The sequence below is a fragment of the Ornithorhynchus anatinus genome, chromosome 21, assembly GCF_004115215.2.
Source record: "Ornithorhynchus anatinus isolate Pmale09 chromosome 21, mOrnAna1.pri.v4, whole genome shotgun sequence".
NCBI classification, from domain to species: Eukaryota; Metazoa; Chordata; class Mammalia; order Monotremata; family Ornithorhynchidae; genus Ornithorhynchus; species Ornithorhynchus anatinus.
This window is the reverse complement of record NC_041748.1, coordinates 17,790,761-17,932,265: the sequence shown is the minus strand read 5'-3', so window position 1 is coordinate 17,932,265 and position 141,505 is coordinate 17,790,761. Positions and strand designations below refer to the sequence as shown.

The following is a 141,505-nucleotide window of genomic DNA, read 5'->3' as shown; positions in this document are numbered from 1 at the left end:
AACACCTGCGGATACAGTGAGGGTTCTTCTGCAGCAACAAATACCCATCAATCAATCAATGGTATTTACTGAACACTAAACTACACGCAGAGCACTGTACTATGTGCTTGGGAGAATACAATGCAGTAGAACCAGAGACGTGTCCTGCCCATAATGAGCTTACGGTCTACAGAGCACACACATTATTATTATCATTCCAAAGCCTGCCTCAAATTGGAAGGTGATAAAAACAGATTTGTCTAAAGTAGTGAAGTGAGGGATTAAAAATGAATGACTTGAAATGAACCCACAGTTCCCAACCCAAGCTCTTAATTAATGAGAGAAAAATGGTATGATTCCTTTCCTTTTTCCAAGTCGGGTCACAATGGAGAGGCCAGGTGGTTGCCTTTTTTCTTTTCCCCTTTTTGCCAAACTCACATCACATACTGGGTGAAATTTCAGAAGAAATCTCTCACCTTTTCTGCGCTTCTTCCTCTCAGTGATGGGACCCCAGAGGACATATATGCCTGCCACGAGAGCAGCAGCAATTCCACCAAGAACGCCCCAGTTCTTCATCACTTTATACCTAAGGAAAGGACCGAAATTTAGAGAAAGGGGGGAGAATAAAGTGGGTGGGGGAAAGGGCGGTGATTACATGGGACCCAAAGGGTGAGGAAGAGGAAATCAATCAGTGGTATTTAGGGAGCACTTATTGTGCACAAAGCACTGTACTAAGAGCTTGAGAGAGTCCGATTGAGAGAGTCCGATATAACAGAGTAGGTAGGTGCGTTCCCTGTCCACAGTGAGTGTACAGTTTAGGGGACCAGAAATACAGGATAAAACACAGGGCGGGGGACATCATCCCAAGAAAACGGGAATGGGGATCCTGGAGGAGAATATGTGGGTGGGAGTCAAGGAAGGAGTGGCATAGTGGATAAAGCCTGGGCTGGGAGTTGGAAGGTCAAGGGTTCTAATCCAGGGCTCCACCATGTGACTGCTGTGTGTCCTTGGGTAAATCACTTCACTTCTCTGGGCCTCAATGACCTCAGCTATAAAATGGGGAATTGAGACTGTGAGGCCCACCTGGCACAGGGACTGTGTCTGACCAGATTTGCTTGTACCCACCTCAGCGCTTAGTCCAGTGCCTGGCACATAGCAAGTGCTTAACAAATACCTCAATTAAGTGGGTGGAGAAAAAGATGAGAGACTGTGAGGGATGGTGGAAAGAGTGGCTATGAGACTGGGAGTTGGTGAGAGAGTAGGGAGAAAAATGTAACGGCAGTGCGATCTAGTGGAAAGAGCCTGGACGTCAAAGGACCTGCTTCTAATCCCAGCTCTGCCTCCTGTGCTGGATGACCTCGGGCAAGTCACTTCACTTCTCTGGGCCTCAGCTACCTCATCTGCGAAATGGGATTAAGACTGTGAGCCCCGTTTGGGACAAGGACTGTGTCCAATCTGATTATCTTGTATCCTCCCCAGGGCTTAGTACAGTGCCTGGCAGACAGTAAGCGCTTAACAAATACTATAATTATTATTATTTTTATTATTTGGTGATCTTTTAACTTTCCCAGCGCTCAGTACAGTGCCTGACACATCATAAGCGTTTAACAAATGCCATAAATAAAAAAACAATGGGGAAGAACACGGGCGGTCACTCCTTTCCTTCCCACCTCAACCAGAGCTGACTGACTGTGCGGCCTCCTTTCATTCTGTGTGACCTTGGGGAAGTCACTACACTTCTCTGTGCCTCAGTTACCTCATCTGTAAAATGGGGATTGAGACTAGGAGCCCCACTTGGGCCAGAGACTGCGTCCAACCCGATTTGCTTGTAACCACCCCAGTGCTTCATGAAGTTCCTGGCATATAGTAAGCACTTAACAAATATCACAATTATTATTATTATTACTCATTCATTTATTCCATCGTATTTACTGAGCGCTTACTGTGTGCTGAGCACTGTGGGTTCTAATCCCAACTCCGCCACTTGTCAGCTGTGTGACTTCGGAAAAGTCACTTCAGTTCTCTGTGACTCAGTTACCTCATCTGTAAAATGGGGATTAACACTGTGAGCCCCACGTGGGATGATCTGATTACCTTATATCTTCTCCAGCGCTTACAACAGTGCTGGGCACATAGTAAGGGCTTAACAAATACCATGATTATAATTATTACTACTAAGCGCTTGGAAAGTACAATTCACCAATATAGAGAGAGAATCCCTGCCCACACCAGGCTTACAGTCTAGGTGGGGGGGGGGAGACAGACACCAAAACAAGTAAACAGGCAACAATATAAATAAAAAGAATGATAGATAGCTACACATCAAGAGGCCTCAATATAAATAAATAGAATTGTAGATATCTACACATCAAAATAAGTAAGCAGACAACAATATAAATAAATAGAATTATAGCTATCTACACACCAAGACAAGTAAACGGGCCTCAATATAAATAAAAAGAATGACAGCAATCTACACATCAAGACAAGCAAATGGGCATCAATATAAACAAAAAAATGATAGATATCTACACAGCAAAACAAGCAAACAGGCATCAATATAAATTTTTAAAAAAGATTTCTACATATCAAAACAAACCAACAGGTATCAATATAAACAGAATTGTTTACATCTACACATCAAAACAACTAAAGAGGCAACACTATAAATAGAATAATAATTAGGTACACATCAAGACAAATAAAGAGGCAACAATATAAATAAATAGAATGACAACTAGCTACACATCAAGACAGGTAAAGAGGTCTCAATATAAATAAGTAGAATTGTAGATAGCTACACATCAAGAGGGGTAGAGAGGCGTCAATATAAGTAAAAAGAATGATAGATAGCTACACATCAAGACAGGTAAAGAGGCAACAATATAAATAAGTAGAATGATAGTGCACATTAAGACAAGTAAAGAGGCCTCAATGTAAATAAATAGAATGACAATTAGCTATACATCAAGACAAGTAAAGAGGCCTCCATATAAAGAAATAGAATTGTAGATAGCTACACATCAAGACAGGTAAAGAGGCCTCAATATAAATCAGTAGAGTGACAGACATCTCTAGATCAAAACAAGTAAAGAAGCAACAATATAAATAATTAGAATGATAGATACCTATACATCAAGAGAAGTAAAGAGGCCTCCGTATAAAGAAATAGAATTGTAGACAGCTACACATCAAGACAAGCAAAGCGGCCTCAATATAAATAAATAGAATGGTAGATAGCTATACATCAAGACAAGTAAAGAGGCCTCCATATAAATAAGGAGAATTGTAGATGGCTACACATCAAGACAAGTAAGGAGGCAACAATATAAATGGAATGATAGGTAGGTACACATCAAGACAAGTAAAGAGGCAACAATATAAATAAATAGAATGATAGGTACACATCAAGACAAGTAAAGAGGCCTCAATGAAAATAAGTAGAATGACAATTAGCTACACATCAAGACAGGTAAAGAGGCAACAATATAAGTAAAAAGAATGATAGATAGCTATACATCAAGACAAGTAAAGAGGCCTCAATATCAATCAGTAGAATGACAGACATCTCTAAATCAAAACCGGTAAAGAGGCAACAATATAAATAATGAATAAATAATGTTGGTATTTGTTAAATGCTTACTATGTGCCGAGCACTGTTCTAAGCACTGGGGTAGATACAGGGTAATCAGGTTGCCCCCCGTGAGGCTCACAGTTAATCCCCATTTTACAGATGAGGGAACTGAGGCCCAGAGAAGTGAAGTGACTTGCCCCCAGTTACACAGCTGACAAGTGGCAGAGTGGGATTCGAACTCATGACATCTGACTCCCAAGCCCAGGCTCTTTCCAATCAGCTACACATCAAGACAAGAGGCAACAATATAAATAAATAGAATGACAGTCAGCTACACATCAAGACAGATAAAGAGGCCTCCATCTAAAGAAATAGAATGGTAGATCGCTACACAGCAAGACAGGTAAAGAGGCAACAATATAAATAAAAAGAATAACAATTAGCTACACATCAAGACAAAGAGGCCTCCATCTAAAGAAACAGAATGGTAGATCGCTACACAGCAAGACAGGTAAAGAGGCAACAATATAAATAAAAAGAATAACAATTAGCTACACATCAAGACAGATAAAGAGGTCTCCATCTAAAGAAATAGAATGGTAGATCGCTACACAGCAAGACAGGTAAAGAGGCAACAATATAAATAAACAGAATGACAATTAGCTACACATCAAGACAGATAAAGAGGTCTCCATCTAAAGAAATAGAATGGTAGATCGCTACACAGCAAGACAGGTAAAAAGGCAACAATATAAATAAACAGAATGACAATTAGCTACACATCAAGACAGATAAAGAGGCCTCCATCTAAAGAAATAGAATGGTAGATCGCTACACAGCAAGACAGGTAAAGAGGCAACAATATAAATAAATAGAATGACAATTAGCTACACATCAAGACAGATAAAGAGGTCTCCATCTAAAGAAATAGAATGGTAGATCGCTACACAGCAAGACAGGTAAAAAGGCAACAATATAAATAAACAGAATGACAGTTAGCTACACATCAAGACAGATAAAGAGGCCTCCATCTAAAGAAATAGAATGGTAGATCGCTACACAGCAAGACAAGTAAAGAGGCAACAATATAAATAAATAGAATGACAATTAGCTACACATCAAGACAGATAAAGAGGTCTCCATCTAAAGAAATAGAATGGTAGATCGCTACACAGCAAGACAGGTAAAAAGGCAACAATATAAATAAATAGAATGACAATTAGCTACACATCAAGACAGATAAAGAGGCCTCCATCTAAAGAAATAGAATGGTAGATCGCTACACAGCAAGACAGGTAAAAAGGCAACAATATAAATAAAAAGAATAACAATTAGCTACACATCAAGATAAAGAGGTCTCCATCTAAAGAAATAGAATGGTAGATCGCTACACAGCAAGACAGGTAAAAAGGCAACAATATAAATAAACAGAATGACAGTTAGCTACACATCAAGACAGATAAAGAGGCCTCCATCTAAAGAAATAGAATGGTAGATCGCTACACAGCAAGACAGGTAAAAAGGCAACAATATAAATAAACAGAATGACAATTAGCTACACATCAAGACAGATAAAGAGGTCTCCATCTAAAGAAATAGAATGGTAGATCGCTACACAGCAAGACAGGCAAAGAGGCCTCAACAGAAATAAACAGACCGAGAACTATACATCAAGCGCAATCAGTATCAATCAATATCGATCAGCAGAAGGCCAGACATCTCTAGATCCAAACCGATAAAGAGGGAACACTATCAATAAATCGATTGCCATCGTTCTTGTCTGTGCGTCTCCCCGGATTAGACCGTCAGCCCGTCAAACGGCCAGGGACCGTCTCTCTCTGTCGCCCACTTGTTCATTCCAAGCGCTTAGTCCAGTGCTCTGCACATAGGAAGCGCTCACTAAATACTACTGAATGAATGAATTGAAAAGACCTGAGGAGGGGGGAAAGAGGCAGCCGTGGGGGGAGAGAGGGAAGGACAGGCGGCTGCAGAGGAAGGGAAGGGAAGGGGCGTCAATGTAAAGGACTAGGATGAAAGAGGGGGACCTAGAGGTCTACCCTGTGTGTGTGTGTGTGTGTGTGTGTGCCCGTCCCGGCCCTCCGCTAAGCGCTGTGGTGAGGGGGCGGGGGGGGGAGAGGCCTGAAGCAAAGCGGGTTTTTTCCCCTGACGGCGGGTCGCCCCCGTCGGGGCTCCGCCTGGGGATGAGGAGGGCGGTGAGCCGTGGTCTGTGAGTCGGGAGGGCTCCGGCCGACTGACCTGACGGCGGCTCCGGTCCTCAGCAGCCTCCGGAGGCCCCGAGGGCTCAGCATGGCCGCCGGCCTCGCCCGCCTCAGGCCCGCGGCGCCTTCGGACGGCCGGAACCCCGCGTCTCCGGAAGCGGCCGCCGGGGGGGCCGAGAGGAAGCGCCGGACCGGAAGCGGGGAGGGGGGTCACCCGGAGCACATTCCGCGCGGGCTCCCTAGCAACGGCCCCGCGTTGCCGGGATACGCCCCCTGGCGCCTGCTCCCCCTCGGGATACGCCCCCTGCCGGCAGGCCACGCCCCCCGCCGGAGGTCTCGCTGTGGCGGGAAAGAGAAGCCTCGAGGCCCCGCTGGCAACAGCACCGGCCTAATAATAATAATAATAATGTTGGTATTTGTTAAGCGCTTACTATGTGCCGAGCACTGTTCTAAGCGCTGGGGTAGACATAGGGGAATCAGGTTGTCCCACGTGGGGCTCACAGTCTTAATCCCCATTTTACAGATGAGGGAACTGAGGCACAGAGAAGTTAAGTGACTTGCCCCCAGTCACACAGCTGACAAGTGGCAGAGCTGGGATTCGAACTCATGAGCCCTGACTCCAAAGCCCATGCTCTTTCCACTGAGCCACGCTGGCCTGGGATAACAATAACAACAATAACAACAACAATAGTAATAATGATAATAATAATAATGGTGGCATTTGTTAAGCGCTCACTATGTGGCAAGCACTGTTCTGAGCGCTCGGAAAGACACAAGGCAATCAGGTGGTCCCACGTGGGGCCCACAGTCTCCATCCCCATTTTACACATGAGGTCACTGAAGCCTAGAGAAGTCAAGGAATAATAATAATAATAACAATTGTCTATTTGTTAAAGCCTTACTATGTGGCAAGCACTGTTCTAAGCACTCGGAAAGATACAAGGCAATCAGATGGTCCCACGTGGGCCCCACAGTCTCCATCCCCATTTTACACATGAGGTCACTGAAGCCTAGAGAAGTCAAGTAGTAATAATAATAATAATAATTGTCTATTTGTTAAAGACTTACTATGTGCCAAGCACTGTTCTAAGTGCTCGGAAAGATACAAGGCAATCAGGTGGTGCCATGTGGGGCCCACAGTCTCCATCCCCATTTTATAGATGAGGTCACTGAAGCCTAGAGAAGTCCAGTAATAATAATAATAATAATTGTATATTTGTAAAAGCCTTACTAGGTGGCAAGCACTGTTCTAAGCACCGGGGTAGATGCAAAGTAATCCGGTTGTCCCACGTGGGGCTCACAGCCTCAATTCCCATTTTACAGATGAGGTCACTGAAGCCTAGAGAAGTCAATAATAATAATTTTGGTATTTGTTAAGCATTTACTACCTGCCAAGCACTGTTCTAAATGCTGGGTAGATACAAGAGAATCAGGTTGTCCCACACGGGGTTCACAGTCTTAATCCCCATTTTCCAGATGAGGTACCTGAGGCACAGAGAAGTCAAGTGACTTGCCCAAAGTCACACAGCTGATAAGTGGCAGAGTTTGGATTAGAACCCAGGCGCTCTGACTCTCAAGCCCGAGCTCTTTCCACTAAGCCATGCTGCTTCTCTAATTATAGTATTTGTTAAGTTCTTACTATGCACCAAGCACTGTTCTAAGCACTGGGGTAGAGACAAGGTAATCAGGTTGTCCTACATGGGGCTCATAGTCTTCATCCCCATTTTACAGATGAGGTAACTGAGGCCCAGAGAAATGAAGTGGCTTTCCCAAGGTCTCACAGCAGTCAAGTGGAGGAGTTATTAGAACCCACAACCTCTGACTCCCAAGCCTGTGCTCTTTCCACTAAACCAGGCTAATTCTCAATTCATTCATTCATTCACTCATTCATTCAGTTGTATTTATTGAGCCCTTACTGTGTGCAAAGCACTGTTCTAAGCATTTGGACTCACAGGACTTGGGGTCTAATCCCACCTCTCGCACTTGTTTGCTATGTAACCTTGGGGGAGTTTCACTTCTCTGGGCCTCAGTTACCTCATCTGCAAAATTCATTCATTCTTTCATTCACTCAGTAGTATTTATTGAGCACTTACTGTGTGCAGAGCACTGTACTAAGCGCTTAGAATGTACAATTCAGCAACAGATAGAGACAATCCCTGCCCAGTAACGGCTCACAGTCTAAACAGCGGAGACAGACAGCAAAGCAAAACAGAACAAAGCAACACCATTAAGCTAAATAGAATCATAGACATCTACGCCTCATAAACAAAATAAATAGGGTAATAAATAATATATACAAATGAGCACAGTGCTGAGGGGAGGGGAAGGGGGAAAAGGAGGAGGGGAGGGAGGGGGAGCAGAGGGAAAGGGGGGGCTCAGTCTGGGAAGGCCTCTTGGAAGAGGTGAGCTCTCAGTAGGGCTTTGAAGAGGGGAAGAGAATTAGTTTGGCAGAGGTGAGGAGGGAGGGCATTCCGGGACAGCAGGAGGACGTGGCCCAGGGGTTGTCGGGGGGATAGGTAAGAACGGGGGAGGGTGAAGAAGTGAATGGCGGCAGAGGAGCGGAGCGTGCGGGGTGGGCGGTAGAAAGAGAGAAGGGAGGAGAGGTAGGAGGGGGAAAAGTTGTTGCAGAGCCTTGAAGCCTAGAGTGAGAAGTTTTTGTTTCGTGCAGAGGTTGATAGGCAACCACTGGAGGCTTTTAAGGAGGGTAGTGACATGCCCAGAACGTTTCTGTGGGAAGATGATCTGGGCAGGGGAATGAAGAATAAACTGGAGTGGGGAGAGAAGCGAGGAGAGGTAGGAAGGAGCAAAGTGATGGAGAGCTTTAAAGCCAATGTTGAGGAGCTTTTGTTTGATATAAAGATAGATGGGCAACCAGTGGAGGCTTTTGAGGCAGGTTGAGGGGTTTTTCTTGTAGAAAGATGATCCAGGCAGCAGAGTGAAGTATGGACTGGATTGGACAGGGTAGAGACAGGAGGCTGGGAGGTCAGCAAGGAGGCTGATGCGGTCATCCAAAGCGGGATAGGATGAGGGATTGTGTTAACGTGGTGAACACCATCTTGGAAACAAAATGATCGAAAAACACTTAGGAGGCTCTCACTTTTGTTAATTTTGTTAATTCATCATTAACCTATGAATTAATCAAATTAATATTACATGATCATAAATGGGCAGCTTGTTAAGAGAACCATACGTGATGTTACATTCTGTTAGCTGGTCTCACTGCAACACAGGTACACCACAGCCACCAAGCATTATCATAAAGAAATAAAACTGAACAGCACTTCATAAAAAAAAGTCCATCTTGTGATGCAAGCCTCTCTTCCCCCAACATCCCACTGCCGTATTATATAAATATTTTAAATGCCAAATAACTTCACTCTATTACACTGAATTACATTTCTTCAAATGATCGACTTTATTTATCGAAGTCCATTAGAAGTCATCCGTCGAGTCAATAGTGAGAAACCACCCTACACATAAAATGACAAATTACTCCTGCTTGCTCCGGGTTCTCCGTCCGCGCTTGCAGGCTAGTTAGTTTCCTTATTGGTTTTGCCATCCAGACGAGACTGCGCGCTAACCAGTGAGGATGCAGCTGTTGAATAATAGATGGAGTCGCAGAAATAGAGCTGTTATTAATTTATGAGCATAATGGTCCAGTGAGTAACCATTACTAAGCTCCTCCAACATGTCTCGGGCAGAATGAACTGTTTTTTTTTTACCAGGGGATGAGACTCACGGCGTCTCATACTTGAAGGGTCTTGGGGGACCTTTCCTGACATGATAACGTTACGACCAAGGAGGGAGGTAACATAGCTACAGGTAATAGGTATGATGTGTCTGTGAAGAGAAAATGTAAGCGGGAGCATTGTAAGTGTTTTTTCATCATCTGGTTTCCAGGACGGCGTTCACTGGGCTCCAACTAGAGCTGAAACCTGAAAAATGAGGATCATTTCTTGTCCTATATTATACGTTTCTGACCCGTAGCTACACCACGGACACTTCTCTCCCAGAACGGCCCGCTATCCACCTGCAATCGTTCCGGCAGCGGATCCGTAGAGTTTTCTTGGTCAAAAACTGGAAGCGGTTTACCGTTGCCGCCTTCCGCTCAGGAAACTTGAGTCTCCGCCCTCGACTCTCTCCCGTGCCACTGCTGCTCAGCATGGGTGAGATTTGACTTGTAGCAGATGGCCTGCCACTCGCTAGCCACTGCCCAAGCTAGAAGTGGAATGGACAGGCCTCTGCTTGACTCTCCCTCCCGTAGCCAAGACTGATAGAGGACTGGAAACTCTCCAAGTGTGACCCTGAGTGGGGAGAGGATCATCTGCTACAATAAAAATGTAATACAGCCTTGCAGTTGAGCTCAGAAATATTCAGGCCATCATTATTTTCACATATCGGGAGTCTATGTGATTAATTATTCATTCATTCAATAGTATTTATTGAGCGCTTACTATGTGCAGAGCACTGTACTAAGTGCTTGGAATGGACAATTTGGCAACCGACAGAGACAATCCCTGCCCAATGATGGGTAATTATCTGGTCACCATTACCTTTCCCAGCAATTTAGTCCTCTTTGCTTGGTCCCAAACTTCTATTTTGCTTCATTTTTATGGGCAGGGCTTGTGACTACCAACTCCACTGTATTTAACTCTCCCGAGCGCTTAAAACAGTACTCCGCATGTAATATGTACCAAATCCATACCGGTCACACTTTTTTTGTTAGCCTTACCATACCCTTGGCCCTTTTACCCGTCTTTCCTCATAACTGCCTTTGTCTCTCCTCTTTCCCCCTGGAGGTCACCCTGTTCCCTGTATCGGATTTTGTTTCGATTTAATCAATCCTCTGAGCACTTACAGTGAGGAGAGAGATCGATCGGATCAATCGGTGATCTTCAGTGAGTGCTTACTATGTGCAGGGCACTGAACTAAACCCTTAGGAGAGTACAGTGCAACAGAGTTAGCGGACACCTTCCCTGCCCACAATGAGCTAACAGTCTAGAGGGGGAGACGGGCATTAATATAAGTACCTATATAAGTACATATATCCCTATTTACATTTCCTCATAAATAAAGTTTTCACATATCCCTATACATGAAAACTTTATTTTTGAGGATGACACTGCTGGTGGAGGTGTTCTATCTATGCTTGATCAATATGCAGTCATCAATCGGTGGTATTTTTTGAGGGCTTACTGGGTACTAAGCGCTTGGGAGAATACAATATAACAGAGTCGGTAGACTCCCAGTGCCCTCCCACAGTCTGGGGGGAAATAAACATTAATAGGAATAAATTAAATTATGACTATGGATATAAGTGCTGTGGGGTTGAGGGAGGGGTGAATGAAGGGTGCAAATCCAAGTTCAAGAGTGATGCAGGAGGGAGAGGGAGAAGAGGAAATGAGGGCTTAGTTGGGGAAGGCCTCTTGGAGGAGATGCGCTTTTAAATAAGACTTTGAAGGCGGGGAAGCAAGTGAGGACGAACCCTCGTTATGTGATGGGCTTGGCCCAAGTTAGGCCCATCTGCTTTGAACTCTGCCTCCTTGTCCAGCTGGCATCCTAACCTTTCAGGTAACCTTTGTTCTAGGGGATCAAGCCCTCTTCCGATGTCCGCCCTCCAGGCTGCCCTGCCTGCTGCCAATTTGCTCTCCCCCCAACCCTTTGCGGTGACAGGGCACCGTTTGAGTCATTTTGCCAGGTCTGTACATCGTTTTCTCTGCCCTCTGGGTTTGCGTGAGGCCCTTTCCATTTCCCATTTGGCAGGCAGCGATACCCGATTGTCATCCAATCTCCTCCCAAGTCCCCCTCAGCGGATGAGTGTTGCCATGAGAACTGCTTCGTTGCTGGAGCACCGATGGGGTCCAGGAGCTCGCTTGTGGTAATTCAGTCCTATTTGATGTCATATTTTTTTTAAAAAAATGACATTTGTTAAGCGCTTACTATGTACCAGGCACTGTACTAAGTGTTGGGGTAGATACAAGCAAATCCGGTTGGACACAGTCCCTGTCCTCCATGGGGCTCACAGTCTTCATTCCCATTTTCCAGATGAGGTAACTGGGGCCCAGAGAAGTGAAGTGACTTGCTCGAGGTCACACAGCAGACAAGGGGCGGAGGCAGGATTAGAACCCAGGTCCTTCTGACTCCCAGGTATCGTGCTCCCTGCACTAAGCCACGCTGCTTCTCATCTCTATATGTTTTGTAGATAAGGGGGATGAAATCGTCCCGGGAGCCGGATCATTTTTCTTCTTGGAGCAGGTACAGTTCTTTGCAGCCATTTTTGAAGATTGGACACTATGTCAGCCTCATAGATTTCCAACCTGGTACGGCGCTCGATACCCCACTGATCATAAGCTTGGTATTTGTTAAGAGCCGACTAGGTGCCAAGCACTGTACTAACCTACACCACTTCTTTGAAGTTGGGGAGAGTAATTGTCTGTTGGATGAGCCCTTACAATGTGCAGAGCACTCTACTAAGCACTTGGGAGGGTACAATACAACAGAAATAGCAGACACAATCTTAAAATAAAAAGAAAATCGTTAGGATGTGGTGGCTAGAGAAGGAGAGAGCTACAGATGCCTTGGTCAAGCGGAAATCGTAGAGGTGTTTGTGACATGCCCTGAGTCTCAGCCCATCTTTTCACCCCATTTGTGGAAGGGCAGGGCAGAGAGTCCGAGAGACACTGGGAGAGACTGGAGAGGCAGCATGGACCTGGGGGAAAGAGCCCAGGCCTGGGAGTCGGAGGACCTGGGTTCTCATTCTGGCTCCACCACAAGTCTCCCATGTGACCTTGGACAAGTCATTTCGGCTGAGTGGAAAGAACCCGGGCTTGGGAGTCAGAATACACGAGTTCTAATCCTGGCTCCGCCATCTTCTGTTGTGTGACCTCAGGCAACCCACTTCTCTGTGCTTCAATTACCTCAACTGTAAAATGGGGATTAAGACTGTGAGCCCCACATTGGACAACCTGACGACCTTGTACCTACCCCAGCATTTAGAACAGGGCTTGGCATATAGTAGGTGCTTAACAAATACCATTATTATCATAATTATGACTGTGCCACAGCTTCCTCATCTGTAAAATGGTGATTAAATCCTACTCCCTTTCTCCTCCCCATGCAGGATAGGGACCCTAATAACTGTGCATCTACCCCAGAGCTTAGAACAGTGCTCGGCACACAGTAAGTGCTTAACAAACACCATAAAAAAGGAACCGATTTGGGAGACTGGGATATTTGAGTGCGACTGCTTTGAAGATGAAGCTTTTAACTTTGATTTTTAGGGCCAAAAATGGCCTCAAAGTGGTCTAGGTTTGGATACAACCTGCTATTTCCCCTCTCTGAGTATGTTGACCTCTTTATCTATCCCTAACGTGGACCCTCTTGATGAGGAGAAGCAGCATGGCCTAGTGGATAGAGCAGTGGCCTGGGCCTCAGAAGGTCATGGGTTCTAATCCTAGCTCTGCACCTTGTCTGCTTTGTGGTCTTGGGCACTTCACTTCTCTGTCCCTCAGTTGCCTCATCTGTAAAATGGGGATTAAGACTGTGAGCCCTATTCAAGACAAGGACTGTGACCAACCCGGTTTGCTTGTATCCACCCCAGCGCTTAGTACAGGGCCTGGCACATAGTAAGTGCTTAATACCATATTAATTAATTCCAATTCCCAATCCTCTGGTTTTAGTATAAGGCAGTCTGTCAGTCCGTCAATCTTTTTTATTGAGCACTTACTGTATGCAGAGCACTGTACTAAGGGCTTGGGAGACTACTCTGTAATAATAAACAGATACATTTCCTGCCCGGGGACTTTCTCCTTCAGCTATTCTCCATACCCTGAGCCCAGGACACTCTGGATGCTTAATCCAGAGCAAGACAATAATGCGATGGGAAATGATTTATTCCAGAAACCACAACTGTAATTGCTGTTAAATAATTTCATTGCTAGTAGGGCTGGGAGGTTCTAGTTCTACGCATTTCTCCCTCTCCATTCCAGCTTTTCACACGTGGTGGAAGAAAAATAAGAAAAAAGCACAGCCAAGCTTTCATCCTCCGGAGAGGGCTCGTGTAGAATGCGGCAACGGGAAACACGGTCTTTGGAAGACTAGCCAGGCTAGAGCAAATGGGGGAAGATTTTAAGTTTCTCTAAGCACAAGAACCTTCTCCTCCTCCTTTTCCTGGACCAGTCCTCCTCCTCCTACTCGTCATCTCTCTCTTTCTCCTCTTCCTCCTACTCCTCTTGGCCCTCCTCCTCCTCCTGATCCTTCTCCTGGCCCTCCTCCACCTCCTCGTCATCCTCCTCCTCCTCCTCCTCCTCCTCCCCATCCTCCTCCCCCTTCTCCTCCTCCTTCTCTTTCCCCTGCTGCTTCGTCTCCATGGTTGCTGCTGCTTCTGTGCCTCCTGCCGCTGTCACTACGACAGTAGAGGTGGAAGCTGCTGGGCTTCCTCGGCTCTTGAAATCCCAATAAATTCCCCCTTCCCCACAATGTAAGGGCAATGACAGCAGCTCTACCCAACGAAGCCTTGCAATGGAGGATGATTTATTCCAGCTAAGACAGCTGCCGTAAGTAGCACAGGCGAGACCCCCATACGCCTGGGATTTTTCTTGTTTTTTGGAGCCGCAACTGGGGGAGGGGGTTCGGGGGAAGAGGAGGGCCTCCTGCGTTGTTTGGTATATTTCACAGAAACTCCTCTGGGGATTTGGAGTAGGCCCCAGGGAAGCAGGGCCTTTTCTTACCCTCGCAGTCCAGGGCTTGCGATTCAGACCTGGGCAATTCCTAGCTCTGTCCGGATCTGATGCGGAGAGCTCCCAGTAATGATCTTTCCCCGACCGCGCTTAATCCGAGTGGGGTTACCAGGTGCCCATAGCCACGGAGGTTCTCTTTTAAGGAAGCGTTAGTCCGGCATCAAAAATGTGGGCTCCCCTCTAGGAGCCTTCATCTTAGCAACGAGATCCTCCTTGGCCTCAAAAGTTCAGGGCTGGGAATTTTACTAAGGTGGGCAAAGAGTGTATTTTTTCCAAAAGGGAGGGGGCGAAAAAAAGGCTTGTGAAAGCCATCCTTGTTTATGGATGGTAGGACCTCTGTACAGAGAGCAGATTGGGACTATTCTGTCAGCTCATTATGGGCAGGGAACGTGCCTGCTAATTCTGTTGGACTGGACTCTCCCAAGCGCTTAATACAGTGCTCTGCACGTAGTAAACCCTCATGAAATATCATCGATCGATTGATTGATTGACTGGAGAGACCAGTCTTTCTTGTGAATGAAAACTGCTTCCAAGAGAAATAGCTAAAGCCTATCGCATGGGAGAGGGAGCGTCATTCAGGTTTGTTCTGAGAGCCTTAACAGCTATAACCCTTTGGAGGTTTCTTCTGTAAACTCGTTGTGGGCAGGGAATGGGTCTGTTTATGGTTGTATTGTACTCGCCCAAGCGAATAGTACAGAGCTCTGCGCACAGTAAGCGCTCGATACATACGACTGAATGAATAAATACGATAGAATGAAATCAAATGTCTCCTTAGAAAACAGGATCCAAGAGGGTTGGAATGCAACTCCTAGGGGCATTAAGGAAGGGAAAACGTTTTTAGCAGTGTTTATAGGATTTTTTTAGGACCAGAATTGTTCCCTGGGGTGTGCAGAAATACCTTACGGTTAGGTTTGATGAAAATGGTTGATTTCTCTGCCTTCTTCTGAAAGGAATTGGCAGTCTGTTGTTTTTTTTTTCCAGCCCAGCAGCCTTTTCTAAAATTGTTTTTGGAGGCACTAACAAATTCTCCAACGTGATTTCTGATGTAGGTGTGACTGGCTCCCAGGCATATCTTGCATACAAAACCAGCTCCTCAAGGCTGAGCATTGGAGAATCTGTGGAACAATTCCATGGGGGCACCGTTGTCATTTTTATTTCTTTCCTAGGTTATTTAGTTCCTTTGCCTAGGGAAGGCAATAGTGATTTTTTTTCTTTTGAAGACAATGTGTTATTAATATAGAAGGATGAACGTATTTTGCCTGGAAGCCCAGAATTACTTTATAAACAAGTCACATCGCACGTTTCGCAAAGCCCAGCACTTGAGATCTTTAAAGGTTATTTGGATAATTGAAAAGCTGACTCTCATTGTGGCCAAGAGGGTTCCCTGACTTCATGAAGAGAGAAACAGGAGAGAGAACAGGGCACCCAGTTAGGGATTTATTCAGATTGAAAATAAAAGCAGCGTGGCCTCGTGGATAGTGTCTGGGCCTGGGAGTCAGGAGACCCTGGGTTCTAATCCCGCCTCCCCCACTTGTCTGTTTTAGGACCTTGGACAATTCACTTCACTTCTCTGGGCCTCGATTCCCCCATCTGTAATAATAATAATAATAATAATAATAATAATAATAATATTGGCATTTGTTAAGCACTTACTCTGTGTCAAACACTGCTCTAAGCGCTAGGGTAGATAGAAGCTAATCAGGTTGGATACAGTCCCCGTCCCGCATGGGGCTCACAGTCTTAATCCCCATTTTACAGATGAGGTAACTGAAGTACAGAGAAATTAATGGGAATTAAGACTGTGAGCCCCATGTGGAATGGGGGCTGCGTCCAACTTGATTAACGTTTAGTACAGTGGCTGGCATGCAATAAGCACTTAACAAATACCATAAATAAAAGAAAACACCTGAGAGCAAACCAAGAGAGGTTTGCATGGGCCAGCCCAAGATAGCTGCATCCTTCCCATGTCCCTCTGGGAGACTGGATCTCTCCAGATAAAGGGATAATGTTGCCATTTGGGTCCCATTCCCCTCAGTGGGATTTTTCCCTACCAAATTAGGGATCTGGATTCTTTTGGGAAAGTCCTTTCATCGCAAAGCCAAAAGGCATCAGAAAGCACCCAAGCCAGCTCATCAACCCTCATTTTAATCACACTTCGGAAACCAACTCAAATCATACTTTGGAATTTAAAATGCTGAAGGGATTCATACTTTTGAATTCAAAATATGAAACACAGTGTGGCCCAGTGGATAGAGAGCAGGCCTAGTAGTCAGAAGGACCTGGGTTCTAATCCCAGCTTCGCCATTTATCTGCCCGGAGACCTTGGGCTAGTCACTTCATGTCTCTCTGCCTCAGTTCCCTCATCTATAAAATGGGGATTAAGACTGTGTGCGCCATGTGGGGCATAGACTGTGTCCAACCTGATTATCTTGTATCTACCCCAGTGCTTCAAGCAGTGTTTGACACATAGTAAGCGCTAACCAAACACTATACAAACAAATAAAAACATTAATTACCCAGCATAGCCTAGTGTAAAGAGCACAAGCCTGGGAGTCATAAGGAGCTGGGTTCTAATCCTGGCTCCGCCACTTGTCCGCTGGGAGATCTTAGGCCTTATCCCAGCTCTGCCACTTGTCAACTGTGTGACTGTGGGCAAGTCACTTAACTTCTCTGTGCCTCAGTTACCTCATCTGTAAAATGGGGATGAAGACTGTGAGCCTCACGTGGGACAACCTGATGACCCTGTATGTACCCCAGTGCTTAGAACAGTGCTCTGCACATAGTAAGCACTTAACAAATACCAACATTATTAGGCAAGTCAGTTCACTTCTCTGTGCCTCACTTACCTCATCTGTAAAAGTGGGATTAAGACTGAGCCCTATGTGGGATATGGATGGTGTCCTTCCTGATTAGCTTGCATCTATTCCAGCGCTTACTACAGTGCCTGGCACTTAGTAACTGCTTAACAAATACCATTAAAAAACAAACAAAAATGAACAAACAGTATATGCTATCTCATATCCTCAAGCCAACCTACTCACTATGTGTCATTCCAAGCGCGTAGTACAGTGCTCTGCCCATAGTAAGCGCTCAATAAATACTATTGAATGAATGAACGAATTCTCACCATCCTCACTGTCAACAGTCCTCTAGACTGTAAGCTCCTTGTGGGCAGGGAACGTTTCTCTCAACACGGTTATACTGTACTCTCCCAAGGGTTTTGCACAGTGCTCTGCGCACAGTAAGTGCTCATTAAATACGAGTAATTGGTTCTTGCTCACACACTCGCTCTTGACTTTATCTCCCTTCCATTAACATTCAGCAGATCACTGCTCTCTCAAATCTCTTCTGAAATCGGATCTTCTCCCGGGGGCCTTTCCCGTCCAATCTTTCATCTCCCTATCATATTATCCCCGCTACTGCCACCTCGGCCCTTCAGCACGGAGTCAGAAGGACCTGGGTTCTAATCCCAACTCCAATACTTGTCTGCTGCATGACCCTGGGAAAGTCACTTCACTTCTCCGGGACCTCAGTTTCCTCATCTGTAAAATGAGGAATAAGATGGTGAGCCCTGTGCGAGATAGGGAATGGGTGCACCCTGATTAGCTTGGATCTACCCCAATGCTTAGAACAGTGCCTGGCACATAGTGAGTACCTAACAAGTACCATAAAAAAGCATCACTTTTCGTCCCAACGTAGCAGTTAGGTATATATCCTTGCACTTTGTTGCTTCCCCTTCAACCTGTAGTTAATTTAATGTCAATTTCCCACTCTAGATTATAGATATCTTGAGGGTAGGGCACGTGTTCATTACTTCTATTTTACTTTCTCACTCTGTGCAGAGTAAGTAACCGATAAATGCTTTTGATTACTTGATTGATTGATAGAACACAGTCAATTGATCGAGGGGTCCTCGATGGCAGGAAATTTGACAGGACTTCTGGACAAGTCACCAGCCTTTCTGTCTCAAAGAGCAGAGTTGAACAATAACCAATCCCCCAGGGACTTTAGGAGAGGATTAAGTAGATTTAAATTGTGATGAAGTCCCCGGAGAGGGAGATCCAGGGCACTTGCCTGTCTAACACGTAATAATAACTATCTTTTCCCAAATATTTCCACATTAGATTTTTGGAATGAATTATTCCTTCTTCAGTTTATTGATCTTTTAAATTTAATTAATGAAGAACCTGGAAGGAGTGAAGGAGTCCAGAGCAGAGAAGTTCACAAACGGGCTGTAAGGAAATAGTCTTCTCTGGGGGTCTTCAGGTGGTTTATTTTTCTTGGGGGTGTCTGGGGATAGTGCTAGCCTTCAGCTAAAAGGTTTTGTATAGTCCTAAGTCTCTTTTGGAAACAATCATCAAAGTGTGCAAAGTGGCTTCACAGTCTAATCAATCAATCAGTCATATCTATTGAGCACTTACTGCGTGCAGAGCACCGTACTAAGCATTTGAGAGAGTACAAAATAACAGAGTCGGTAGACCCGTTCCCTTCCCACAACGAGCTTACAGTCTATAGGAGGAGACAGACATGACTATAAATAAATTACAGACATGGACATATTTTCCTTGCGACTTGTCTTATGTCATTGAGTCGTCTCTGACCCATAGAGACCCTCTCTCTCTGGGGAGAGATATTTTCACATCTCTCCCAGAACGCCTCACCTCCATCTGCAGTCGTTCTGGTAGTGGATCCAGGGAGTTTTCTTGGGAAAAATCCGGAAGTGGTTGACCATCGTCTCCTTCCTCTCAGTAAACTCGAGTTCCCACCCTCAACTCTCTCCTGTGTGGCTGCTGCCCAGCACAGGGGATTTGTAGCAGATTGCCTTCCATTCGCTGACCACGGCCCAAGCTAGGATTGGAATGGATAGGCTGCTGCTTGACTCTCCGTCTCATAGTCGAGACTGGTAGAAGACCGGGAACTCTCCAGGCACGACCCTGAGAGGGGCTTTGTGGCTTAGGGAGGGGTGAATGAAGGGAGCAAATCAGGATGATGCAGAAGGGAGTGAGCAAAGAGGAAATGAGGTCTTAGTCAGGTCTCTTGGGGGAGACGTGCCTTCGAAAAAGGTTCTGAAGGTGGGGAGAGTAATCAGGTATGGAGAGGGAGGGCATTCCAGGCCAGAGGAAGGATGTGGGCGAGAGGTCGGCGGTGAGATAGACAAGATGGAGGTACAGTTGGCATCAGAGGAGTGAAGTGTCTAAGGGGCAGAGAGACTGGGTACCTCATCCCCACCTTACAGATGAGGAAATCGAGGCCCAGAGAGGTTAAATGACTTGCCCGAGGTCACAACAGCTGGCAAGTGGTGGAGTCAAGTCTAGCACCCAGTGCCAGGTTCTTCTCACTAGGCCAACCTGCTTCCCTGTTGGACTAAGTGTTTCAGGCAAAGGAAGGAAGAAGGTTAAATGTCCATGCCTCTCTTGGCTTTGGCTTCAGGTCAGCGATGCTCTCCCCAGCTGCCATTGTCAGGGGTTTGTACCATATCGTGGCTTCACATGTGACCAGATAAAGGATAAGCGCGTAGTACAGTGCTCTGCACACAGTAAGCACTTACTGTGACTGAGTAAAGGAGCTGCTTCCCCTCTCAGGGTCGCACCTGGAGAGTTTCTAGTACTCTTCCGGTCCCGACTACGGGAGGGAGAGTCAAGCAGAGGCCTGTCCATTCCATTCCTGGCTTACCATTGGCTGGCAAGTGGCAGGCCATCTGCTACAAGTCAAAACTCACCTGGGCTGGGCAGCAGCGGTCTGCGAGGGAGTCAAGGGCGGACACTCAAGTTTAGTGCACGAAAGGAGGCGACGGTAAACCACTTCCGGATTTTGACCAAGTAAAACTCTCTGGATCCACTACCAGAACGACTGCAGATGGAGGTGGGGCATTCTGGGAGAGCTGTGTCCATGACGTCGCTATGGGTCTATGACTCGACAGCATAAGAAAATCACAACAAAGGAGCTGCTTGGCCATATAAAGGGGTTAAGTCACTGTCAATCCATGGTCTTTATCCAGACTTACTGTGTGCAGAGACATCTCTACATGGATGTCCTCCCGTCCCCTCAAACTTAACATATCTAAAGCAGAACTCCTTATCTTCCCACCCAAACCTTCCCCTTGACTTTCCCGTCACCATAGACAGCGCCACCATCTTCCTTTCTCACAAGCCCGAAACATTGGCTTTATATTCGACTCCTCTCTCATTTGACCCCCATATTCATTCCATCACTGAATTCTGTGGTTCGACCTTCACAACGTCACTAAAATCCACCCTTTCCTCTCCATCCAAACTGCTATCACGTTAATCCAAGCACTTATCCTATCCTACCTTGATTCTTACATCAGCCTCCTCCTTGCCCTCCCTGCCTCCTGCCTCTCTCCATTTCAGTCCATACTTCACTCTGCTGACAACCCACAGCACTTAAGTACATATCTGTAATTTCATTTATCTATATTAATGTCAGTCTCCCTGTCTAGACTGTAAGCTGCTTATGGACAGGGAGCCTGTCTGCCAACTTTGTTGTACAGAACTCTCCCAAACACTAAATACAGTGCTCCTCACATAGTAAGTTAAGCAGAGAAAAAACATGGCCTAGTGGATAGAGCAGGGGGCTGGGAGTCGGAAAGTCATGGGTTCTAATCCCAGCTCCGCCACTTGTCTGCCATGTGACCTCGGACAAGTCACTTCACTTCTCTGGGCCTCAGTTACCTCGCCTGGTAAAATGGGGATTGAGACTGCGAGCCCCAGATGGGACAAGGACTGGGTCCAACCCGATTAGCTTGTATCCTCCCCAGTGCTTAATAGAGTGCCTGGCACATTGAAAATGCTTAAAAATACCACAATTATTATTATTAATAAAATAAAAAAGGAGGTGCCTACCTGAGGTGAATGTCACCGATGTGTTTCACAGAGTAGTCAAGTTCTGCCGTACAGGAGAGAGCTCCAGGTCTGAGGATGACACCCTCTCGGGAGAGCACGAGATCCAGATTGAAGGGGTTCGCCCAGCCCTAGAAGCGGTGGAACTGGAGGATGGGACAGCAGTGCCGAAGGACTTCGCCAAACCCACCGATGGTGAGTAAAGAGACAACCGGAAGCTAATAATAATGATGACGACGGTACCAGATAAGTGCTTACCTTGTGCCGAGGACTGTTCTAAGCGCTGGGGTAGGCACAAATTAATCAGGTTGGAATAGAAGCTGTGGGATGCTATTAAACCAGGCTCCTTCCGGGGGCCGTTTAGAGCTGTTAGTTGTCCTCTACCATCTGAGCGCTGTGGGAGAATGATGGAGTCTCCTGTCGGGAACCAGGGATGAGTTGAGGGGGGATCCTTGTATTTTTTTTCATGGTATTTACTAAGCGCTTACTATGTGCCTGGCACTCTACTAAGCACTTGGGGAGATATAAGCTAATCAGTTTGGACAAGGCCCACATAATAATAATAATGGTATTTGTTAAGCACTCACTATGTGCCAGTCACTGTTCTAAGCACTGGAGTAGATACAAGGGAATCAGGTTGTCCCACATGGGGCTCACAGTCTTAATCCCCATTTTAGAGATGAGGTAACTGAGGTGCAGGGAAGTGAAGTGACTTGCCCAAAGTCACCCAGCTGACAAGTGGCGGAGCCTGGTTTAGAACCCATGACCTCTGACACCCAAGCCCGGGGTCTTTCCACTAATGTACGCTGCTTCCCACGTGGGGCTCCCAGTGTTAATTTCCATTTTAGAGATGAGGGAACTGAGGCCCAGAGAAATAAAGTGACTTGCCACTTGTCAGCTGTGTGACTGTGGGCAAGTCACTTAATTTCTCTGTGCCTCAATTACCTCATCTGTAAAATGGGGATTAACTGTGAGCCTCACGTGGGACAACCGGATTACCCTGTATCTACCCCAGTGCTTAGAACAGTGCTCTGCACATAGTAAGCGCTTAACAAATACCAACTTTTTTTTTTTTAAATACAGCAGGCAAGAGGCGGAGGTGGGATTAAACGTCAGGTCCTTTTGGCTCCCAGACCCGGCCTCTATCCACCAGGTCACATTGCTTCCCAGCTGGTTAGTTGTTCTGTACCATCTGAGCACTGAGGAAGGGTGATGGAGTCTCCTGTCAGGAACCACTGCTGAGCTACAGGGGTCCATACAGGGACCTCCATGAAGACAGTAAAGATTTGTGTCTTTCTTGGGTTGGGAATGGTCTCCGGCGACCGAGGAGTTCGTCGCTATCTCTGCCGGTTGTTTGGCACAGAACTGGACCCGACTATTGGCACGGAAAAGCAGTGTGGCCTAGTGGACAGAGCATGGGCCTGGGAGTCAGAGGACCTGGGTTCTAATCCCGGCTCCGCGACCTGTCTGCCGTGTGGCTTCTGGCAAGTCACTTCACTTCTCTGAGTCTCAGATCCCTCATCTGTAAAATGGAGATTTAGACTGTGAACCCTGTGTGGGACAGGGACTTTGTCCAACCTAATTACCTTCTATCTACCCCAGCACTTAGTACAGTGTCTGGCACATAATAAGCAACAAATACTTGTTGTGTGACCTTGGGCAAGTCACTTCATTTCTCCAGGCCTGAGTTTCCTCACCTTTAAAACAGAGATAAAACATATGTTCTCCCTCCCCCTTACACTGTGAGCCCCTTGGGGAACAGGGACCGCATCCGAGCTGATTTTAACTATTTCAGCGCTTAGCAGATAGTAACCACTCGATGAAGTGCACCATTTTTTATCATTATTGTGCCACCCGATCCAGTTTTCTTCTACTGCTGCTGGACAAAACCAGTCCAAGCATTAGCACAGCCTGGAACCCAGGGATAATAAGCAGCGTGGCTCGGTGGAAAGAGTACGGGCTTGAGAGCCAGAGGTCATAGGTTCGAATCCCCGCTCTGCCACCTGTCAGCTGTGTGACTGTGGGCAAGTCACTTCACTTCTCTGTGCCGCAGCTACCTCATCTGTAAAATGGGGATTAACTGTGAGCCTCATGTGGGACAAGCTGATTATCCTGTATCTACCCCAGTGCTTAGAACAGTGCTCTGCATATAGTCAGCGCTTAACAAATACCAACATTATTATTATTATAAGCCCTCTTTCAACACAAATAGATAAGAGAGAGAGGGAGAAGACCTGTTGATTAGGGAACATGGCAGGATGGGAAATCATGAGATCAGAGGTGTCAGTCATAGTTTGACAATTAAGCAGGGTAGCCTAATAGAAAGAGCACCAGCCCAGGATGCGTAAGGACCTCGGTTCTAATACCAGCTAATACTTGTCTGCTGTGGGACTTTGAGCAAGTCACCTCACTTCTCTCTGCCCCAGCTGTGTCATCTGCAAGTGGGGATTAAGATTGTGAGTCCCACATGGGGAAGAGACTCTGTCCAACCTGAGAAACCTGGCCAGTACTTAGTGCAGTAACTGGCTCGTAGTAAGCGCTTAACAAATACCATTATAAAAAAAAAATCATGAAGACTATCGATTCCAACCAAGAAAGGAGAATGCAAAAGGCCCACCTGGGCCAGGGGGCCTTCTGTCCTTTCCTGAACCCTTCAGTCCAAGGTGGGGGGGGCTCTTCTTTTCACTGACTTCCCCACAGTCTCACAAAGCTTACACACTAGACGAAATCACCAACTCCTTTCTCTCATTTCCAGATACTTTCATGGTGGAAGATGCGGTGGAAGCTATTGGATTTGGAAAGTTTCAGTGGAAGCTCTCCATCCTCACTGGATTAGCCTGGGCAAGTATTTGTTCATTCAATCGCACTTATTGAGCGCTTACTGTATGAAGAGCACTGTACTAAGAGCTTGAGAGAGTACAATACAACAACAGAGACACATTCCCTCCACATACAGTCCATCTATCAATTTAGATGTGTATCTATCTATCTAGATGTCTAGATGTGTATCTAGATGTGAGAAGCAGCATGGCTCATTGGAAAGATCCCGGGCTTGGGAATCAGAGGTCATGGATTAGAATCCTGGTTCCGTCATTTGACAGCTGTGTGACTTTGGGCAAGTCACTTAACTTCTCTGGGCCTCGGTTACCTCATCTGGAAAATGGATATTAAGACTGTGAGCCCTACGTGGGACAACTTGATCACCTTGTATCCCCCCAGCACTTAGAACAGTGCTTTGCACAGAGTAAATGCTTAACCAATGCCACCATTATTATTATTATTCCGAGAGAGCTGCATCTATGTAGTAGCTTTTCGTGTTAGAAAATCCACCACTGATGGTGAAATTCACCCGTGTGTGTACGTGTGACTGAGAAGGCCAGAATCCTGGTCACATCAGGCACACAAAATGGCTGACCCTTGTCATGTTGTTATGGTTATTCTTTGAAGTGCCTGGCTCTGCTTTAGCTTTTCCCTCCTTGTCTCTCATTCTTTCCCAAGTTTTTGCTTGAAAAGCGATAGCAGTGAGCCACTCTAGACAACTGACTCCCAGTTTTCAGCAAGGAAGCAACACTGCCTAGGCTTTGTTTTACTATGTCCTTAAAACAATTTCTCTGCCATCCTGGCTTTTGATTTCCCAATTTCAGCTCTCCAATCTGCAGATGTTAGAGTATCCTGTTGCCGCTCATTCTTTCTATTTGTTCCCACCCAGGGTAGCGATGTTGAGGGGAGCCTAGCTTAGAAACCATGTGATTTTGTATCTTTTGTGTTGCTCAGAAGGAATCCTGTACCGTTCCAAGGTACCTCCATGTTCTAGGGAGGAGGAAGCAGCGAGGCCCAATAGAACATAGACCTGGGAGTCAGAGGGCCTGGATTCTAATCCCGACTCTGCCACTTGCTTGCTTTGTGACCTTGGGCAAGCCAGTAAACTTCTCTGCACTTCAGTTTCTTCAGCTGAAAAGTGGGGATTCAATCCCTGTTCTCCCTCCTGCTTTAGACTGTGAGCCTCTTGTGGGACGGAGACTGAGTCTGACTTGATTAACTTTATCAATCAATCAATCATTGGTATTTATTGGGCACTTACTAAAAAACCATTTAAAAAATAAGGAAATGTCTCCCTCGTACGATGAGCAGTGTCTAAGCTTTGCCTCTCGTTACCTTAGTGGCTTCACCTAAGATACTAGCAGATCAGGGTCCGGTTTTTTAAGGATATTTGTTAAGTGCTTATTCTGTGCGGGGCACTGTACTAAACACTGGGGTAGATACAAGGTAATACAAGGTTGGACATAGTCTGTTTCCCACATAGGGCTCACAGTCTTAATCTCCATTTTACAGATAAGGTAACTGAGGCAAAGAGAAGTGAAGTGACTTGCCCAGGGTCACACAGCAGACAAGTGGCAGACCAGGATTAGATCCCAGATCTCCTGACTTCCAGGCCCGTGATTTATCCACTAGACCACAATGCTTCTACCTCGGGGGGGGGGGTCCTTTCGGACAGGGAACCGGTCTACCAAATCTGTTATATTGTACCCTCCCTAGCGCTCTGGTCACAGCAAGCACTCAATCAATACCATTGATTTATTGATTAGGGGGACCAGAGATGAGTGTATCTGGTCACATCAGGAGAAGGTGTGGAAGCTTTTCCTTTAATGGCAGGTAATGGACATGACGTTTCATCCATCCTTCTCTCAGCGGGAGGACTTAATCTTGAACCTATTTCTCTCACCTGTCTCTGCCACAGTGCTGAGAGGTAGAGGGGGAATTTTGAAGCAGCTGAGGGTAAAGCAGTGTCAGGCGGCTTGGTGGTTTGTTAACCACCCTCTGATTTTCTGTTTTTCTCCCTTGCAGATGGCGGATGCGATGGAAATGATGATTCTAAGTATCCTAGCCCCTCAGCTCCACTGTGAGTGGAGACTCCCCAGCTGGCAGGTCGCCTTGCTCACCTCGGTAGGAAGCTTTGCTCCATCTCACCTACCTCACCATTGACCGCTCGCCCACGTCCTCCCTCCGGCCTGGAACTCCCTCCCCCTCCAAATACAGCAGAACGCCACTCTCCCCACTTTCTAAACAGCAGGGCTTAGTGGATGGAACCCTGGCCTGGGAGTCAGAAGGACCGGGTTCTAATCCTGGCTCCGCCACTTGTCTGCTAAGTGACCTTGGGCAAGTCACTCCATTTCTCTGGGCCTCAGTTACCTCATCTGTCAAATGGGGACTAAAGCTGTAAGCTTTAGTAAGCTATGAGACATGGACTGTGTCCAACCTGATTACCTTGTATCTACTCCAGGGTATAGTAGTGAGTAGCGCCTGCCACATAGTAAGCGCTTAACAAATTCCGTAATAAAAAGTAAAGATAAAGTCTATTAGATTGTCCTCCTGTCTCAGTCTTCCTAGGGATAAATGGTCGCTAATCCCATTGTCTCTGGGTCCCTGGGATACCGACGATTAACCTAGAAGAATCATCAGCATCCAAGAGAAATTCAGCCAGAGGACTCGGCTCTTACTGACGGGATACAAATCTGTGTCTTTGTGTCTTTCTCAGTGGGAATAAAAAGCTGAATGTAAGGGTGCGGGTGAGACTTTCTGCCTTGCCAAACTTCAGAATGGAAACTCTCTATGATATAGGAGGGGCCTCTTATATGGTACTCTCCCAGGAGCTTTAGTACAGTGCTATGTATGTAGTAAGCACTCAGTAAATACAATCGAATGAATGAATTCATGTTTTACCACTGGCCCTATCTGCAGACATGGTAATCCCTGAAAGGCTTCCATTCCCCAAACATCTTTGTTTCGCTCCTCTTTCGGGTCATCTCCTTGTTCTACAAGAATGAAAACGCACTTTGAAGCTCATTCGGGGGAAAGATATCCATAGAGACACTGGACTTTCAAACTTCTGAGACACAGACGAGAAAACTTCAGTCAGGGGCAAGGAACCCATCTACCATCTCTGTTAAATTGTAGTCTCCCAAGTGCTTAGTACAGTGCTCTGCACACAGTACACACTCACTAAATACCATGGATTGATTCAGTGTTTCATTGCGGAGGTTAACGTGTTTCAGTGAAAAATCATACCGAAAATTGTCCTACTCTATCCTCGTCTCACTGTCATTATTGTTCTGCGTGTTTGTCGAGGCCCACGGTCAGATACTGTCCATAATGCAAACCTGAAACATTTTTCCTCTGACAGAAAATACGTACTTATCAATAACAAGAGGTAACACGTTCCCCTAATCTCTCATCAACATCTCAAAGATCCAGACAATTTCATATTCTGGGAAAGAAATAAACATCTCTGCAAAATTTTCAAAAGTTCCACTCTCTACTATGCAGCATTTAAAGCTTCTAGAGACTTAAGAAGAGGGGCCTGAACATTTCGAGTTCCTGAGCTCCCTTCTTTCTTTATCTCTTTCAGGGAAATGCTGTTTTCTCTTCTTTCTTACAGATCTTCTCCTCTGTCCCCTCTGTCTTTCAGGTGGTGTTTGTGGGAATGATGTCAAGTTCGACTCTTTGGGGAAACATTTCTGACCAGTATGGGAGAAAAACAGTAAGGCGGCCCTCATTTCCTCCTCTCCCACTCTCTTCTATGTCACTCTGACATTTGAATTTGCTCCTTTTATTCACCCCCCTGGCCCCTAGGCCCCACAGCACTTATGTCCATCTCTGTAATTTAGTTATTTCTATTAATGTCTTTTATCCCCTCTGGACTGTAAGCTCATGGTGGGCAGGGAACGTGTCTGTTTTTTGTTGTATTGTACTCTACCAAGGACTTAGTACACAGTAAATGCCCAATAAATATGATTTGACTGCCTGACTGACATTAACTAAGTCTATAGATTCAGTACCGTGTGCTCTCCTGGCTCTAATTCATACCTGTGTGCTCTCTCCCAGTGCTAGTCTATCAGTGATATTTACTGAGCATTTACTGTATGCAGAGCACAGTGCTCTGCACATAGTAAGCACTTGATAAATGCTATTACTGCTACTCTCCTCTATGATGATGATAATGATGATGTGGATGGTAAGTGCTTACCATGTAGCCAAGCTCTTGGGTAGAATCAAGATCATCAGATTGGACACAGTTCCCATCCCACATGGGACTCACAGTCAAAAAGGAAGAATGGATAGCTTATCCCCATTTCACAGATGAGGACAAAGCCACAGATAGGTTAACTGACTTGCTCAAAGTCTCACAACAACGGAAAGAACCCGGGCCTAGGAGTCAGAGGACCTGGGTTCTAATCCCAGCTGTGCCAGTTATCTGCTCTGTGATTTTTTGCAAGTCACTTCACTTCTCTGTGCCTCAGTTTCCTCATCTGTAAAATGGGGATTAGATGCTACTCCCACCTACTTAGGCCATGAACCCCCATGTGGGATGGGGACTGTGTCCAACCTGATTATCTCATACCTACTCCAGTGCTTAGTAGTGTCTGGTACATAGTAAGGGCTTAACAAATACCTCATTTCTAATTTATATCTCTGGGCTGTGATAAAAGGAAGAGATGACAATTTCTAGCAACAGTTTCAGTGATATCGGTTACCTTTTTTTAAGGGTATCTGTTAAGATGCCGCATGGCCTAGTGGATAGAGCATAAGCCTGAGAGTCAGAAGGATTTGGGTTCTAATCTGCCTCTGCCAATTCTCAAGTGTGTGACCTTGGGCAAGTCATTTCGCTTCTGGGCCTCAGTTCCCTCATCTGTAAAATGGGGATGAAGACTGTGAGCCCTATGCAGGACAGGGACTGTGTCCAACCTGATTAGGCTGCATTCACCTCAGCACTTATTGAAGAGCCTGACACACAGTAAGTGCTTAATAAATACCATTAGGAAGCACAGTTTCGCCTGGCATAATAGTCTGTTCTGTCTTCTTGTTCTGTTCTTGACACTACAGGGGTTAAAAATCAGCGTGTTCTGGACTCTGTACTATGGGATTCTCAGCGCCTTCGCCCCGGTATATAGCTGGATCCTGGTGCTCAGAGGCCTGGTGGGATTTGGGATAGGAGGAGTCCCTCAGTCGTAAGTAAATAATCCCATTAAAAATTCTCCTTTGTGGGTGAAGGATGTGGTAATGGGGTCATTGGCTCTGGCCCAGTCTTTGTTTCCCCGAAGAAGCTGGGCAGAATGATTTGAGAGCCGGAAAAGATTTCTGAAGAGAGAGCTGAAAACTGGGCGTCAGTGGCAGGGGACACACCAGCATGGCGCACTGACGTCAGGAAGGGAGCCGCTCCCTTTGACCAAAACCTTCAGAAGGACTTGAGTTCTAATTCTGCCTCGGCCACTTGTCTGCTGTGTGACCTTGGGCGAGTCACTTAACTTCTCTGGGCCTCAGGTACCTCTTCTGTAAAAATGGGGATTGAGACCATGAGCCCCATGTGGGACACGGACCGTGCCCAAACCCGATTAGCTTGTACCTACCCCGGTGCTTAGTAAGATGCCTGGCACATAGAAAGCACTAAAATGGAAGGAGAGAAAAGAAGGCAAGAGAGAAAACAATGCCAGGTGCCACAAATATTAAATACTGGAAGTCGACAAGGGCAAACTTTTTGTGTGTCCACTGTGGCCGAGACTGTGGCTCGCCTATCGGCCTTTTCAGTCACACCCACCCTGATAGGCAAAATTCACCATCAGTGGTTTCTTCCAATGGACTAGAGAAGTGGCATGGTGCAGAGGATAGAGCACCGGCCTGGGAGCCAGAAGGTCATGGCTTCTAATCTTGGCTCGGCCACTTGCTTGCTGTGGGACCTAGGGCAAGTCACTGCACTTCCCTGGGTCTCAGTTATCTCCTCTGTAAAATGGGGATTGAGACTGTGAGCCTCATGTGGAAAAGGGACTGTGACCAACCTCATTTGCTTGTATCCACCCCACTGCTTGTACAGTGCCTGGCACAAAGTAAGCGCTTAAAAAATACCACAGTTATTATTATCATTATTATTATTAATACATAGAGTGGAAAGAGTTCAGAAATGGGGGTCAGGAAACCCAGCTTCCACTTCTCCCCACTTTCAAAGGCTTGTTATTATCTCATCCTCAAGAACCTCCAGTGTGTTGACCTATCCTCCTCCACATCAAACAGAGTTTCCTTCCCAATGCCTTTAAGGCCCTCTGTCAACTCTCCCCACCCTACTCTACCTCACTGATTTTCTAATAATAATTGTGGTACTTGTTAAGCGCTTATTATGGACCAGTAGAGTACAAAGTACAGGGGTAGATACAGATAATGGGGTTGGACACAGTACCTGTCCCACATAGGGCTAACGGTCTTAATTCCCATGAGGAAACAGAGGCCCAGAAAAGTGAAGTGACTTGCCCAGGGTTGCAGAGCAAGCAAGTGGCAGAGCTGGGATTCGAACCAGGTCCTCCGACTCGAAGGCCCGGGCTCTATCCACTACGCTATGGTGCTTCTCAGTTTTCTGTTCTACGTTTCCGTTCTGGCAAAGCAGTGATGAGGTCACGTGTCCTCTTCTGGAAGCACCTAGCACGCTGGCAGGAAATCAAATCTTTGAGAGCGGATCATTGCAATATGACTGTTAAACAAATTTATGTGCAGATTAAGCCTGCCAAATGTTTACTGGGGCTTCACGTTTCATTGCTCATTCCTGTGGCTCTTAATCTGATTATAATAATCATGGCATTTGGTACCAGATTCCTGCTAGTTGAGCTCCTGGCTTCTTTCCTCTTCTCTCTCTTCTCTCCACCCTCTCTCTTTGCTCTCTCTCTCTCTCTCTCTTCTCTCTCTCCCACTCTCTCTCTGTCTCTCTCCTGAAAACAATCACATTTTCCCCAGGGATGTTTGGTTCAAGACACTCCCCCTCCCGGAAGGTGACCCTGGTTCTCATTTGGCCAGTCCATCAAATTTAAACATCCGAAACCCTCTACTTAGCCCCTACTTTACCTATCTGTTCTAAATGCAGTGTCGCCTAGTGAGAAGTAACCTGGCCTAGTGGATAGATCCCGGGCGTGGGAGTCAGAAGGACCTGGCTTCTAATCCTGGCTCTGTCACTTGTCTGCTGGGTCTTGGGCACGTCACTTCACTTCTTTGGACCTCAGTGACCTCATCTGTAAAATGGATATTAAGACTGTGAAGCCCCACATGGGACATGGTCTATGTCCAACCTGATTACCTTGTAATTATCCCAGCCCTTAGTAGAGTGCTTGGTACATAGTAAGCACTTAACAAACAACATAAACAATCACTATGATCTTTCATCCCAGCTTTTGTCTGGATTTTGTCTTCACAGACAAAAAATACCCTCCACTGTGTCGTCATGTTTAACACTTGCAGCTCCTAGTGCTGTTTTCTCTTTTGCCGCCTCATCTCCCATTTCTTCCCAAGCTTCTCCTCCAAGAGAGCCGCTCCTACCTTGATTGCAGTGTGCCATGCTGGTCTATTCTCGGCAGTTTTCGGCTGGGATATGTAGCAGTGTCTGCTGAGGCTTTTGTTTCCCGTGGCTCTAAAATGCCCATCTCCTCGCCAGGTCCCGGCTTCCCCATTTCAGCTCTCTGTAGGGCAGTTGTTTGGGTCTCAAGCCTTCTTTCCATCTCCTCCAGCATATCTGTGTTCAGGTAAACGTAGTAACCACTGTTTAGAGAGCTGACAGGTTTACAGTGCTAGGCAGCCTGTCTCGCAAAGCGTGTCGTTGGCAAGGGATTGTGGTTGGTTCATTGTGAACTGTCACCATTAATGAAAAACAAGTCAAAGGTCAGATGCTTCTGACAGCGCGAGGCCGCACACCTGCTCCGCCTTTAGTGGGTCCTCAGAAAATATTGATCATGAGGATGTTTGTCTTCAGTGGAACAGATTTATGCATATAAGCATGGGGGTTTTAAGCTGTTTGGCTCATCTTGGGACCAAGAGCCGAAGCCCCTCCCCATCTAGTATCCCACACAGCTTTTTTCCCCCCGGGGAATCAGTCATTGGAGAGAAACAAGTAGCCATAAGAGGCTACTGACCCCATATGGGACCAAAAGGATTTTACCTTAGTTTTCCAGGGCTCCAACTCTACCAACTCCAAGAGAAGCAGCGTGGCTCAATGAATAGGGCAGGGGCCTGGCAGTCAGAAGGTCATGGGTTCTAATCCCGGCTCCTCCTCTTGTCTGCTGTGTGACCTGGGGAAAGTCACTTCATTTCTCTTTGCCTCAGTTACCTCATCTGTAAAGTGGGGGTTTGACTGTGAGCCCCACGTGGGACAGGGACTGTGTCCTACCCCATTAGCTTGTATTCACTCCCAAGCTTAGTACAGTGCCTGGCACTGTAACTTAAGTAAGTGCTTAACAAATACCATTATTATTATTATTGTTGTTATTATTAACTCCTTGGCATTATACCTTCCCAAGTGCCTAGTTCTGGGCTGTATAGACAATAAGCACTCCATAAATCCCTCTGATGGACTGAGCTGCCCGAGGAGTGAATGAGCCTAGAAGGAAAGAATCAATTGAGAAAAAGAAACCGCTCTTCTTTAAATCAAGCCTGTGGCGGTGGCTGCTGGAATGCCAACTTTATCACCGTACCTCCACCTTCTCTATCTTCTTGCCGACCTCTCACGCACATCCTGCCTCTGGCCTGGAAGGCCCCCCTCGTCATATCGGATGGGCAATTACTCTCCCCATCGTTAAAACCTTACCGAAAGCCCATCTCCTCCAAGAGGACTTCTCTGACTAAGCCCTCATTTCCTCTTCTCCCACTCCCTTCTGCATCATCCTTGCTCTAGGATTCGCTCCCTTTATTCACCCCTCCCTCAGCCCCACAGTCCTTTATGTCCACATCTGTAATTGATTTATTTCTATTAATGTCTGTCTCCCCCTCTAGACAGTAAGCTCGCTGTGGGCAGGAAATATGTCTGTTTATTGTTCTATTGTCCTCTCCCAAGCACTCAGTCCAGTGCTCTGCACACAATAAGCCCTCAATAAATGCGATCGGTGATCGGTCGATTGATTGATTGAAGCTGCGGAATTTCAGGCCCTGGGGGCTTTCTGTGTCTCCACGTTCAAAGATTACTGCTTCCTCTAACCATTTGGATGCAGAGAGGAGGTACGTGATTCCCATTTACTTTAACAGAGGAAATAAACTGAATATCCAGGCTGTCTGATACCTTTGATTTGCTCGGAATGCTAATCCCCACCACTTTTTTGTCTGTATCTGTTTTCCGAAGGGTCACCTTGTATGCCGAATTCCTCCCAATGAAAGCCAGAGGCAAATGCATTTTGCTGATAGAGGTAAGGACCCGTTCTGAAACCCTGGGGCTAATACTAGCGACTCACCACTGACCTAGCCCTCTCATTGCCAGCTGACAGGTGATGTGGGCAAATCCGTGACAGGTGATGGTGATGGTGAGGGTCAATCCCCACGCCCCCGCCCCCCCCCCCGCGGCTCTTCGGAGAGGCAACATAGCCCAGTGGAAAGAGCTCGGGGCTATTTTCTTCCTTCTCCAACCAAACTGCTCCCTAGCTGATTCAAGCACTCATCAGATCCCGTCTCGACTGCTGCATCAGCCTACTCTCTGCCTTCCTGACTCCTGCCTCTCTCAACTTCCATCCACACTTCATTCTGCTGCCAGATCATTTTTCTGAAAAATCATTCGGCCCATGTCTCCCCCCTCCCTCAAAACCTCCGGTGGTTACCCATCCACTTCCTCATCAAACGAACTCCTTACCAACGGCTTTTAAGGCACTCGGTCGGCTCTCTCCCTCCCGCCTTACCTCACCGATTTCCTACTACGGCCCAGCCTGCACGCTTTGCTCCTCTAATGCCAACGTCCTCACTGATGGTGTCTCAGTCTCACCTATCTCACTGCTGACCCCTTGCCCACGTCCTCTCTCTGGCCGGGGATGCCCTCCCTCTTTGTATCTGACAGTGGACCCTCTCCCTACCTTCAAAGCCGTGTTAACATCACATCTCCTCCAAGAGGACTTCCCTAACCAAGCCCTCGTCTCCCCTACTCCCTCCCCATTCTGCCTCACCGACGCACTTGGATCTGTATCATTTAAGCACTTGCTATTCACCCCACCCTGACTTCCGTAGCACCTATGTACATATCCACCCTTTATATTCACATCTTGTCTCCCCCTCTATCCTGCAAGCTCCTTGTGGGCAGGGGTCATGTTTACCAACCTTGTAATATTGTACTTTCCCAAGTGCTTAGTACAGTACTCTGAACACAGTAGGTGCTCAGTAAACACTGATTGATTGGTATTAGCCAGGAGCCCTGGGTTCTCATCGCGGCTCTGTCCCTGACCAGCTGGGACAGGTCGCTTAGCCCTGCGGAGCCTCAGTTTCCTCATCTCCAAAATGGGGATAAGATCTGTGTTCTCTCCTCCCTCTTGGATCGTGAGCCCCTTGAGGGACGGGGTCCGATCTGATTTAATCGTAGCCATCCCAAGGGTCGACACGTAGTAAGAGCTTAGTAGAGAAGCTTAATAGCTTCAGAGCTTAGTAGCAGCGAAACAGGGTGGTTTAGTGGATTAGAGCCCGGGACTGGGAGTCAGAAAGACCTGGGTTCCAATCCCGGCTCCGCCATATGTCTGCTGTGTGACCTTGGGCAGGTCACTTTGCTTCTCTGAGCCTCAGTTTCCTCATCTGTAAAATGGGGATAAGAATGTGAGCCCCATGTGGGACTGGGACTGTGTCTGACCTGATTAACTTGTATCTACTCCAGTGCTTAGAACAGTGCTCGGCGCATAATAAGCGCCTAACAAGTACTGTAATTAGTAGTGATAGGAGGGATCGATCCCATGAGGCAAAGAGGGCTTGGTTTAGGCATCTCACCCACTGTTTCCACAGCAGCCACCCAGAGGCCCCTTCTGCTTTGGAACCTGTCGGTGCCGTGACCGAGGGCCGTGAGCCGGCAGCTTTCTTCCTCCGGTCTCTGACGCGTGCTCTTCTGCGGCAGGTTTTCTGGGCGATCGGCACGGTGTTCGAAGTCCTCCTGGCTGTGTTTGTGATGCCCAGCCTGGGATGGCGATGGCTGCTCCTTCTCTCCGCTGCCCCGCTGCTCTTGTTCGCCATCCTCTGTTTCGTAGGTATCCTGGGGAGCAGGTGGAACCAAGCTATTCATGGTGGTGGTTGGGCCGGGGTGGGGAGGCGAAGGGGGGACCCTACACCATCCCAAGAGCAGAGACGAGGGCTGACGCCTCCAGGGGAGGTTGCAGTTCCCTTCTCAGAGAAGCGGCGGGACCTACCGGAAAGAGCCCGGGCCGGGAGTCAGAGGATCTGGGCTCTAATCCCGGCTCTGCCGCTGGTCTGCTGGGTGACCTTGAGCAAGTCGCTTCACTTCTCTGAGCCTCCTTTCCCTCATCTGCAAAATGGGGATTCAATTCCTGTTCTCTCTCCTACTTAGACTGCGAACCCCGGGTGGGACCTGATCATCTTGTCCTTACCCCAGCACTTAGTACACTGCTTGGCGCATAATAGGCACTTAATAGATATCATTATCATTAGTATTATTACTATCAGTTCTTGACCGGCAACCTCAAAGGAGAGTGAGTGCCTCCCCCCTGCTCCCCCTGGTCCCCAGTTCTTTCTCCTGGGGGGGGCCTTGGGAGCCAGGGCTGGGAACCAGCAGCCGCTGGAAGAAGAGGGAGAAAGTCCTCCTGCCCTCTCGGACATGGCAGGACCCAAGCACAGCCCGGGAAGGATTTTGTGGCCACCCTAACCCGTAGATCAATCACTCAATCAGTATTATTTATTGGGCACTTACTCTGTGCAGAGCATTGTACTAAGCACCTGGGAGAGAACAATATAACAGAGTTGATAGAAGTGCTCCCTGCCCATAATGAGCGTACAGTCTAGAGGGGGAGACAGATGTGAATAGAAATAAATAAATGATGGATAGGGACATGAGTGCTGTGGGACTGAGGGAGGGGTGAATTAAGGGAGCAAATCTATGTGTGAAGGTGGCAGCTTAGGCTTTCGTTGAAAAGGTAAAACTCGATCACCAGGGAAGGTTATGAAGCATACAAAAAGAACTGAGCACTGATGAACCTCTCTATAAACTCTATTGCTTTAAGCTACCTAGCTATTATTTTATTTTACTCAGACCATCAATGAGTGGTATTCCTTGAGCATTTACTTAGTACAAAGCCCTGTACTAAGCGCTCAGGACAGTACAGTAGAGTGGGGAAGCACAATCCCTGCCCACAAGGATTCTATCATCTGAAGCAGCATGGCTCAGTGGAAAGAGCACCGGCTTAGGAGTCAGAGGTCATGGGTTCTAATCCCGGCTCTGCCACCTGTCAGCTGTGTGACTTTGGGTAAGGCACTTCACTTCTCTGGGCCTCAGTTACCCCATCTGTAAAATGGGGATTAAGACTGTGAGCCTCATGTGGGACAACCTGATTACCCTGTATCTACCCCAGGGCTTAGAACAGTGCTCTGCATCTAATAAGTGCTTAACAAATACCAAATACCAACATTATTAATGGGAGCGGCATACAATCAGGTATAGGTCTCCCTGAGTTACATGGGCAGGGATAAATTTTTACCAACAATGGGACTCTCCCAAGTGCTTGATACAGTGCTCTGCGCAGAGTAAGTGCTCATCAAATGCTTTTGAGGAAGGCTGTTTTTCCCCCACTCCAGATCGTGTGGTTTTGTTCCTTTGGAACATGCTCACGGCCATGCTCTTTCCTCTTAGAACAATGCTTGGCACATAGTGAGCGCTTATAGCAAATACCATCATGATCATTATCTTTAGGCTCCATCGCTTGTCAGCTGTGTGACTTCGGGCAAGTCACTTAACTTCTCTGTGCCCAGTTACCTCATCTGTAAAATGAAGATGAAAACTGGGAGCCTCATGTGGGACAACCTGATCTCCTCCCCAGGGCTTAGAACAGTACTTTGCACATAGTAAGCGCTTAACAAATGCCATCATTATTAATATTAGGCCACACTACTTCCTTCTTCCCCCTCTCCTCCAACCCCCACTTTCTGCCTTGATTCCTGCATGTTAACTGCAATGTTTCTGTCCCCAGAGGCTGCCCTAACTTGAATTTTCGAGCCTGCGCCGACGATTCTACAGTGATTCCGCTGACAGAAAATTATAACTGTGATATTTCTTAAGCACCTACTATGTGCCAAGCATTGTTCTAAGCTCTGGGTTAGATAGAAAATAACCAACTGAGTCCCAGTCCCAGTGCCACATGGGGTGCACAGTCTAAGTAGGAGAGAGAATGAGTCCTGAATCCCCATGAGGAAAGAGAAGCCTGAAGAAGTTAAACGACTTAATGATAATGGTATTTATTAAGCGCTTACTTCATGCCAGGCACTGTACGAAGTTCTGGGGTGGGTATAACAAATCAGGTTGGGCACAGTCCCTGTCCCACTTGGGGCTCACAGTCTCATTCCTCATTTTCCAGATGAGGTAACTGAGGCACACAGAAGTGAAGTGACTTGCCAAGGTCACACAGCAGATGAGTGGTGGAGCCGTGATCGGAACCCGTGACCTTCTGACTCCCGGGCCCAGGCTCTAGCCACTACACCATGCTCCCTCTGACTTAGGTAACTTGCCCAAAGTCACATAGCAGAAGTTCATCTGCCATAATTACTTTTTAAGAAAATGGGTGTAACTGGATAGAACCCTAAGAAAAGCGATTTGGCCTAGTGGAAAGAGCCCAGGCCTGGGAGGCTGGAGGCCTGGGTTCTAATTCCGGCTCTGACATCTGCTTTCCGTGTGACCCTGGGCAAGTCACTGAACACCTCAGGCCTCGGTTTCCTCATCTGTAAAACCGGGAATAAACATTTGTCCTCCCTCCCCCTTAAAGGGTGGTGTCCTACCTGATTATCTTCTACCGCGGTGCTCGGTAAAGACAGATCCCTGACCGATTGATTGACGGATGGTGGGTGGTGGTTCGATGGACCTCTTTTGACAGTGGCTGCCGGAGAGCGCGAGATACGATGTCCTGTCTGGAAACCAAGAGAAGGCCATGGCCACCCTCCAGAGAATCGCGACGGAGAACGGCGCGCCGATGCCTCTGGGAAAGTTGGTCATTTCCAGGCAGGTCAGTCGCCTCAGGGGCCGGCGGTGTCGGGCCCCACAGAATTTGCTTTTTTCACTGCTACCTCAAAGGAAGATGGAGGGTGAATTCGGTCCACGGTAAGAGGAAGGTCTCGTTTTAGGGCCTGACGAGCCACCCTCTTCTACCGGAGGGAGGTCTCTGAGCCCCACTGCATCCTGAAGGAGGTGGCTGGGGGATGGATTGACTGAGGAAAAGTGAGACAAAGCTCACTTGGCCGCCTTGGAGTTTTGTGGGGTGAGGGGGATCCTTTTGCATACTCTGAGTCATCTGAGGGTGACTGAAGGAGTTTTGTTCTAGTAGGAGTAGTACCGGATTATGCCTGATATTGCTATGCTGTACTCTCCCAACAGCTCAGGATAGTGCTGCACACAGTAAGCACTCAGTAAATACCACTGATCACCTGACTACCTTATTAAGTGCTTTTTATTTGCAAAGCACCATGCTAAAATTGTCAAAGCATAAAGAGATGAGATACAATCACTGTCCCATGTCACGCCCTTGAAAACTCAAGGTAATAAAACAATAATAATAACAATAATAATACCGTAAACTCATTGTGCACAGGGGATGTTTCTGTTTATTGTTACTTCACTTCATTTCTCTGGGCCTCAGTTACCTCATATGTAAAATGCAGATTAAGAGTGTGAGCCCTATGGGGGACAGGGATTGAGTCCAACCTGCCTTCCTTGTTTCAGCACCTAGTTAACTCTTAACAACTACCACTACAACAACTACCACAGCTCTGCCACTTGTCAGCTGTGTGACTTTGGGCAAATCACTTAACTTCTCTGGGCCTCAGTTACCTCATCTGTAAAATGGGGATGAAGACTGTGAGCCTCATGTGGGACAACCTGATTACCTTGTATCTCCCCCAGCGCTTAGAACAGTGCTCGGCACATAGCGCTTAACAAATACCAAAATTATTATTATTACCATAATTATCACTATATTGTACTTACTCTCCCAAGCTTTTAGTACAGTGCTCTGCTCACAGTAAGCGCTCAATAAATATGATTGAATGAACGAATGAAGTGCCTACTACATGCCAAGACAGTGCTAAGGGCTAGGTTGGTTTTTTTTAATAGTATTTGTTAAGTGCATACATTGTGCCAAGCACTGTACTAAGTGCTGAGGTAGATACAAGCTAACCAGGCTGCACACAGTTGATGTTCCACATGGGGCTCACAGTCTTCATTCCCATTTTACAGGTGAAGTAACTGAGGCACAGAGAAGTGAAGTGATTTGCCCAAGGTCCCACGGAAAACATGTGGCAGAGCCGGGATTAGAACCGAAGTCCCTCTGACTGTCAGGCCCAGCTCCATTCACTAGGCTATGCTGCTTCTCCAGAGTAGATAACAGTAATAATTCTCTAGTGTAGATAACTACCCAGATCAGACATGGGGCTCACAGTCTATGAAGGGGAGAGCATAGGGATCTTATCCCCATTTTACAGATGATGAAACTGAGTCACAAGAAAATTAAATGACTTACCCAAGGCCACGCTGGCAGGCAAGTGTCAGAACGGGGACTAGAACCCAGGCCATCTGACTCCCATCCCTGTGCTCTTTCCTCTAGGCTCTATTGCTTGTGGGGCCTAAAAAAGTCAGGTAGGCAAGGGGACAAACCCATTCACCTGTTTCTCCTTATGAGTGCCATTCTTTCAACAAGTAAGCAACCTCCCCCTTGTCTCTTCTACCATTCTCTTTATCTTGTTTTGGGTTTTTTTAACAGGAAGACCGAGGCAAAATCAGGGACCTATTTACACCCCAGTTTAGATGGACAACTTTGTTGCTGTGGTTTATATGGTAAGAGTTACCTTAACTATTTTCTCCCCACTGTCTTTCATTGTTAAAAAAAAAAGCGGATATCAATTATTTTTAAAAGTAAAGAACACTTAACCCCAGCTTTTTTGGACCCTTTTTCTTCCATGGAAGAACAGGGGCTTCTGGAAAACACGGTGACAGACAGACTGTCCTGGCGCACAGCCAGCAGGGACAAGGTGGTTTTTCTTAAAGGACAATTTTCACAGACTGAATCAAGGAGGCAGAATCAAATCCGGAGCTGCCAGGGCCTATTATTATATGGCTCTCACCAGCTCAGACGGCAGATGAATAACAACAGCCACGCAAGAATAGGCCCAAGATTATACAGTGGGAAAAGATACCGGTGGTTGGCAGCCATCTAAGCCCCCCGCCCAAGCACCCAAATGTCAATCGCTGCCGTCAGTATGACTTACGTGGAGTTTCCAGTCACGATTATTGCTCACATCTTCTTTGGCGTTACCAAGTAGAGTCCGTTAGGGGCTATTTCTTCTGATGTCTCACTGTGTTCTATCCAGAGAGGAGTGCAGTATGGGAGGAATGCTCCTTTATTCCCGAATGGAGAACCTCCCCAAATTGCAGAGCGAAACCCCACACTAAGAACTGGAACAAACTGGACTCCCAGCACCACCTGAACAACAGACAGAGCAATGGGGATAAGTGGAATACACGACTAATCCAAAAATCTCATTCATTTGGCACCCCAATTTTTTTTCTTCCATAGCCTCTTACTCGTATCAAAGATGTCTGACTGAAATTTCACCTCATCGCTCTTTCCTTGATCATCCTCTATCAGAAAGGCTAATGAACAGTGAAATGGCCAAAGAATAAAATAGAGAGAAGAAGCAAAGGGCCCTAGATAATCCACAGGCTGGATAAGCAGCCTTGGAATAACTGAGAATTGGCTGAAATCTATCAATCAATCAATCAATCAGTCAGTGGTATTTATTAAGCACTTACTCTGTGCAGAGCACCATACTAAGCTCTTGGGGAGCACAATACAGTAAAATTTAGATGGTACACTCTCTTTAGTCTGCAGACTGTAGATTGTAAGCTCTCTCTAGACACGTCTACCAACTCTTTTATATAGTATATCGCTTAGAGCTGTGCTTTGCGCACAATAAGAGCTCAAAAATTACAGTTGATTGAATAAAACAGAATTGGTAGACCTATTCCCTGCCTACGAGGAGCTTAAGTCTAGAGGGGCAGACAGACATTAATATAAATAAATAAATAAATTACAGCTAGGTTCATAAACAAAAACTCCTCACTCTAGGCTTCAAGGCTCTACGTCACCTTGCCCCTTCCTAACCTCTCCTCCCTTCTCTCTTTCTACTGCCCACCCCGCACGCTCCGCTCCTCTGCCGCCCACCTCCTCACCGTCCCTCGGTCTCGCCTATCCCGCCGTCGACCCCCGGGCCACGTCCTCCCGCGGTCCTGGAATGCCCTCCCTCCTCACCTCTGCCAAACTAATTCTCTTCCCCTCTTCAAAACCCTACTTAAAACTCACCTCCTCCAAGAGGCCTTCCCAGACTGAGTTCCCCTTCTCCCTCTACTCCCTCTACCACCCCCCCTTCACCTCTCCGCAGCTTAACCCTCTTTTCCCCCATTTCCCTCTGCTCCTCCCCCTCTCCCTTCCCATCCCCTCAGCACTGTACTCGTCTGCTCGACTGTATATATTTTCATTACCCTATTTATTTTGTTAATGAAATGTACATCACCTCGATTCTATTTAGTTGCCATTGTTTTTACGAGATGTTCTTCCCCTTGACTCTATTTATTGCCATTGTTCTTGTCTGTCCGTCTCCCCCAATTAGACTGTAAGCCCATCAAATGGCAGGGACCGTCTCTATCTGTTGCCGACTTGTTTATTCCAAGCACTTGGTACAGTGCTCTGCACATAGTAAGCACTCAATAAATACTATTGAATGAATGAATGAAAAGTGCGGTGGGACTGGGGAGCTGGAAAATACTCAGTGAAAGATAGTGGGCTGAAATAATGCCAAGAGGATTAACTCCAGTTCATGGTTCCGATTCTAACTTCCTCTAGACTGTAATGATAATAATAATAATCATGTTATTCGTTAATCGCTTACTATGTGCTGAGCACTGTTATGAGAGCTTCTTGAGGTCAGGGATTGTGCCTCCTATCTCTGTTGTCCTTTCCCAAGTGCTTAATATGGTTCCCTGCACATAGTAAGAGCTCAATAAATACTACCGATCGATTGATTTCTCTTTCATCTTCAACAGGTTTTCCAATGCGTTTTCTTACTATGGGTTGGTTTTGTTAACCACGGAGCTCTTTCAAGCTGGAGATATCTGCAGCAGTGAGTATCTGCTCTTTCATCATCATAATAATAATAATAAAATAAAACACTCTAAATGATATTTATTGTGTGACAGGGACTGGGTCTGACCTGATCACTTTGTAAGCACTTAGTAAGGTGCTTCACCCACAATAAGGGCTCAAAAAATACCCCTGATAGTGTTGGGAAAACATCCCAAGTAATGAGTTAGGTTAGGCCAGCCTTTGATTCATTTTGGTGCAAAAAAGGTCAGTGACGGTTTGGTGGCTAAAGACAGAGAAGTGAGGATGAGCCCAACCTTGTATTTCCCACTGGTTCAGCTTCCCTGGGTGACGCAGCACCACGGGTTTTCCTCTAGTCCGACTCTTCCCCTCAAGTCCTATTTGTTCGTGCCCTGTATTGGCATATCACGTGCCGCTCCGCCTCTGTTTGTTGGGATCTTGTTAACCCTTCATTATACACCAAGCACCTTCATTATCAGCTCTGGGTCATCCAGAGGATAGTCTGTGGCCAAAGAAGTCTTCAACAAGAAGCGTAAGTGTTGCATTTCAAGGCTATGGGTGGCGGTCAGTGATGGATTGCTGTTAAGGTTGTGAAAATATGAGTCTCAAGTCTATGGGTGGCGGTCGGTGATTGGTTGTTGCTAAGGTTGCTGATGAGGTGGATTCGGACCTTGCCAGTCACTGTTTTCCGAGATATAAACTAATAGGTATACATATTCAGTAACGGTAATGCATCTCCCGATTGGACTGTAAGGCCGTCATTGCGCAGGGATTGTCTCTATCTGTTGCCGAATTGTCCATTCCAAGCACTTAGTACAGTGCTCTGCACATAGTCAGCACTCAATAAATACTATTGAATGAATGAATGAATAAAGTTCCATGAGCAGGGTTAAGCCTTGACTACAATAGATTGACCCTAGCGGGGTTTTTTTAATGGTATTTCTTAAGTGCTTACTATATGTGCCAGGCACTGTTCTAAGCAGAGGGATAGATACAAAGTAATCAGGTTGGACACGGGCCATTTCCCACATGGGGCTCACAATCTTAATCCACATTTTACAGATGAGATAACGGAGACACACGAGAAGTGAAGTAACTTCCCCAAGGTCACAGGGCAGAGATGTGGAGGAGCCGGGATTAGAACCAGGTCCTTCTGACTCCTAAACCCGGGCTCTCTCTATCCACAAGGCCGCACTGCTTCTCCAAGGGCTTAGTATAATACTTGGCACAAAGTAAGTGCTTAACAAATATCACAATTGTTATTATTATTTCCCTTTTATCTACGTGGGGGGCCATCACAGAAGCCTTTCATAAAACTAGAAGAATATGAAATCAGAGAGTATAATGACACTATGAGCTCCTTGGGAGTAGGAACAGTGTCTATCTATTTATTGTTTTGTACTCTCCCAAAAGCTTAGTACAGTGTTCTGCATTCAGTAAGCACTCAATAAATGCGATTGACTGACTGAATGAATGAATGAATAAATGACCTTGGCTATTTTTTTACCTCTGTGTTGTAGGTGAGGGTGAGGGACTGAGCTAATCATTTCCGGTGAAGGGAGGGTGAAAGAAGAGGGGAAGGGATGGAGGAAGAGGACCTAAATGAGACCCTCCCCTTTATTATCCTCTGCTGTTTTCCCTCAAACCCAGTTTCCAGCCGAAAGAAGGAAGAGAAGGCCAAGTGCAGCTTGGCTTGTGAGTATCTGACCGAGAAGGACTACACAGACCTGCTCTGGACCACTCTATCTGAGTTTCCTGGTGAGTGGAAGTCGGAGTTGGCCTAGCCAAGCCAGGGGCAGGCCCGGCCCATGGTGGCGTTCGCTAGAAAATTGCAACTCCACTGCTGGGACGGGCAGGGGGCATGAGGTCTCCGCTCTCATCAGTATCTCTGCTACCTACAAGCCTTGGCGGTTTGGCAAGGGGGCGAGGGAAGGGAGCAAACCACCCATCTTATAAGTCACCCCACTCTCCCACCAGTCTGTCCTCCACTGGAAGTTGCTGGGGGGACTCTATAAAGGGAAAGGACACTCAAAGAAGCCGGTCAGTGCTTGTCTCCCCCTGCTCCCAAGCTGCTGCTGCGAGGGCAAGGAAAAACTTGAGGTGACCAGGTCCAATTTGATGGGGCACCAGGGGGGAGGTAACAGGGGCACCTCGGGCTTGCTGTGGTTTCTGGCATTGGCACTGCCATGAGGTAGATTCTGCTTCTGTGGGAACTTCCTTGCATTTCGGTGAGGATGTCGATCTGTCGGGTCACTGACTAATCTTGTGGGCTCTGAAACACGACTTTAGCGTGATACCTATCTTCACTCCAGATGCCACCTCATAAATGACCTTCATGGAGGGCTCTTTTTTAAAATAAAATGGGCTTTGTTAAGCACTTACTATGTGCCAGGCCCTGTTCTAAGAGCTGGGGTAGACACAAGGTAATCAGGTTGGTCACAGTACCTGTCCCACCTGGGGCTCACAGCCTTAATCTCCATTTTAGAAATGAGGTCACTGAGGCACAGAGAAGCAAAGTGTCTTGCCCAAGGTCAGACAGCAGACAAGTGGCAGAGGCAGGATTAGAACCCAGGTCCTTCTGACTCCCAGGCCCATGCTCTAGCCGCTAGCTCGTGCTGAATAGAAGCTCATGCCCTAATATTAATCATAATTATGGCACTTGTTAAAACACTTACTATATGTCAAACACTGTCCCAAGCGCTAGAGTAGATACAAGTTAATCAGATCAGACACTGTCTTTGTGCCCACATTGGGCTCATAGTCTTAGTAGGAGGGAGAACAGGCACTGAGACCCCATTTTTTACAGATGAGGAAACTGAAGCACAGAGAAGTCAAACGACTTTCATTCATTCATTCATTCATTCATTCATTCATTCATTCATTCATTCAATAGTATTTATTGAGCACTTACTATGTGCAGAGCACTGTACTAAGCGCTTGGAATATACAATTCGGCAACAGATAGAGACCTGAAGACACTCAGCAGGCAAGTGGTGGAGCCGGAATGAGAAGTCTGGTCCTTCCCATCCCAAGCCTGGGCTCTTTCCACTAGGCTTCACTGCTCTCCCGGGGTGCTCTGGGGTCATTGCTCTGAGCTTGCATATGAAAGTCACTAGAAATGGTTCTCTGACCAGCCAGAAGAGAGGTCTGTCTCCGTCAGAGCGGACCTTATAGGTAGACCGAGCTAGAACTACTCTGGAGACCAAAAAGGTGGTTCTGAGCATGTTCACAATTCAGGCTGGGGGGGGTCCTGGGACCCCAAGTCCCAGAAACCTTCAGGGTACATAAGTCTCATCCTTCCTCGTCCTGACGCCCGATGTCCTGGGTAAGTGACTTGGCCAGGATAAAAGATGGAAACGTGGAAAAATCAAGCAATCAGTGGCATTTATTGAGCACTTCCTTTGTGCAGAGCACTGGACTAATCACTTGGGAGAGTCCTAGATAACAGAGTTGGTAAAAAAACAAAAAACCTTTTGCACTCTGGCCTCCCTGCTTCTGATGGGCACCTTCAAGTGTGTGACAAGTGGCACCGGGTATAATTCGTGTTTATAATTCGTACCGAGGCTGTACAATCTGCAGGAAATTTTCAAATGAAAATGTTACTGTTCTCCTAAGATTATCTTTTCATGCATTCAACCATCAGTAGTATTTTCTGGACACCTGCTGTATCCAGAGGACTACTGAGCACTTGGGAGAGTTTCACGGAGATAGAAAACAAATGCTTCGTGCGGTTCTCTGCCCACACTGGGTGTCCAATAAACACTACCGAGGTTCCCAGAAACGGGAGATAATTGAAGGGGAGTGGGAAGAGCTGACAGAAATCCTTACTAGGTCCAGGACCTCCATTATAAGGTCTCTGATCAATTGGAGGTACTTAGTGAGCGCTCACTGCGTGCAGAGCACTGTGTGCACAGTGCTTGGGAGAGGACAATATAACAGAGTTGGTAGACACACTCCCTGCCCATGATGAGCTTATGGCCTGATCTACTAGAACCAACGTTTTCTTTTCCCCCTATAGGTGTCCTTGTGACTTTATGGATTATTGATCGACTAGGCCGCAAGAAGACAATGGCCCTTTCCTTTTTCATCTTCTCCTTTTGTAGTCTCCTGTTGTTTATCTGTGTCGGAAGGTAGGAAATCAAAGGGGCAAAAGGAGGGAAAAACCTAACGTTAACTCAGCTGTTGAACTGAGTTGTGAAACTCAGATTTTAAAATAACTCCTTAGAGAGTTTGTTGGAATGAGCAGACTGAAGAAGAGTTTGCATTTTCTTATTCTTTGGTTAGTTTTCTGTCTTACGGACTGACTCCGGTAGAAAGACTATTCAAGGATTTTCCTCATGCACCTTCCTTTCTGCTATGAGTTCTATCACTGTGGGGGGTTTTTTTTTTTAAATGAAGTGGAACAAAATACAACCGACTAACCAGAAAATAAGACAAAATTGTGGGTAAGACCTTAATCGGTGATATTTATTGAATGCCTGGCGGGTACTAAGTCTCAAGAAGAATACAATAGAAGCCACTGAAATGGTCCCTACTCTCAAAGAGTTTACCCCCCTCATCCCCTTAGCAGTTATGGAAGCAGCATAGCCTAGTGGATAGAGGACTGGCTTGAGAGTCAGAAGGACCTGGGTTCTAATTCTGACTCCACCTGTCTGCTGAGTGACCCTGGGCAAGTCACTTAACTTCTCTGAGCTCAGTTACCTCATCTGTAAAACAGGGATGATGAATGTGAGCCCCATGTGGAACAGAGACTGTGTCCAACTTAATTAATTTCTACCCAACAGTTACAACAGTGCTTGACACATAGTAAGCGTTTGACAAATACCATCATTATTATTATTATGAATATATCCATAATTTGTTTATATTAATGTCTGCCTATCCCTCTAGACTTTAAGCTCCTTGTGGGCAGGGAATGTGTCTACAAACTCTGTTGTATTGTATGCTCCCAAGTGCTTAGTACAGTGCTCTGCACACAGTAAGTGCTCAATAAATACAACTGATTGATTTTAAGAGCAAAATAGGCAGACATAATCCCACTAGATTGAAAAGTCTCCCTAGAGTGGGAACACCTAGAGGGCAGGGATCATGTTTGCTAACTCAGTTGAACAGTGCTCTGAACAGTGAGAGCTCAATAATACTAGTATTACTAATAATAATAATAATGGTACTTCCTAAACACTTATTATGTGCCAAGCACTGTTCTAAACCCTGGAGTAGATACCAGTTAGTCAGGTTGGATACAGTCCCTGTCCCACATGGGACAGAGAAACAGCATGGCGTAGAGGATAGAGAAGGGACTGGGAATCAGAAGGTCATGATTTCTAATCCCGGCTCTGCCACTTGTTTGCTGTGTGACCTTGGGGAAGTCAGTTCACTTTTCTGGGCGTCAGGTACCTCATCTGTGAAATGGGGATTGAGACTGTGAGCCTCTTCTGCGACAGGGACTGTTTCCAATCTGATTTGCTTGTGTCCACCGTAGCATTTAGTACAGTGCATGGCACATCGTAAGGGCTTAACAAATAGCACAGTTATTATTATTACTTATTATTATTATGGGGCTTCCACCCATATCCCCAGGTTACTGATGAGGTAACTGAGGCACAGAGAAGTTAAGTGACTTGCCCAAGGTCGCACAGCAGACACGTGGCAGAGCCGGGACTAGAACCCAGGTCCTTCTGACTTCCAGGCCCATGTTCTATCCATTAAGCCAAGCAGCTTCTGACCTAACTTGTTTACAAATAGAGTAAGAGAATGACAAAGGATATAACAGCTAATAGCATAAATAATTGAATACCCATAGACATAAAAGCTGAGGATAGTATAAACAAATAATAATAATGATTTTTGTTACGCACTTACTCTATGTCAAGCACTTTTCTAAGCGATGGGGAAAGTACAAGATAATCAGGTTGGACATAATTCCGGCCCCATAGGGACTCACAGTCTAAAGGGGAAGGGAGAAAAGGAAATGCCTGTTTTACAGATGAGGAAACTGAGCACAAAGAAGTGAAGTGACTTGCCCAAAGTCACACTGCAGGGGAATAGCAGTGATGGGATTAGAACCCTGGTCCTCTGACCCTCTGGTCTGGGGTATTTCCACTATGCTTTGCTGCTTCTCAGGTGGCTGTTGGGCTACCTGGCTTGGGACATGGGGAATTAATCAAAGAAGACTCTCCTGGAGAAGGTGGGATTTGTAGGAGACCTTTAAAGACGGGGAGTGCCATGATCTGGAGGATTGGGAGAGAGGGAGATGTCAGGTTAGGCCTACAAGAAATCAGACCCTGTTCCTTTTTTTAAAAATGGTATTTGTTAAGCACTTACTGTGTGCCAGGCCCTGTGTTAAGTGCTGGGATAGACAATTTAAATCTGGTTTAAACCCAGATCCTGTCCCACATGGGGCTCACGGCCTTAATCCCCATTGTGCAGATGAGGTAACTGAGGCCCAGAGAAGTGAAGCTACTTGCCCAAGACCACACAGGAGACAAGTGACAGAGCCAGGATTAGAACCAAGGTCCTTCTGACTCCCAGGCCCGGGCTCACTCCACTAGGCCACGCTGCTTCTCAGATTCTATGCCTCAGTTTCTTCACCTGCAGAATGCAGAAGGTAGTACCTATAACCTAATAGTAGCTGTTCTCCCAGGGTTGCTGTGAGGAAAAAGGCGGGATAAAACCATTTGGTTTTTCATGAGAAATCCGCATTTGGTGGGAACTCCAAAGAGCTGCCTAGAGAGGTCCCTTCATGAGGTGACCGTGGATATTTGTTGTGGAGCAGAGGGGCCGTTTTCCACGCCCACGGAGGGCCGATCTGCTTCCCCCCTTTCCTCCTCCTCTCTCTGATAGAAGTTGTGGCTCCCATCGGCACCCTTCTCCTCCGGCTAAGAATGCTGGAGGCGCAGTGGCCACTGTCCACGTAGGACATATGCCGGACTGCCTGATCTTCGGCTTGCCCACCCCTCTTGGATGGAAGTGGATACTTCTGGGTCTGGTTTTAAAACCTTCAACCCAGAGTCGCTCCGTCACAGCTCCAGCTGCCGGGTTCTTCAGCTCGGACGGGGCTCCAGAGGCAGGGAACCCGGAGGGGAAGGCAACAATTCTGGAGCACGTCGTGGAGGGTGTAACTGATTTCCCCCCAGCCTGGGAGAAACGCTCTGGAATTGCCTGAACCCCACAAAACGACGTGTGTGGTGTCATCACGTCCCCCAAGTTCCCACCACGTGCTTGGTGGCCTTCCAAGCTAGAAGTTGGCTAGATGTGCCCCAGAGCTTTGTCTCTGAGGAGATTTTGATTTTCCAAGGGCCTCACCTTTAGGACATCCTTGAGATAATAGGTACTTTTATCCCCATTTTACAGATCAAAAAACCGAGGCACCGGAAGATAAACCGGACAGCCCCAGTGTAAATTGGTACAACTCTTTCCCCAGATACGGCACTCTCTACTGACAGCTGTTGGGGCTCTTTTTGCTCAGCATTATAGGGGACAGAGAGAGGGAGGGGAAAACGTAAGAAAGGGGAAAGGGGAGGGGGGACGCGGCCAAGGAGGGTGGAGTCGATGCACTAATCCGCTTTTTAACCCCTCAGGAATGTTCTCACTGTATTACTCTTCGTAGCCAGAGCTTTTATTTCCGGAGGATTTCAAGCTGCTTACGTCTACACCCCTGAGGTATGGGCTGCTGGGGGGAGAGGAGAGGTTTTGCGGGCAGGGAGGGAGGTTATTCACTTTAGATTGGTTGTCCCAGCTTCCTGCCTGCTCCTGGGGCAGGAGTGGCTAATTATTTCGGCAACTGTCTGAGATCCGGCCATTAGAGAAGGGTTAAAGTGTAAAAATCCCATTCCGGGCCGGACAGGTGGATCATTTCATTACTCTGGTTCTTTAACTGGGACATTTCTTTCAGTTTTTTTTAATGGTATATGTTAAACATTTACTATGAGCCAGGCACTGTACTAAGTGCTGGGGTACATACGAGCTAATCAGGTTGGACCCAGGCAATATTCTGCATGTCTGTTGTATTGTACTCTCCCAAGCACTTAGTACAGTGCTGTGCACACAGTAAATGCTCAGTAAATACGGTTGATGAATGAATGAATATCTTCAATGACTTAAAGATAAGTCACTGAAGGCATGACTACAAAAGTTCTGGGTATGGTTCTGAATAAGTTCATACATTCTAGAGATAACTTAATCAATCCATGGTGTTTATTGAGCGCTTACTGTGGGCAGAGCACTGTATTAAGCACTTGGGAGAGGACAGTACAGAGCTGGTAGACACTTTCTCCACCCACAACAAGTTTATGATCTAGGGGCATAATGATAATAATAATAATAATAATGTTGGTATTTGTTAAGCACTCACTAGGGGCAGAGCACTATTCTAAGCGCTGGGGTAGGTACAGGGTAATCACACTGTCCCACGTGAGGGTCACAGTCTTAATCCCCATTTCACAGATGAGGTAACTGAGGCACAGAGAAGTTAAGTGACTTGCCCCCAGTCACACAGCTGACAAGTGGCAGAGCGGGAATTCGAACCCCTGACCTCTGACTCCCAAGCCCGGGCTCTTGCCACTGAGCCACGCTGCTTCCCTAATGAGTTTGTACTGATGGGTTTATGCATCTTAGGGAATCAATCAAGAAGATCTTGTTGGAAGTGGGATTTTCACAAGGCTTTGAGTCTGGGGAGAGCTGTGGTCTGTCAGATTCGGGGGGTGGGGGTGCAGAAAGGCCTTCTCAAGTCGGGGAGGAGTGAGGTGATGGAGGAGTTGAGAGCCGGGGACAGAGAGAAAGCTAGCAAATTAATCCAGCAATCAATGATATTTACTGAGCCCTTCCTGGGTGCACAGTAGATAGGGGAGCTGGTGGAGAGCCTTGAAGTAGTTGTAGGGAGGAGGGGGTTGGACCGTGGGCAAGCCACTTAACCTCCCTGGGCCTCGGTTTCCCATCTGTAAAATGTATCTATCCCAGCGCTTACTACAACGCCCGGTGCAGAGTGAGTGTTTAACAAATACCATAAAAAAAGTATCTGCAGCTTTTCACATTTGCTCCTTCTTCTTCTCCTCTCAGGTTTATCCGACAGCCACGCGGGCCCTGGGCTTAGGCACCTGTAGTGGAATGGCCAGAGTCGGGGCGCTCATCACCCCCTTTATCGCTCAGGTAGGAAAAGGCCCAGCCGAGCACAGGGGAGGGACTTGGGGAGCGGAAGTTTCGGGGGTGGGGGGAAGGCTAAGTGGCTCTGAACCTGCCCTGTGGAGACACGTGGGTCCAGGGATTAGGCCTCCCCATCTTGGAGAGAGAGGAGAGAAGGGGACTCCAAGGAGCATCGTCGAGATGAACTAAATAGGGGTTTTTTTAAGTGCTTATCAGGTGCTTCGCACAGGGCTAAGCACTGGAATAACTCCTAACTTTCAGCTTTAAGGCTGTCTATCGCCTGTGCACCTCAATCTCACCTATGTACTTTCACCTGTGACTTTTGGACGCTTGATATCCCCTCCACCCCCAATCAAACAGCACTTATGCCTGGCTTAGTGGAAAGAGCCCAGGCTTGGGAGTCAGAGGACGTGGGTTCTAATCCCGGCTCCACCACTTGTCTGCTCCATGGCCTTGGGCAAGCCACTTCACTTCTCTGGGCCTATCTCATCTGTAAAATGGGGTTTAAGACTGTGAACCCCACATGGGACGACCTGATTACTTTCTATCTACCCCAATGCTTAGAACAGTGCTTGGCACATAGAAAGTACTTAATAAATACCATAAAAAGGGACTGATTTGGGAGACTGGGATATTTGGGTGCAACTGGTTTGAAGATGAAGGTTTTAACTTTGATTTTTAGGGCTAAAAATGGTCTCAAAGTAGTCTAGGTTTGGAAGCAACCTGCTATTTCCCCTCTCTGAGTTATGTTGACCTCTTTCCCTGTCCCTGACGTGGACCCTCTTAATAAGGAGAAGTAGCATGGCCTAGTGGATAGAGCACTGGCCTGAGCATCAGAAGGTCATGGGTTCTAATTCCAGCTCTGCACTTTTTCTGCTCTGTGGCCTTGGGCAAGTCGCTTCACTTCTCTGTCCCTCAGTTGCCTCATCTGTAAAATGGCCATTAAGACTGTGAGCCCTATGCAAGACAGAGACTGGGTCCGAGCCGGTTTGCTTGTATCCACCCCAGCCCTTAGTACAGTGCCTGGCACATAGTAAGGGCTTAACAAATACCATATTAACTAATTAATTCCAATTCTCATTCCTCTGGTTTTAGTATAAAGCAGTCCGTCAGTCTGTCAGTCAGACGTATTTATTGAGCACTTACTATGTGCAGGGTGCTGTACTAAGGACTTGGGAGTGGACACTGTAATAATAAACAGACACATTTCCTGTCCAGGCACTTTCTCCTTCAGCTTCTCCTTCTTTCTCTCCCACTAGATTTTAATCTCCTTGAGGGCAGGAGTCATGTCTACCAATTCTATTACACTGTCCTCTCCCAGTCGCTTAGTTCCATGCTCTGTACATAGTAAGCACTCCCTGATGTCATCGATTAACCCAGTCATCATCACCATGATCTTTATTAAGGGCTTGGAAAGTATAAAATGAAGAAAGGACCCCCTTCCCAGCCTACAAGAAGCTTACAGTCTAGTGGGGGAGACCTACTTAAAAATATTCACACATCGGTCAAGAAAATAATTAAATAGCTACATAGATGTTATGGGCAGGAAACGCTTCCGCTAATTCTGTCGTACTCTCTCCGAACCTTAGTACAAGGGTCTGCATGTAGTAAAAGCTCAATAAACACCACCAATTGAGTGATATACATCTATTAAGTGCTCACTGTCGGCCATACATTTTACTAAACACTAGATTCAAGAAAATCAGGTCAGGCGCAGTCCCTGTCCCACACAGGGCTGGCTCCCAGACGAAGCTGAAAGGAGAACGGATATCAAATCCTTATTTTACAAAAGAGGAAGCCGAGGCATAGAGACGTGAAGTGACTTACCCAAGGTCCCACGGCAGGCGAGCGGCAGAGCCGGGATTAGAACCCAGGTCCTTCTGACTCCCAGTCCTCTGTTCTCTCTTTTAGACTCAGTATTCCTGAGAGATAAATAAGGGGAAGATGAAATTGTCAGCATTTTGCAAATGGGACTACAAGTTATTCATTGAAAGAAAAGAATTCTGAACCCCAGCATTAGGGGTTGGGAGAGGTTGAGGTAATCTAAAGATTAGGAAACTCCCTGCATAAGAAATTTAAACCTTATGGAGTCGAAATAAGTGCCAAACAGATACAGTAGGTTGCTTGAGAAGCAGTGTGGCCTAGTGGAAAGAGCACATGGGTCTGGGAGTCAGAGGACCCAAGCCCTAACTCCAGCTCTGCCACTGGGCTGCTGTGTGACCTTAGGCAAATCACTTCACTCCTCTGGGCCTCAGTCACCTCATCTATAAAATGGGGATTGAGACTAGGAGCCCCTTGTGGGACAGGGACTGCTTCCGATCTAATCATCTCATATCTACCCCTGAGCTTCTCACAGTGCCTGGTTAAGAAAGCACTTAACAGGTTCCATAAAACAAAAACAAAAAATCAGAAAAGATCTTCTGTGTTCTGAAGGTGTTTAGCTAGGTTTAGTGCCATTTCCTGCTCAGCGTGAGCATATACTTTAACGGAAAAAAAGGAGGAAGATGGGAGGGAAGGGCAGACTGAAAAGGACAGATCCGGTCTAATCAGTCAGTCAGTGGTATTTATCGAGCGCTTACTGTGTACAGAGCACTGTACTAAATGTTTGGGAGAATACGATAGAACAATAAACAGACACATTCCCTGTCCACAACCAATTTACAGCCTAGAGGGGGGAGACAGACAGATGGTACTATAAAGAAATAAATTTCAAATATGTACCTAAGTGCTGTGGAGCTGGGCGGGGGTTTGAATAAAGGGAGCAAGTCAGGGCGACCCAGAAGGGGGTTGAAGAAAAAAAGAGGGCATAGTCAGGGAAGGCTTCTTGGAGGAGATGTGCCTTCAGGAAGAGTTCCGAAATGGGGGAGAGTCCTCGTCTGACGGATCATGGGCCTTCACGGCTTGCGTCTTTCTCCCATAGGTGATGCTGGAATCGTCCGTCTATCTGACCCTGGTGGTCTACAGCGGCTGCTGCCTGCTGGCCGCCGTGGCTTCCTGCTTCCTGCCTATCGAGACCAAAGGCCGAGGCTTACAGGAGTCCAGCCACCGGGAGTGGGGTCAGGAGATGGTTGGAAGGGGCTGCCAAAATGTAGGCCTCACCAGATCAAACTCTGGGTCGCAGGAGTAACGGACGGTGCGGGGGTGGACTGTCGGGAAGACCAGAGAGGGAGGAGCTGCGTAAAAAAACAACAAAAAAAACCCCCCAGCAACAACAAAAAAAACCCAAACAAGCTGACCGGGCCCCACCACTGCCAAATGTCGTGTGTCAAAGTGCAGGAGCTATTGATTGGACCTAAAGGGATTCACGTCTTTCCTCTCATTTGCTCATTTTCATGCAGAGTCCCCGGGGCTCGGTGCTGGGCTTCCGGTTTGCCATCGGCCCCGTTTGCTGACTGGGCCAGTCGAGGCTGATAGTCGACTAGCTGCTGGTGCTCCTGCTCAGGATGGGACCAAGTCTGGATGTTTAATGGCAAGGGGGAAGGCTTATGAGCCAGAGAGAGCCCAGCCCAGCACAGTCACCAGGATGCAGGAGGGTCTTCGGATGATAAAGCCTCCTCTGTGCTCTACTGAATCATCAACCACCACCGTCCAGCTGACCGGCAGCAGTTGCTGGGAATTTGCTCCTTAATTCCCCCAGGGTGGGGAGGTGGTTTCTGTGACATTCTGTCTCTTAGAAAAGGCCCAGTGCGTCTTGAGTGACAGAAGAATACTTGGGCAGGAAGTATCATCTAGACCATATAAACTAGCGATAGAGAGGTACCCTCTAAAAACTAGGTGCAGGGAGGTACCCTTTAAATGAGGAAAGAACCACCTAAAAACTAGGGGCAAGGAGGCATCAACTTGAAACTAAGGGGTAGGGAGGTGCCATCTAAAAACTAGGGGCAGGGAAGTACCATCTAAAGGAGGGAAATGGAGTTTCTCTCTAAACTAGGGACAGGAACTACTATACAAACTAGGAACAGGGGGTCTTGCCTTGTTTTATGCCATCGAATTTCTCCAACCATAGTGACGCCATGGACACATCTGTCCCAGAACGCCCCGCTTCCACCTGCAATCATTCTTGTAACCTATCCAGAGTTTTCTTGGTAAAAATAACGAAGCGGTTTACTGTCGCCTCCTTCCTCACGGTCGACTCGAGCCTCCCCCGCCCCCCACCCCCCCGATTCTCTCCCGGGCCACTGCCACCCAGCACGGGTGAGTTTTGACTTGCGGCAGATGGCCAGTCACTCGCTAGCCACGGCCCAAGCTAAGAATGGAATGGATAGGCCTCGGGAGCGGGGGGTGCCATCTAAATTAGGGCCACGAAGGTGCCATCTAAAAACTAGGGGCAGGGAAGTACCATCTAAACCAGGGAAATGGTGATATCCTCTAAATTAGGGCCAGGAGATGCCATATAAACAAGGAGCAGGGTGTGTGTGTCGGGGGGTACCATCTAAATTAGGGCCAGGAAGGTGCCAGCCAAGGGAGGGAAATGGAGATACCATCTAAACCAAGAGCAGAGGGTGCCGTTGGAATTAGAGTCAGGAGATACTAGACCGGAGGAAGAGCACTACCCTCTAAACTAGAGACGGTCCACTTTGCACGGTTTCCAGGGCCGGGGAGGGCGGGTGGGATGGAAGGTACTTCTGTTTTCGTTCAAACGTCAGCAGATCCGCCTCTGCCTCTTGGGGGAGATGAGTATTTCCCGAAGTACGACGATCACGTCTGGGGCATTATGTGTTGTGCGTGCTGCATGGGCCCAGGTGGATTTGGGCTCCATTCGGTTAGGCCTGTACTCGTCCAGGGTTGCCACGGTATCGGCCGTCCCGTACGATTCACGATATTTATTGAGTACTTGGGAGGAAGCGGACATGATCCCTGCCTTCAAGGAGCTTACAATCTACAAGGGCCCGGGGCACCGTACTAAGCACCTGGGGGAGCCCCAGTAACATTAGTAGACGGGGCTCTCTGCCCTTAAGGAGTTTACAATCTACTGCGTGCAGAGCACTGTACTAAGCACCTGGGAGAGGACGTACAGGTGGTAGACACGATCCCTGCTCTCAAGGAGCTTACCGTCTAACGGGGAACAACTGTCAGCAGCGCAGGGGTGGAAATGTTTTTGGCAGGAGGCAGGAGTCCCAACAGATCTCCCTCGGGGCAGGAGTAGCCGATCCAGGGACCAAGAGGCATCCTCTCACCCCTCTGCCTCTGTGAGGGCCCAGGAGGGCACTGACCCTCTGATTCCTCTGGGCCCCGTAGACCCTCCCGTGAGGTGGTTCCAGGCCCCCGTGGCCCTTTTGCCACGGAGAGATTGGAAGCTCGTGTGGGCGGGGAACATGTCCATTAATTCTTTCGTATCGTTCCCTTCCATTGCTAAGTACAGTACGCTGCACACGGTAAACGCTCAATAAATACCATCGACTGACTGAGATGCTAGGAGGACCCTCATGTGGGGGAACCCACTCCCTCATCCCTTGGCGTTTCATCGGCCACGGGAGTTGAGAATCCAGACGTCAAGGAGCAGAAGGAAACATACGACTGAAATGAAAGGACCCTCCAGTCTATGGTTTTTTGGAATGCTACTACTGGACCCACTGTCCCTTAGGTCGAAGAGGAACTCTCGGCTTATCTCCAGTAACCCCCTCCTCTGGGATGTCACAGGGACGGATGGCAGGGCCAACCACGCCACGTGGGGCAATATCAGGACCACTTACTGGGCTAACTGGTTCAGGGCCAGGCCCCTCGGCCACAGAATGGGCCCACTTGCAAAGGAACATGGAGGACACCAATAGAATGTCTCTCAGTTGATGGGAATGGGGGGACGGGGAGGGGGCCGACTGTAGCCCCGCATCAGCTCCGTGTTGTTGTAGTGTGATACCCCAGCTATCTGTTCATCCCAATGCATCTTCCCGGGTTGAGGGAAATACTACCAGAGGAGGGAGGAAGCTCTCAGTTCTCATAGAAGGCCAAAGAAGCTTGTGAATTCTGCCCGGAGCTGTCTGTGCTGAGTAAATATTGCGAGAACCTTAATGTGCTTGTCCATCTGGTATTGAAACGTGTTGATAAAAGACAGTGACGAGTCTTATTTCTCTAGACGTCTCATCCCGCCGGCCCAACCGTCACGGTTATTGTGCTGGGAAGATTGTCCGTCGGTAGGACCCGAAGGGGATCCGTCTCGTTTATTTATTTTCCTTTTGTGATTCTGAACCGCGTCTCTGGCCCGCGTGGTGCATTTCCTCTTAGTTAAAGAGCTTCCCGGGTGGGACATGACTACTCGGCACCGTCTAAGGGACCCCGGGATGGGCAAGGGGAAGGGAAGAATCTATCCATAAATCAAGGGTATTTATCGAGCACTTACTATGTGCAGAACGCTGTACTAGGCGCCTACCCCGAAAGTCCAGGAGCTCCCCCTGCCCTTTCGACTCAGACCCCCGGCACTGCCAGAAGCCACAGTCGCGGCAGAATGCAGTGGGGCAGGCCGGGAGAGGCTCGTGGAACAGCCGCTTGCAATGCCGTCACCTCTCTGAGCTTCTGCCTCTTAGTTATTTCCACGTACCCAGGAACTCCCTTGCAGGTACAGAGCTTGCCGTTTCTCCTCTTGGGTTGAGAAGCAGCGTAGCTCAGTGGAAAGAGCCCGGGCTTGGGAGTCAGAGGTCATGGGTTCGAATCCCGACTCCGCCGCTTGTCAGCTGGGTGACTGTGGGCAAGTCACTTCACTTCTCTGTGCCACAGTGACCTCATCCGTAAAATAAAGACTGTGAGCCTCATTTTGGACAACCTGATGGCCCTGTATCTCCCCCAGCACTTAGAACAGTGCTCTGCATATAGTAAGCGCTTAACAAATACCAACATTATTATAAATTGGAAACACTGTGGTGAGGCTAGTGGTTGTCTCGAAACTCCATGTTTCATGGAAAGACCGTGATGCTTTATGTGTGGTGGATGAGAATCACTTTTTTTTAATATCCCTTCTTCTTGACTCAGAATTCGTTTCTAGATAGGCAAGTGAAGAATTTCTCTTTAGAAAGGGTCTTCAGGTCATCTCTCCTTTGAAAATCAACGGGTGTTGAAGAGGCCAAAGGTGTCCCTAGAAAACTTTTTGAAATTTTTAAATTTATGGATATCTGGAGATATTTCAACTTTGGTCATGGGAAAAATATCCATCTTTTGGATTCCTGGGGGGGAAATGACTCCTAATTATTTCAGTGCTAGAAGGTGTATTAAACCGTTCTAGATGCTGAGGAAACGCTTAATACATTGCTCTGCACACAGTAAGCGCTCAGTAAATACGAGTGAATGAATTCAGCCTCCACTGTGTGGGTTTGCGCTTTGATTTTTAAAGCACTCTAGTGTAAAATGAATATAATAGAAATGGATGAGTCGGCATTGTCCCGAGCCAGATGGAAAAAAAAAACAACTTTCAGGTCTCAAAATTGGAAACAACAGTGTGTATTACAGGGCTGAAATAAGTGGAAATCGAGTAATGGTTAAGAAAAAGATAAAGTCTCTGTTTCTGACAAGAGGAGGTGGTGAGTGCAGAGAGAAATTCAAGAATCGGTGGAGTGTGGATTAAGCTCCTAGGCCTGCTAAAATGCTAACAGAGGAGATGGGTGGCATTAACCTTCCGAAGGTCCAGCTCGACCTATCAATCGATGGCAGTTATTGAGCGCTTACTGCGTGCAGAGCACTGTACCAAGCGCTGGGGGGGACTACAATAGGATAGAATTGGATTCCTGTTCACGAGGTGCTTATAGTCTTCGGAGGAGCTTACAGTCTTCCGCTGTAAATGGCCACTCGGGAAGGAACTCGGCTAACTACGGTGAGGAGGAAGGGGTAAAGAAATACCTACTACAGGTAACAGACGACCAAACTGAGTTGTGGGATTCCCAGATTCATTCATCTCTGAATTTCAGCTCTGAATTAGAAAGGATTTCAGCCAGTGATTTTCAGAGTCCTCAATGCTTGCAGCAAGAATACGGAATGTGACCTTGTGTTTGAACGTACGGCTTCTCAACTGGATACGTTTTCATGTTTCAACCTTCCTGAATATTGAGCTTGTTGTATTAAATTCTTTGGGTTCCTGTTAACAGTGTGCTATCAGACAGTTGGGTCCCCATATCACTAGATATTTTATGTTGAATAAATGAAGAGTTTTTACAATATCCAGCTGTTTCCTCAAAAGATTCCACTTCCTCAAAAAACTTCCAGTGGTTGCCCATCCACCTCCGCATCAAACAAAAACTCCTCCACCTTTGGCTTTAAAGTATAACCTTCTCCCTGTGCTTCGGACTCGCCTGTCTCGCCGCCGACCCCTTGCCCACGTCCTACCTCTGACCTGGAACGCTGTCCCTCCTCATATCCGCCGGACAATTACTCTCCCTTCCTTCAAAGCCTTACTGAAGACCCACCTCCTCCAAGAGGCCTTCCAACACTAAGCCCCCCTTTTCCTCATCTCCCACTCCCTTCTGCATCGCCCTGACTCGCTCCCTTGGCTCTTCCCCCCACCCACCCAGCCCCACAGCACTTATGTACGTATCTGTCATTTTATTTATTTCTACTGATGCCTGTCTCCCCCTGCCCCCTCGCCTAGATTTTAAGCTCGTCGCGGGCAGGGATTGTGACTATTTACTGTTGCATTGTACTCTCCCAAGCGCTTAGTACAGTGCTCTGCACACAGTAAGCGCTCAGGAAATCCAATTGAATGAATGAAATGCCAAAATGTTGGCCAAAAAGGAGACAATTTACCCAGGACATCTGTGAATTACTGACTTAGCTGAGAATGGTCCTGTTAAGGAGATCGTTTAAGGGTGAGGCCAGATGTTTCATCTGCTGGTGATACTGTGATGAATCAACTGATCAATTAATCAGTAGCATTTATTGAGCACCAGCTCTGGGCAGAGCTTGGAGGAGTACAGTGGAGTCGGTAGACACAATCCTTACCCTCAAGAACCTTACACTCTAAGGAGAAGACAGAAGGGAAGAAGTGACAGATCAATCTATCAAGTGGGTTTACTGAGCGCTTACCAGGTGCAGGGCACCGTACTGAGTGCTTGAGAGAGCACAACACAGTATAACAGACACATTCCCCACCCCCAACAAACTTACAGTCTAGAGGATGTGGATTTACAGGTGGTTCTGGGTGAATTTATTCTTGAACCGAATCGGAGCAGACGTAACCAGGGAAGCAGAAGAGATACCGTGAAGGTCGAGAGCAGCTTCCTTGTCTTTCACGATTCTCCGTTCCCCGCAAGGGCTCAGCGAAATCCATCATTCTTATTATTACTACTCCTGCTGTGACTCACTGAAAAAAAAATCAATTAGTCAATCAACGGTATTTATTGAGCGTGATTGAGACTCGTTGAGGAAAAATCGGTCGATCAATGGTTACAGCTTAAGCTGGGAGGGTAAAGTGGATCAGATTCCGCTGATGTGTTTTTGAAAGCACCTAGGGGCCCGTTTGCTATCGTTAACTGGGGAAGGAGGGACCTGAAAGAACGTTTCGATTTTTTTTTTTTAAGTTCAGACCAGAGGGAGCTTTGAGGGAGTCCGTGTTCCCCGTGAAACACTTTCTCCAGCGATGGGGCCTCGGAGTGCACTTCCGCCAGGGTGGGCTGATTCCAGGACCCGGCTTCGGAAGCTCTGGCTTTTTCAGCGTCCACTCTGTGGGGGCGATGGGCCCCGAATCTGCCCCAGGTGGACCCCGGCCTCGCCCATCCCAGGCCTCCGACAAGTCCCGAGTGTTTCCAGTCAAAGTGACTTACCCAAGGTCACCCAGCAGACAAGGGGCAGAGCCGGGTTTAGAACCCAGGTCTTTCTGACTCCCGGGCCAACGTTCTATCCAATAGGCCACGTTGGATGGCCGCAACGAGGGAAACCGGCATGGGTTAGTCAGCCCTACAGCTTACACTTCGGGACCCTGCTTTATATTAATGTCTGTCTCCCCCTCTAGACTGTAAGCTCATCATGGGCAGGGAACGAATCTGTTCTATTGTTCTATTGTACGCTCTCAAGTGCTCAGTACAGTGCCCTGCACAGAGTAGGCGCTCAATAAATACGAGCGACTGACTCCTCAGCGCAACCAGCCAAAGGGGACTTTGTGGGGCAGCTGTTTGGCCCCGGGTCCCACCCTGTGCCGGAGGCAGCCCCATAGGCTGGCCTTTATCCTCACGTCCCAGCTCTGGCCCGCATCTCGCTTCCCAGCATCAAGAGTCTTGAGGATGAAACCACTTGGGTCGGCTACTTGATTAGTTGAGATGGGTGGGTTAAGCTCTCCCTGGGGGTCGGGGGGTCTTTCAGAGGTGGGATGGAAAGGGCCCGGTCGACTTCTTTTCTTCTAGGATCTGCCCAAAGAGCTCGGCAGCCTCCAGAGCGCAGCCCCAATGGCTGGTCAGTCCGTAGCCCCCATGGCCGTAGTTATGGATGATCTGAAAGAGATGAGAGGGCACCGTTATTCGTTCGGTCATATTTATCGAGCGCTTACTGTGTGCAGAGCACTGTATTAAGCACTTACGTACTAAGCGTTATGGACATTTTTGCCGGTGGAGAGCAGATTGGGGAAAGGAAAGGAATTCCTTGGAGGTTTAGCAGTGTGGTCTAGTGGCTAGAGACCGGGCTCGGGAGGGAGAAGGGCCGCTCATCTGCTGGGTGACTTTGGGCCAGTCACTTCACATCTCTGGGCCCCAGTGACCTTTTCTGTAAAAGTCTGTACAGTGAAGCAGCGTGGCTCAGTGGAAAGAGCCCGAGCTTGGGAGTCAGAGGTCATGGGTTCTAATCCCGACTCAGCCGCTTGCCAGCTGGGTGACTTTGGGCAAGTCACTTCGCTTCTCTGGGTCTCAGTTCCCTCATCTGTAAAATGGGGATGAAGACGGTGAGCCCCTCGTAGGACAACCTGATCACCTTGTCTCCCCCCAGCGCTTAGAACAGTGCTTTGCACATAGTAAGCGCTTAACAAGTACCATTATTAAAATGGCGATGAAGACTGTCAGCTTCAGGTGGGACAGGGACGGTGTCCAACCTGATCAGCTTCTTAGTCAGTCGATGGTATTTACTGAGCGCTTACAGTGCGTAGAGCCCAATATCTATCACAGAGGACTGTACCTACCCCAGTGCTCAGCGCAGTACCTGGCACATAGTAAGCACTTGACAAATGTCATTAACAAAAAAACTAGGTCTAGGGAACTATTCAGGAAGCCTGACTGTCCAGATCAATCGGCAGAGTCAAGCTCTGGTGAAGGGCCTGGGGTGTGTCGTGACATGCCTGGAGGTAGGGGGACCCAGTGACCCCTTGGGAAGCAGTATGGTTTAGTGAACAGAGCGCAGACCTGGGACTCGGAAGGTCCTGGGTTCCAATTCTGCATCTGTCACTCATCTGCTGTGTGACTTGGGGTAAGTCACTTAACTTCTCTGTTCCTCAGTTACCTCATCTGTAAAATGAGGACTGAGACTGTGAGCCCCACGTGGGACAGGGACTTTATCTAACCCGATACGCTTGTATCCACCCCGGTGTTTAGTACAGTGCCTGGCACATAGTAAGCGCTTAACAAATACCACAGTTATTATTATTATTACTTCCGACTCTCTCATTGTTTTACCTCTGCCCGGAAGGGTCCGTGGTCCAGCTTCTCCCTCTCCAGCCGAATTCTGGAACGTACAGGCCGGAACCCGCTCCATTCACCCACGATCTTGGCGTCCTGGAGAGAGAGAAGGTCCGACACTATGCTAAATGCTGGGGTGAAATAAGATCATTCGATCGGAACACAGTCTCTGTCCACACGGGGATCACAGTTTAAGAATGCGGGAGAGTAGGGATCTTATCCCCTTTCACAGACGAGTCAACTGAGGCCCAGAGACGCTAAGGACCTGAATCCCTCTTTCCCACAATCCCTCTATCTAAATGTGCTCCCGAGAGAGCGACCACGGCATCCTAACGAGACAGATATTCCAGTGATAGTATTTATTTAGTGTGATGTGTCAAGTGCTGCGCTAAGCGCCGAGGTGGATAGGAGACGATCGGATCGGACGCGGCCCCTGACCCACACAGGGCTCGCAGTCTCAGAGGGCGGGAGAGCAGAGGTCTTATCCCCATTTTGCAGATGAGGCCCAGAGACTCCCCCAAGGTCCCTCAGCAGGCCGGTAGCAAAGCAGGGCCTAGAACCCTGAATCCCACACTCTATCCGTTGCCGCCGGCCCAGAGAGACGACGGCTCTCGGTCGGGCCCGATCTCCAGGAGTTCCCCTCTCCCCGGTGGCCTCAGCGGCCCCGGGAGAGCCTCGACGGGCCATACCTGCAGAGTGGGTTCCAGCTGGCAGCAGCCGTTCCAGATGGTCTGGTGATCCTCGGGGCTGTTGGCTTCGCTCCAGTTTCCCAGCTGAAAGATCCCTCCCAGGGTCACCGTCTGGCTCCTGCAACCACGGCCGCGATGAGCGGACCCCCTTGAGCGGAGCAGCGGCAGAAGCCGAAACCCGGCCACTCCGCGTCGGGCAGACCGCCGCCCTCCTCGTCCTCAAAGCCCTCCTCAAATCACGTCTCCCCCAGGAGACCTTCCCCGATTCATCTCTCCTCTCCACTCCCCAGCCCGCCGGCCGCCCCCCGCCACCCCCGCAGTCTGGCTCCTCACCCGGGAATAATGTAGGGGGATTTATAGATCCCGCCGTCTGGATCGTGCGTGATGATGAAATGTTTCAGCCAAGGGGCAAAAACCTAGAGGAAGAGGAAGGGCGTCTGTCCATCTGGGGGGCGGGGAGGAGGTCGGGGGCCCCCTTCTCCTTCCCACCCCCCCGGCCCTCCGAGCGGCTCGGCCGTGACCTAGCAATGCTTCCCCCCATGCATTCGGTGCGTGGTCTCGCCGGGTTCGGCCCAGCTGTCCCAGGCCGGATCGATGGGGTGGGTCTCCATGGTGACGTTCGGGTCTGGAGCTTCCCGAGGTTGTGACTGTGAACCCTGGCCCACGCTGGCCTGCTCTGCCCCGCCTTGCCCTGCCCTCCCGTGGGCCCCCTGGCCGGACTCTCTCTGCTCCAAGGCCCGTGGCCGTGGTCGGGTCTGTGTGGCTGCCGTAGGCCGCCTCCTCAGGTCATACGGGTCCCCTTACCATTGCCGAGACGGTCGCTTGGGTTTCAGCCTCACGGGCACACGCACACATACGCACTCACAGAGAATGGCTGGGATGAGACAGAAAGCATTCCACATTCCACCCTACGTGGATACATGCACACATAAACATTTACATAGAGACACATAATGCACACAACACACAAATACATATATGCACAGACACAGAAACACACACCCAACATATATGAATCAATGATATTTATGGGGCGCTTGCCATACACCGAGCACTGTACTAAGCGCTCGGGAAAGTACAATACAACAGAATAAGTAGATGTGTTGCATACACAGACCCACCTCCCCTGGACATACGCACACACTCACACTCGCCTCCAAATTCATTCATTCAATAGTATTTATTGAGCGCTTACTATGTGCAGAGCACTGTACTAAGCGCTTGGGATGAACAAGTCAGCAACAGATAGAGACAGTCCCTGCCGTTTGACGGGCTTACAGTCTAATCGGGGGAGACGGACAGACAAGAACAATGGCACTAAATACCCACAAACTCCAAATACCCACAAACATACATATATACAAATGTCCTTAAACACCCAGCCGCGCGCACACACACACACACACACACACACACACACACACAGAAACACAGACACCCAAACACATTTGAACATATGCACTCAAAATACACATGCACACACACACAAACACACCCTTATTCCAAAGAAAGCTTCAAAGGGAAGCCCAACCAGCCAACATCTGGGGCGAGATTATACATCGGCTGGCTTGTTCAGCTCCCGAAGCTTCAGTGGAAGCGTTTCGGGGGGGTCCGGCATGCTCTGTTTCCTTTCGGGGTCCCCCCCTCGAACTCACTGACCTTGATGATCTGGCCCCGACCCGGCTGCAGTTCTCTATCGGGCTGCAGCTCCCCGGCCCACACTCCCGTGCAGTTAATGATCACGTCCGCCCCGGCTCTGGCCCCGGCTCTGGCCACCTGCCGGAAACAGAGCAGTCAATCCATCAATAAATCAATGGTGTCTATTGAGCGCTTACTATGTGCAGAGCACTATACTAAGTGCTTGGAGAACACTATCCAACGGAATTAGCGGGCACGTTCCCTGCCCATAACGAACTTAGAATCCAGAGGGGAAGACGGGCAGTAATATGAAATAGGAAGTGTGATGGGACTGAGGGCTCGGCCTTCCCCCGACCCCTGACCCCCGTCAGACAGATTCCCCCAATCCCAATGCCTGCCGGGTGGCCTTCCCGAACCTCGGGGCGTTTATGCGGCTGTATGTTTATGGGTGTATGTATATATATATATATCTATACATATATATATATATATATGTTTGTGGGTACTTGGGGGCGAGTGTGAGTTGGGGCATATGTCCGGGGTAGGTGTCCCGGAAACTGGCTTTCCCCTTGGCATTATCCAGAGTGATCTGGGGCCGCCCCGGCGGACGGAGATGAGCCGGCCCCCCTCTCTGTCCTGCTTTTCATGGCCAGGTCGCTGGTGCCCAAGAAATGCCACCTCTAGGAGAATCTGCAGTGCTAAAGCCCTCCAGAAAGGACAACATCACCAGGAGGCCTTCCCTGACTAACTTCGCATCTCTCCACCCTCTCCCCGACTGCCACTTGAGCACTTCCGCCTCACCTAAGCCTTTAACTGCTCACACCCGTACCTCTCCCGGAGCTCTTAGGGGCAGTTATTACATCCTCTGTTGCTCCATCCTGTCTGTAATTTATTTGAATGACTGTCTCCCCCACTGGATTGCAAGCTCCTCGAGGGCAGGAATCATTTCTACTACTCTCCCAATCATTTCTGGACTCTCCCAAGCCCCGCAGGTCCATATTTGGTAAATAATATTGATTGAAATCTCTCTAAGGGAGAGGACACGGGGCATAACCAGGACCATTTTCAATCGATCGATCGACTGATCGATGGATCGGTGACCTCTGCTGAGTCCTTACTGTGCACAGAGTACTGTACCAAATGCTTGGGAGAGTACAATTCAATGGAGTTGAACTGAGAAGCAGCGTGGCCTAGTCGGAAAGAGCCCAGGGCTGGGAGGCAGAGGACCTGGGTTCTGATCCTGGCTCTGCCCCTTGTCTGCTGTGCACCTTTGGGCAAGCCACTTAACTTCTCTGTGCCTCGGTTTCCTCAGCTGTAAAATGGGGATTAAGACTGTGAGCCCCAAGTGGGACTGGGACTGTGTCCGACCCGATTATCTTATATATACCCCATTGCTTAGTACAGTGCCTGGCACATAAGTAAGTGCTTAACAAACACCATTATTATTATTACTAGAGTTGGTAGACATGCACCCTGCCCACGAGGACCGCACGGTCTAGAGGGAGAGACAGATGTTAAAATAAATTATAGAGAGCCAGGAGCCACAGCCCAAGCCCTCTCCTCCTCGTATCATTTACGGATGCATTCCCGGAAAATGCTAAAGAGGAATGGACAGAAGTGGGAAACTATCAAGAGACCCCTAGGTGCACTGACCTAGATTGGAGAGTTCCAGAAGACAGTGACAGAGTACATGGAAGAATTAAAACAGGAAGGAAAGGAAATAAAGTGAACACTCGGACACACAGGAAGAAAAGAAAGAATAATAAGTATAATTATGATATTTCTAAAGAACTCAGAATTCTGGAGCCCTTTCACCAGGCTGGGTAATAATATCTCCATTTTTTGTAGAGGGATTTCTAATTTTTATTTTTCCACAGCTCTTTCCTGCGCATCGAATATCTCATTTACTCCTCTCAGTCTTTCAGAGGGGTGGGAAGACAGCCATCAGTATCCCCAGATGAGGAAACTGAGCTGCAGAGGAGTTACGTGACTTGGCCAAGGTCACACCTGATAACAAACTTCAGGCTTTTTCCATTAAGCCGTGACTTGCAACACACAACAAGCCAACCACTCAGGGCAGAGCCCAGATCCCCCATGCCTCAGGAGACACCAGCAGGTCTGGGTCGGCTTTTCCCCCACTCTCCCTGGACCTAAGTCCACCCAATCCCTCACCTCCTCAAAGGACTTGATTTTCTTCAGGAAAAACTTGACTCCTCGTCGGGTTAACCTATGGGAATACAGAGAAAGAGTCAGTGGGACTGAAATTTCTGTCCTGGGGAAGTCCATGTGGTCTGGTGGAGAGAGTATGGGCCTGGGAGTCAGAAGGACCTGGGTTCTAATCCTTGCTCTGCCAATTCCTTGCTGGAGGACCTTGGGCCAGTCACTTCACTTCTCTGTGTCTCAGTTCCTAACTGTGAAATGGGGATACCTGTTCTCCCTCCTCCTTTGACTGTGAGCCCCATGTGGGACAGGAACTGTGTCCAACATAATTAATTTGTACCTACTCCGGCTTAGAATATTGATTGACACACAGTAAGCACTTAATAAATAGCCAGGCTTAGTTCCGGCTGGAGTTGGACTTTGAGTTCTCCTCTCCGTCTCCGGTGGTGGTAGGGGAAGGGGAGATCTCCGAGGGCCGGTCTTGGCCAGAAGCTGAGATAATAATAATGATCATTAAGGTATTTGTTAAGCAAGCCCTTACTGTGTGCTGAGCACTAAACTAAGCGCTGGGGTGGATACAAGTAGATTGGGTTGGAAGCAGTCCCTGTCTGCTACTTCTATAGTTCACTTCTCTGGGCCTCTGTTATCACATCTGAAAAACGGGGATTAAGACTGTGAGCCCCAAGTGGGACATGGACTCTGCCCACCCTGAAAAGCTTATATCTGCCTCAGTGCTTAGTACAGAAGCAGCGTGGCGCAGTGGAAAGAGCACGGGCTTTGGAGTCAGGGCTCATGAGTTCGAATCCCAGCTCTGCCACTTGTCAGCTGTGTGACTGTGGGCAAGTCACTTAACTTCTCTGTGCCTCAGTTCCCTCATCTGTAAAATGGGGATTAACTGTGAGCCCCACGTGGGACAACCTGATTCCCCTGTGTTTACCCCAGTGCTTAGAACAGTGCTCGACACATAGTAAGCGCTTAACAAATACCAACATTATTATTATTATTATTACAGTGACTGGCACATAGTAAACACTTAATAAATAAGAAATAACAAACATATGTAAACACAAGACTTAATTTTCAAAGTATTACCTTTCACATCCTATTTGGCAAAGAGTCACCCTCACGCCAACAGACTGAAAATCTGCCACGATCTATGTGAAACAGAGGCCTTCATCTAATGCTAAACTGAAATGGGCTAGAATGGCTCTATTCAAATGAGCCTCAATTGTGCGCTTCCAAGGAAGTGGCCGAGTGGGTTAGATCCTGGGCCTGGGAGTCACGGGACCTGAGTTCTAATCTCGGCTCTGCCACTTGTCGGCTATGTGACCTAGGGCAAATCACTTCGCTTTTTTGTGCCTCAATTCCCTCATCTGTAAATGGGGACTGAGACTGTGAGTCCCATGGGGGGCAGGGACTCTGTCCAACCTGATTAGCTTGTATTTACCCCAGTGCTTAGAAGTGTGCTTGGCACATAGTAAGGGCTTAATGAATAGTATTTCTTTTTTTAAAAAAGGAAGGGGCCAAAGAATGCCATAGGAGGGGATGGCAGCGCCGTGTTTTCGAGACTTTGTTCTCCCTTTGAACATCTGGAAGAGGGCCAGGCCTCAGGAGTGGGGGGAAATATTCCATTGGGGAAAGGCTTTGGAATGAAAAGGGACAGGCCGGATCGGGCCGTGGACATTCCGCTCCCGAGAGTCTTAGTTCTCAGTCCTTGGTGGGAGACATTAGATCTCCCTGGGTCTCTCCCCGCCCATCTCCCCCATCTCCCCCGACCCCCAGCTGCAAACAGCCCCAAGCTCAAACTCCCCAACAGCGTTCGCCGGCCCCAAGGGGTGAAAGAGAAAGAAGAGACACTGATACTTACTGTTTGGTGAGCCAGGGCAGGTAGCTCTTCCCTTCCAGGATCAAGGCCGTGTTGAACCACCCATAGCTAGGCGAATAATAAGAATTGTGGTATCTGTTAGGTGCTTACGACGTGCCAGGCACTGGACTAAGCGCTGTGGCGGATCCAAGCAAATGAGGTTGTCTCACATGGGGCCCGCGGTCTCGATCCCCATTTTACAGTTGAGAAAACAGGCCCCAGGGAGGTGAAGTGACTTGGCCAAGGTCACACAATGGACAAGTGGTGGAGCCGGGATTAGAACCCACTACCCTGCTGCTTCTCCAAGAACGTGAGAGCACCATTAGAGCATCTGTCTGCTAGGCCCAGCACCAGATCCTCTGTGTGGGGTGCTTGGAGTGGAGGAAAGTTGGGGGCCGTGTGTCAAGTCTGTCTTTGTGTCCATCTCCTCCACTAGACGGGAAGCTCCCAGAGAACAGGGATCATGTCTACTATTTCTATTGTTCTCTCCCAAGGGCTCGGTTCAGTGCTCTGACCTCAGTAGGCGTTCAATATCAATCAATCAATCGATCGATCATCTTTATTGAGTGCTTGTTCTGTGCAGAGCGCTCTACTAAGTGCTTGGGGGAGTAAGACACAACAGATTGGTGGACACATTCCCTGCCACAACGAGCTTAGAGTCTAGAGGGGGAGACAGAGATTAATATGAATAAATTATGGATATGGACATAAGTGCTTTGGGGCTGAGGAAGAGGTGAAAAGGGGAGCACGTATGGCCTTGGGCAAGTCATCGTGGCCCAGTGGAAAGAGGCTGGACGTGGGAGTCAGAGTTCATGGGTTCGAATCCCGGCTCTGCCACTTGTCAGCTGTGCGACTGTGGGCAAGTCACTTCACTTCTCTGTGCCTCAGTGACCTCATCTGTAAAATGGGGATTGAGACTGTGAGCCTCACATGGGACAATCTGATTACCCTGTATCTACCCCAGCGCTCAGAACGGTGCTCTGCACACAGTAAGCACTTAACAAATACCAACATTATTATTATTATTATTATGAGAGGCCTTCCCCAACTAAGCCCCCATTTCCTCTTCTCCCTCTCCCTTCGGTGTCGCCCTTGCACTTGAGTTTGCACCCTCTATTCAATCCTCCATCAGCCCCACAGAACTTCAGTCCACATTCATCATTTATTGATATTAATGCCTCTCTCCCCCTCTAGATTCTAAGCTCGTTGTGGGCAGGGATCGTGTCTGCCAACTCTGGTATACTGTCCTCTCCCAAGTGCTCAGCACGGTGCTCTGCCCACAGTAAGTGCTCAATAAATACGATTGACGGATATCCAAATGGTGTAAAAAGAAGCTGTGTTGTAACGGAACGGGGCTCACCTGTATCCGGGGAACAGCTCAAGCTCTTTAGGCGTCAGGTTCCGAAATCCCAGAACGGCATCCTTCCAAGAGGGATCCTAAGGAGGGGGGAGGCATCGATTTGGGACTCCCTGGCGGTCAGACCCAAGCCCTTCCGTGTGGGATCGATCGCTCAACCAATCGATGGAATTTATTGAGCTCCCAGTGTGTGCTGAGCACTGTACTAAGTGCTTGAGAGAGTATAATACAACAGAGTTGGGAGACACGTTCGCTGCCCGAAATGAGAAGGGCTCCAGGAGAATAGAAGTGGGAGTTCTCCACGAAGGAGAATGCACTCTGCTCCTATATTTTAGCCAACGGAATCATCTGCTAACAATAGAGTGATATTACCCAAAGGGATAATAATAATAATAATGAAAAAATAATGATAATAGCAATAGTGGCATTTGTAGGGAAGCAGCGTGGCTCAGTGGAAAGAGCCCGGGCTTGGGAGTCAGAGGTCGTGGGTTCAAATCCAAGCTCTGCCACTTGTCACCTGTGTGACTGTGGGCAAATCACTTAACTTCTCTGGGCCTCAGTGACCTCATCTGTAAAATGGGGATGAAGACTGTGAGCCTCACGTGGGACAACCTGATGACCCTGTATCTACCACAGCACTTAGAACAGTGCTCTGCACATAGTAAGTGCTTAACAAAGACCAACATTATTATTATTATTATGTGCCAAGCACTGTTCTAAGGACAGAAATAGATATAAAATCATCAGGTCCCACCTGGGGGTCATGGTCTAAGTAGGATAGAGAACAGGAATTGAATCACATTTTGCAGATGAGGGAAATGAGGCCCAGAGAAGTGAAGTGATTTACCCAAGGTCACTCAGCAGGTAAGTGGCAGAGCCGGGATTAGGACCCACGTCCTCTGATGCCCAAGTCCGGGCTGCTTCCCATCTATGTTTTTATCTTATTAAATCACTTCTATTTAGAAGGATAAACCGAGGCCCAGCTCACCAAGCAGACTGGCGTTACACTGAGGCTGATGTGGGTCAGAGGGGAAATTGGGAATGAGGCTAGAGCGGACCAGCCACCCGGCTAAGCATGGGGAGTAGATGCAAGACGATCAAATCAGGTCATCTAATCACAGTCTGAGAACTGGGGAGATTCTGAACCTCATCTCCATTTAATAGGTGAGAAACAGAGGCCCAGGGAGGTTAAGCGACCTGCACAAGGTCACACAGCAGGCCAGTGGCAGAGCAGGGATTAGAACTCGGGTCTTCTGACCACCAGGGCTGGGTTTCTTTCACTAAGCCAGGCTGCCTCTGGCCCTAAGCAGAAGGGCCAAGAATAGCTGCTGGGTAGCCTGGTAAACACACTGTGGGCAGGGAATGGGTCTCCCATACATTGTTGGATCGTACTCTCCTAAGCTCCAAGTACAGTGCTCTGCACACAGGGAGTGCTCAATAAATATCACTGATGGACTGCGTGACAGCAGCTCATCCATGTGCAGAAAAGCTGACGTGGGAAGCAGTGGAGCCCACCGGAAAGAACACAGAAGACAGAGGACATGGGTTCTAATCCCGCCTCCACCCCTTGTCCGCCGTGTGACCCTGGGCAAACCACTTCACTTCTCTGTTCCTCAGTTACCTCATCTGTAAAATGAGGCTTAAGACGGTGAGCTCCAGAGCTTATCTTGCATCTACCTCAGTGCTTAGAACTGTGCTTGGCACATAATGAGAGCTTAACAAATACCATCATAATAATGAATAATCATCATGGCTGTTATTCAGCGCATAACATGTGACTAAGCACTATGCTAAACGCTAGGGATGTCTCTCTGCCTTGGAAATGCACAGCAGCCCTTTCCTAATTATATTTATGGTATTTGTTAAGGGCTTTCTATGTGTCAGTCGCTGTTTTAAGGACTGGGGTTGATACAAGTAAAGCAAGTCAGAGTCCCACCTGGAAAAGGAGATTTCCATACCTGTTCGCCAACTTACTTAGATTGTGAACCTCATGTGGGACAGGGACTGGGACCAACCTGATTATCTTGTATCTACCCCAGGGCTTAGTACAGTGTCTAACACATAGAAAGCACCTAAGAAATTCCATTTTTTATTATCAGTAATAATATAATCGTAATTATTTCTAATATACTGGGGGATACACTTTCCCCTATCAATCAATCGATCATTGGTATCTGTTGAGTACCTCCTGTGTGCCGAGCACAGTACTAAGTTCTCGGAAGAGTATGGTTCAATAGAGTTGGTAGACGTGCTCCCTGCCCACAAAGAACTTCCAGTCTAGAAGGGGAGACAGACATAGATATAAAGAAATAAATTACGGTTATGGAGATAAGTACAGTGGGGTTGAGGGTGAGGGGGAATATCAAGTCCTAAAAGGGTACAGCTGTAAGGGTATTAAGCAATGCAGAAGGGAGAGGGAGTAGGGGAAATGAGGACGTAATCAGGGAAGACTCGTTGTGGGCAGGGAATGTGTTTGCTTATTGTTATATTGAACTCTCCCAAGGACTTAGAACAGTGCTCTGCAGACAGTAAGCGCTCCATAAATACAACTGATTGAATGACTGGAAGGCCTCTAATTCCTACTTCCCCCACTTTCTCCAACCTTCACCCCAAATTTCTCACCCCTTCATACCATAGCCAACAATTCCAGTGGGAAGGAGCCTCTCCTCGGCGCTCCCCCCCCCCCCCCCGACCCCAATTCCTGCAGCCCCATCAGCCGCTCCCTAGATTCCTCCTTTACTCACCGGGACGGGGGCCGAGAACAGATTGTAGCCGGAGAGAAGGAAGAGGCCCATTTTCTCCGCCTCCGGGGATGTGAGGTGGCTCAGAAGGTAATCGAACGTCTGTCTGTTCCAGGCCCTGCACCGCCATGACGGAAAACCTACTTTCCCACCTTTTTCTGCCTCTGCCTCCACCGGCCACTTCCCCTTCGGGGGGCCTCGGGGCAGCTTCGTTCTTGGTCTCCCGAGATCCGGGGCGTGTTCTCTAGACTGAGAGCTCGTTGTGGGCAGGAATGTGTCTGTTCGTTGTTATACTGTACTCTCCCAAGCGCTCAGTGAGGTATTTTGCACACAGAAAGCACTCAGTAAATACGACTGAATGAATTAATTCCCTCCTCAGATCCGGCAGACGACGACTCTCCCCACCCTTCAAAGCCTTATTGAAAGCCCATCTCCTCCAAGAGGTCTTCCCTGACTAAGCCCCGCTTTCCTCTTCTCTCACTCCCTTCTGTGTCACCCTGACTTGCTCCCTTTCTTCATCCCCCCGCACCGGCCCCACACCACTTATGCCCATATCTGTCATTTATTTATTTTTATTCATTTCTTATCTCCCCTTTTAGACTGTAAAATTCATTGTGAGGAGGGTATTTGTTGTATTGCTAGATTTTACTCTCCCACACGTTTCTCTGAACACGGTAAGTGCTCAATAAATATGATGGAATTAATTTGGCTGCCTTTTGGCACCGGGGTCCCTGAGTCAGGCTTTGCCCCATTCCCTGACCCACTGCTGCCTGACCCCCTCACCCCCGCCAGGCTGTGGGGCCAAGGAGACACTTGCCTTGACCTCAGCTCCAGAGAGAGAAGTGACGCACACCGTGAACCCCTTGAGGGCCCGGGACAGGATCCGATCATCTTTTCTTTCCCCGCGCTTAGTACAGTACTCGGTGCAAAGTAAGCCCTCAATAGCTACCGTTCCTACAACTAGAATGCAGAGGCCACAGAGCCAGGCTGGGAACTGTAAATACGGCTGACCGACTGACTGAGCCTCGGTGGCTCTCAGGGCACCCGGGGGGGAGAGGGTGCCCCAACCACTGCACCCCCAGGACCACCTCAGGCCGCTTCCTTACGTCTCCTGCACGTTGCCGTGGTCGTAGAGGTAAGGCTGCCACAGGCCCGCTGCCCCGTCACTGGTGGTCAGTGGGGTGAAGCGGTCCGCGTAGACTTCGATCTGCAGAGCCGGCATGGAGGCGTGGAAGCGTTGGTGGACGGCCAGGGCGGTGGACAGCCCGATGACCCCGGCCCCGATCACCGCCACGCGCATCTCGACAACTGCGGAGGGAGACGGGGAGATCCGGGCGGTCGACGGTGAGGGGTCGGCGGGAGTCGCGGGGGAGACCGTCGGCTTCAGGGGCCGGGGGTCCGCCTGCCAAGGAGACCAGGGGGACGGTGACCGCGGGAGGGAAGGAAAGGAGCGAGAGCTTCTGAGGAAGAAGCAGTGTTGCCTAGCGGATCAAGCACAGGCCTGAGAGTCAGAAGGACCTGGGTTCTAATCCTCACTCCGCCACTTGTCTGCTGGGTAGCCTAGGGCAAGTCACTTCACTTCTCTGTGCCTCGGTTACCTCATCTGGAAAAAGGGGATTAAGACCGGGGGGCCCATGTGTCTAGCCTGATTCGCTTGTATCTCCCCCAGTGCTTAGAAAGAGGCCCAGCACATAGTAAGCACTTAAAGACCATTGAAAAAAAGGCCACAACAATTCTATTGTATTGTCCTCTCCCAGTTACTTAGTGCAGTGCTCTGCACACAGGAAGTGCTCAATAAGTACCATCGATTGATACTTAGATACTCACTTTAAGTGCCCGCTCTGCCACTCCTTCTCCAGATTAAAGGAGAAAATGCAGGCAGTTTGAAACAACCAAAGTGGGAAAATCAAGTGCTCAACAAACGCCACGGATGGTGATGATGATGATAAGAGTTGCATTGGCAGCAAGAGTAGGACAGCAGTAGCATTTATTGAGCACCCAGCCAGTGCAGTGTACTGTACTAGGTGTTTCCGAAGTGCAGAATAATCAAGTGGGGTCGTTCACTGCCCTCAGGGATGTTACGTTTTCACACAGGAATAGACATAGGGCAGGGAACTTGTCTGCCAACTCTGTTAGAGTGTCCAGTCCCAAGAGCTTAGTGCAGTGCTCTGCACACAGTTAGCCCTCAATTCATTCATTCGATCATGTTTATTGAGTGCTGACTGTGGACAAAGGACTGTATTAAACGCTTGGGAAAGTATGACATAACAATAAACCGACACATTCCCTGCCCTGCCCATACAAGCTTACAGTCAATAATCATCATCATCATCATCATGATCCTTGTTAAAGGTTTACTTTGTGCCAGGCACTGTACTAAGCACTGGGGTGGACAGAGCAAATTGGATTGGACCCAGTCTCTGTCCCCTGTGGGGCTCACAGTCTCAATCCCCATTTGACAGATGAGGGAACTGAGGCACAGAGAAGTGAAGCGACTTGCCCAAGGAGAAACAACAGACAAGAGGAGGGGCCAGGAGTAGAACCCATGACCTTCTGACTCCTAGGCCCGGGCTCTATCCGCTTAGCCTTGCTGCTTCCCATTGATTGAACAGCATTGATTGATAGTAACATTTATTGAACACCCTCTGGGTACAGTGCAATCTACCAGGCACTTGGAAAGTACAGAATAACGATGTGATTCATTCCTGTCCACAAGGAGCTTCCACTCTAGGTGGGGAGATGGACATTAAAATATTTACAACTAGAATGTTCCAGATAAATACATTTTTTACATACATATATGTATATATTTATGTATATATGTGTGTGTGTCTGCTCAATTTCTCTCTATATACCCTGAGGAGGGTGTACAGAAATTCATAAACTCCTTGCCTCGCTCTGATGTCCCCTGTTTGTGCTGCAGGAAGATCATCCAGAAACGAAAGTGGAATTCTAACCACGGAGCTCTCTGAGCCGGGAAATATCCAAATTCAACTTTCACTCCTCTTTTCTCCAAACTCTCCTCCCACGACCTGAAGATCCTGGCATCTTCGGGGGTGGCCCTTCTGAATGACTGTTCTATGGCAGGACATTCTCAGATTGGCCTTTTGAAAATCAAAGGGAAAAGTACAAAGCTGTTGGCCAAGAACATTGGAAACATCAAAGATTTCCACGGCCAAGTGGGGACTGGAAAAAACAAACGCAAGAAGCATCTTATTGTATTTTTTTATGGTATTTGTTAAGCGCTCACTGTGTGCCAGGCACTGTACTAAGCACTGGTAGATAATAATCACTGTGGTATCTGTTAATTGCTTATTAAGTGCCAGGCATTCTACGAAGCACTGGAGTGGATACAAGCAAATCGGGTTGGACACAGTCCCTGTTCCTCAAGGGGTCTTCATCCCCAATTTACAGATGAGGTCACTGAGGCCCAGAGAAGTGAAGTGACATGCCCAAGGTCACCCAGCAGACAAGTGGCAGAGTCAGGATTAGAACCCCACGTCCTTCTGCCTCCCAGGCCCGTGCTCTATCCACTGGACCACCCTGTTTCCCTTTAAGCATCATCTCTGAGCACCCTATTCCAGGGAATTCCAAGTAATAATTTCAAGTGATAATAATTCCTAATCACAATCATTTTGGCATTTATCAAGTCCTTACTTTGGGGAAGGCAACGTGCTGAACATGGAGGAGGTAGATACGAGATGATCAAATCAGACTCAGTCTCTGTCCCACAGTCTGCCCCACAGGGGAGGAGACAGGTATTAGCGACCTGATTTACAGATCAGTAAACTGAGGACTAGAGAGGTGGAGTGATTTCCCCAGGATCCCATGACAAACTCGTGGCAGATTCGGAATTCGAACCCCGGTCTCCAGAGTCCCTGCCTCGTTCTGCTCAGGCCTGGGAGTTAGAGCAGGTGGGTTCTAATTCTGGCTCTGCTATCTGCCTGCTCTGTGGCTTTGAACAAGTCACTTGGCTTCTTTGTTACGGTTTCCTCGGCTCTAAAATGGAGAGGAAGTATCTGTTCTCCCTCCTACTTAGACCGTGTGACTGATGAGGGACAGAGACCGTGTCTGACCTGATTATCTTTTGATTTTTGTTTTTTTTCATGGGATTTGTTAGGCATTTTCTATGTGCCAGGCACTGCACTAACCTCTGGGATAGAAAAAGCTAATCAGGTTGGACCCAGTGTCCCACTTGGGGTTCACAGATTGCCAGGTGGGAGACAATCCGTTCCTCTGGGAGAAAATCCTGGCTCTTAATCCCCATTTTACAAAGAGGTAACTGAGGCACGGAAAAGTGAAATGACTTGCCCATACAGGACACATCTTATACCTACCCCAGTGTTTAGTAAATAATAATAATTATGGTACTTGTTAAGCACTTACTATTTGCCAAGCACTGTTCTAAGCATGGGGTAGATACAAGGTAATCAGGTTGGACACAGTCCCTGTCTCACATGGGGTTTACAGTCTTAATCCCCATTCTATAGATGAAGGAACTGAGGCACAGAGAGATGAAGTGACTTGCCCAAGATCACCCAGCAGGCAGAGGCAAGATTGGAACCCAGGTCCTTCTGATTCCTAGACCCGGGGCTTTATTTTGCCGTATTTCTTTCACATCCATTACTTCATTTTATCCTCCCCCCATCCTTGTGAGGTAGGGAGAGGTAGGAATCATTCCCATTTCAGGTGAGGAAACTGAGGCCCAGAAAGGCCAAGTGACCTGCCTGGGATCACACAGTAGGAGAGGGCCAGAACCGAGACCCAGGTCACCTGCCTCCCAGCTTCGTGGTCGTCCCCCTAGAAAAGCATTCCAAGATTCTAGATTCTTCCCTCCTGGGTCTCAGCAGCCTTGGAGGGAAGAATCTGGGTTCTAATCCCAGATCAGACCTTTGTCTGCTCTGTGACCTTGGGCAAGTCCCTTCGCCTCTCTTTGCCTCAGGTGCCTCTGTAAAATGGGGATTAAGACTGTGAGCCCCATGTGGGAGGCGGTCAGTGTCCACTTGTATCCACCCCAGTGCTTAGTACAGTCCCGACACATTGTAAGCGCTTAAAAAAAAACCTCATAAAAAGGAAAAAAAAAAGAACAGAGCCTTGATGGAGGGGGTTCAGGTTAGGGGAAAGGTCCTGGGGTTTTGTTTTTTTTTGTTGTTTTAAAATGGTATTTGTTAAGCTCTCACTATTTTCCGGGAACTGTACTAAGCGCTGGGGTAGATACAAGATAAGTTTGGACACAGTCTGTGTCCCCCAAGGGGCTCACAGTCTTAATCTCTATTTTACAGATGAAAGAACTGAGGCCCAGGGAATAATAATTATGGTATTTGTTAAGTACTTGCTATGTGCCAGGTACTGTACTAAGCGCTGGGGTGGATACCAACAAATCGGGTTGGACGCCGTCCCCGTCTCACGTGGGGCTCGCCGTCTCAATCCCCATTTTACAGATGAGGTAAATGAAGCCCAGTGAAGTGACTTGGCTAAAGTCACACAGCAGACAAGCGGCAGAGCCGGGATTAGAACCCAGGTCCTTCCGATTCCCTCCAAGTGGCTTGCCTAAAGGCACCCAGCAGACAAGTGGCGGAGCCGGGATCAGAACGTAGGTCCTGCTGCCTTCCCGGCCCGTGCTCTTTCCACTAGGCTGGGCCGTTTCTCCAAGTTGGGATGGAATCCGGACGGAAAAACCGAACCGGGCCCTGACGACCAAGAGGAAACCATCACATAGGTCAGGTTGTGAGGCGAGAACTGTTGCATGACCAGAGCTCGAGACAATGCCGAGGTCCCTGGACCAGTGCACGCTGAACTCTCTGCGAGATGTTTGACAGAACTTTCACCTTGGCAACTGTGGGGGTCATCTTTGCCTAAGGGCCCGTGAGGGTCTTATTGGGGTGAGGACCCTGGGGAAAGCCTTTATTCTGGGACTCCTAAGCGCATGGCTGTCCAATCCCCCCAAAAATCACGCAATCTAGTGGAAGGAGCCCAGAACTAGGAACCAAGGTAGCTGGGTTCAAATCACAGCTCTGCCACTTTTTTTTATTATGGCATCTGTTAAGCCCTTACTGTGTGCCAAGCACTGTTCCAAGCCCTGGGGTAGATAGAAGCTAATGGGGTTGGACACAGCCCTGTCCCGCATGGGGCTGACAGTCTCAATCCCCATTTGACAGATGAGGGAACTGAGGCCCAGAGAAGCGAAGCGACTGGCCCAAAGTCATGCAGCCGACAAGCGGCCGAACCGGGATTAGAAGCCAGATCCTTCTGACTCCCAAGCCCGTGCCCCCTATCCACTAGGCCACTCGGACCGTGCTGCACTTTTTTTAATGGTCTCTGTTAAGCACTTACTACGTGTCCAGCACCGTACTAAGCGCCAGGGTAGATAGAAGCCAATCAGGTTGGACACAGTCCCTGTCCCACATATGGCTCATAGTCTTAATTGGCACTTTCCTGCTGAGCGACCTCAGGCAAGTCACTTAATTTCTCTGTGCCTCAGTTTCTTCATCTGTAAAATGGGGATTCAAGGCCTGTTTGCTCTCCTCTCTAGACGGTGAGCCCCACGTGGGACAGGGACTGGGTCTGACTGGATTAGCTTGGATCTACCCCACTGCTTAATACAGTGCTTGGTACTTAGGAAGCGCTGTATAAATACCACAACTAGTGTGATTACCCTTACAGAGTACTCGGGGTCAAGAGGTTCCTCAGGCGTTCTCCTGTCCTGCCCTTTCCCCCTCCTCTCCCCTCTGAAGACGCCCTCAAGGGCTCGGCCCAGGACCCAGCCGAAAGGGGTGAGGACGTCTCACCTGTGCAGTCATCTGAGAAGCAGCGTGGCTTAACAGAAAGAGTCCGGGAGCCGGAGGACCTGAATTCTAATTCCCGCTTCGCCACTTGCCCGCCGTGCGACCTCGGGCAAGTCACTTGACTTCTCCGGACCTCCTTTTTCCTCATCTGCAAAATGGGGTTGCGGTACCTGCCCTCCCTCCTAGACTTCGGGCCAGGGACTGGGTCTGACCCGCTTACCTTGCCTCTACCCCAGAGCTAAGGACAGCGTTTGGCACACCCTAAGTGCTTAACCAACACCACACCCAGAGAAAACTGGTCGGAGCTAAGCAGATCGGGGCACCACCACTCACCTGGACTTCCCAGATAAAAACCGTCCGAGTTGCGCCCCAAAGGCCGGCTTCCTTCCAGCCCAGGTGAGTTCCGGGACCGGGGACGAGGCGGCCGCAGGCTGCCTCGCTCTCCTCTCCGGGGCGCGGAGCGTGTGGACAGAGTCTCCCAGTGACCAGAGTGAACCGTCCGGTCAAAGTCAGCCTCTGAGCTCCGGGGTGGAGATTAGCTCTTTCTCCTAACTGCGTAGTGGTTTTGGAGCCCGGCCCAGCCCTGGAGATCTCCCTCCCTCTCTCTCTCTCTCTCTCTCTCTCTCTCTCTCTTGCTCCCTGGAAAAGCCACCCGAACTCTGGCTCAAGAGGAGCCAATTGGCAGTGACCGGCCCTCCGGCCACCCGCGATCCGCCACCCCGGGCTCTGCCCACCCTGCTTCCGCAGGTAGGGGGGCACGGTCTCCGGAGGCTGAAGGTTTCGGGGCCAACCGGCCAGCGGCAGCTAGAGGGAAGAACACGGGACCGGGGTCAAAAGAGCGGGGTTGAAGACTCAGCGCCGTCCCCTGGCCGACGCGACCTCGGGCACGTCGCTGAACCCCTCTAGGCCTCGGTTTCCACATCGGAAAAATGGGCACAAGGCACTTGCGTTCCCTCCCTCTTAAACTAGGAGCCCCCGAGTGGGATTATCTGGTATCCTACTGCAGAACTGAGCCTATAATAAGATCCTAAAAACTACCATAACTATAATAATAATAATAAGAGAAGCAGCATGGCCGAGTGGAGAGAGCACCGGCCTGGGCAGCAGAAGGATCCGTGTTAATGATAACGATCACGGTACTTGTTAAGCCCTTACTACGTGCCAAGCACCGTTCTAAGCGCCGATACAAGTTAATCGGCTCGGACGGAGGCCCCGTCCCACGCTGGGCTCACAGTCTTAAAATTCATTTTGCAGATGAGGTCACCGAGGGCCGGAGAAGTGAAGTGACTCGTCCAAGGTCACGCAGCAGATAAGCGGCAGAGCTAGGGATTAGAACCAAGGTCCTTCTGACTCGCAGGCCCGGGGTCTATCTACCCACTAGGCCACCCTGCTTCTCACTTGTCGGTGGGGTTGGCTGGGCTCTGGGTCCCAGTAGCTCCCAGTGAGCACTGGGCATACATCGATGGGGAGGGGGAAGGGATCCAGTGCGGCGATGGGCAACTACCGCCACGATGGCGGTGGAACTGCAACGCGTGAGGCCCACAATTATTGATTCATTTTATTGAGAGAGGCAGCATGGCCTCGTGGCTACAGCTGGGCCCTGGGAGTCAGAAGGGCAGGGGTTCGAATCCCGGCACCGCCACCTGTCTGCCGTGCGACCCCAGAGAAGTGACTTCCCCTTCTCCGTGCCTCAGTTACCTCCTCTGTCAAAAGGGGATTGAGGCTGTGAGCCCCACGTGGGACAGGGCTTACGTCCTTAGAGAAGCAGCGTGGCTCAGTGGAAAGAGCACGGGCTTTGGAGTCAGAGGTCATGAGTTCGAATCCCGGCTCGGCCACTTGTCAGCTGTGTGACTGTGGGCAAGTCACTTAACTTCTCTGGGCCTCAGTTACCTCATCTGTAAAATGGGGATTAAGACTGTGAGCCCCATGTGGGACAACCTGATTCCCCTATGTCTACCCCAGCGCTTAGAACAGTGCTCGGCACATAGTAAGCGCTTAACAAATACCAACATTATTATTATTATTACGTCTAACCCGATTTGCTTGTGCTCACCCTAGCACTTAGTGCAGTGCTTAGCATTCATTCATTCATTCAATAGTATTTATTGAGCGCTTACTATGTGCAGAGCACTGTACTAAGCGCTTGGAATGTACAAATCGGTAACAGGTAGAGACAGTCCCTGCCCTTTGACGGGCTTACAGTCTAATCGGGGGAGACGGACAGACAAGAACAATAGCAATACATAGAATCAAGGGGCTGAACGAATGCCATCGCTGTCATTATTTTTAAGGTCAAGACCCCCACAGCCGACCGAAGCCCACCCCCGGGCCCAAGGCCGAAATCTGATGATGCCAAACTCTCCCTCACCATGCAACTGACCACTCTAGGTCTGGAGTGAGCCACCGCCCCCCAACCCCTCGACCAGAGGTCCTCCTTCGGGTTCAAGGACCCTCCGGTCTGCTGACCCCGCGCTGGGGAAAGAATTCTCACCCCGTCTTGCCAAATACTGAGATGGAGTTTAGCCCCCGGTCCGGTGTCAACAACCTTCCTCCAACCCTCTCCCTGCTCTCCCGCCAACCGCGGAGAAGAATCCGCTGGAATCACTCCAAGTCACGACGGCATCACCGTCTTCCTCCAAGGGTCTCCGGGCCCTCTCTCGGTAACGGAGACGGCGGAGTGGGGCGGTCTCCTCTGAGGCCCCGGCGGCTGACTCTTAGACACCAAAGGACTCTCAGGTTCCCTGCTCTTGGGCTGCTAGACAGCACTTCCGGACCCCGTCCTAATTTTAATAATGATTGCGGTATTTGTTAAGCACTCACTACGTACCAGGCACTGGAATAGATACAAGATAACCGCTTAGTACAGTGCCAAGCTCTCAGTCCGGTGCTCCACACAAAGTAAGCATTCAGTGAATACGATTGATCGCTGGATAATCAGGTCAGACACAGTCCCCATCCCACACACGGCGTGCACAGGCTAAGGGAGTGGGAGAGTGAGCACCGAATCCCCATTTTACAGATGAGAAAACCGAGGAACAGAAACTTCGGCTGGAAGCTCTTTGGGGACAGGGAGCGTGACTACCAACTCCATTGTATCGTACTCTCCCAAGTGCTTAGTAGAGTGCTCTAAACCCAGTACGCGCTCAATAATTACCATTTATAGATTAAGTTACTTGTCCAAGGTCACGCAGCAGGGAAGGTGCGGATCCGGGATTAGAACTCGGGTCCTCTGACTCCCAAGCATGAGCTCTTTCCACTAGACCACACAATCACTTCACCTGGCGTTCCCTAAGCAGGAGAAAAGAGAACCCAACTTTATATGGGTTAGAGGGATCGATTGGAACCAGGGTAGTTACTACCCCCACTATACAGCTTCTTCAAGACCCTCTTTCAATCAATTGATGGTATTTATTGAGCGCTTACTGTGTGCAGAACACTGTACTAAGAACTTGGGAGAGTTCACTGCAACAGAGATGGAGACGAGCTTACAGTCTAGAGAGATGAGCTTAGTTTGACAGGATTATTTCATTTATCTGAATGGGAGGGTACAGAAGCTAATTCTTTAACATTGCCAGTTTGGAAAAAAAACCGCCACCATCTAGTAGTTGGGATCTTGTAGGGGGGAATAATTTGGGGATTGTGGAAAATTGGGTGTTTGAGTGTCCTGAGATGATTGTTGGCTGAGAACTAATGCTCTGAGAAAATGGAGCTCTCTTAGCGGGAGACACACGTGCAAGAAACTTTCCCGGTCTGCCCAAATGAGGATTAGCTACTTTGTAAAGAACGCTGAACCAACAAACACCAGAAAATCATAATCAAGCAAGCAAGCGATAGTATTTAACGAGTGCTTACTGTGAGTGGAACGCTGGACTAAGCACTTGGGAGAGGACAACGGAATCGGTAGACACGTTTCCTGCCCACAGTGAGAATACAGTCCTTTATTTTTGAATGGTATTTTAGTGGAAGTGACTCCTGTGAATTAAGCCAGGTGCCTTTCCTCCCACGAGCCCCCCAAGATAAGGAGAACAGGCGTCTTCTCCCCCATTTTACGGATGAGGAAACTGAGCCCTAGAGAGGTTGTGATCTGCCCAAGCTCACATCACAGGCCAGTGGTAGTGCTAAAGTTAGAACCCGTGTCCCTAGACTCCCTGAGACCATGAAGCCTCCTTTAATAAAGTGTCAAAAAAAAAAAAGAAGAATCAGACTACAATTGCAGCAGAAAGAAAAATTGGCATTATCATTGTTACTGATTATTATAATAGTAGATAATAACTATTAATTCAACTATACGTAATAAAATAATCGTACTACCTGCTGTGCTTGACTTTGGGCAAGTTCTCTTCTCTGTGCCTCAGTTTTCTCATCTGTAAAATATAAATTAAATGATTATTCTCTCACCCTTAATCAATCGGTTATATTTACCATGGGCAGAGCACTGTACTAAGCGCTTGGCGGAGTACAATATAACAGAGTAGATAGACACATGCCCTGCCCTCAAGAGTTTATAGTCTAGATGAGGAATCAGTGAGGCCCATATGGGGCAGGGACTGTGTCTGATCTGATCATATTGTATCAACCCCCAGTGCTTGGCACATAGTGTTTAATAATAATGTTGGTATTTGTTAAGCTCTTCCTATGTGCAGACACTGTTCTAAGCACTGGGGGAGATACCGGGTAATCAGGTTGTCTCACGTGAGGCTCACAGTCTTAATCCCCATTTTCCAGATGAGGTAATTGAGGCCCAGAGAAGTGAAGTCACTTGCCCACAGTCACACAGCTGACAAGTGGTGGAGCCAGGATTCGAACCCATGACCCCTGACTCCCAAGCCCGTGCTCTTTCCACTGAGCCACGCTGCTTCTCTAACAAATACCATTACTAGTTGGAGGACTTATCCTTTCTCTTTCCCCTATCTGTAATTTTATTTTAGTGACTGTCTCCCCTTTCATTCATTCGATCGTATTTATTAAGCGCTTACTGTGTGCAGAGCACTGTACTGAGTGCTTGGAAAGAACAATTCGGCCACAAAGAGAGACAATCCCTACCTAACAATGACCTCCCAGTCTAGAAGGGGGAGACAGAAAACAAAGCTCAACAAGTAGGTGGGCATCAATAGCGTCAATATAAATAGAATTATAGATGTACACATAGCATTAATAAAATAAATAGAATAATACATATATTTGTGCTGTGGGGTGGGGAAGGGGGTCAAGAAGAGGGAAGGAGTTGGGGCGATGGGGAGGGGAGGAGGAGCAGAGGAAAAGGGGAGCTTAGCCTGGGAAGGCCTCCTGGAGGAGGTGAGCTTTCTCTATTCTGGTTCATTCATTCATTCAATCGTACTGAGTGCTTACTGTGTGCAGAGCACTGTACTAAGCGCTTGGGAGAGGACAATACAACAATATAACAGACATATTCCCTGCCCTCAACGAGCTTCCAGGGTTATAGGGGTCCAACACTGGCCCACGGGGTCCCGGCTTTGGCTCTTTTCCCACCTACCTGCGTCATCCGTCAATCGGTGGTGTTTGTAATAATAATGTTGGTATTTGTTAAGCTCTTACTATGTGCCAAGCACTGTTCTAAGCGCTGCGGTAGACACGAGGTCATCAGCTGGTCCCACTTGGGGCTCACAGTCTTCATCCCCATTTTCCAGATGAGGTAACTGAGGCCCAGAGAAGTGACTTGTCCCAGGCCACCCAACCAATAAGTGGAAGGGGCAGAATTAGAACCCACTTCCTTCTGACCCCCGGGCCCGGCCCCCGAGGCCGTACTGCTTGGGAGAGGACAACCGGCGGGAGGACCTGCGTTCTAATCCCGGCCCCGCCACTGGCCGGCCGTGTGACCCTGGGCAAGTCACGTCTCCCTTCTGGGCCTCAGTCTCCTCCTCCGTCAAATGGGGCCGGAGACTGGGAGCCCCACGCAGGCCAAGGGGCTGGGGCCACCTTGACTGGGCCGCAGATCGTGGCTTCCAATAATAATAATAATAATGTTGGTATTTGTTCAGCGCCTACTATGTGCAGAGCACTGTTCTAAGCGCTGGGGTGGATACAGAGTCATCAGGTTGTCCCATGGTGTGCACAGTCTTCATCCCCATTTTCTAGATGAGGTCACCGAGGCCCAGGGAAGTGAAGTGACTTCTCCGCAGCATGCCAAGTGGCAGAGGCGGGATTCGAACCCACGACCTCTGCCTCCCCAGCCCGGGCTCTTTCCACTGAGCCCCGCCGCTTCTCCCCGCCTCCTCCTGTCTGCTGGGTGACCTTGGGCAATCCACTTCCCTCCTCGGGGGCCTCAGTCGCCCCCTCTGTCAAATGGGGATGAAGCCTGGGAGCCCCGGGGGGGGGGAGGGGGGCACCTGATGACCTCGCACCTCCCCCAGCGCTTAGCCCAGTGCTCGGGCCCCCAGGAAGGGCCTTCCCAAATGCCACGGTGATTATTATAATAATGTGGGTATTTATTAAGCGCTTCCTAGGTGCAGAGCACTGGGCTAAGCGCTGGGGTGGCTACAGAGTCCTCAGGTGGTCCCCTGTGAGGCTCCCAGTCTTCATCCCCATTTTCCAGATGAGGTCACTGAGGCCCAGAGAAGTGAAGTGACTTCTCCGCAGCATGCCAAGTGGCAGAGGCGGGATTCGAACCCACGACCTCTGCCTCCCCAGCCCGGGCTCTGTCCACTGAGCCCCGCTGCTTCCTTGGCTTGGCTCCCCCCTTTTCCCCCCCTCAGCGCTTAGCGCAGCGCTTGGCGCACGGTGGGGGCGACAACGCGGCCTCGCCTCAGCGGGCGCCCCCGACTGCGGCTGCGCAGAGCGGCCCGCCTCGTGCCCGCGCGCCTCGGCCCCGCCCCTTCGTGACGTAACTCCTCCCGGGGCCCCGCCCCCTGGCCCCCGCGCGTGCGCGCCGCGTGGCCCCGCCCCCCTCCCGCGGAGGCCCCGCCCCCGGCCTGGCGGGCTGAGGGAGACGCGGCGCCGGCCCCGCCGCCGGGTTGACCCCCCCCCCGACCTCTGACCTCTGACCCTCGCCCCCCCGCCGCCATGGCCCTGGTGACCCTGCAGCGCTCCCCCACCCCCAGCGCCGCCTCTTCGGCCAGCACCGGCGAGGTAAGCCCCAGCCCTCCCCCCGCCTGCGGGGACCTGCTCTGCACCCACCCCCGGCCTGCAGGGACCCCCTCTGCTCAGCCCCCGGCTCGCTGCACCCACCCCCGGTCTGCAGAGATCCCCCCCTGCACCCACCCCAGGCCCGCTGCACCCACCCCGGCCTGCAGAGACCCGCTCTGCACCCACCCCCGGGGCAGCACTCGCCTCCCGGCCTGCAGGGACCCGCTCTGCACCCACCCCAGGCCCGCTGCACCCACCCCGGCCTGATCCCGGCCTGCAGGGAGCCGCTCTGCCTCGACCCCTGGGACAGCACTGACCCCCCCGGCCTGCAGGGACCTGCTCTGCACCGACCCTTGGCCCACCGCACCCACCCCCGGCCTGCAGAGACGCGCTCTGCACCGACCCCCGGCCTGCAGCCCAGCCCCTGACCCGCTGCACCCACCCCCGGCCTGCAAGGACCCGCTCAGTACCAACCCCCGGTGCAACAGTGACCTTAGGCTGCTCATTGCCCGGCCCCGGCCTGCAGCACCCACCCTGGCCTGACCCCGGCCTGACTCCAGCCTGCAGGACTGCAGGGATCCGGTCTGCTCCTTGCCCGGCCAGGACTGACCCCGGCCTGACCCAGCCTGCGGGGACCCTCTGCACGGACCCCCGAGGCAGCACTGACCCCAAGCTGCTCACTACCCGCTGCTGCACCCACCCTGCTTCACCCCGGCCTGACCCCAGCCTGCAGGGACCAGGTCTGCTCCTTACCCGGGCAGGACTGACCCCAGGCTGCTCATTGCCCGGCCCGGATCCGGCCTGCAGCACCCACCCTGGCTTGACCCCAGCCTGCAGGGTTGCAGGGACCTCGGGCCGCTCATTGTCCGGGCTAGACCCGATCTGCACGGACCCCGGGGTTGACGCTGACCCCGGCCTGACCCCATTCTGCAGAGACCCGGTCTGCAGCCCTGACCCCCAAGACTGTAACGGACCCCCGGGCACCACTGACCTCAGTCTGCTCCGGCCCCGGCCTGCAGCACTAACCCCGGGGCTGTATTGACCCCAGGCTGCTGGTTCCCCAGGCCGGACCCAGGCTGACCCAGCCTGCAGAGACCTGGTCCGTTCGTTCCCCGGTCGGACCCAGCCTGCAGCACTGACCACGGCCTGACCCCAGCCTGCAGAGACTCAGGTCTGCACCGACCCCAGGGCAACACTGACCCTTTGCTGCAGGGATCCGGTCTGTAGAGACCCCCAGGCTGACCCCAGCCTGCCAGGACTTGGGTCTGTACAGACCTTGGGCTGACCCAAGCCGCAGGGATCTGGTCCGCACGGCCCCCGCGTTGACCTCAGGATGTAGGGACCCCGGGCCAATCCCAGCCCACAAGGAATCCTGTCTGCGCCTTCCCTGGGCTGCAGGAATCCCCCAACCCCTGGCAGCACAGACCCAGGGCTGACCCCTGTCTGCTTGATCCTGGGCCGGACCCGGACTGCAGAAACCCCGGTCAGCACAAACCCATGTCTAATGGATAGAGCCCAGGCCTGGGAGTCAGAAGGACCTGGATTCTAGTCCCAGCTCTGCCACTTCTCTGCCGTGTGACATCGTCACTTCTCTGGGCCTCAGTGACTTCATCCGTCAAATAGGGATGAAGACCATGAACCCCCTGTGGAACGTGGACTGTGTCCAACCTGATTAGCTTGTCTCTTGCCCAGCGTTTAGTGCTGGGCACATAGCCAGCACTGAACAAGTACCATTAAAAAAAAAAAAACAAGGACCCCTTTTGGGCAGGGGCTGAGAGAGAGAGCCGGTGGTGGTTGGGCAATCCTGTGTTCCCCCACAAAGAGTCACCTTCCTCATCCCTCTCCAGACTCCCCCATGGGTGCTAAAGGGTGAGAGATTTGGGGTGGAAGCGCTCCTGTGCGAGACCACAGAAGCCGATGTTTGTGGGGGAAGGGGCTGGAAGGAAATGCATCTCAAGGGGGCCAGGAAATTGGCTCTACATCATCCCTTAGTGCACAGCATTACGGGAAAAGTGGGCTTGTTCTCCGGATGGCCATTTGAAAGATTTCAGGGAAAACGTTAGACTGAAAGATCTCTCTCTCTGTCAGACACACACACTGTTTCACCTTCTCTTTCTCTGAAGGTGGCAATTTGAAAGATTCAGGGAAAATGTAAGAATGAACGATCTCACACACAGTCTTTAAACATGGCAGTTTGAAAGATTCAGGGAAAATGTAAGAATGAAAGGTCACGCGTACACACTCTGAACATGGCAATTAGAAAGATTCAGGGAAAATGTGAGAATGAAAGATCTCACAGACACGCTGAACACGTTTGCAGATTTGTTCTGTGCCTGCCCGTTCAAGACTATCATATGGTATTTGTGGGAATCTTAAAATTTGTGTTCCTGTGTAATCCTCTGTGTTCATAGGGTGTTTCCACCTGGGTTCAGTATGCCCATAAAGAGCCGTTAGTTTCCCTGCTGTCTTTAATGATTCATTCCCCTCCAGGAGTTTTGAAGTGAAAAATGAGCCGTAAAAACCCCTCTCCAGTTCATTTTGGTTGCACTCTACCGTTTCTGGTGGAGAGATTTTCATGTGACTCTACAAATAAGGATATACCGCAGTGGTTCTTGCCTCACCTCTGGCTAAGAGCTTTAGAGCAGTTTATTCGTGTCACCATTTTCTCCTCAGAATACATCTGGTTAAAAGGCTGGTCCCCGAGCGGTCGGACATGATTATACTTATTTTTTATTGAGTGTCCACAGAGTCGGACAAATGTACGGCGCCTTGGATTCCCCTTCTGAATTTAACAGGCAGAATACCATCATAGAGTGATCCAGCTGGCGGAAGGTGGGTTAAAGTTACACCGGAGTCAGAAGTGGGCAGTGTGGGCCCACCCAATGCCTAAACCGGTTCAAGCTGGCGGACCCAGAAGATGGGCATTTGAAGGAACTTCATCCATTCAGTCGTATTTATTGAGTGCCTACCGTGTGCAAAGCACTGTACTAAGCCTTTAGCACTGAAGTGGAAGGAAAGGCCTTATCCTCTGCAGTGGGATGCCATCTCAGGCACCCAGACCATATTTTAGACGACTTCTCTTTCCAAATAACAACCGTGACGGGCAGTAGCTTTAATTAGCAGTCGTTCTATCATCCACCTCCACATCAAACAGAAATGCCTTACCATTGGTTTTAAAACACTAAATCGCCTTGCCCCCTGTCTGATCTCGCTAATTTCCTACTGAAACCCAGCTCGCTCACTTCATTCCTCTAACATCAACCTACTCACCGCACCTCGATCTCATCTATCTCGCCGCCGACCCCCTCGCCCAAAACCTGCCTCTGGCCTGGAATTTCCTCCCCCTTCATTTCTAACAGACCACCACTCTCCCCACCTTCAAAGTCTTGTAGAAGCACATCTCCTTCAAGAGCCCTTTCCCGACTAAGCCCTCGTTTCCTCTTTCTTCCCCCCCCCCTTTTGGTATTTAAGTACTTACTTTGTGCCGGGCACTGTACTAAACACTGGGGTAGATAGATGGTCATCAGGCTGGACACAATCCACGTCCCACACAGGACTCACAGTCTTAATCCCCATTTTTAAGGCAAGGTAACTGAGGCAGAGAGAAGTGATGTGACTTGCCCAAGCTCACATAGCAGACAAGTGCTGGAGCCAGGATTAGAACCCAGGTCTTCCCACTCTCAAGCCTGTACTCTCCATGAAATCATGTTGCTTCTCCCACTCCCTTCTGCTTCATCCTTGTACTTGGATTTATATGCTTTATTCACCCCACCTTCAGCCCCACAGCACTTATGTACGTATCCATAATTTATATTAATGTCTGTCTCCCCTTCTTGAATGTAAGCTCTTTTTAGACAAGGAATGGTTATACCAACTTTGTTATATTGTACTCTCCCAAGAGCGTAATACAGTGCTCTACATATATAGTAAGTGTTCAATAAATACCACTGATTGATTCTAGAGAATCATACTTAGGGTGCAACTTTTTTTGTATTCCACCAGCTTCATCTCCCTCTTCATTCCTTCTTCCATCAGGTGTCTCTCCCTCTTCTCTCCTTCCTATATTGTTCCCAAATCCCGACCCCAACTCTAATCCCAATCTTCTGTTATTTCTCCATCCCTGCATTTTCCTAGCACTTTGCTTCCTTTATTTTTTTTAATGGTATTTAAGTGCTTACTGTGTTCCAGGCACTGTACTAAGCGCTTGGGAGAGTACAATACAACAATAAACAGGCACAGTCCCTCCCCACAATGAGTTCGAACTAATTAGGTTGGACACAGTCCATCTCCCACATGGAGCTCACAGTCTTAATCCCTGTTTTACAGATGAGGGAGCTGAGGCACAGAAAAGTGAAGTGGCTTGCCTGAGTTCACCCAGCTGACAAGTGGTGGAGCCAGGATTAGAACCCAAGTCCGTCCGACTTCCAGGCCCGTGCTCTATTAACTAGGCCACTATCCTCCTCATCTTCCACCTTTGACTTGATTTTTTTTTTTTTTCCTGACACAGTAGACAGATGATTAAGCTTAGTGGTTAGGGGTTTGATCTCACTCAAGTCAGCCCCTTTTTAACCTCTCAAATTAATTTTTTTACATGACCACTTAGGAAGCCCAATTTGCCTCTTCTTCTGTTCAGGGTATTTAGGTGAGAGTTCCTAATCTGTAGTCATCATCTTCATCACTGGCTTTTCCTAACAATAGTGAGCGCTTAAGAAAAACCACTATTACGTGCCAAGCACTGTACTAAACACTGGCATAGATACAAGATATTCCACTTGGATACAGTCGCCAACCCGGATGGGGCTCGCGGTCTAAGGGGGAGGGAGAATAGTTATTTGATTTCCATTTTACAGGTGAAGAAATAGGCCCAGAGAAGTTAAATGACCTGTCAGTCAATTGTATTTATTGAGCATTTATTGGGTACACAGCGTGGTCCTGAGCATTTGTGAGAGTACACAATATAACAGACACATACCCTGCCCACAACGAGCTTGTAGTCTAGAGCTGGAGACGGCTGTTAATGTAAATGAAAGATGCGGACTTAAGTGCTGTGGGGCTGGGAGGGGGGATGAAGAAAGGGAGCAAGTCAGGGCAACACGGGGGGGAATTGAGGAAAAGGGAAAGAGGGCTTAGTGTGAGAAGGTTTTCTGGAGGTGATGTGCCTTCAATAAGGCTTTTTTTGGGAGAGAGACTCATTGTCAGATAGGAGGAGAGGGCATTCCAGGCCAGAAGCAGGGTGTGGGCGAGAGGTCGGCAACGAATAGATGAGATGGAGGTACAGTGAGAAGGTTAGCATTAGAGGAGCGAAGTGTGTGGGCTGGGTTGGTAAAATGGGGCAAGGTGTTGAAGTGCTTTAAAGCCAATGATGAGGAGTTTCTGTTTAATGCAGAGGTGGTTGCCCATCTTGGGTCACACAGCAGGCAAGTGGTGGAGACAGGTTTAAAACCCTGACCCCTGAAGCCTCCCGATCCCCAAGTACCCCAATTTGTGGGCAGTGAAATTGCTGTTGAACACAATTGGTTGTCAGGTCTTTGTCAGAGACCAGCTTCTGGAGCTTCTCCCTGCATTGACCTTTTTATTTCTCTTTTCCCAATATTCTCTTTCACCGGCTTCTGACACGTTTTCTGTCCTGGATCAACCCGTATCTCTCTCCCAGCCATCACTGCTTTCCAAGTTTCCCTTTCCCACTCAGTCAGTACTTGTGTGTAATATGAAAAACTGGCCAAGTCCCACTGGAGCTGAGTTGTTTTTTTTTCTTCCTGTTGTTGTTTCTCTCATTTTGGTTTTAAAGGTAATAAAAGAAGAACAAAACTTACCGAGCATGAATGGGCATTCATTTTAGGGTGAAAGTGTTGACCTTTTTCCTTTTAAAAAACACATCCTTTTCTCTGGTTTTCTTGAATGAACCAACAGTTGAGAACATTGTGTATTACATACACATTTAATGATTTTAGGTTATTAATAATACTAATAACTGTGGCATCTGTTAGGCGCTTACTATGTGCCAGGCACTGTACTAAGCACTGGGGTGAAAACAAGCAAATGGGGTTGGGCACAGTCACTGTCCCAATAGCTCAGTGTCGATCCCCATTTTACAGATGAGGTAACTGAGGCCCAGAGAAGTGAGGTGACTTGCCCAAGGTCACACAGCAGACTAGCGGCGGAGTCCAGATTAGAACCTGTGACCTTCAGACTCTCAGGCCCACATTCTATGCATTACGCCGTGCTGCACGAGAAGGTCTTTAAAGCTAGTGACAGGCTCTCTACTTCTCGCAATCCTATTCTGAAAATGTCATTCATGGGATAGTGGAGGTTATCTTTTTATTCATCAACTTGCCTTTGTTTCCAAACCCATTCCTGAGGGCATGGATGAGGAAATGGATCAACTTCAAACTTAATGAAGAAGGGAAAGGGACATTTGATTGGAATACATCGATAACATCTCTCAGCTCCAGTAATAACCTTTTTGTCACTGATGCCCACTGTCGGATTCAATGCGGCATTCAAAGAGTACACATGTGGGGAACCTGAAATTCCTTCATGGAAGTTTTTAAAAAGGACAGGAGACCAGCCAGGTGAATTTAGATCCCATCAGCAGTAAATTCTTTAGCTTGTTTTTTGACGATCCTCACATTCTTTCATCACATGAGCCCCATACTGAAGAATATTCTAGTGTAAAAGAGGATGCTTGGATTTATCCTGTTGGGAGAAAATTTTTTTTTAAATGTATAAGCACTATTTAAAAGCCTAGCAACATTGGTTTTCTTGAGCATAGGTGGGGGTGTATAATAATGTCATAAAACTTTCTCTTTTTCCCTAGTTGGAGGTTGGCAGTGATGAAGATCGCAAGTTAAACCTCAGGTGAGCAAAGTAATTCAATCCATTTTCAACTTCTCTTCAGATCTCAAAGTGCTTGTGTTTCACTGCTTAATTCAGGATTTTTGTAATTCATTCACTTCTGAGGAAGGCATTTGACAGATATGAAGTGCCTGTATTAAGTGAGAAGACTGTTGTAAAAAAATTGCAGAGTTATTAGCTCAACGTAGTTTTCAGTCCGCAGAAGTAATTTGCATGTGCAACACATTTTTTAAAGAAGCCCTCCCACAAAGCATAACTATCAGTGGTTAGGTTTGTTAAGTAATGTTAAGGGTAAGATTAGTTTGTCACCAACTGTGCTTTTCCTGTTTTGGAGGATTCTCACAATTAGAAGTTAAAACGCTCTCTTATGTGGCTTTGGGCGCTGAAAGAGTTTTGTTTCTTGTGAAGTAATCAACAGGATTTTAGCAGTACTTGTTGAAGAGAGAAAGTCTGTTTTATCATGTTAGGAAAATTATTCGGAGGAGGAAATGGGTGCTCGGAGATCTGGTTAGGATTCCGTTGAAGACAGCAGGAAGAATAGCAGTTTTTTGAACTAATATTCAAGTGATAGAAATTTGCCAAGGCTTTGCATGAAATCTACCTAAAATGTATGTGGAGGATGGAAAATATTCAGGCTAGTTCTGATAAACATTGTGCTTATAGCCTGGGTCAATCAATCAGTCAATCACTCTTATTTATTGAGTGCTTAATAATAGTAATAATAATGGTTTTTGTTAAGCCCTTATTATATGGCAAATGCTTTTCTAAGAGCTGGGTTAGATAAAGGTTATGAGGTTGGACACAGTCCCTCTCCCATGTGGGGCTCACAGTCCATATCCACATTTTACAGATGAGGTAACTGAGGCACAGAGAGGTCAAGTGACTTGCCCGAGGTCACACAGCAGACAAGTGGTAGAGCTGGGAGTAGAACCCAGGTCCTTCTGACTTCCAGGCCTTTGCTCTGTTCACTAGGCCAAGCTCATAGAGCACTGTACTAACCACTTGGGAGATCACAGTGTAGCAGAGTCGATAGGCACATTCCTTGCTCACAACAGGCTTGCGGTCTAGAGGGGAAGACAGATATTAATATAAATAAATTATGGATATGTGCCTAAGTGTTGTGGGGCTGAGGGAGCGGTGAATAAAGGGTGTAAATCCAAGTGGGATATCTGGGATTCAATGGTTTGGAATCAGATTTGTTTTGCATTTCAGGGGCCATACTGAGGTAGAGGAGCCCTTTCTGGGAATTCTCATGAACTGGAATTTCTTTTTTCATCCATTTCTTTGCCTGAAAGCCTCTTGAGCTCCCCTCCAACCAAGAACCGTCAGACATGTCTGAGTCCTCACAGTGGCAAGACTTCCAAGTGGGGGCAGTAACAGACTGGGTTTCAGAAGGGAGTTGTGGTTGCTGGACAGTTTTAGCCGTTTTTGCCTTTTCTCTCTGAAATGGGTGGGAAGAAAATTGGAAATCTGTTTATTTAGGAATTCACCGATCTTTGCGGGAAGAGCAGGGAATGGTAAATCTTCTCTGCCAGTCCCAGAGAAGGTTTGAGAACAGGTTAGACTGCGGCTTTTTAGTCATTGAAATGGAACAGATCCTGGAAGAAAGAGCACAGTCCCAGGAATCAGAGGAAATAATAATTATATTAGTGGTCGTTGTTAAGCGCTGATTCTGTGCCAAGCACTGTACTAAGCGCTGGGGTAGATACAAAATCATTAGGTCCCACATGGGGCTCACAGAGTAAGTAGGGGCAAGTCACTTAACTATGCCTCTGTTTCCTCCTCTGTAAAATGGGGCTTAAATATCTGTATTCCCTCATTCATTCATTCAGTCATATTTATTGAGTGCTTACTATGTGCAGACCACTGTACTAAGCACTTGGAAGAGTTCAATGCAACAATAAACAGACACATTTCCTGCCCACAACAAGCTTACAGTCCTAAACTGAGAGTTTAACTTGTTTCTATCCTGGTGGTTAGAACGGTGCTTGGCATACAGTAAGTAGTTAACAATTACCCCAGTAATAATAATAGTTATTATTTAAAATGGTTGGTTATCCCTCAGGCCATCTTGCAGCCTTGACCTGCAAAACCCAGGAAGAGAATCATGGCACTCTGCTTAAAATGGTCTCTTGGGAAAAGCACTTCTTTTGTTTATTCTTAATTAATCCTAATTACTGACCTTTTAATTATCTTAGAGCCCTAACGGTGATGATTTATAAACCGAATCAGAAAATGTTTCTTGTGGAAAAAAATCCCTCTTTCTCCCTGCTCCTGCTTAAGAGGAAGAACCTTTGCCAAGAAGCAGCAAAATTGCCAATAAATACCTTGGTAATTCACAGAGAAGGTGTCTTCTTCATATTATTGTAATTGGGAAGGTTGGCTTCTTCAATCTCATGGAGTGAATCCTGTAATGTAATCAATTCCTTAATTACCAGCTTCCACAGAACCAATCAATCAGAAATATCCATTGAGCATTTACACTATGCAGAGCGTTTTGTTTTTGGTGTGTTTATTATGTGTCAGGCACTGTACTTGGTGCTGGGGTAGATAGAAATTAATCAGGTTGGACACAGTCCAAGTCCCACGTGGGGCTCCCAGCCTTAATTCCCATATTACAGATGAAGTTATTGAGGCACAGAGAAGTGAAGTGACTTGTCCAAGGTCATAGAGCAGAAAAATGGCAGAGCCGGGTTTAGAACCCAGGTTCTTCTGACTCCCAGGCCCAAACTCTATCCACTAGACCACGCTGCTTCTCCTCTCATGAGCACTTTGGAGAGTAGAGTTAGTTGTAGAGTGCCTGCCCTCAAGGAGTTTACAGTCAAGCGGGGAGGTAGCCAATGAATCATTAAAATCAATTTCAGGTAGAGGGAAGCAGCAGAGATTAAGGCTGTAGACATAAATGCCTAGAGGGAACTCAGTTAAGTAGGGGATGTAGAATTGCCGAAGCAGTATTATCCAGTAAAATAGGGTGGAGAGGTGAGAGGTTAGTCAGGAAGGTCTTCCTGGAAGAGATTATTTTTTAATTTAAAAGAAAAGGACTTTGAAGATGGACAGAGCAGTGGTGTGCCGTATGGGAAAGGGAAGGGAGGGAAAAAGATCTCGAGAAGGTAGCATTTCAGAGCTGGTCCACGGACAAGGGGTAGAGGAAGAGCCGATTAAGCCGGCGGTGAAGAAAGTCCAGATTTGGTTAAAGAAAGTACAGATTTGGTTACCCTTCGCTCCTAAATCCTCCTCGCCTTCAGGACACTCAGTTCTGCCCAAATATGTGTTTTCACTGTGTGTTTCGGGGAGAACACGAAAGCCGAATTAGGAGACGTTCATCCAACAACACGTATCTGGCTGGATACAGTGTGATGAACACCTTGAGGTTGGGAGAGGAGGTCATACAGTTGTAATAATAATAATTCAATAATTATGGCACTTGCTAAACACCTACTATATACCGTTCTAAGCACTGGGGCAGATACAAGCTAATCAGGTTTGACAAAGTCCCTGTCCCACATGGGGCTCACACTCTAATCCCCGTTTTACAGTTGAGGTAACTGAGGCCCAGAGAAGTGAAGTGACTTGCCCAGAGTCACACAGCAGACGTGTGGCAGAGCTGGGATTAGAACCCAGGTGTCACAATCTGTGTGTTTCTTATTTCTGTTGCCTGTCTTGGGTCTTTGACAACTATCCTTGTTCATCCCAGTGGCTCATCAACCAGTGACATTTTTTGAGCACTTACGGTGTGCAGAGCACTGTACTAAATGCTTGGGAGAGGACAGTACAATAGAGTAGGTAGACGCTTTGAGTCTGGAGGAACAAACCCAGAATTTGCTTGAAACATTCAGTTCCATTTAAAACTGATGCTGGAGAAGGAAAATGGTGCAAGTACAAAATGACACTTGGCTTTTTGAGATGCTGTCTAGGAAAATGAATGCTAATGAAATATTTTATTGAAAAGAGGCTTGCCCTTGTAGCCAGTCTAGTAGTTACGCTACTGATGGAGCAACACTGAATGTTATACGCTGCACTAAACACCGGGGGGTCATTCTGTAGAAGCACGAGGAGCATCCCTTAAACGTTTCCACTTTTAAGTCACATGTAGCCACAAAGATGTATGTTTTCAACTAAAATCAACTCCTTTGATTGAGTGTGGCTGTAGGGCTGTGTAAATTCGTCCATGGGCTTCTGAGTTTGAAGAGCTAATTTAGGGTTTTGGATATGTAGAGGGCCCAGCACTCAGTTCCGATCTCCCAGCTAACTGCTTCAGCAGTCTTGGTGATTTAGAGGCGCTCAGCCTCCTCGCTGACCTCCCTGCCTCCGAACTTCCCCTCTCCAGTCCAAACTTCACCCTCTCACCGGGATCCTTTTTCTAAAACATCTTTCGGGGTGAGATTATTTGCCTAAGCTTTCTATTTTCGAACTCGACATTGATACTGGCAGCACGTGCATTTGTCTTGAATGTCGTCCCCTGGTTTCCCTTCTTCCCCCTCCCTCCATTCTCCCATCCCTGATTTCATTCCTCCCACTCTCTTCTGAGCCTCTGTGGGCCCCTGTCCATTTTTAAGGCTGGAGTGAGGTTCCTATTCTCCCCCAAGCTCCGGGGCCAATGGGAGTCCCTGCCGAGAACCCCCTTGGGGATTTGAAGGGTCTTCGGGTCCCCGTCCTCCACACCTGGCAATCAGTCGATCAAAAGTATTTATCAAGCACATACTGTAGAGCAATGCACTGAACACTTGGGAGAATGCAGTATAATAATATGGCAGACACACATAGAGCAGCCAGAAATGGGATCCTGCCCCGATGGAGGCACAACATAAAAACTCAGCAAAAATTTAAATGCGAATGAGGTGTCCTCGTCCATGTGCCAGGGGATCACATTGTGTGCTTCTCTGTGATGAGGGTGAGGGATGGGAGGAGGGAGCTTTCCCTCACAATCCGCGCGGCCCCCCCGGGGATAGCTCTGAAGTAAAGATTCACCGATGAGGGTAGAATCTCTTAATGAAAAACTATGTTCTTTAGACTCTGGGTCAGCAAAACGATGGAATGGCTCTTCCAGGGGCAAGTTTGGTTATTATTTAGGTGGATCCTTTTTTAAAGGTGGGGGGGTGGCTGGGTGAAGTCAAATCAAAAGTGAATGTTTGAACCTTTGTCTGAACCTTCCACTGAACCTTTGAAGAATGTTCAGACTGGGTTCACGGGATGCCAGATTGGGTGTTCTCCGAGGCCTCTCCTGAGGACCTTAGTCTGAGGACACTGTACTGAGGCCTCTCCTGAAGAGAAGCAGCTTGGCTCCGTGGAAAGAGCACGGGCTTTGGAGTCAGAGTTCATGGGTTCGAATCCCGGCTCGGCCACTTGTCAGCTGTGTGACTTTGGGCAAGTCACTTAACTTCTCTGTGCCTCAGTTACCTCATCTGTAAAATGGGGAGTAAGACTGTGAGCCCCACGTGGGACAACTGATTCCCCTGTGTCTACCCCAGCGCTTAGAACAGTGCTTGGCACATAGTAAGCGCTTAACAAATACCAACATTATTATTATTATTATTATTATTAAGACTTTAGTCTGTGGGCAGTGTTCTGGGCTCCCTGAGGTCTTTAGTCTGAGGACTGATTGTTGTGCTCCTGAGGGCTTTAGTCCAAGGGCGGTATGTTGAATTCCCCAAGACTTCTCCTGAGGGGAAAGGAGAGGAAGGGAGGGCGAGGAGGCTCAGAAGCAGCAGGAATATTTATTGAGCACCCAATGGGCGCCGAGTGCTCTAAGTCCTCGGGTAAACTCTATGACACACTAGATCTGTTCCCAGTCAACCAATGCCATTTATTGACTTTTAGTCTGTGCAGAGAACAGTACGAAGTACTTGGGAGTGCACAGTAGCATAGGTAGACTTGAACCCTGCTCTCAAGGAGCTTACAGTCTAGTGGGAAGGAGCTCACACTAATGGTGAAGCCAGGCTTAAAAAGACCTGCAAAGAGTGGGCTGAAAATGAGGTAAGAGGAGAAGGATATATTCTTTCGGGAGCAAGCTAGGGAGGAGAGAGAAAGAAATGAGATAAGCAGCAAGAGGGTTGAGGGATGATTTATGGGAATCTGATTTTGATATCAAAGCCCCTTTTTCAAATCCTTTATTTTATAAATGTATTTGTTAAGCGTTTATTATGTGCCAAGCACTGTACTAAGCTCTGGGGTAGATATAAGGTAATCGGTTTGGAAACAGTCCCCAAATGGGGCTCACGGCCATAATCCCGTTTTTCCAGGTGAGGTAACTGAGGCCCAGGGAAGTGAAATGACTTACCCAAGGTCACACAGCAGACAGGTGGCAGAGCCAGGATTAGAACCGAGATCCTTTTCAAAATATTGGGCTTGGTAGACACCATTCTGTAGACTGTAAACTCGTTGTGGACAGGGATCATTTCTGCCGACTCTGTTGTACTCTTCTAAGCATTTATTGCAATGCTCCGCACCCAGTTGGTGCTCAGTGCATGCCATTAAGTGATTGATTCTCCCCAGCTCATTATGTTTATTTTCCTGACCTCAAAACTAAGAGATTTTTGTGCTGTCAGTGCATCCAGTGTGGAGGGACATTCTGGTCTGACCCCCGAGGGCCTGGTTGAGCTTTGATATCTCAATTATCACAATCCACCCTTTTTCTTGGAGAAGCAGCGGGCCCGGGAGGCAGAAGGACCTGGGTTATAATGTGCTCCACCACTTGTCTGCTCTGTGACCTTGGTCAAGTCACTTTCACCTCTTTGTGCCTCAGTTCCCTCATCTGTAAAACGGGGATTGAGACTGTGATTAGACAGACTGTGTCCATCCTGATTAGCTTGTATCTACTCCAGCGCTTAAAACAGTGCCTGGCACAATGTAAGCGTTTAACAAATGCCATAAAAATGACCATTATTATTATTATCATTGTATTTGTTAAGTGCTTACTATGTGTTAAGCACTCTTCCAAGCGCTGTGATGGATGCAAGATCATCTAAGGTCTCCAGAGGTCTGCAGACCTCAGCTAAAGCCCATCCTTAGTTGACTTGCTTCTGTCGGAAAAACTTTCCCTCCATGGGAAAACTGTGGGAACAAGTTGCCTCCGCCTCTTTGTATGAAGCAGAGCCTGGGAGTTGGGCTCTCTGATTATTTTGCAGAATCCAAAATGCTTTAGGACATTCCTGCTCTCTGAGAGCAGCCCACGCTTTGCAGCCAAACAATACATGCCAAAGTGGCCAAAACATTTCTGTGGAATCTTCTTGGTACTTCTCGCTCGTGACCCCCTTCACCCTCAGACACCGTCCACCAGGATGCAGCTCTCCTGGTCTTTGCAGTTGGGGATTTTAGGCAAATTCAGAGACAGCGGCTGTCGTCTGGGCTAACACAACCGGGATGGAACCCAGGTCTTCTGACTACCAAACCCGTGCTCTCTCCATTAGGCCACACTGCTTTTTAGGTGGACAGAGAGTCTTAGAGAGTGTGATTAGTTTTCCCTGTAATTCCTTTTCTAGAGTGGGAATGCTTCCTTAAGGAGGGTTTCGGGAAAGGAGTCGAGAAGCAGCATGACATATTGGATTGAGCACGGGCTTGGGAGTCAGAAGGACCTGGGTTCTAATCCCAGCTCTGCCACTTGTCTGCTGTGTGATCTTGGGCAAGTCACTTAACTTCCCTGTGCCTCAGTTGCCTCATCTGTCAAATGGGAATTGAGACTATGAGCCCCATGTGGGACATGGACAGTGTCTAACCTGATTAGCATGAATCTACCTCAGCGTTCAGTAGAATGCCTGGCACATAGTAAGTGCTTAACAAATATCATTAAAAAAAAAAAAGAAAGAAAATCTGTCTTTGCAGCTAATCAATACTTTCCTCTGTGAAAAGCAAGGTTGAATAACAGGTACTCCCTGTGTCTAATTAGTAAACATTTACTGAAGGAATAGGAGGGGAATGAGACAATAATTATTATTATTATGGTTCTTGTTAAGTGCTTACTCTGTTTCAAGCACTGTTCTAAGCACTGGGGTAGATGCAAGTTAATCAGATTGGACACAATCCCTGACCCACATTGGGCTCACACTCTTAATCCCCATTTTACAGATGAGGCAACTGAGGCCCAGAGAAATGAAGTGAGTTGCCCAAGGTCACACAGTATGTGGTAGAGCTACAGAAGCAAACAGATGAAAACAAACAAAGAGATAAACCAAAGGCAGAGAGCAGGCCAGAGTGTTTTTTGTTGTTTTTGTCTGTTTCATTTCACTCAATAGTATTTATTGACCGCTTAATATGTGCAGTGCACTGCACTAAGCGCTTGGAATGTACAATTCGGCAACAGATAGAGACAATCCCTGCCCAGTGATGGGCTCATAGTATCATTTGAATAGTATAGTAAATTGGTAGGTATGGCACATTACCTATGAGAACAGGCATCCGCAGCAACAAGTCTGTTGTGTCTGAGTAATAATAATAACCATAATTGTGGTATTTAAGTGTTGTGTGCCAGTCACTGTACTAAGCACTGGGGTGGGTCCAAGCAAACCTGGTTGGACACAGTCCCTGTCCAACATGGGGTTCACAGTCTTCATCCCTATTTTACAGATGAGGTAACTAAGGCACAGAGAAGTGAAGGGACTTGCCCAAGATCACACAGAGGACAAGTGGCAGAACCCAGATCAGGACCCAGGGCCTTCAGAAGAGATCCCAAGCTCCTGGACCTAACTCCCTAATCAGTCAGTCGTATTTACTGAGCACTTACTGTCTGCAGAGCGTTGTACTAAGCTCTTTAATCCATCCCTTTTCTGGAAAGTGTGAAGAATTGAGCCTTGAATTGTCGGTCAGTCCATCGTATTTATTGAGCACATACTGTGTGCAGAGGACTGTATTAAGCCTTTTGGAGCATACAGCATAACAATATAACAATTAGTGCTCAAAACGAGCTAAGATTCTAGACGGGGAGAATCTTCCAGTCTTAGATTGTCAGCCAGATGAGGGGCAGAGGCCGTATTTAATTCCCACCTGTGTTTTGTCTCCCAACTTTTAGTACATTGCTCCGCACACAGTAATCAATTAATAAATACTATAATTACTACAGTTTGAGCATTTGAATAGTGTACTTCTGGTTATACGCTGGCAATTATGGGGGTCGGGGAAAGGGAGTTAAAAATCGATATGTTCCACCAGAAAGGCAGTCTGTTTTTATTATTAATACAGTTGATCTTACTGCTTCTCTGAGCAATGTGTCATTCATATTTATTGAGTGCACCCGTGTGCAGAGCACTGTACTAAACCTTCTGGTTCCATTTTTCCTTGTCCTAACATTATAACACCTATTTCTCATTTAATACCTGTCGTCCTAGGAATTCAGAATCGCTTGTATTTTATATAAATGTATCAATCAGGGTGTTCATTGAACACTTACCGCATGCAGAACACTGTACTAAGCGCTTGGAAGAGTACGTTGTAGTCTGTGTCACCAAGAGGGGAAACACATTCCATATCCTTTTTTCGTTGAATATTTATGGAGGATCTTCAACAGCCATTTAAGAGCAGTAATAATAATAATAGCATTTTAAGTGCTTATTTTGTGCGGAGCACTGTACTGAATGCCGGGAAATAATAATTATGGTATTTGTTAAGCGCTTACTATGTGCCAAGCGCTGTTCTAAGTGCTGGAGCAGAATTCGCAGTTCAAACACAACAAATGTATGCCTGTATTTACTAACTCGGTTGTATTGTACCCCTCCCAAGCCCTTAGTACAGTGCTCTGCACACAGTAAGTGCTCAATAAATCCCATTGATTCATTGGTTGATCCAGCCCAGTGCCCTGTATCCCAACAGTGGTAGCAGAGTGTTAAGATAATGAGTATTTTGTCCTTAACATCTATCGAAGTGATTTTGGAGGTACCAGCCAATCAATCAGTGGATTTATTGAGCGCTTACTATGTGCAGAACACTCTACTAAGCGCTTGGGATAGTACAGTACAACAGAATTAGTAGACACATTGCCTGCCCATGGTGAGCTTACCATTTTAGCAAACCTTACATTTCCCTCTAACCAGCCCCATGTGGGACGGGGATTGTGTCCCATCTGATTAACATGTAAATACCTCAGTGTTCGGTACATAGCAGACCCTAAAAAAAGTACAAAAATAATAATAATTAAAAAACTGAGCCGACAGGGTCCAGAGCAGTAATGGAGAGTAACTCTTCAGAGAGGCAGGTCCATCCTTGGGCAAACTTCTCAGCTATCCCTGGTTAAACTTTTTCAAAGTCCTTTTCATTGCGATGCGAGTTGTGTGGAAGAGCATGTAGCTTGGCCTTCAGGAGACCCGGGTTGTCATCCCAGCTCTGTCTTTGGTTAGTGATGACCTTGAGCAAGGCCCTTCATCTCTCTGGGCCTTGGTTTCCTCATCTGCAAAATGGGGACAAGATCCCCTCTCTCCCTAACTCTTAGGTTGTATGTGTTGAGGGGACAGAGACTTATTTTAAAAGATGTGCGATAATTATCTGTAAATGTGTCCAAAGTACCACAGTCCTTTGTTTTGGGAAATAATGAATTTTTCCATAATCTTCCATCTTTTTCCAACGGGTCACATCTAAATTATTTACATTGGTTCAACACCGATACTTCGGGTGTCACACAGGCTCTTCGCCTTCTTAGTTTATCCTGAGATCCTGCCTTTAAGCTAAATGGCTTTCATTAGAAGAAGCTGACTGTGTCTGAGCTGATTATCTTGTTGGCTCAGCATGGGGCTTGGAACACAGATTTTGAAATTATTATTATTTTTATGGTATTCGTTCAGCGCTTACTATGGGCCAGACACCATCTCAAGCACAGGGCTGGATACCTGCTGATCAAGTTGGACACGGTCCATGTCCCACATGGGGCTCAGAGTCTTAGTCTCCATTTTACAGATGAGGGAACCAGAGGCACAGAGAAGTGAACCGATCTGCCCGAGGTCACACAGCAGACAAGTGGCGTAGCCGGGATTAGAACCCAAGTGCTTCTGACTCCCGGGCCAGGGCTCTAACCACTAGGCTGCTTCTCTGAGAAGAACTTTTCTCCCTTCGAGCTGAAAGTATTCCTAAGGTCGTGGTGGGGAGAATTCTTCAGAGTGTGACCAGAGGGAGGCAGGGGGAGGCTGATGAAGGAATCAAGCTCTCCTCCTTTCAGCCAAGACAAGTGGTCGCGAACCTTTCCGCGTGTGGGAATCGAGTCATCGGTCTGCAGCCGGATAGCTCGTAAGAGCTCTGCTGTGGGGAATGTGGTTCAGACCGGCAAGCAGCAAACAACAGCTCTGAATTTTCCCAAAAGGTCATTAGCTAATAGCATCCCTGCCACCCGTGAGTCAGCCTGCTGGAGACTGAGCTGAAAGTAGCAACCCCTAGAGGAAGTTATCTCATTTCATTCGCTAGCTGCCCAAATCCATACGCCTGCCGAGACCACACCGAGGTCAAGAAGCATTTTACGAACGTAACGGGCTTTTGGAATCTCCGATATTAATTGCGGCGACCCCCCCTGTCCAAATGCAGCCGAGGGAAAAAGGCAGAATCCAGCCTGCGTATTGACATTTACCCACTGGGATTCAGATTATTTGGGATTTTTTTTTTCTTTTTAAATAGGAAGACCAGTTTGTTGTTTTTTTCTGGTATGCACTGCATTGTTTGTAGAGGCTGGAAAAAAAAAAGAACGGAGGAGGAAAGTGATTAGAGGAGCCTCAGCTGGTTCACCCCCCCATAACTCCCCCCACCGTCCCCCCATTTGAATGGCCTCTTTCATCAGGAAATGCTTGAACAAGTGCCTTTACAAGCCAAGATAGAAGGGAAGACACAGTGTTCTGTGAGACATTTGCCTCTTGGGGTAGCCTCATCAGACAAGAGACTTCTCTGCTCTCATGGAGTGACAGGCAACCTTTCTTGCTTGCATTTTTCGGCAGGGCTAGGAGGAGGGGAAGGAGGAAGAAGGGTGTAGAAGATAGAGGATGTGAATTTTGGGAGTTATGAATCTCCTCGATTTCACTGCCTTCTGCATCTCTCTTGAACCAGCACAATCCTTCTGTTATTCAGAGAATTCCAGTGCAAATTAGTATGTATACGCCTCTTAATTTCTCTCCTACCCCATTACTTTTTCCCCGGGGGCTCTTGTAACTGATTGACTTCTGAGGTTGGGGTTTTTTTGAGAAGCAGCGGATGGGGCTTTTCTATTTTCTTCTTGCGATTGTCTTTGCTGAAACTTAAAATCCCATGCATTTATGGAGAGGGCGGTGATTGGTGTTGGGGAACTTGAGTATGTTCATTCAATAGTATTTATTGAGTGCTTACTATGTGCAGAGCACTGTATTAAGTGCTTGGAATGTACAAATTGGCTTTTATGAAACTGTTCTTCAGAGGAGAAAAACTCACCTCTCTCTCTCACCTTCTCCCCATCCTGCTTTTTTCCCTCTCAAGACGAGCTTAAAGTGAATTCAGACCCTTCTCATTTTTGGGGGGGCTTAGCGGATTGATCAGATTTTGCGGCACCTTAACAGAAAAACCATTAACGCTCTATCACAGGAAGCCTACTCTTCCTATAGCACACCATAGAAGTCTTAGGTTTGTTTTTTCATGGGGGGGGGGGGTTGATATGTGTATATGTTTGTGTTAATGGAATTATTTTTTTAAGAAAAACATCTGGGCGGTTCCTAAATGCATTTCTTACAGAACTTCATCAAAAGGATGCTTTGAAATGCCGATGAATTGGCTTACTGTGCTCCACCATATTGGAAGCTTCATAAAGGGAATCGGATGAAGACCCAGTAGTAAATAGCAGTAGGGTCACGTGTCCAGATATCGCTGAAGAAATAGGGCCTTGAGTGAGATCCGGGGCAAGGGCGACGAAGACCATTTTCGTTCTTGCCTTCAGCGGGTTCGCCGATGGGGCCATCTCTGTTTCGTCCGTGCGCGTGAGCCACGATAGTCATATTATCTCGGGTGGCTTTGTGCCCTTTTCAGTCCTAGACTCCCAAGATGGTCAGAGAGGTCTCCCAGGCTTTAGATAATGGGGCTTTCCAACTTGCCTTGTGATAGGAAATTTAGCCCTTACAGTAAAAGAGGGCTATCGATTGTTTGGCGGACAGGGATGGAGAGTTTGAGGATGCCGGCTAATAGAATCCCACTTACTCTAGGCGGGGAGAGAAAGGGTCTGATTCTTATCTATCCAACACTGAAACAGGACTTGAATCAATCACGAGATAAAGTGGTCTTATTCTTTTGCCTTTTTTTTGGACGGGAAATGGAAAGGAATTCAAGGGGATCTGGGATAAAACCTTCCAAGGCAGAGGGCACTGTAAATGTTCAAGTACATTAATGTTGGCTTGAAGACCTTTTCCTCTGCCACTTTGAGTATAAACTGACTGTTGGACCTGAGATGCCTTGTGCCGTGATGGAGAAGCAGGGTTGCCTGGTGGAAAGAACACAGGATGGGAGCCAGGAGGCCTGAGTTCTAATCCCGCCTCTGCCACTTATCCACTGGGTGACCGTGCACATGAGTAACTCTTGAAAGCTAGCTGAAATTGTTTCCGTTTTCATTTTTAGTCTGAGGCAGAGGTGATTTCATTTGGGCATTGACCCTGAAAAGTCAATTTGCAGTTTGCACTGGAAATTAGCGTCAAAGGCGTTGAGTGATCCCAGTACCCTCAGCAGCCACATTACCCCCCCTGAAAGATACCAATGAAGCAGTGTGGCCTAGTGGATAGATCACGGGCCTGGGAGTCACAAGGATCTGGTTTCCAATTCCCAGCTCCGCCTTTTGTCTGCTGTGTGACCTTGTGCAAGTCAATTCACTTCTCGGTGCTTCAGTTACCTCATCTGTAAAATGGGAATTAAGACCGTGAGCCCCAGGTAGGACATGGATATTGTCCAATCTCATTAGCTGGTATCTACCCCAGTGCTTAGTATAGTGTCTGGCACACAGTAAGGACTTAACAAATGCCATTTAAAAAATATATATTAGTACCCATCTCTTCACCTAGATGGTCCTTGGCCTGTTGAGTACTAGAAGAGACAGGAGAGAAGAAAGAGTTAGGCTTTCTGCCCCTTGCACTTGAAACTGTAATCTTAATAATAATAATAGTGGTATTTGTTAAGCACTTATTACATGCTAAACACTGTACTAACTACTATGCTAAATACAAGATCATCAGGTCACAGTCCTTCAAGTGAGAGGGAGAACAAGTATTGAATCCCCATTTTGCAGGCGGGGTAAGTGAGGCACAGAGAAGTTAAGTGACTTGCCCAAGGTTGTCACACAGACGACAGGGGGCAGAGCCGGGATTAGAACCCAGATCCTCTTATTTCCAGACCCCATACCCCTTCCGCTAGGCCGTGCTGCTTCTCAAACCTTAGTGGCAAATATTTTAGAACCGCGATAGCAAGTGGCAGCTGAGGTGAAGATTTTTTCCCTATTTTATCTCACCATTGTCTATATTTCTATTGCCGTCAGGTCGGGGCTTGATGTCAAAAGGCAGTATCAAAAGTCTTTTTCTGCCTCACAGCAAAGACATCGTATTTCTGAAGGGGACAGTTGAACTCTTTTTATTTCATGACAGATAAGGACACAGATATCCAAACCAGGCCAGATGCAGCAGAGAAGCAGTGTAGCCTAATTGGTAGAGCTCGGGCCTGGGAGTCAGGGGAACTTCGTTCATTCAGTCGTATTTATTGAGTGTTTAATTGTGCAGAGCACCATACTAAGCGCTTGGGAGAGTACAGTAGAACAATAAACAGACACATTCCCTGCCCACAACAAGCTTACCTGTGCTCTAATCCTGGCTCTGCCCCTTGTCTGCTATCTGACTTTAGACAAGCCACTTCTCTGTGCCTCAGTTCCCTCATCTGCAAAATGGGGATTCAGTCCCTGTCCCCCTACATACGTAGAGACCGCAAACCCCATATGGGACATGGACTGTGTCCAACCTAATTATCTTGTATCTACCCCAGCGCGTAGACTAGAACCTTGTACCTCGTAAATTCTTAACAAATACCATTTGGAAAAAAAACAGATCACTGCTAAAAATCCAGATCACTGATCTCTGACATGGTTATGGGAGTAAAAAGGTAGCGAATCTTTGAAGTGCACAAACACCCCGATTTTTTAAGGCAATAATTTGGAATTTTGCCCCATACCTGGTAGCGATAGTATTAAAGTCACCGTCCTAAGCTTTGGGAAGAGGTACTCACATGGCAATTAGATGCCAACCCTGCCCTGGAGGTGCCAAGAATTAGAGAAGTGGCCAAGAGTCCGGCAATCAGGAGGAAGAGGAAGAAAAGCAAAGGACTAAAAATAGTCTCCAAACTGGATTAATTGTGGATTAATCCACCAAGGGTATTTATTGAGCGCTTAATATGTGTAGAGCATTCTACTAAACGCTCGGGCATCCCTGAAGCTGAGGCATACCACAAGCCGCTTCTTCCGTCACCCTACCTCCAAGGAAGCACTCGTCAGTGACGGACATCCCCTGAAACTTCTTCACAGTGTTCCAGCCAAACCGCACCATGAAGCCAAGGGTTTTGGCAGAACTGGGTGAAAAGTTTGCCGTTGGGGAAATATTTGGAATATCGGCCTTTCCTTTACAGGTTCTCTGTGGCAGTGCCTTCTGGTGATGTTCTCCGACGTCACGTCTAATTCTGTTTTTCTTTTTGTGTCTTCCAGCTTGAGTGAGAGCTTTTTCATGGTGAAAGGAGCCGCTCTCTTTTTACAGCAAGGCAACAGTCCCCAAGGTCATCGAGGCCTTCAGCATCCTCACAAACCCGCAGGTGATTGGCTGTCCTAGAGAGCACTCTTCCTATGTATGTCACTCTCTCCTCCAACTCTTCAACTCCACCCCCACCCCCCAATGTCCCCCAGATTTTCCCTCCGTTTTATTTCCTGCGCTCGGAGGAAGTCTCCTTCTGTCCAACTGCATCCCAGTAGTAGTGGAAATGATGGTTTGATGTGGGAGTAAAGGCCACAAGAAAACGGTGTTTTGTTCCCTTAAGAGAAGCAGTGTGGCTTAGTGGAAAGAGCACAGGCTCGGGAGTCAGAGGACCTGGGTTCTAATTTCGACTCCACTCCTTGTCTACTTTATGTCCTTGGGCAAGTCGCTTCTCTTCCTCTGCCTCAGTTACCTTATCTGTAAAATGGGGTTTAAGACTGTGAGCCATCCGTGAGACGGGGACCGGATCCGATCCAATTATCTTGTCTCTGCCCCAGCGCATAGTATACTGCCTGGCACATAGTAAACACATGACAAATACCCAAATTATTGTTATTATTAAGAGACTGTAGAAAACGCTAACTTTTTTTGCTTTGAGAAAGGCAAGTTTATAATATACGAACTGATGTATGTGATCTTTGTTGGTAAGCCTAGATGGTGTAATCACCTGTGGCATACACAAGCACGCTTTATTCGACGAACTGTTCTTTAAAGCTTTAGTTAGGCAAAAGCGGAGACGGCAGCAGGCACTGCAAACAACAGATATGACAGCTCAACAAAAGACTTTGTGTGCCTGTGCATGTGTGTCTAAGTGTACACATGTGCTTGGGCAGGTATGGTTGGACTGTGGATCCCCTATTGGGTTTTTCGGCCACCCCCGCACCCTCGGTGAATTTTTCCATCAGTGACCTCTACTCCCACATCTGAAGGACAATTCTGTATTCACTGGCATGCTTCTGTAGCTCCAAAATCAGGGGGGCTTTAAGGAAAAGCCTCCTTGGGACGTGGATCTGGGAAGGCCTCGAGATTTTGCCAAAGTGAGGGCTGAGGCGGAGTGGTCTCTCTCCTGGGGAAACGGCACTTGAAATGCGGACGAGAAGGACAGAAGAAACCATAGGAAGGTTGGTCAGTGACGTGTTCGCCCTCCAGCCTTTGAATGAAAGAATACAGGATGACGCTGGAGCAGGAGGGAGGGTTCATGCATGACGAGGGGTGGGGTCCGTTGTCAGGGTTATTTTCAGCCGAGAATCATGAGGCGACAGCACAGTATAGTACCGAGTGCTGGGTTTCAGTAAACACTTGAACACACAAAGACTGTGTGTGAAAGCCAGACTGAGGCCTCTCGATTTATGTCTGTCAGCAAATTCACAGATCAGCAAAGGCCCCAGGGCAAAGATCTGATCGTCAGGACAAATGCCTCTTTTATTATGGCATCTGTCAGGCAGAGGTTTTTATGTTTACTTTCCAATCAGTCAATTAATTGGTGGTATTTATTGAGCACTTAGTGTGTGCAGAGCACTGGGCTAAGGAAGGGCCTCTTGAAGGAGATGCACCTTCAATAAGGCTTTGAAGTGAGGAGACTGATTGTTGGATGTGAGGAGGGAAGGCGTTCCAGGACAGGGGCAGGTCGTGGGCTAGGGGTCAGCAGTGAGATAGAGGAGATCCAGGTGCAGTGAGGAGGTTAGTGTTTTTCTTGGGTTACCCGTTGAAGTGGATTAAAAGATGCGGTGAGCCTTCCAGAAGCCTATAGTGTTCTGCCAGGGCACCGGCAGTAACACCACCTGCAGGTGTGAGAGAGTTTGAGTGGCCTTGGGCAAGCCACTAGCACTATTATCAGTTCCTCTGGGCAGGGGATCGGGCCTGAAGCCTTGGTGCCTGGACCGAGCTTCATCCTTCATTTATCCATCATCTATTATTGAACGTCTCCACCTGCGAAACAGGATAATAAGTGGCCCCTTGAAAGAGTCCGAGGCCAGGACTCCAGGGGACCAAGGTTTGAGTCTTGACTCTGCCGCCCGCCGACTCTGTGACATCAGGCTTGTCACTAATTTCTCCGGGCCTCGGTTTCTTCATCTGTAAAATGGGGACGGGATAGTTCACGTCCCCTGATCAAGGACAAGTATCCAATCTCCCATCTTCTTCAAACCTGAGTGAGACGGGGGAGAGCGGGAATAACAGTGGTCAGCTCTTTGGAAAATAATAGTAATGATGACAATGGTGTGTTAAGCACTTACTGTGTGTCGAGCACTGTTCTAAGCCCTGGGTTTGACACAAGCTGATCAGGTAGGACACAGGCCACATCCCACATGGGGCTCGCAGTTTTAACCCCCATTTTACAGATGAGATAACTGAGGCCCAGAGAAGTGAAGTGACTTGCCCAAGGTCACGTAACAGAAAAGTGGCAGAGCCGGGATTAGAACCAGGTCCTTCCGACTCCCAGGCCTGTACCCTATCCACTAGGCCACGCTGCTGTTACACCTTTCGGAAATGTGTAAACCTCAGCCATATTAGAGAAGCAGAGCATCCCAGTGGCAAGAGCTTGGGCCTCCGAGTTGGGAGACCTGGGTTCTCATGCTGGCTCTGCCACTTGTCACTTCACAGTTATGTGAACTTGGGTGAGTCACTTGACTTTTTTGTGCCTCACCTGTAAAATGGGGTTTTTCAATCTCCATCTTCCCTCCCATTTAGGCTGCTCCCCAGCTTCCATCACACAGACTCACAAAGTCAGGTTGGCACAAAGACTTGGAAGACAGTTCACTTTCCTAACTTCAGAGAGGGAGTGTTTTCATTTTTTATTCCTCCAAAAACATTCTGTCCTTGTTTTCCCACTCCTCAGGAATCTCCAGTGGTTGCCCATCCAGCTCTGCATCCACTGGAAAACTCCTTGGCTTTAAATCAATCAGTCACCTTGCCCCCTCCTGCCTTACCTCGCTGGTTTCCTCCTTCTTTTCCTCCCTGATTTCCTACTATAACCCAGCCCATACATTTTGCTCCTCCAGGGCCAACTTACTCACTGTATCTCCACTTCTTCCGTCTTACCGCCAACCTCTCAACCGTGCTCTGCCTCTGGCCTGGAATGCCCTCCCTTTTCATATCCACCAGTCCACCACTGTCCCCCACTTCAAAGCTTAATCGAAGGCCCATCTCCTCCAAGAGGCCTTCCCTGACTAAACCTTCGTTCCCTCTTCTCCCACTCCCGTCTGCATCACCCTCAAACTTGGATTTGCACCCTTTATTCACCCCTTCCTCAGCCCCACCACCCTTAGGCCCATATCTGTCATTCATTTACTGTCTGTCTTTCCTTCTAGACTTTAAGCTCGTTGTGGGCAGATAACATGTCTATTCAGCTCTGTTAGGTTGTCCTCTCCCAAGTGCTTAGTACAGTGCTCTGCACCCAGTAAGCACTCAATAATATGATTGGGTTTTTTTTTTTAACCTTTTTCTTCTTGATTTCAAACAGGTGACCTGCCTCAGCATCTTCAAGTAATGATCAATCTTCTGCGCTGTGAGGACAGAATCAAACTGGTAATTCAGGCAGGATTCATTAAAGAGAGGGGCCAGTTGGACATAATTCTGCCTGTGGGCTCGGGTGCCTTATGGAGCTGAATTGTCGGTGAGCACTTTTTCAGGCAGGGGAGAGTCCCGGGACTGAAGCGGGAAACAGAAGCAGCGTGGCCTAGTGGATAGAGCCCGGGCCTGGGAGTCCGAAGGACCTGGATTCTAATCCCGGCTCCGCCACTTGTCTGCTGTGTGCTCTTGAGCATGTCAGTTCACTTCTTTGGGCCTCAGTGACCTCATCTGTAAAAATGGGGGTTAAGACTGTGAGCCCCACAGGAGACAGGGACAGCACCCAACCCGATTCGCTTGTATCTACCCCAGGGCTTAGTAGAGTGTCTGGCACATAGTAAGCGCTTAACAAATACCAAAAAAAAAAAGAAAAAAAAAGAACGACTCACAGTAGCCAAGTTTGGGAGCCCAGTTGCATTCAGGCTTAGGCACGAATGAAAAGAGGCAGCTTACTGTGCTCCCCAACAGAATCCATCATTGGCAGTGCACTGTACTAAGCGCTTGAGAGAGTACAGAATTCCCCAGCACTGTTCCTTTCCCTTCTTTAAATGATAGTAGTAATAATTTTTATTAATACTACTAATAATAATAATTATGGTATTTAAGTGCTTACTATGTGCCAGACACTAAACTAAGCACTGGGAGGCTAGAGAAGCAGTGTGGCTCGGTGGAAAGAGCCCGGGCTTGGGAGTCAGAGGTCATGGGTCCTAATACTGGCTCCGCCGCTTGTCAGCTCTGTGACTTTGGGCAAGTCACTTCATTTCTCTGGGCCTCAGTTCCCTCATCTGTAAAATGGGGATTAAGATTGTAAACCCCACGTGGGACAGCCTGATCACCTTGTATCTCCCCCAGCGTTTAGAACAGTGCTTCACACATAAGTGTTTAACAAATACCATCATCATTATTATTATTACAGAATTTACCAATACTGTCCCTTTGCCTTCTTTGAACCATAGTCCTTCAGTACATTAATCATTTTTATTCCCTTTTTGTTTCTTAGGTATTTGTTAAGCGCTTACTATGTGCCAGGCAGTGTACTAAGCGCTTGGGAGAGTACCGAATTTACCAGTACTGCCGCTTCGCCTTGCCTTATTTAAATGATAGTGCTTCACACCATCAATCATTTTTATTCTTTTTTTTATAGTATTTATTAACCACTTAGTGTGTGGCAGACACAAAGCGCTGGGGTAGATACAAACTAATCAGGTTGGACACAATCCATGTCCCACATGGGGCTCACCATCGTAATCCACCTTTTACAAATGAGGTAACCGAGGCCCAGAGAAGTTGAAGTGACTTGTCCAAGGTCACAAAGCAAGCAAGTGGCAGAGCCAAGATTAGAGCCCGGGTCCTTCCGACTCCCAGGCCCGGGCTCTACCCCCTAGGCCGCTCTGTTTCTCCAACGAATCACTGGTATTTATTGAATGCTTCCTGTACCAAGCGGTGGAGCGTACAATCGAATTATGCTACGATCTAACGGGGAAGACAGATGCTAAAATAGATGTTTGGGGTTCCATCTCTCCACTAGATAATCAGAATCGAATGGGAAGGAAACAGGGAGGGTGAAAATGAGTTCCGTTTCTTTGTTTTCCCTCTCTCCACCTCCCATGCATTGTTGAAGGTGGTGGATTCCCCAGGGGCCGGAGGTGGGAGAGGGCCCATCGCGAGCCCGTCCGCTGAAAGCTCCTGCTTTGGCTCCGTTCCAGGCGGTGCGTTTGGAAAGCGCCTGGGCAGACCGCGTCCGCTACATGGTGGTGGTGTACAGCAGTGGACGGCAGGACACTGAAGAGAATGTCTTGCTGGGAGTGGATTTCTCCAGCAAGGAGAGGTGTGTCTCCCGGAGGGATTGGATCCCTCTTCTGGCAGGGCGACGAGGGAGGTGGCGAAGAAAGTTATGACAAAATAAGATTGCTCTTTGCCTCTTTTTTCTTAATGGTATTTATTCAGCCATTATTATGTGTTGAGCGCTGTTCTAAGCACTGGGGCAGATGCGAGTTAAGTGGGTCAGAAACAGTCCCTGTTCCATGGGGGGCTCATAAGCATTCATTCATTTAGTGGTATTTACTGAGTGCTTACTGGGTACAAAGGACTGTACTAGTCCTTGGGAGAGTACACTGTAACAATAAACAGACAAGTTCCGTGCTCACAACGAGCTAATTGCTGCTGGACAATCAGCATGGCTTAGTGGATAGAGCCCCAGCCTCGAAGTCATAGGGACCTGGGTTCTAATCCCTGCTCCACCATGTGTCTGTTGTGTGACCTTGGGCAAGTCAATTCACTTCTCTGGCCCTCAGTTACCTCATCTGTAAAACGGGGATTGAGACTGCAAGCCCCAGGGGTGACGAGGGACCGTGTCCGACCCTTAAGCTTGTAACTACCCCAGCCCTTAGAACAGTGCTTAGCACACAGTAAGTACTGAACAAATACCACAGTAATTGTTGTTATGAGAAGGGAAGGGTTCGGAGGTAGAGGTAGAGGGGGCAGATTTGGAAAGAGGGAGGGAGGTTTCCTCTTGAGAGTGAGGTGGCAGAGTAGGATAAAAGTGTGGAGGTGAGGTTGGGAGGGAGTTGGGGAGGTCTGCGGGAGAATTTGGGGTGCTCCCAACACATGGCTTCAGTTTTGTCGGGGAAGGAGTTAGCCTGGGTACTGGGGCCGAAGTTAGGTGGGGACACTGGGGGTCCCAATGCTTAGAACAGTGCTTGGCACATAGTAAGCACTTAAATACCATCATCATCATTATTATTATTATTTCAGGAGGGAGTTAAAGATCATAGCTGCTACCTCACTCATGGGTGCTAAACTGACTCACCCCTCATCGTGTTTCAAAGGAGAATCCGTTCACTACGACATTTGAAAAGTCACAAAGCACTTGTCTGGAAGTTTTTTATTGTATTTGCTAAGCGCTGCTATCTGCCAGGTACTGTGCTAAGCACTGCAGCAGATTCAAGCTTATCAGGTTGGACGCAGTCCCTGTCCCACATGGGGCTCGCAGACATATTCCTCATTTTTACAGGTGAGAGAAGTAACACGTCCAAGGTCACAGCAGACTAGTGGCAGTGGTGGGATTAGAACCCAGGTCCTTCTGACTCCCTGGCCCAGGCTCTGTCCGCTAGGCACTTTGTTCTCCCTAAAATACTCTGTCTTTCAGCATCTTCTTGTAATTGTTTTTTAAGGATTCATGTCATGAATTTCTTTTCCCTTGTTCCTCAAAAGAGTGATGACTCCTCTCTCAAAGGATCTCTAGTTGGGTGATCTTAGGAAAGCACACTGATGTAGTGGCTAGAGCCCGGGCCTGGGAGTCAGAAGGTCATGGGTTCTAATCTCATCTCCTCCACTTATCAGCTGTGTGGCCTTGGGCAAGTCACTTGACTTCTCTGTGCCTCAGTTACCTCACCTGTAAAATGGGGGATAAGACTGTGAGCCCTCTGTGGGACAGGGACTGTGTCCAATCCAATTTGCTTAAATCCACCCCAGTGCTTAGTATACCTGTGCTCTACTGCCAGGCCCATTGCCAGCCTGTGGGGTGACTTTGCCCAAGTCACTTAACTTCTCTGGGCCTCAGCTTTTTCATCTGTAAAATGGGGATAAAACACTCCTTCTACTTCCCTCTGACCGTGAGCCGAATGTGACACAGGGACTGTGTCCTGATTATCTTTCGTCTACCCACCGCACAGGACATAGTAAACTCTTTATAAATTGCATATATTTATTATTATTATTATTATTACTGATGTTTTGATAGCCCAGACAGGGCCATCACCTCCTTGGGGAGCCCCATGTCCAAGCGTTAATAGGTTGGCATTGGGGAGGACGGGTGGTGTGTGCGCGGTCAGGTAACACCTCTCCATCTCCCCATCTGGCCATCCCCGACCCCAGGCTGGACGTTTCCTCCATCACCGAGGGTCCAGACAATCTTTGAGGAACACCTAGTAGCCTTTCCCTAACAGACGCCCGGAGCAAGATGGGACTCGGAGACACACGTGTTCCCCGTGCGGTGGCGAAAGCGGGAGGAGAGGGTGGACATGGGGAGAGCAGGCTGGAAGGCGACGCCGGGGACAGAGTAACTCTGGCAAGTCTGGAAGAAGTTTCTAGCCTGGGAGCTCACTGTGGGCAGGGAATGTGTCTCTTATATCATTGTGTCGTACCCTCCTAAGCACTTAGTACAGCGCTGTGCACACGGTAAGCCGACCTCACTGCTGACCTCTTGACCACGTCCTGCCTCTGGCCCGGAACGCCCTCTCTCCTCATATCCGGCAGACCGTTACTCTCCGAGAGACCTTCCCTGACTAGACCCTCCTTTCCTCTTCTCCCACTTCCTTCTGCGTCACCCTGACTTGCTCCCTTTATTCATTCCCCCCACCCACAGCACTTAATGTCCAAATCTGTAATGCGTTTTTTATTTATTCATATTACTGCCTGTCTCCCCCTCTAAACTGCAAGCTCACTGTGGGCAGGAAATGTGTCTGTGTATTGTTGTATTGCACTCTCCCACGTCTAAGTTCAGTGCTGTGCACACAGTAAATGTTCAATAAATAGAATTGAATAAAGTAAGCGTTCAATAATTATGATTGATCGATGGATTGATGAATGGATTGAAGTCCCCTTTCTTCTTTCGGACAGTAAAAGCTGTACCATCGGGATGGTGCTGCGGTTGTGGAGCGACACAAAGATTCATCTTGACGGGGATGGGTGAGGAGCTGCACGTATTTTTCCTCCTCTTCTCTTTCTTGAAACTCTCAGTCCGATTTATTATTGTCATTATTATTACATTGGCACGTAGTAAGTGCTTAATAAATACCATAGTTATTATTATTATTCAGATGGGACCCAGAGCCTGACTCACGTGGGGCTCATAGTCTAAGCTGGAAGGGAGAACAGGAATCGAATCCCCATTTTACAGAGGACAGAACCGAGGGCTCAGAGTAGTGAAGCGAACTTGCCCGGGGTCACCAAGCAGGCACGTGGTGGAGTCAGGATCAGAACCCAGGCCCCCTGATTCCCAACCCGTGTTCTTTTCACTAGGCTATGCTGCTTCCGTGTGACTGATATATTGCTTCTTTCTGCCCCTAGTGGGATTTCCAATTTAAGAATTAGTGTATTTTCTTTCTCCTCCTTAGTGGATTCAGTGTGAGCACAGCAGGAAGGATGCACATTTTCAAGCCAGTGTCTGTCCAAGCCATGTGGTAGGTAAACCTTCGTTTCGGTTTCTCCCCCCACCCCTCCGATTTGCTCGGTGACAACAGAAATCAAAAATTCCTGTATAATGGTCTCAGTCATGCGGGAGGGGGTGGTGTGTGTTAGGCCTGCCCAGTGTAGTGTAGTGTAGTGATAAGATTCCATCTGTTAAAGTTAGATGTGAGAATATAATAGTTGTGGTCTTTGTTGAGCACTTACTATCTCAAGCACCACTGTACTAAATGCTGGGGTAGATAGAAGATAATCAGATCCCACATGGGGCTCACAGTCTGAGTAGGAGGAAGAGCAGAACTGAGGCACAGAGCAGTGAAGCGACTTACCTGAGGTAACACAGCAGATGAGTGGCGGAGCTGGGATTAGAACCCTGGTCCTGTGACTTCCAGGCACCCCCTAACTGTAATTTATTTTTGTGTGTCTCTCCCCAGCTAGGTTATAAAATCCACGAAGGCAGGGATCGTGTCTACTAAATCTGTTGTACTCTCTCATGTGTCTAGCTCAGTGCTGTTCACACTGTGAGCACTTAATAAATACTACTGATTGATTGAGTGCTCGAAGAAGTTAAGATTTGGCACAGGGTCCTCCTGGGCTGTTGCTCTACGCCGCTGCGTAGAACAGTGCTTGGCACGTCACATAATAAGTGCTCAACAAATACCGTTATTATTGTTATTATTATTATGTTATAGAGTTTGCCTGAGGTGCCACAGCAAGGATTAAGCGGACTGTAGGCAAGAGCCATCTGTAATTTATTCATATTAATGTCCGTCTCCCCTTCTAGACAGTAAGCTCGTGGTGGGCAGGGAATGTAGCTGTTTATTGTACTCTCCCAAACGCTCAGTACAGTGCTCTACACACAGTAAGCACTCGATAAATACGATTGAATGAATGAGTGAACGGATGAAAGTCCGCACTGTCGAGAGAAGTCTGTGGGCATTGGGGGTAGCGGCCGTCCGTCCCCCAGGGTCTCTGCTGGGGACCTGGTGTCCATCTCCCATGCGGCCACTTCCAGAGCTGCCGCACGGGCTCCTAGGTCACGGGGCTGCGGGCCCCCAGATCGGGCGTCACACCTCAGAAATGGGGTCGGAGGCACTGGCAGGCCGAGGGGTCGCCGCCCCAAGCCTCCCGAGGGCAGCTGGCACCACCGGCTGGTTCCGGAGACGCTGGGCATCCCCAGGAGCTGATCTCGGCCCCTGGCGCCGGGCCTCCTGGCAGGTCCGCCCTTCAGGTCCTGCACAAGGCCTGCGAGGTGGCCCGGAGGCACAACTACTTCCCTGGAGGTCTGGCGCTGGTCTGGGCCACCTATTACGAGAGCTGCGTCGGCTCCGACCAGAGCTGCATCAACGAGTGGAACGCCATGCCCGACCTCGAGTCAACGCGCCCCGACTCCCCCGCCCTCTTCGTCGACAAGTAGGTGGCGGGCCTACCGCCCGCTTTCCTTCCCTTCCGTCTCCTCCCCTTTCCCCTTTCCCTCTCCCTTCACCTTCTCTTCCCTTGGAGCCAGATTGCATGGGGTCTCGGGGCTCTCCCCCAGCCCGGCCTGACCGAACTGCTTCCCTCTCTGATTCTTATTTCCCCTCACTGTAAGACCCACGGAAGGAGAGAGAACCGAACGTCTCATCAAAGCCAAACTCCGCAGCATCATGATGAGCCAGGACCTAGAGAATGTGACTTCGAAAGAGGCGAGTGTCTCGTTGGATTTTTTTCTTTTTCCCTTCTTGTCGTCTGGGTCCTGTTGAGACCCCGTGCCTTCACCAAGAAGCTGGGGGAGGTGGAGGAGAGGGAGACAAGTGTGTGGGTGAGAGAGAGAGAGAACGAGAGAGAGATGAACCTTCTCAGCCTCAGAGGCCTTAAGCCCGGCGGCGGAGGGACCAATAAAATCGGATTCACGGCTTGGAATTCCTCACCTCGAAGTGGGAAGAGAACTTGGACAGCAGGCTTGCGTAAGAGAAATTGCTCTAGGTTTGCTGCTTAGTTTCATTTTGGCCTTTTGGATTTCCAAAGGTAGTTACAGGTTTTGTGTATTAATTAATTTGCTTTAAGTAGAAGTACCTCAGGGGTGGAGATTGCCTGTAGAACTAAATCCCAAATGTCGTCTGTGCCATTAAAGAAATAGAAAGGTTCTCCAGGAATTAGAGGTGTGGGGGAACCAGAATGTTAGTATTTATTAAACGCCTACTTGGGGCTGCACTGTACTAAGTGCTGTGGGGAGAGCAGAATTAAAAAGCGACCCATTTTCTGCCCACGAAGGGCTTAGGCTCCAGTGGGGGAGACACCCATAAAAACACTTCCAAGATTCATCTTTGATTCACTGGGACTGGGCAGCTATTGTCTATAAAAGACAAATTTAGGGCATGTCACTTCCCTCCTCAAAAATCTCCAGGGGTTGCCTATCAACCTCCGTTGGCTTCAAAGCTCTCCATCACCTTGCCCCTTTTCATCTCCATCCATCACCTTGCCCCTTGCCTCTCCATCCCAGCCCGCACACTCCACTCTTCTGATGCCACCCTTCTCACGGTGTCTCGATCTCGCCTGTCCCACCATAGACCCCGGCCCACAACCTACCCCTGGCCTGGAACGCCCTCACTCCTCAAATCCGCCAAACAAGCACTCTTCCCCTCTTCAAAGCCCTACTGAAGGCTCCCCTCCTCCAAGAGGCTTTCCCAGACTAAGCCCCTTCTTCCTCAACTCTCCCTCCCTTCCGCATCACTTCGACTCGCTCCCTTTGCTATTCCATCCCTCCCCCCGCCCCACAGCACTCATGTATATATAATTCTATGTATATTGATGCCTGTTTACTTGTTTTGATGTCGGTCTCCTCCCCGCCCCAGACCCTAAGCCCACTGAGGGGCAGGTATTTTCTCTCTCTATTGCAGTATTATACTTTCCAAGCACTTAGTACAGTGCTCTGCACACAGTAAGCGCTCGATAAATGTGACTGAATGAATGAATCAATCAGTTGTCCTCCTCTTTGTCCTGCAGATCCGGAATGAATTGGAGAAGCAGATGAATTGCAATTTAAAGGAATTCAAAGAATTCATAGACAATGAGATGCTGCTTATTCTGGGACAGATGGACAAACCCTCACTTATCTTTGATCACCTTTACCTGGTAAGAGGGAGCACTTCATGTCACCTGTTGGCCTCGAGATCCAGAGGGTGGCGGGGTGAGGGAGGACAGAGCAGGCAAGCGGTACCGATGACTTGAAAGGAATGGGAATGAAGGGAATTCTTCTTGGCTCTCCCTCTGGCCACCAGCCCGCGAGGTTGCCCTCTAGCCAGAATGCCTGTCAGTCCTATGTATTGAGCGCTTACCGTGTGCAGAGCGCTGCACTGAGCGCTGGGGAGAGGACAGTATAACAATATTACAGATGTGTTCCCTACCCACCAGGAGCTTACGGTCTAGAGGAACTCCTGGACCGTAGAACCATCACCGCTGTCGTCGCAGACTTGCAACCCTTCCTAGTCATGGGCAGGGCCAGGACGAGGACTAGAGAAGCAGCGTGGCTTGGTGGATAGAGCAGAGGCTGGGATTCAGAAGGAGCTGGGTTCTAAACCTGACTCTGCCACATGTCTGACATGTGACCTTAGACAAGTCATTTCACTTCTCTGGGCCTGTTACCTCGTCTGTAAAATGGGGATTAAGAGTGTCGGGCCCATGTGGGACAGGGACTGTGTCTGATTAACTTGGATCTACCCCAGAGCTTAGGTCAGTGCTTGGCACATAGTAAGGGCTTAACAAGTACCATTATTACTATTATTATTATTGTCATTAGGCCTATATTGCCATCTTCCATTAAGACTAAGACAAGTCCACCTCATGGGATGGACTGTCCAGCATTCCCAAACGATGTGTGAGCTCCAGCGTGTAGCTCCAGCTGGGAGTATTTGATAATAACTGTGGGAATCCTTAAGTGCTTATTACGTGCCAAGCACTGTGATAAGTGTTAGGGTAGACATAAGCTAATCAGATTCTGATTACCTGAGGCTCACGGTCTAAGTAGGAGGGAGGAGGGAGAACAGAGATTGAAGCCCCATTTTGCAGATGGGGGAACTGAGGCACCGAGAAGTGAAGCGACTCGCCCGAGGTCACCCAGCAGGCAAGCGGCATTGCCGGGATTGGAACTTAGGCCCCCTGCTCCCCCCAGCTGGCCTCTTTCCGCTTGGCCACGTGTCTGTAACACACATCCATCAAGGAACCGTTTTAAACCGATGATCGGCGTCTTCAAAGGTCGGCCTGTCCAGGGCCTAGAAGGACGCAGCCGGCCTAAAAAAATGCTGCAGTTTTGATCCCCCCTGCTTAGAGGGTAAATGGTGGGTAATTTATTAATGAACAGAGGCCAATTAGGGGTGTGGAGAGTGAAGTGAAGGACGGGGACTCTGCAGTCTCCCTCCTCTAGAGGGCACTTAAAGCAAAGGGAAGTTTCCCGCCATCTCCGAGCCTTGATGGCTTTGAGGGACAGTTTGGTGTTTTGCTAAGTGTCACTTTTTCCATGAGAGATCCCGAAGGAATTTTAGTGTTTGAGCCTGTTTTCCCCCCCAACAAGCAAGTCAGTTTTGGGTCGGTTTAGCCTCTGCTTGCCCCTGCGAACCCCTCCGTGAATTCAAACGGATTAGGTCCGCGTACGTTGTAGAATCGAGAAGAGCGTTAATGTGTATTTTCCTTTGGCATCTTCTGAGCCACTAGGTGGTTTCTGTTTGAGGATGATAATAATTGTGGTATTGGTTCAGCGCCTGTTGTGTACCAAGCGAGATACGGGGTGATCAAGTCGGGCATCGTCCCTGGCCCTAGTGGGGCTCACAGTCTTGGAGGGGGAAAACGGGTATTTAATCTCCATTTTGGAAATGAGGAAACCGAGGCCCAGAGCAGTTCTGTGACTTTCCCGAGGTTGCATGGCAGGCAAGCGACTGAGCGAGGATTAGAACCCAGATCTTATGACTCCCAAACCCATGCTTTTTCCACTAGGCTCATCAGTTAGTCAGCAGGGTCTGTTGAGCGCTTAGTGTGTACAGAGCACTGTACTGAGCACTTGGGAGAATAGAATATAACAATAGACTGACACGTTCCCTGCCCACGAGCCACGCTGCTTTTTAAGGGAACAGAGATTCTCAGAGAATGTGATTAGTTTTCCCTGAAATCCCCTTTCTAGACTGGGAATGCTTCCTTAGGTTGAATTTCGGGGAAGGCAGATGGAAGGTCCCGAAAGATAGGATCCCATCCACACCCCTAGTGAATGAAACACGGGCCTGGAAGTCAGGAGGACTGGGGTTCTAATCCCGGCTCCACCACTTGTCTGTTCTGTGACCTTGGGCAAGTCACTTCACTTCTCTGCCTCAGTTATCTCATCTGTAAAACAGGGATTAAACATGTGAGCCCCATGTGGGACAAGGACTGTATCCAACCTGATTAATTTGTGTCTACCCCACCGCTTAGAACAGGGCTCCAGTGCTCTATCCACTAAACCATGCTACTTTTCTATGCACAGATGTACTGATGAGTAAGTCAGTAAATCAAAAAAATCAATAAACCAGTAAATCAATAAATCAAAATATCCCCCTGTGCCTAAATGTTGGAAGTAAGAAGAAAATTCATGAGCGCTCAGGGTAGCTGTTTGATTGAAATGACTCAGGGGCCAGTGTTGGACCTTATTGGGAGTTGTCTGTGTCATCTGTTTCCTAGGGTTCTGAGTGGAACGCATCTAACCTGGAGGAGCTGCAAGGTTCGGGGTGAGTTTGGTCTGCGGCGTCTTTTGGCCTTGGCTGTGCTCTGCCGTCGAAAGCTAGGCCGAATATTCTTAGCGGCGGTATCTTGTTAAGCGCTTACTATGTGCCGAGCACCGTACTAAGCTCCGGGGAAGATAGAAGAGCATCGGGCCCCACCTGAGGGTCAGTCTAAGTAGCAATAATAATAATAATAATAGTAACCATGGAATCTGTTAAGCGCTTACTATGTGCCAAGCACTGTTCTAAGCGTTGAGGTAGATACAAGAGATCAAATCCCACGTGGGGCTTGCAGTCTAAGTAATAATAGTAATTATTGTGGTATTTAAGCATTTACTATGTGCCAAACACTGTTCCAAGGGCCGGGGTAGTTAGATGATCATCAGGTCTCGCAGGGGGCTCGCAGTCTGAGTAATAATATTTGTGGTATTAAATGCTTACTGTGTGCCAAATGTTGTTCTGAGCACTGAGGAAAATGCAAGGTCATAGGTCCCACGTGGGTCTCATAACATGGGTCTCACAGTGTAAGTAGGAAAGAACAGGGATTGAATCCCTACATTTGAGAGAGGGAACTGAGGCACCGAGAAGTTGTGATTTTCCCCCTCTAGACTGTAAGCTCGTCATGGGCTGGGAATGTGTCTGTTATATTGGTATGTTGCTATTCTCCCAAGCGCCTAGTTTAGTGCTCTCCCCACACTTTCCAATTGTTTATTTTAAATTTTAATAATCAATAAATTTGATTGATTTATTGGCCAAGGTCCCACAGCAGATAAGTAGTCGACCCGGGATTAGCAACCATGTTCTCTGTTTCCCAAGCCTGTGCTCTTTCCACTAGACCACAGTGCATCTTTAATCATAATAATCATAATATAATCACAGTGATAATTGCGATGCCTATTAAGTGCTTCCTATGTGCCCAGTGCGGTACTAAATGCTGGATAAATACATAATAATCAGATGGGACGCAGATGGGACGCAGTCCCTGCCCCAAATGGGGCTCACCATCTAAGTAGGAGGGAGAACTAGTATTGAATCCCCATTTTCCAGATGAGGAAACCGAGACCCCCTCCCCCCCCCAAAGAAGTGAAGTGACTTGCCCGAGATTCCCCCAGCAGACAAGCAGCAAGTGCCATGGTTACAACGCCAGCCCTCTGACTCCCAGGACCGGCTGCTTTCCCACCTTCTAGCTGTCTGCTTTGAATTGTATTTTTCTTCAGCACACAGATGTCTCGCTGTTGGAAGAAGCAGTTTGCATTAGTTTAAACAGATATGCTCCAAAATAACCTGACCTGAAAAATTCATGAGATTTACTCTCCTTGAAGGGTATTTTTGTGAGGGAGCCGGTGGGTGTGGGAGAAAATTTTGAAAATGAACCAGAAGACCCAAAAGCCTCTCAGCAGGGAGTGAGATCGCTTCATCCCCTTTCCCTTCCTCTCTCCCCAAAGTAGAGAAGCAGCGCAGCCTAGTTGTATCTACTCCAGCACTTAGAACAGTGTTTGGCGCAGAGTAAGCCCTTAACAAGTACCGTAATTAATACAATTTTTTATTATTATTATAATTATTCCAAAGTCTGTGTTTGGGAACAGCGGTTTGGTTGTTTGGTATGCAAAACGGCGAGTCACCTTTCCCTATTCCAGCCTCTTGTGTTAGGCGGTAATGTCCTTTCGCTTCGCCTTAGCGGAATGCTTTTGTGGTGCCTGGCCCTAGATCTACAAGTTGGTTTTTTTGTGTTCTGTCATTACAGTGTTGACTACATCTTAAATGTAACTAGGGAAATAGATAACTTTTTTCCCGGCTTGTTTGCGTATCATAATATCAGAGTCTACGATGAAGAGACAACGGATCTCCTTGCCCATTGGAACGAAGCATATCATTTCATCAATAAGGCCAAGTAAGTGATCTGGAAACAAGGCGCGTTATACAGTCAGACGGAAGCAAAGCGGGATAGTGATGATGGTGGTGTTTGTTAAGCACTTACTATGTGCCAAGTACTGTTCTAAGCACGGGGGGGATAGAAAGTAATCAGGTTGTCCCACGTGGGGCTCACAGTCTAAATCCTCATTTTACAGATGAGGTCACTGAGGCACAGAGAAGTCAGGTGACTTACCCTGAGTCATACAGCTGATAAGTGGCGGAGCTGGGATTAGAACCCACGACCTCTGATTCCCAAGCCCGGGCTCTTTCTAATAAGCCACGCTGCTTCTCGTGAATTAAGTACTTAGTATGGTGCTCTGCCCGCAGGAAACGCTCAATAAATACGACAATGAATGGAGTGGGTAGTGGCTAGAGCCCGGGCCTGGGAGTTGGAAGGTCATGAGTTCTAATCCCAGCTCTGCCACTTGCCTGCTGGGTGCCCTTAGGCAAATTTCTTCACTTCTCTGGGCGTCAGTTACCTCAGGTATAAAATGGGAATTGAATAATAATAATAATAATCATTATGGTATCTGTTAAGCGCTCACTATTTGCCAAGCACCTGCTCCCTCCTATTTAGACTGTGAGACTCCATGTGGGGGGACAGAGAGTGTGTCCAACGTGATTATTTTGGATCTGTCTCGGCTTAGTAGAGGGTCTGGCATGTAGTAACCACTTTAACAAGTACCATTAAAAAAAAATACACCATGACAATTAGAATTCCCGACCCTCAAGGGATTCATAATCTGAGAATAAAGGGGGAAAAGAGGTTGGCGACAGATACATAAGAAGAAAAAGAAAAGAAAAAAAGAACATAGAACCTTTAAGGTTAATAATAATAATTATGGTACTTGTTAAGCACTTACTGTGTGCCAGGCACTATATTAAGCACTGAGGTAGATATAAGATAACTGGGTCAGACACAGTGCCTGTCCCACATAGGGCTAGGTGAGGCCCAGAGAAATGAAGTGACTTGCCCAAGGTCATACAGCAGACAAGTGGCAGAGCCGGGATTAGAACCCAGGTCCTCTGACTCCCAGGCCTTGGGCTCTAGCCACTAGGAGACAAAATTTTGTTGTTGTTGTTGTTTCCATTTGTTTATTTTAAATTGTGAACAGGAGACCTTGGTATAAAGAATTTGGCTTAGGTAGCCTGCAGAATTGGAGTGGGGAATTCGGCCACATCATTATCCTTACTCAGCAGCTGTTTTGTCCACCATATTCGTCAGCCGACTGATGGATGGTTTTTACCGAGCGCCTACGCTATACTGAACACTTGGGAGAGTCCAATGCAGTGAACTTGGTAGACGTGATCCCTTCCCTCGAGGAGTTTCCAATCCCGTGGCTTGCCCTCAGCAGGGTCTCTGTGTTTTTCCCCCACCCCCTTTGAGGTGGTAGCTACCCCCCATATCTGCAGGACCAGCCCAACCCCCGGCTTTGTTTGTTGTTTAGAGAAGCAGGGTGGCCTAGTGGATAGAGCCCGGGCCGGGGAATCAGAAGGACCTGGCTGGCTTCTAATCCCGGCTCCGCCGCACGTCTCCTGTGTGACCTTCGGCAAGTCACGTCACTTCTCTGGGCCTCAGTTCCCTCATCGGGAAAATGGGGATTAAGACTGTGAGTCCTATGCGAGATAGGGACTTTGTCCAACCCGATTAACTTGTACCTACCTCAGCGCGTACAACAGTGCTTGGCACATAGTAAGCACTTAACAGATACCGTGTATTGGTTCTTTTAAGTAGTTCTTGCTCCTGACCTGCCCTTCCTCGAGCTTCCACGGAAGTCAGCAGAAGGAAGCAGCAAGGCCTAGTAGATGGAGCCCGGGGATCAGAAGGAACCGGGTTCTAATAGCGGCTCTGCCATTTGTGTGCTGTGTGACCTTGGGCAAGTCACTCATCTTCTCTGGCCCTCACTTATCTGTAAATTGGGGATTGAGACTGGGGGCTAATGTGAGCCCGGGACTACAGCCAACCTGATTAGTTGGTGTCTACCCCAGCGCATAGTACAGTTCCTGGCACATAATAAGCACTTAAATGCCATTTTAAAAAAAGTATTTTGATATTTTGACCCTGCAGATGCCAGTGGAGAAAGAAGCATGCTATCTAAATGTGCTCCCTTCCTAAGTCAAGGGAAACACCAAGCCCATCTCTAATGGAAATAATAATAGAAATAATAACCCTCTAGATTATAAGCTTGTTGAAAGCAGGGAACGTGTCTCCTAACTCTTGTTATATTGTACTCTCCCAAGTCCTTTGTTCAGGGCTTGTACACGGTAAGGGCTCAGTAAATGCGATTGATTGACCGTCTGTGGTATTTAAGTGCTTATTATGTGCCAAGCCCTGTACTAAGGGCTGGGGTAGAAGCAAGATACTCAGATTGGACACAGTCTCTGCCCCATGTGTGGTTTACAGTCCCAGGGGGCGGGAGAAGAAGAATTTAATCCCTGTTTTACAGATGAGGAAATGGAGGCCCAGAGAAGTTATGTGGCGTGACATGCCCCGGGTCACACAGCAGGCAAGAAGCTGAGCTGGGGTTAGTGGAAAGAGCCCAATCCCGGCTCCATCCCCTGGCCTCCGGGTGACCTCGGGCAAGTCCCATAACTGCTCTATGCCTCAGTTTCCTCATCGGTGAAATGGGGAATCAGTACCTGTTCTCCCTCCCTTTTAGATTGTGAGGCCCTGGTGGTTCAGGGACTGTGACTGACCTCTTTCTTGTTTCTACCCTAGAGTTTAAAACAGTGCTTGGCACACAGTAAGTGCTTAAAAAATTCCACAATTTGTAGTAGTAGTTATGAGTGCCAATTTTTGCGGCACTCGGAGGAGCACAATAGAAGCAAGAGATTCAGTCTTCAGCTCCCCATTCCTTCCTCTTCCTTCTTCCCTCTCCTCCTTTTTTCTCTTCTTTTCTTTCCTCACCTCTCTGTGTTGCAGACTCGACTGTGGTCTGGGCCGCGTCATAGCCCCCTTCCCCCCCCCCCCCCCGTTTTAAGGTTGCAAAATGTCCACGGAGCAGCCGTGCGGGTCCGCGCGTAAACCCGACGTTTGCCGTTGGATTGTGGCCTCCACAGGGGGCGGAGGGAGGGGGCGGATGCGACCCGGACCCACGGGAGAAGGAAGAGACTCTCTAATCCCACCCTTCCCCCCGGTCCCCGGCGGCAGGAAGAACCACTCCAAGTGCCTGGTGCACTGCAAGATGGGAGTCAGCCGGTCAGCGTCCACGGTCATTGCTTACGCCATGAAGGAGTTCGGCTGGCCCCTGGAGAGGGCCTACAGCCACGTCAAGGAGAAGCGCGGCATCGCCAGGCCCAACGCGGGCTTCATGCGGCAACTGTCCGAGTACGAGGGCATCCTGGATGCCAGGTCGGTGCCGTTGGGTGTTGGGCCGGGCCTCGGGCTATCCGGTCCCCCGGGCCGGGGGGCGCTCGTCATCCCAACAGTGCAGAGCTCTGTACTAAGCACTTGGGAGAGTACAGAACAACAATAAACAGATACGTCCCGCGAGTCAGCAGGACCAGAAGGGTTCACGGGGCTTGGCGGGCTGGCCTCCGGTCGTCCCATCGGTCAGTCGTATTTATCAAGCACTGACTGTGTGCAGAGCACTGTACTAAGCGCTTGGGCAAGTCGCTTCACTTCTCTGGGCCTCTGGTACCTCATCTGGAAAATGGAAATTAAGACTGTGAGCCCCAAGTGGGACAGGGACTCCGTCCATTCTGGCTTGTGTCTACCCCAGGGCTTAGTATGGTCCACAACACATAGGTGCTTAATAAATACCATTAAAAAAAACACCCTGCACTCTCTCCACCGTATAGAGTGAGACCCATGTGGGCAGGGCCTGGGACCTATCCGATGGTATTTTTCCCTAATGCTTCCCATGATTCTCGGCACCTAGTAAGTATTTAACACAAGCCACTGTTGCTATGATTAGTAACTGAAGAATAATAATTATGATATTTGTTAAGTGCTTACTGTGTGCCAGGCACTGTGCTAAACACTGGGGTGGATCCAAGCAAATCAGGTTGGACACAATCCCTGTCCCACATGGGGACAGTTTTCATCCCCATTTTCCAGATGAGGTAACTGAGGCCCAGAGAAGTGAAGTGACTTCCTCAAGGTCACACAGTGGACGAGCAGGGCCATCGGGATTAGAAGCCAGGTTCTTCAGACTGCCGAGCCCGGGCTCTGTCCACTAGGCCACACTGCTAGGCCACCGAACACCTCTTGGCTCCACGGCTGTGGTTTGGACAGTTGTCGGGGCCTTCCTCCCGGGATCCTAAAGACCACTTGGCCAGAGGGTCCTCCGTAAAGGCAGCAGCAGCTATTGAGTGCTCACGTGGGGAGGTTCCATGGACACAGAATAACCGCGTGGCCTGTTCCTAGACCAAGAGGAGCTGGCGCTCAGCTGGGGAGGAGGATGGGCCCCATTATTATTATTATGATGGTACTTGTTAAACACTTCTACGTGCCGAGCACCGTTCTAAGAGCCCAGGTAGACACAGGCGAATCAAAATGGACACCGTCCCTGGCCCCTATGAGGCTCACGCTCTTAATCCCCATTTTTGCAAATGAGGCAACGAGGACCAAGAGGAGTGAAGTGACTTGCCCAAGATCACACCGCAGACAAGTGGCAGAGCTGGGATTAGAACCGAGGTCCTGCTGACTTGGAGGCGTGGGTGCTCATCTCTTTTTCTGTCTCTCTGTCCCTGTCCTTTGTCTACCCAGCAAACAGCGTCACAACAAGCTGTGGCAGCAGCAGGCCCAAAGCCGCCTCCCCTCCGCGGGCCGGTTCCACCCCCCCGGGCCCGGTGACTTTCTGCTGGACAACCTGGACGTTGACCTCGAGAGCCCCATGGCGGGCTTGGGGGAGGCCCCCCAGCCCGGCTTCCCGCCCGGCCAGACCCCCGGCGGGCGCCCCTTCCCTCCCTGCTTCCGCCGGCTCTCCGACCCCGCCGCCCGCGATGCGCTCTTCCATCTGGACGAGCTGGAGAGAGACGCCCTCCTGGAGGAGGACGAGGAGGAGGAGGAGGACGGGGCGGGACGGGCTGCCTCGGTCTCAGAGCCCGACTGTCCCCGGCTGGAAGGGCCCGGCGAGGAGCAAGGGGAGAAGGGGCTCCCCGCGGCCTTCGGCGAGGAGATGGAGAGAGACGAGGTCCCCGGGATGCTGGGAGAGGCTAGCTGCCCCAACCTGGAGAACCTGAACAACAACAACAGCAAGAGGAGCTGCCCCGATGACTTTGAGGTGGGTGGAGGGCGGGCGGCCGGGAGGACACCCTGTGGGCGGCCACCCTGAGCCCATTATTGGAGCCGCCTCCCCCCGCCCCCGACGTGAGGGACTCTCCCCCCAAAACCTGCAGGCAAAGGCGCAGCTCGTGGGTCAGCGGGGAAGATGGTCAGCACCGAGAACGCTTCCACCCGACCCAGCCCCGTCGCCCGTCCCGATGTAATTAGAGTACTTGTTAAGTGCTGACTAGGTGTCGGGCGTAGCCTAGTGGCAAGAGCCCGGGCTCGGGAGACAGAAGACCTGGGTTCTAATCTCGGCTCCGCCACCTGTCCGCTGCATGTCCTTGGGCGAGTAAGTTCACCTCTCTGGGCCTCAGTCCCTTCAATGGTAAAATGGGGATGAAGACAATGAGCCCCATGTGGGATAGGGACCGTGTCCAACCTGATTACTTTTTTTTCACCCCAGTGCTTGAAATAGTGCTTGGCACTTAGTAAGCACTTAAGTGCCATAATAATTATTATTATTACCACAAAGTGCTGGGGTTTATACAAGATCATCAGGTCCCACGGAGGGCTCACAGCCTAAGTAGGAGGGTGAACAGGGATTGAATTCCCACTTTGCAGATGAGAGAACTGAGGCCCAAAGAGAAACGAAGCGAAACGAAGGAACGAGGTCACCCAGGAGACAAGTGGCAGAGCTGGGACTAAAACCCAGGTCATCTGACTGCCAGGCCCGGGCTATCTCCATTAGGCAACACTGCTTCATCAACTCTAATCTATCCCGCCCCATTTTATAGGTAAGGAAATGGGCCCAGAGAGAGGAAGTGGTTGCCCTTGAAGGCCATTGGCAGAGCTGAAGAATGAGCTAGGACTCCAATAATAACGATATAGTAATAATGCAGACAACAGAAATAATAATTATGGTATTTGTTAAGCGCATACTGTGTGCCAACCACTGTTCTAAGTGCTGGGGTAAATACAAGGTGATCAGATTGGACAAGCCTGTCCCACATGGGGCTCGCATTCTTAATCCCCATTTTACAGATGAGGTAATTGAGGCACAGAGAAATGAAGGGACTTGCCCAAGATCACACAGCAGACAAGTGGCGGAGTGGGATTAGAACCCACGGCCTCTGACTCCCAAGCCCGGGCTCTTGCTGACTACCTCCGTCCCCCAACCCCGCCCTGTGGTCTTTCCACTAGGCCACTTAGGCCACACTGCAAAAACACAATCCCCACGGGGTAGGAGAACTGGGTATTTTGAACCCCAATACCCCAGGCGGGGAGTGGGGTGAGGAGGGAGGAGAGAAGGATTTTAGCAAGTAAATGTCCTTCCCCTGCAGACCAGTCTCATTTCTCTCTGTCCTGCCGACCTAAAAGCGGTATAAAGTCTAAAGTGCCAGGAAATCTGCTGGAATTAGTCCATGGGTCTGGCTCGGGGTTTTTTGGTTTGTTTTGTTTTTAATGGTATTTGTTGAGCGCTTGTTATGTGCCAGGAAATTGTACTAAGCCCTGGGGTAGATACAAGGTAATCAGTTGGATGCAGTCCATGTCCCACATGGAGCTCACAGTCTCAGTTCTCATTTTGCAGAGGAGGTGACCGAGGCCCAGAGAAGCGAAGCGACTTGCCCCAGGTCACACAGCAGACAGATGGTGGAACCGGGATTAGAACCCAGGTCCCCTGACTCTCAGGCCTGTGCCCGTTGAGGCTTGGAGAGGACAACAAGGGATTTGAATTTTTTGGGTTCGCTGGGAGCTCAGACCACCCTCCGCACCCCATAGTCCGAAGTCTACAATAATAATTATTATTATGGTATTAAGCACTTACTCTCTGCCAGCCACTGCACTAAGCACTGGGGTGGAAACAAGCCCGGGCTTGGGAGTCAGAGGTCATGGGTTCGAATGCCGGCTCTGCCACTTGTCAGCAGTGTGACTGTGGGCAAGTCACTTAACTTCTCTGTGCCTCAGTTACCTCATCTGTAAAATGGGGATTAAGACTGTGAGCCTCACGTGGGACAAACTGATTACCCTGTATCTACCCCAGCGCTTAGAACAGTGCTCTGCACATAGTAAGCGCTTAACAAATACCAATATTATTATTATTATTATCATTAAATCGGATTGGACCCAGTCCCTCTCCCATGTCGGGCTCATAGTCTCAATCCCCATTTTCCAGATGAGGTAACCGAGGCCCAGAGAATTGAAGTGACTTTCCCAAGCTCACACAGCGGACAAGTGGCGGAACCGGGATTGAAAGAACCCTTGGTTCAGCAACACCGATTTTCCATGGGGCACGGAAAGGGGACAGAGGGCGATTTAGCCCTCGACCCCCCGCTTCCCGTGTCACCTGACTGCCCCTGCATCTGACTCAGGTTTTCCTGGGCAGTCTATCGTTCTTTACCGACCTGGCCGAATTTATCTGGAAGGCATCTCATAGGTGGGACAGAGGAAAAGGGAAAAGCAGCTGGGTTGTTCTTCGGAACCACACGCCCTGCTCGGAAGGTGTTCCTGACCAGCTTTATCGGCTCAGGTGGGGCAAGGTGGGGCCGTGGACTTTGATTTCAGTTGGAAAGACAAGCAGCATGGCCCGGTGGAAGAAACACGGGCCTGGGGTTCAGAGGACCTAAATTCCGGTTCCAGCTCTGCTGCTTGCCAGCCATGTGACCTCGGGCAAGTCACTTAACTTCTCTGGGCCTCAGTTTTCTCATTGGACAGTTGGGGATTTGATACTTGTTCTCCCTCCTTTTTAGACTGGGAGCCCCATGTGAGATGGGATTATATGTGCCCCGATTAACCGAATCAACCCACACTGTACTCGGGGTACCATGCTTGGCATTTTATATGTGCTGAAGAAATGCCACAATAATCATAATAATTAGGAAGAGAGAAACCCGTCTCCTTCGTTTTGGCTTCCTAAAATCAAAAATCAGGGTGGTGCTCACGGGAAGCAATTTAGAGTGATTCGACCCCTTGGCTCCAGCCGTGAGAAATGTGGAGCCTCTTTACAAGACTAAGATCCGACGGTAGTTGTAACGGTATTTATTGAGCGCCCACTGGAGACAAGGTCCTTGAGCAGGCCCTCGAGGGTTTGGGTTCCCTGTTGGTGAGGGAGTGGGAGCTTCCTTTCTTCATCAAGCCCCCCCCCCCCCGGTCTTGGCCCCGTCTTGCCCCCCGTCCCCCAATACCTTACCGGTCTGTTCTCTTGTCCCAGAACGATGCCATATTTGGGATCCTGAGCAAAGTGAGGCCTTCCTACCAGTCCTGCGCCGACTGCATGTACTCTTCTGCCCGGACGACCTCTGAGGCCTTCGGGGAACCGCGGGAGAGCTTCGGGGCTCCCGCCATCTGTACCCAGCCGTCCCTCCTGCCCCATCTCCTCCCGGCCCCGCCGAACCGGGACCCCAGCCTCCGGGCCCCCCGGCCTCCGGCCCGCCCGAGTGCGAGCCCCCTGGCCCCGGGGCCAGATCCCGGCCGCTGGGAACCGCCGGGGAGGATCGAGGAGACGCCCAAGGGCCCTCGGAGACTCCTGCCCAAGACCCTGCCTCTGACGAAGAACTCCCAGGTGGCCGGGGAGGAGCCGCCGCCCCCCAAGAAGGACGTCAGGCCGCCCAGGGACCCCCGGCTCCAGCTCTTCGGTCAGGAGCTGGCCAAGTCCAACGCCACCAGTTACCTGATGCAGCACCAGGAGTCCCTCATCCAGCTGCAGAAGGCGGGCCTCGTGCGCAAGCACACCAAAGAGCTGGAGCGCCTCAAAGGGGCGCCGGCCGAGGCCGCGACCCCCGGCGGGCCGGACCAGGGGAGTCCCCGGCCCCCGGGACCGGCCGGTGCCCCGGCGCGGGACAGGTCGCCTCAGAAACTCAACGTCCCGGCCCCGTCGCGGGCAGAACTCTCGGGCAGCTTGACGAGAGACTTCCTGAAGACCGTCTGCTCCACCCCGCCCTCCTCCTCCCGCAGCTCCAACCTGACCCGCAGCTCCAGCAGCGACAGCATCCACAGCGTGCACGGGAAGCCGGGCCTGGTGAAGCAGCGGACCCAGGAGATCGAGACCCGCCTGCGGCTGGCCGGCCTGACGGTCTCCTCCCCGCTGAAGCGTTCCCACTCCCTCGCCAAGCTCGGGAGCCTCGATTTCTCCTCGGAGGACCTGGCAGGGGAGGTCGACGTGGCCTGTGGCCGGCGGGGCGAACCTTCCCCGTTGCCCGAGCCGCGACCCCTGCTCTGTCCGGCCTCGGGTCCGGAGGGGGCCCCGGCAGGCCCCCCGGGGAATCCCGAGAGCCCCCCGTGGACCGGAAAGAGTTGACCCACATTTTCGTCTTCCTGGGCGTCACGGTTTTGCCCACCTCTCCCTCCCTTCCCCGTCCTCTCCCGTTCGCTTTGCACCCTTCTCGGCACCCCAAACTCCAGCTTTGTCCTCCCACAGAGCAATTACTTTTGGGGGTTTTTTTCTTTGGGTTTTTGTTTTTCCTCCATCACGTGAAGGCCCCAAGGAGGGAAAATAACGCACACGAGAATCACGAGAAAGCGCTGGTCGTTTGCATGGTCGTGGGGATCTGGGCGCTGCCTATTACTAATGCAGAACAACACCCACCCCCACCCAGACTGTTTGCCAATAATCTAAGAAAATGAACCTGCACATATGTGGGCATGTACGTATGTATATATACGCATATGTATGCACGTCAAAGAAACTCGGTTCCAACTCCACAGCGTGCACAGTAACAGTAGCAAAATCCAAGCATGAGATTTCCAACTCATCCAAACCCTTGTGGAAAAACTCTTGGAAAACGATGTCAATTCTACCTCTGTTCTTGCTGTATTTTTTTTAAACCGCGTCCATAATCGAGGCTTAATCCAGAGAGGAACGTAAGTTACATTGGCAAAGGCCTTCTCAAGTGTTATCCGTCTGGACCCAGAAGAGTATTAAGTTAGAATCTTTACTGCACCGAGTAAGACTAGCCAAGTCAAGTGAAGCCGTTTGGAATCGTCTGTAACGACTCCGTCACGTGGGACAGAGCGGATGGTGGAGTGTTTTTCCCGCCGTCAGGAGGCGTCGGGTTTGGAACGGGGAGAAAGGCCTCCTCCTGACGTGTCGGCGAGTAGCGGCACTGAAGCTTCCTCCGGGACGGTAGCCTCGACGGGCTCACCTCACGAGGACCCAGAAATCCCCAGCGGGGCTGGACGATCGTGCTTCTGCCCTAAAATCTATAATGTCGCTTGGCCCGAGACGGGGGGTGGTTCCTGATGAAGGCCTGGGATTTCGGCCACGGATCCCGACGCTGTCCTGTTTCAGCTATGGGGAGCCGGGGGTGGGGGGAGCCCGAGGGTTGACTGTAAATTCCCCACGCTCCCTAATTTTGCAGTTTACGGCAGAAACTCCAGGCAGCAGGAGCTTCACGGAGGGAAGAGAGAGTTACCCAAGTGCTCCGGAAGCGTCTGTAGATGGGTGTTCACCCTCTGCAAGGAGACAATTATTTTCTTCTCTCCTGTCTGGGTGCCAGGCTTGGGTTGTGGGAGCCGTAGAGTTAGGGGAAGAGACCCAGAGAACAGAGAGGAGTGGTGAGAGGAGACAGCTGAGAGGAATTCCCTCTGGAAACTGGGGTCATTCAGGTAGGATAAAGGAAGTCCATCTGGAATCATCATGCCAAATAGTACAAGGAACCTAAAAAAAAATTTGCTTTTCCAAAGGATTCAAAATGTTCAACTTTAGAAATGAAATATCGCCAGCAGCCCTGCCGGGAAAAAACATGGGGTTTAAAAGAGAACATCTCTCCTCGTCACCCCGAGGTAAAATTTGGTACCCTGTTCCTTGTCCCCCTCGACCTTTCACCTTCTGAGCAGGCCTCATGCACTACCCAAAAGCAATATGCGGGAGACCCTGATCCTAAGTTTTTCTAGCATTACTGCTGGTCTGCTACTGGCTTCTTGCTAGAAGATCAAGAAAAGTTCTGAGGCAAAATTTCGTTGTTGAGGGATTTTGGTTTTCTGACAACTGTCAATCGGTCATTTATTGAGCACTCACTCTGTGCAGAGCACTGTACTAAGCCCTTGGGAGAGTATAGTACAGCAGAGTTGGAAGACATGTTCCCTGACCACGAGGAGCTTAAAGTCTAGAGGTTGTTGGAAATTTTCCCTAAAGGCAATTATGGATCATTTTCTGAAAAACCTTGAAGGGAGTAGAGAAGAGGGGGATTGCTGCCCAAAACAGGGAAAATTTAAAAACAAAAAAGGTCGGGGGAGGGTTGTTCAATACTTTTTTTTTTCCAAAGCAGATTTCATGTGGCAGGTATTTTGGGGGTCAAAAATGAGCTTTTAAAATCAGTGATAGACTTGTTAGTTCAAATGTGTGAGTGTTGCACACACGTAAGAGTGAGCGCTGATTGCTTTTGCAAACTTTCATTTCGAAAGCCATAAATCCACAAACGTTTTTAAAGAGAGAAAGAGATGGCAAATGGAAGCTTACTTTGCGCAAATGTCTCAGGACCTTTTTGCGTGGGCGCTGCAAGAGAGCCTGATGGTGAAGTGTTCCCGCAGCCATTCTAGATGGGGGCAAGGATCGCAGATTAAGCTAATGGTCCAGACTCAAGGCAAGATACAGAAATGAGGCTATTGCCGGCATAATTTAAGGCACAGAAACCCGTCGGGGTTACAGAAGGTATGTGGGAGCAGACCACGTGTTTCAATTTCTTGGATCACTGGTTCCGTCCTGTATCGCTTGGAAGGGCATAAGAGAGATGTCACAGATTTCCGTGCGGACTGACGACTGAATTTTACATAGGCCCCTTAGCATTAAGGAGCCTTGCCACGTATGTTTTGCTTCTACTAGCCAGTCAAATTCCTGTGCCACCCTGGGGATTAGATAAAATTTCGCCATTCATTTTGGATTTGGGGGTGAAAAAAATACATTTTAAAGTTACGCTGTTTTCTGACAGACATCTTCAAAAGCACAATCACCCTGAGTACGTCTTGAGGTTGTAAAACGTCAATAATTCGGGTGAATTTTATTTTCACGGAAATGTGTCTTTTGTACCTATGTCCGAAAGGAATCGTGTCCCAGATCTGTTTGTACCCTCTGACCTCCCGTAGCGTTTTCTCTTGGGTCCCTCCTAAAAACTCCCTCAGTTTTGATCTGGAATCTAGTATTAATGCGATATACCTGCTATTAAAGGGTAAGTGCATTTGTAAGGTGAAAGCTATTGCATTTGTCATTTGGATGTTATTGTTTTTTTAAAATTCTGTGATTGTATTGAAAATGTGTGTATGGGGGGAAGCAGAAGAAGGAAAACACAGCAGACTAGAATGAACCCTATCACTCTCGTTTGGCAAGTGCAGATTTCCAGGGTGATTTTTTTTCTTTTATTAATATTATTATTATTTTTTTAAAAAATCCATGCCATCACTTAGAGCTTAACTGGCTCACAGTTGGAATATTCCTGGGCTATACATCTTCCCCAGAGTGGAGAGTTTTAACACGTTCACATCCCTCCTGGACCTCAGGCCTTACGAAGAGCAAGGGAATCCAGCCCGGGATCTGGCTAGAATCTAAATGGGACGTAGATTCTAGCCGCCTCATTATACAGATTACTCATGAAAGCATGTGTAGATTCCCGCACCCACGTAATTTCTTCATTACCATCTGCTTGATAAACAATTCCGCCTTTCCCTCCCCCCTCATCCTTTGGCCAATCCCCCTTTTGCCTCGACAAGCCCAAAGGTCAGTCATTCAACCAAAGGTACTTAATGAGCTCCTACTGTATGCAGAGCACTGAATCAAGTGCTTGAGAGAGCACAGTACTATGGAGTTTATAATCTAGTTTGGTCACTGTAAGGAGGAATGGCAGATTCTGCAGTAGAGAAGCAACTGCAGGTAGAATCCTTCTCTCCCTACTCTCCCTCCTCCTCCCCAATCCACACAGACCCAGAAACAGTTGTTTACTCACATGATATGCTGCCTGGGTTTGAGAAAGGAGACCAACCCGTGTTTTCGCCTTGGGGTCATACTGTCAAGCGCAAGCTACATGCAGTCGATTGAACGTACGCCGTGCCTCCCATTGGCAGAAGAGGCAGAGAAGGGGCATCCGATGTCTTAAAAGTCGGTCGCGTCAGAGTAAATTTCGTCGATTTCTAATAGGTCGGGAGGTTTCCCCAGTGACAAAGCTGTCCCCAGTCGGAGGACGTGATACAGTTCAGAAAATGTGCGGTTCTGTCCCCCTCCTCAGATCAGGCCCATTTTCCTGTTTATCTCATGCCTACCACAGGGGCCGTTATACCCAGTATCCGGTTTTTCTTTCTCCGTCTTCCCTTCAGCTTTGCATTTTGCGCGTGCGGCTCTAAATACTATATCCGGAGAGAGTTGAAAATAGGTAGCTTGAGCCGAATGATTCATGCCTCTTTCGAATCCCACCTCACACACGTGCCCCCGTGCCCCGGGAGCAGAGGTAATTCGTGACTCAGAGATCTAAAGCTACTCAGCGGTACCACCGGTGGATGAGAGAAGATGGATTTTTCTTTTCGAAAGACCAGCCTCTGCCACGCCAACTTCGAAGGGAGTCAAAAGGCAGAGGACGGTCAGCTTGCGAGCCGCTCGGCTCGGCTGAGCGACGGTTGGGCCTTCCTTCCCTCCCTCCCCTTACGTACTGTAATCACCAGTTTGACAATTGAGTGCCTTAATGATAGTTTACGAATACTGTGTATTTACGCTAAGCTGTTAAACACCGCTGATTGTTCGGATGCTTTCGTGTTCGCGGTGGAAGTTCGCGTTCGCCATTGCGCTCGTTCTATTCCGCCGAGGCCCTTCATTGGGGGGGTGGTCTCGTCAGCGTGCGATTCGAGGTCACGACCCCGAGTTCGCCTGTCCCCCGAGAGGAGCTGACCTTTCCTCCGGGGTGGTGACAAGCAGCGGGGGGTCTGACCACCGGGCCCCCCTAGAATTTTCTGTTGACGGGGTCGGCGTCTTCCGGCGTGGATGTCGTTGAGCCGATACAAGTCAGTTTTAGCAGCACAACCAGTCAGTGCAGGCGGCCCCCATTTTATGATTTGTTATTATTATTATTATTCCTTCTCCAGAGAGTTGACTGCTTGGGCCCTTCTTCTTTTCTTCAAGGGCTCTTCCCCAAGTGCTTCAGCCTGCAGAGAGACTCTAAATGGGTGGCTCTTCCCTTTTAGGCTTTCATGAAGGAGCCTAGCGTTTACCAAGGAGAATAGGCAATAGGTGATCCGGGGCATAGTCGTACTCATGCTATCGTTTGCCATTGTTTTTTATTCATTTTATATATATATATTTAAACAGCCGTATCTTTTGTACTGTAAATGTGCAGTAGGAGATGCATAATGCACTTTTTTTTTTAAGTTCTGTTGGTGTGTATTGAACATACTACGTGTGCTTCTTGTGAGGAAAATAAAGTTTTTCCTTGACAGATTATGCGGCTTCTTTTGGAATTGTCTGTCCCAGTGCAACCGATAACGTTAATAACGGTGGGGCTTGTTGAGGGCTTACTTGGGCCAAGTTCTGGGGGAGAGCCAAGATCATCAGGCATAGACAGGGAATCCTATGTATTGAGCATTTATTGTGTGCCGAGCACTGTATTGAGCACTTGGGAGAGGCCAGTAAAACAATGAAGAGACACATTCCCCACCCACAACAAGGTTCTGGTCTAGAGCATGAGTTTACAGTACCTGCCTATTTGGGGGTCACAGTTTTGAGGGACAGAGTTGGGGGTTTTTTCTTTGTTTTTTCTGATATTTGTTAAACACTTACTATGTGCCCAGCACTCTAAGCGCTGGGGTAAACACATGCTAATCAGATTGGACACAGTCCATATCCCAAGTGGGGCTC

At 48.6% G+C, this 141,505-nt stretch overlaps 4 protein-coding genes and 1 long non-coding RNA gene across 14 annotated transcripts in view; 2 read left to right on the top strand and 3 right to left on the bottom strand.

Annotated features, from left to right (window-relative positions):
• The window catches only part of USP30 (ubiquitin specific peptidase 30), a 36,805-nt gene extending 15,360 nt beyond the window's left edge, over positions 1 to 21,445 (bottom strand). For 3 of the 4 annotated variants that reach the window (XM_001508077.5, XM_016227401.3, XM_016227400.3), the window contains exons 1-2: positions 5,810 to 5,902; positions 456 to 565 (exon numbers count right to left, since the gene is read on the bottom strand). In XM_001508077.5, coding sequence (XP_001508127.1) covers positions 456 to 565; positions 5,810 to 5,862 — 163 coding nt within the window. In that variant the 5' untranslated portion in view covers positions 5,863 to 5,902. Of the gene's footprint in view, positions 1 to 455; positions 566 to 5,809; positions 5,903 to 21,373 lie in introns of those variants that run through there. The other variant, XM_029049304.2, reaches the window with a different exon arrangement.
• LOC100076768 (SV2 related protein) lies at positions 14,117 to 57,703 on the top strand. Its single transcript, XM_029049303.1, has 16 exons — positions 14,117 to 14,327; positions 21,405 to 21,565; positions 24,126 to 24,211; positions 26,216 to 26,314; positions 27,837 to 27,908; positions 29,252 to 29,376; positions 33,510 to 33,573; positions 35,247 to 35,372; positions 38,224 to 38,352; positions 40,102 to 40,175; positions 42,441 to 42,517; positions 44,149 to 44,256; positions 46,517 to 46,628; positions 50,079 to 50,160; positions 51,556 to 51,645; positions 54,560 to 57,703. The coding sequence occupies exons 1-16, from the start codon at positions 14,293 to 14,295 to the stop codon at positions 54,764 to 54,766; spliced, it is 1,647 nt and encodes a 548-aa protein (XP_028905136.1). The 5' UTR covers positions 14,117 to 14,292; the 3' UTR covers positions 54,767 to 57,703.
• Positions 35,295 to 40,816, bottom strand: LOC120639066. Its single transcript, XR_005661245.1, has 3 exons — positions 40,607 to 40,816; positions 38,129 to 38,257; positions 35,295 to 35,381 (listed from the first exon to the last, which is right to left on the bottom strand). It is a non-coding gene; the product is annotated as an uncharacterized LOC120639066 (long non-coding RNA).
• A 3,033-nt stretch (positions 57,704 to 60,736) lies between the features above and the next one.
• DAO (D-amino acid oxidase) lies at positions 60,737 to 81,071 on the bottom strand. 3 transcript variants are annotated; one of them, XM_029049296.2, is made up of 11 exons: positions 80,780 to 81,071; positions 74,768 to 75,063; positions 73,665 to 73,779; positions 70,924 to 71,000; positions 69,567 to 69,632; positions 67,710 to 67,766; positions 65,561 to 65,663; positions 64,235 to 64,317; positions 63,902 to 64,019; positions 63,210 to 63,308; positions 60,737 to 62,042 (listed from the first exon to the last, which is right to left on the bottom strand). In XM_029049296.2, the coding sequence occupies exons 2-11, from the start codon at positions 74,959 to 74,961 to the stop codon at positions 61,911 to 61,913; spliced, it is 1,044 nt and encodes a 347-aa protein (XP_028905129.1). In that variant the 5' UTR covers positions 74,962 to 75,063; positions 80,780 to 81,071; the 3' UTR covers positions 60,737 to 61,910. The 3 variants fall into 3 exon arrangements, with proteins under 3 accessions (XP_028905129.1, XP_028905130.1, XP_028905128.1); XM_029049297.2 differs by having other exon boundaries at positions 65,561 to 65,677; positions 67,712 to 67,766; positions 74,768 to 74,969; positions 80,780 to 81,066; XM_029049295.2 differs by having other exon boundaries at positions 65,561 to 65,677; positions 67,712 to 67,766; positions 80,780 to 81,065.
• Positions 81,072 to 87,431: 6,360 nt separating this feature from the next.
• SSH1 (slingshot protein phosphatase 1) lies at positions 87,432 to 141,089 on the top strand. 5 transcript variants are annotated; one of them, XM_029049014.1, is made up of 15 exons: positions 87,432 to 87,532; positions 94,347 to 94,387; positions 110,034 to 110,137; positions 113,537 to 113,601; positions 115,350 to 115,471; positions 118,264 to 118,332; positions 118,761 to 118,826; positions 120,049 to 120,243; positions 120,422 to 120,515; positions 121,816 to 121,944; positions 124,513 to 124,559; positions 126,298 to 126,444; positions 129,619 to 129,819; positions 131,179 to 131,695; positions 134,888 to 141,089. In XM_029049014.1, exons 1-15 carry the CDS (start codon positions 87,467 to 87,469, stop codon positions 135,971 to 135,973), a joined length of 2,949 nt encoding a protein of 982 aa, XP_028904847.1. In that variant the 5' UTR covers positions 87,432 to 87,466; the 3' UTR covers positions 135,974 to 141,089. The 5 variants fall into 5 exon arrangements, with proteins under 5 accessions (XP_028904847.1, XP_028904848.1, XP_028904852.1 ...); XM_029049015.2 differs by lacking the exons at positions 87,432 to 87,532; positions 94,347 to 94,387 and adding an exon at positions 106,242 to 106,430; XM_029049019.1 differs by lacking the exons at positions 87,432 to 87,532; positions 94,347 to 94,387 and having other exon boundaries at positions 110,103 to 110,137; positions 113,537 to 113,689.
• The last annotated feature ends 416 nt before the right edge of the window (positions 141,090 to 141,505 follow it).

What these genes read in the sequence shown, in the direction of transcription:
- DAO (XM_029049297.2), bottom strand. Translation starts at nt 74,961, where the DNA reads ATGCGCGTGGCGGTGATCGGGGCCGGGGTCATCGGGCTGTCCACCGCC. An exon ending in GAGCTGTTCCCCGGATACAG is followed by an intron (nt 69,633 to 70,923) that starts GTGAGCCCCGTT and finishes TTATTCGCCTAG; the next exon opens with CTATGGGTGGTTCAACACGG. An exon ending in AAATCAAGTCCTTTGAGGAG is followed by an intron (nt 65,678 to 67,711) that starts GTGAGGGATTGG and finishes TGTTTCCGGCAG; the next exon opens with GTGGCCAGAGCCGGGGCCAG.
- LOC100076768 (XM_029049303.1), top strand. Translation starts at nt 14,293, where the DNA reads ATGGAGGATGATTTATTCCAGCTAAGACAGCTGCC. An exon ending in TGTTCGCCATCCTCTGTTTC is followed by an intron (nt 35,373 to 38,223) that starts GTAGGTATCCTG and finishes CTCTTTTGACAG; the next exon opens with TGGCTGCCGGAGAGCGCGAG. An exon ending in TCACCCCCTTTATCGCTCAG is followed by an intron (nt 51,646 to 54,559) that starts GTAGGAAAAGGC and finishes TTTCTCCCATAG; the next exon opens with GTGATGCTGGAATCGTCCGT.
- SSH1 (XM_029049014.1), top strand. Translation starts at nt 87,467, where the DNA reads ATGGCCCTGGTGACCCTGCAGCGCTCCCCCACCCCCAGCGCCGCCTCT. An exon ending in AGAATGTGACTTCGAAAGAG is followed by an intron (nt 120,516 to 121,815) that starts GCGAGTGTCTCG and finishes TTTGTCCTGCAG; the next exon opens with ATCCGGAATGAATTGGAGAA. An exon ending in CATTTCATCAATAAGGCCAA is followed by an intron (nt 126,445 to 129,618) that starts GTAAGTGATCTG and finishes CCCCGGCGGCAG; the next exon opens with GAAGAACCACTCCAAGTGCC.